This window comes from Oryza glaberrima, chromosome 9 (genome assembly GCF_000147395.1).
Source record: "Oryza glaberrima chromosome 9, OglaRS2, whole genome shotgun sequence".
Classification (NCBI taxonomy): Eukaryota; Viridiplantae; Streptophyta; class Magnoliopsida; order Poales; family Poaceae; genus Oryza; species Oryza glaberrima.
In genome coordinates this window covers 7,953,641-8,097,819 of record NC_068334.1, presented here as the reverse complement: position 1 = coordinate 8,097,819, position 144,179 = coordinate 7,953,641, and the positions used below count along the sequence as shown (strand labels likewise).

Below are 144,179 nucleotides of genomic sequence, written 5' to 3'. Positions count from 1 at the left end.
CTTTCCCCTCAAGAATCGGAGCAAATGGTTGAGTATATTGCCCGAATCGAACTCGTTTTTGAGTTTATCTCCAAAACCGAGTTTCGTTTTTCCCAGATCGATTTCTTGCGGGAGGAGTCCGATCTCTTCAATCCAAGGCTATAAATAGGACCCCCTAGTCCTCCTCTTTCGTTTGCCCCAACTCCCGTCCTCTCCCGTGCCTCCTAGCCGCCGCGCCGCCGCTGCTTAGCCTCGCCGCCGCCGCCGGCCATCTCCGGCGCCGCCGCGCAGCCGTCTCCGCCGTCGCCGCCGCTTGCCGCCACCGCCATTAGGTGCGTGGGAGCGACGAGAAGCCCGGCCGCACCTCCGCCTTCGCCGCCGGCCGTCGGAGCCCCGTCGCCGCCGGTCAACCGAACCACCGCCGCCGCCCGTTCGTCGCCGGCCACCGTCGGTCGTCGTTTGGCACGTTGGTGAGTACCAACGGGTTCGTCTCGTCGTTCTCTATGTATAGATGTCCTCCAAAATCCCGGCCGACCACCCTAGCTCCGGCGAGGTCGCCATCCGAGCCGGCCACCATTGATGACGTCATCATGACATCATCATCTTTTCCTTTTCCTTTTTTCTAATAGATTAAATCTCCGGAAAATCATAACTAAATAACCGTAGCTCCGTTTCAGGTGGTTCAAGTTGCTAAATTTTTCTAAAATTGAGATCTACATGATAAAAATATCCACATGAACTGTTTATGTTTGTTTTTGTACTGTTTTGTTGATTTTTGTATATTTGCTTTAGTTTCCGATGTTCCGGAGGAGAGCGTTTCCGTTGAGGAAGGTTCCGAAGCGTTTGCGGAAGCCCAAGGCAAGTCACACAGATCACAAACAACCCTTTGAGCATGTTGAACCCGTTTAAAGCTAATGTTTTATTTCAACTTATGCATTATTTTCGAATGTCATCGGGTGGTGAACCTTTTCCCAATTAATTAATGGCCGAAGATGATCTTATTTTCCTATGGGTTATAATGTGATTAGCATGAACCTTATATATTGGATTGGTTCAGCTAAATGCCATATGTATGTTTGCTTAGCCATGCTTAGAAACATTAGCTAACTAAAGGGGTTAAATATAAATTATATTATATTATTCTTGTTAATTATGGTTATATTCAATGGTAGCTCACGATGGTTAATTGTGTGATGGTAAATAATTGCTAATTAAAACCTGGTTAAGGTGGGTTGTGAGCATATGGTTTTGATGGTTGTGCTCATGACAATTAAGGACCGGTTCGCGAGCTACTGTTGTGAAACATTTACCGTGCCAACCACAAGCCAGCGTGGGCAACGGCTTTATCTTTTGTATAGCATGATTCATTATAGTGTGCCAGACTGTGAAGCGGCGAGAAGTCCGTGGGGGTCGCTGGGGAGTCCATTGCCTCTGGTTTTGAGGGGGAGATTATGATCCAGGAACGGTGCACTGTGGTGAGTAGTGTTGTGCGAGGGGTATTGTCACAGTTCTTTTCCGAGGTACCGTGGTGGTACTAAGGCGCATGGTAACATGTTGTGGGATTGTGTCTTGTGGGTACAGTGGTACACCTCTGATCAGAGTTTAATCTATTCGAATAGCCGTACCCGCGGTTATGGGTGAGTTGAGCAATGTTTTTCGTGATTAGTCTCATATTACACATTAAATGGTAACGGTGTTAGTTAATGTAACTCCTGGTTTGGGATGGTATATTCCTAGTTTGGAGGTTTAATTTGTTCAACTAGGGTTGGTTGTTCAAATGAGGTTGGGCCTATGCAACACGGGTGTGTTGTATGGTGTTTATTTAATATTGATTAATTATACAACTGTTTTACTATTCTCTTAAATATTTGTTAAATGCTGTTATGCAAATGAGCTATATTATGCCATCCTTTGTTATCCTGTGCACTTGCATATTTGCTGTGTGGCTTGTTGAGTATGTCATATGCTCATTCTTGCAATATTCAATCATCAGAAGAGGAGTATTTCAGCGAAGGTGATGATCTGAAGGATTGAGCTTGTTCTGGTTAAGATGCCTGTGGAGTGGAGTCGCCATAGCTGTTCCGTAGTTTGTTATAGTTTTATTTTTTCCGCTGCGTAGAAGGTTATTCTTTGAGAGGAACTATCTACCTCTGTAATAATTTATTATTTGCGAATATTAAATAGTTATTTATTTGTACTCTATTATCAATTTGTTATTGTGTGCCTCGGTTGATTCCTGGACGAGGGTTTAACACACATGTAAGCGTTTGGAATTTTGGATAGAAATTCCGGGCGTGACAAGATTTTATTTTGCTGTCAAATTTTATTTTGCTCGGATCCAGGCATGTTTTTCTTTTATTTTTTCACCGTTATTTTCTATTTTTGTTAATCTTTCACACACCACTTTACAAATGTAGAGTTGAAAGTTTTTCATTTTGACTTGAAAGTTTTAATATTTTGTGTTGAAAGTTTTAAATTTCGAGTTGAAAGTTTTCAATTTTGGGTTGAAAGTTTTCAAATTTAGGTTAAAAGTTTTCAAATATAGGTTGAAAGTTTTCAGAATTTGACTTCACGTATAAATTTCTTTTCAATCTATTACTTAAAAAAATCTTTAGAAAAAAAAATCTTATCTTAATTATCTTTATTATCTGAAACTAATGGATTTTTTTACAGACTAAAACTAATGGATTAGTTACGCACTGTGGAAAAAAAATCTGAAAAATAATCGCACCGACGCGCTGTACCGTGCGTACGTGTGGGCCGTGGGCTGGAAGTGCGCGCCGGCGACGCGTATGCGCGAATTAGGAATTCTGCTCACTGGAGGCTGATACTAGTCAATGCTGATGAAGGTGCTCCAAGCGTGGTACATAAATAGTAGTGGTGTACGAGGAACGAGGGTACAAAGGAAAACCTTACATTGAGATGGATGACGGAAATGTCAGTTGTAGTTACGGTGACAGGTAATCCATAATTGATCGTCCATTAGTTTTTAAGGCTGGCTTTGCAAGCTTTTAGGTCAGATTTTTGAATGACAAATGAAATTTAAAACTGAAATATATTGTTTATGACAATTTTAGAATTTTTAATGAAAGGATGTATTCAAAATCGTAAAGTTGAACAACAATAAACTGTATGCCAAAGCCCATTTTGTTAAAAGGAGAAAAAAACTCAGCTATGAGTCTCTGCATATTTCAAAAGAGTAAAGTAAAGTCAGTTGAGTCATTAGTACATGATTGATTGAATATTAATTATGCAAAATTTGATAAATGGATTAGTCTAGTTTTCTAAAACAATTTTCTATATAAATTTTTGCAAGACACACCATTTAGAAGTTTAGAAATAGTGCATGTGAAAAACGAGAGAAATATTCTACCAATCGGCCGCAGCCAAACGTGGCCTTACTGTAAAATCAAAGTGTTTTTGATTCTTATTGTGTGATGAACAATCGGCATCGGACATTATTGTTTTCGATATTTGGAGATTATTAGCGAAGTGGTTTTGGAGATGATTGATTTGCAGGTGATGAACAGGGTTGCTGTTTTTGTCAAGACCGGTCAGATCGGGCTGTGCTTGCCGGTCAGACCGGAGTCATGTGCGCGGTCAGACCGGCCAGCCCACGGTCTGACTAGCCGACTCTGTGTCAGTTTCGGTTTCGGGTTATTTGTTTGTATATCCGTGATTGTTTCATATTTATGGCTTCTAGATGGATACTATGCGTATGTAATACTGTTGTTTGCTAACAATAAGTCAAGTTGGAGATAGCTTGGTCTCAGAATATGGTTTCTTTGTTTGACTCATGTGTAGGTGACTTGATGCCTCAGGAAAGTATTGCCGGTGATGGATCGGGAGTCGACCTGGGGATAAGGCGACGTCCGTGACGGTCAGATATCGTGCGGGATACTTAAGATAGAGTTCAATGCACGTGGTTGGTGAAGATTCCATATGGCATATGATGGAGGTATTGTGTACGTATGGGATGTGGAGTCGAATTTGGGAGGAGTTCAAATCTGGTATGATTGGAGTTTGTAAAGTTTGTTTCTTGTATGAGAAGGTTTCCTAGGTGGATTAGGACTTCTAGTATGAGTTTTATTCATGGCTTTAGCCTGCCTACCTACCTCATGTATAAATAGAGAGGGAGCGTGAGGCTTCACAGTATCACTTTTGAGAGCATTGAGTTGTGAATAAGTTAGGGTTTCGAGTGTAGTCGACATTTTCGTGAGGAGTGTTGTTGTTGCACTTTGTAAATATAGAGAGAAGTAATAAAGTTGTGATCTACATTGAGAGTTCTTTGATTTTTTTTCTCGAGTGCGGCGGTCCAACCGGCGAGTTACTAGCGGTCAGACCGACGGCATCTGGACGGTCAGACCAGCGGATCAACGGTGGTCAGACCGGCAGCGGCGATAGGAGGCAGCGACAGGTTTTGGCAGTTAGACCGGGTGATCTATACCGGTCAGACCGACGGCTCCCAGGCGGTCAGACCGGCGCATCTACTTCGGTCAGACCACGATCCATCGAATTTGAGGGTAACTTTTAATTCTGCAAAAAGTTTGGGGTTTTGGGTATACCAACCATTCACCCCCCTCTGGTTGGCTTAGTTCTTGTGTTTTGATCCTACAAGTGGTATCAGAGCCTTGTTTTCTTCTTTACATTTTAACCGATCTAGAGTTGTTGCCATGGCTAATAAGCTTACAACTAAGCCCCATGTTTTCGATGAAACGGATTTTCCTTAATTGTGTAGTAAGATGCAATCTTACATTATGGCTGAGGATCTTGATATTTGGAGAAAAGTTTCTAATCCTTATGTGATTCCTGATCAAACTAATACCGCTGCTTTAAAAACTGAATTTGAAAATAATTGCAAATCTCGCAATATTCTTTTGAGTGAGATTTCTTATTCGGATTTTGATCATGTTTCACATCTCCAAACCGCCAATGAGATTTGGATTACTTTGAGAAATTTTCATCAAGGAACTACCAATATTAAAGAACTTCGTCAGGATCTTTTTAAAAAGGAGTACATAAAATTTGAGATGAAATCTGATGAAGCTTTGGATGACTATCTTTCTAGATTTAACAAAATTTTGAGTGACCTTAGATCTGTTGATTCTTCTTATGACACAAATTACACACAATCTGAAGTTGCTCGTCACTTTTTGAATGGTCTTCACATGTCTATTTGGGAGATGAAAGTTACATCAATTCAGGAGTCTGTTGATATGTGTACTTTGACTTTGGATTCTCTCTTATTCATCTAATTCTACTCTTATTGCTTTAATTAATGCCATCTCCGATGAGCAACTTGAACATTTCGAGGAGGAGGACTTGGCTTTGGTTACTACCAAGTTTGCTTGAGCTATGAACAATGCCAGGTATAGGTGAAGACGTGGTCCAAACCGTTGCTTTTAATGTGATGCTCTTGATCACATTCGATCGCATTGTCCTATGCTTGGGAGAGGCAAAAAGGAAGACAATGGTGGAGAGAAGACCAAGGAGAACAAGCCCAAGAGCACGTTCAAGGGGAAGAAGACTAAGGAGATTCTCAAGAAGTTGTTTGAGAAAGTCTATACCGCTTTTGAGCCATTAAGCAATGTAGATGGAGAAAGTGAATATGAAGATAAGGGAAAGAACATCTCCGGTGTTTGCTTCATGGCACGTGATGAATCGGATTCAGAGTGTGGAGACAATGAGGCTTTGGTGGCGAGGTAGGAGAACATGTGGATTGTGGATTCCGGTTGTCCGCGGCACATGACCGGTGATAAAAATTGGTTCTCCTCCCTCAAACAAGCATCCAAGATGGAATCGATTATCTTTGGTGATGCTTCTACTAGTGCCGTTCTTGCTACAGTTTTGGTCAAGGTAAATGACAAGTTTGAATTGAAAAGCGTAGCTTTGGTTGAGGACTTAAAGTACAATTTGCTTTCAGTTTCACAAATAGTTGATGAAAATTTTGAGGTTCATTTTGAGAAACAGGAAGTAAAGTATTTGATTCTTGTTGTGATTCTGTACTGAATAGTTCTCGCTATGTAGGAGTGTTTAAAACTGATTTTGAAAAATCCTGTTTCACCTGTGATAACATGTTTACTTTCTAAGTTTAATAAAGATGTGATGTTTTGGCATCGTAGACTTGGATATGTTGGTTTTGATCATCTTACGAGGTTAAGTGGTTTGGATCTTGTTCGTGGTTTGCCTAAACTTAAGAAAGATCTTGATTTGGTTTGTACACCGTGTCGTCATGCTAAGATGGTTGCTTCTTCACATGCTCCTATTGTTTCTGTGATGACGGATGCACAAGGACACTTATTACACATGGACACTGTTGGTCTAGAGTGCAATCCGTTGGAGGAAAGTAGTATGTGTTGGTTATTGTTGACGATTTTTCTCGATATTCTTGGGTTTTCTTTATGGCATCTAAGGATGAGGCTTTACAACACTTTCGTGGTTTGTATCTTTGATTGGATCTTGAATTTCCTGGTTCTTCGAAAAGAATCCGAAGTGATAATGGTGGTGAATTTAAAAATGCTTCATTTGAACAATTTTGCAACGAAAAAGGTCTTGAGCACGAATTTCCTTCTCCTCGTGTTCCGCAACAAAACGATGTTGTTGAAAGAAAGAATCGAGTTTTGGTTGAGATGGCTAGAATAGTATTGGATGAGTATCATACTCCTAGAAAATTTTGGGCTGAGGCAGTTAACACTGCATGCTATATTTCAAATTGGGTTTTCTTGAGGTCAAAACTTGGAAAAACTTCCTATGAGGTTCGATTTGGACGTCAACCCAAAGTTTCACATTTGCGTGTTTTTTGTTGCAAATGTTTTGTCTTGAAATCTAGAAATTTGGATAAGTTTGAGGCACGCTCTACCGATGGAATGTTTCTTGGTTACCCCGCACATTCACGTGGCTATTGAGTACTTATTTTGGAGAATAACAAAATCATTGGGACTTGTGAAGTTTCTTTTGATGAGGCTAGTCCAGGTACTAGACCAGAAATTGCATGTACATTGTCACAGGTTCAGGGGGAGGATGGTCGTATTTTTGAAGACGAGAGCGATGACGACGACAACGAGGTCGGCTCGGCCGGTCAGACCGCCGGTACACCTCCGGTCAGACTGGCTCCTGACGAGCGGTCCGACCGGCCAGGTTTGTCGGCTTCCGGTTCTGTTGATGCTAATCGAGATGGTCCTCCAGAGGCTACAACTTCGACCAGTGAGGGTACAGAATGTGAAACAACTTCAGAAGTTGCTGCTACTTTGCATATTCAACGACGACATCCGCGGGAACAAATCATTGGTAATATAGGTGAGCGGGCTACAATGTTTAAGGTAACGACTCATGATGTTTGTGCAAATTCTGCATTTGTTGCTTCTTTTGAACCCAAAGATGTTACTCATGCATTAACTGATGAATCGTGGATTAACGCCATGCATGAAGAACTTGAAAATTTTGAGAGAAACAAAATTTGGTTTTTAGTTGAACCACATTCTGGACATAATATTATTGGAACCAAGTAGGTTTTCAAAAATAAACAAAATTAGGATGGTTTGATTGTCAGAAATAAAGCTAGACTTGTGGCTCAAGGTTTTACTCAGGTGGAGGGTTTGGATTTTGATGAAACTTTTGGTCCTGTTGCTAGGATTGAGGCAATTAGACTTTTGTTGGCTTTTGCTGCTTCGAAAGGTTTTAAATCGTATCAAATGGATGTGAAAAGTGCTTTTCTAAATGGTTTCATACAGAAGGAAGTTTATGTCAAACAACCACCAGGTTTTGAAAATCCTAATTTTCCCTAGCATGTTTTTAAATTGTCTAAAGCTTTGTATGGATTGAAACAAGCACCTAGAGCATGGTATGATAGGCGTAAGAACTTTTTTCTTGCAAAAGGTTTTTCAATGGGAAAGGTTGACAAAACGCTTTTTGTTCATATTTATGTGGATGATATCATGTTTGGCTGTTCAACTCACGCTTTGGTTGTAGAGTTTGCTGAGACTATGCGCAGGGAATTTGAGATGAGCATGATGGGTGAGTTATCGTACTTTTTGGGATTGCAAATTAAGCAAACACCTCAAGGTACATTTGTGCATCAAATAAGTACACGAAAGATCTTTTGAGATGGTTCAAGATGGAGAATTGCAAGCCAATTTCAACACCAATTGGTTCTATAGTTGTGTTGGATCCTGATGAAGATGGTGAAGCTGTTGATCAGAAGGAGTATAGAAGTATGATTGGATCATTGTTGTATCTAACTGCTTCTAGGCCAGCCATACAATTTGCTGTGTGTTTGTGTGCGTGCTTTCAAACTTCTCCTCATGCTTCACATCGTCAAGCGGTCAAGCCAATAATAAGGTATTTGAATCATATACTTGAGTTTGGAATTTGGTATTCTACTTCATCTTCTATATGCTTGACTGGATATTCTGATGTTGATTTTGTTGGTTGTAAAATTGATAGGAAAAGTACTAGTGGAACATGTCATTTTCTTGGTACATCATTGATTGCGTGGTCTTCTACGAAACAATTTAGTGTTGCTCAATCAACTACTGAATCAGAATAAGTTGCTGCTGCTAGTTGTTGTTCTTAGATTCTTTGGCTTATATCAACTTTGAAAGATTATGGTCTTACTTTTGAGAAATTTTCTCTCTTTTGTAATAATACTAGGAAAGAAATTTGAAAATATACTTTATTTTTTCATATTTTGTGTTTATATACCTGACTGTGATTAATTTGCAAAAATATACCCAATCCGCGGAACGGTTGTGCGGGAGCGAGGATAAACCAGCCGGTCCCGCTGGCCGGGGACGCGGTACCGTGCCTGTCCCGCGGGCTGGGTGAGCGCGGCAACGCTCCCGCATGCCGGATGTGCGGGACCGGCGCTCCCACATGCCGCCCCCCATCTCGGTTTCCGAATTGGATCCGATCTCCTATGCACGAAAAACGGAGCAGGCCATTAGCATATAATTAATTAAGTATTAGGTAATTTTTTAAAAAAAATAGATTAATATGATATTTTTAAACAACTTTCGTATAAAACTTTTTACCAAAAAAACACCGTTTAGGAGTTTGAAAAGCGTGCGCGCGGATGAGATGGAAAAATTATGGGAAGAACACATCTCCAACAACACGCGGCCTGCTCGGTTCCGCGCGTTGGAACCTCGGGACAGCCTCGGACCCGCGCCGCTGTTCTGCGGCACCGACTCGCTATCCCGTGGGCTCCATCGTTCCCGCGCAATGGCATCGCCGTACCGACTCGGTCCCGCAGTCCAGTCGTGCGGGACCGGCTCGGTCGCGCATCCCGGTTCCGCGTGACCGGCTCGGGTTTCGCTCCTGCATCCCCAGTCTGCGGTTTGTCCTCGCTCCCGCGCACCCGTTTCGCGGATTGGGTATATTTTTGCAAATTAATCACAGCCAGGTATATAAACGCAAAATATGAAAAAATAAAGTATATTTTCAAATTTCTTCCATAATACTAGTGCTATCAATATTGCTAAGAATCATGTACAACACTCACGCATAAAGCACATTGATATTCACTTTCACTTTTTGAGGGATCATGTTGAGAAAGGATATATTGAATTGACATTTTTGGATACAAGTTGCAACTTGCTGATATTTTCACTAAACCTTTGGATTCTAATCGCTTTGCTTTTCTTTGTGGAGAATTGGGAATAATTCATCCTTTTGGTATGATTTGAGGGGGAGTTTTTGTACCTCATGGTTTTATCAAGCAAAATTTGATAATAAGAAAAATTGAGAAAAGAGTGTTTTGTTTTATACATATAGTATATTTTTGTGCATGCTAGCAATACCATGAAGGTTTATTTGTCTCTAGCATAGCTTATATGTATTCTAGTCTTTTTATGAGGCTTAGATATTGGTTTTAAGGGAGATGATGCATGACACTTAAACTCTATACTTGAATTAAGAAAATATGCAATATTGATGTTAGTGTATGGTTTGATTTATAAATGCTTATATGTATATTCTTTATTGATTTGTTATTCCTCAAATAGCTTCGTAATTTCTCATTGTACAAGAGAATAAAATATCTATGAGAGAAAAAAATGAATACCAAATCCTTGGAAACAGTCTTGATGACAAGGACGTATTCGATGTGAGCAAAAATTATGGCTGCCGTATCCTCGGAAACAGTCTCAACGACAAGGATGTACCCGGAATAATTGAGAGAAAAAAATATGAGCAAAAAGGTTCAAATAAAAGATAAAAATTCTCTTGGTTGTTTTGTGCTAAAGCTAATTTGAGAAAGAATGATAAATGCAATAGGTATATATCTATAGTGTTTATTTTTCAACCTATGTGCTTGTAAAGATGTTGCATTATAAATCATATGAAATCTTAAATTTTGATTGTTGAATTGATCTTATTTGTAATATCTTTGGTTCATGATTGTACTTTAATGCATGCTTGCTATATTATAGATGGGTTCATCTTCTTTTTATTGCAACACATGACTTGATGTGCTATATGTATGCTAAGCTCTTGAATATTAATGAACATAATTTCTATGCTTGATGAAATCATTGTCAAAAGGGGGAGAAGAGAAGTTTTTCAGAAGAGCATGTTTTTCTGTTTTTTGGACAAGGGAGAATTTCTTTCTTTTCAAAAGTGAGAGAAGTTTTCTTTTAGATTTTGAGCACGACGTGTACTTTTGTACGAAGTGTGCTTTTTACTATTTTTGTTTTTATTTTTTCAAACAACAAAACATTTTTGATGAGTTTGCCAATGTGTTCATGAAGGGGGAGATTGTAAAATCAAAGTATTTTTTATTCTTATTTTGTGATGAATAATTGGCATATGAGATTATTGGTTTTGGAGATGATTGATTTTCAGGTGATGAACAGGGTAGCTGTTTTTGTCAGGACCGGTCAGACCGGGCTGTGCTTGCCGGTCAGACCGGATTTATGTGCATGGCACAGTCTGACCGGCCGACTCTGTGTCAGTTTTGGTTTCGGGTTGTTTGTTTGGATATCCGTTATTGTTCCATGTTTATGGCTTCTAGATGGATACTATGCATATGTAATACTGTTCTTTGCTAATAATGAGTCAAGTTAAAGATAGCTTGGTCTCGGAATATGGTTTCTTGGTTTGATTCATGTGTAGGTGACTTGATGCCTCGGGAGAGTATTGCCGGTGATGGATTAGGAGTCGACTTGGAGATAAGGCGACGTCCGTGATGGTCAGATATCATGCGGGATACTTTGGCTAGAGTTCAATGCACGTGGTTGGTGAATATTCCATATGGCATACGATGGAGGTATTGTGTGCGTATGGGATGCGGAGTCGAATTTGGAAGGAGTCCAAATTTGGTATGATTGGAGTCTGTAAAATTTGTTTCTTGTACGAGAAGATTTCCTAGGTGGATTAGGACTTCTAGTATAAGTTTGGTTCGTGACTTTAGGCTGCCTACCTCATGTATAAATAGAGAGGGATTGTGAGGCTTCCCGGTATCGCTTTTGAGAGCATTGAGTTGTGAAGAAGTTAGGATTTCGAGTTTAGTCGAGATTTTTGTGAGGAGTGCTATTGTTGCACTTTATAAACACAGAAAGAAGTAATGAAGTTGTGATCTATTTTGAGAGTTCTTCGATTTGTGTTTTCTTGTGTGCGGCGGTCAGACCAGTGGATCAACGGTGATCAGACCGGCAGCGGGGACAGGAGGCGGCGACAGGTTTTGGTGGTTAGACCGAGTGATCTATACCGGTCAGACCGACGGCTTCCAGGCGGTCAGACCGGCGCATCTACTTCAGTCAGACTGCGATCCGTCGAATTTGAGGGTAACTTTTAATTCCGCAAAAAAATTGGGTTTTTGGGTATAGCAACCATTCACCCCGCCCTCTGGTTGTCTTAGTTCTTGTGTTTCGATTCTACACTTACATGGATTTGTAACTAACCCTGGCAGGGTGCTTTCTTTGGGCTATTAAGTTGCAGGTCTCTCAACCAATTAATACTAGTTAATCAAATTATAACAATACTTTGCTGAAAGTAGTAGTTTAGCCATTCTACGGAGCTGCCTGGTACAAATTGCATGATCTATACATGACCCCAGGAAAACAAACATCCCCACAAACTTGTTAAAGCACCAACTTAAGAAAGTTAGATTGAAAGTCTAGTTATCCTTTATCATCGACATCCTAATGATGTTGATGTAGTGTCGCACAGCCAGAAGTAAGCCAACCAAGGGAGTACCTAAAAACAAAACTTTTAGCGGAATTAAAAGTTACCCATAAATCGATAGGGATCGGTCTGACTGGAGTAGCCGATCTGACCGCTCGAAGAGCTTCGGTCTGTCCTGTGTAGTCGCTCGGGTCTGACCGCACGATGCGCCAATGCAAACATCGTTGCTGCCGGTCTGACCATCGGTGTCCTGCCGGTGGACTGCCGAACCCGAGCAAACACAAATTAAAGTTCTCTCATAGTAGATTGAAAATTTATTATTTTTGTTAATGTTTATAAAGTGCAACAACATCACTCTTCACAAAAATCTCGATTAAACTCAAAACCCTAACTTCACTCTAAACTCAATTATTTCTAAAATCGATATCGGGAGGCTACACCCTCCCTTTATATTTATAACCGAGGTAGGCAGCCAAAAGCCATGAACCAAACTTGCACAAGAAGTCCTAATCCCCTAGGAAACCTTCCCGTACAAGAAGCAATATTTACTAACTCCAATGATACCAAATTCGGACTCCTTCGAAATTCGACTCCGCATCCAATACGCACAAAATATCTCCATCGTATGCCATATGGAATCTTCACGAACCACGTGCATTGATTTTTAGCCTAAGCATCCCGCATGTTATCCTGATCGTCCGGACGTCATCTTCTCCCAAGTTGACTCCCCATCCATCACCGGCAACGCTCTCCCGAAGCATCAAGACTCACCTACATATGAACCAACAAAGAAACCATATCCGAGCACAAGTTATCTCCAACTTGACTCAACATTAATACACAATACTATTACATACGCATAGTATCCATTTGGAAATCATAAACATGATTTAATCACGGATATCCAAAGAAACAATCCAAAATCGAAACCGAGACAAAATCGGATGGTCAGACCGTCAGGCTGGCCAGTCTGACCGCACTACATATGCCGGTCTTACCGGCAACACCTGCCCGTCTGACTAGACTACATTGTCAACAATCTCTTTTTCGTCATCTGAAAGTCACACATCTCTAAAACTGTGAAGTGTTTCACGTTGGTTGTGTAAGGGTAAAGGACCTAATATATAAGTGGGAGAGCCCCTCACCTCATGTGTTAGCTTTTGGGGTGGGAAAAGCCCTTTACGATCCTACAATTGATATCAGAGCCTGGCTTGTTCAACCTTTGACCCGAGGGCAAAGTGTGTGAAGCCCTTATGGACCGACCGTGTGTGCTTGCGGAGCCTGTATGCTTGAGGAACCATGGGGATACGATGAAGGGGCGGGGAATAGCTAAGGGACACCAATGTGAAGGGGGAGATTGTTTAATAGTCCTCGTTGGCTAGGTTTTGGGGTGGGAAATGTCCTTTACTATCCTTAAAAAACCACTTCGTCAATAATTTCTGAATATCGAAACCAATAATTTCATATGCCAATTATTCATCACAAAATAACAATCAAACACACTTTGATGTTACAGCTGACAATGTGGGAAGCTCTTGGCCATGGTTAGAACGCAATGTTGCCTTTCAGCAGCCATCTGACAACCATTCACTAGTTGACATACAGTGTCTTAAGAATTTGCCGTCACTTCTTAACACCAGGGTTACATTTGGTCTTGGCACAGTACTACCTATGCTTTCCTAATGCCTCGTACGCCCAGAGAGAGGATACATTCAGCCTCCTCCCTTCGTCTGTAAAAAAACTGTATTTTCAGCTAGTCAAAGACAGATTAAGGAGGTAAAACACTACTATGCTCTTCATTAATGTCCAAGGAGAGGATGTACTGCCGTTTTGATATACCCCCTCGTCACATTCCCTAGTTTGTTTTCTTGGACGGAGTGGGATGTAGACAGAGGTAATGAACAGTACTGTTGGAGGAGATGAATGATATAAAGACTGAGAGGTGGAAACTCCTAACATTCATGAATGATCAACGATTCGTTATTTAATGTAGCAACAGGTGTGAATGGTAACTCTGATCCTGGGAATGGGGATGATGATGTTGACGACTTGGGTGATGATAAGAAGGATGATAAGCAAAAGGATAAGAAGGGGGATGATAGCGCAGGTGATAAAAAAAAAAACCCAAGAAAATGCCTCCTGGTCAGAGCTATACTGGTAGTGAAAAGATGAAAGGGGCGCAATCTGCACCGCCACCTACCAGACCAGGGAAAGGTGTTGGTAGTAGCACTATCTCTGCTATGGATTGCCAAGGGGTTGCTAGAGTTTGTGTTGAATATGTGTACGTAGTCCGTTACAGTTTAGGACTTAGAGTTGTAATAGGTATTAGGACTAGAGTATGAGTCGGACTCTATCCTAGAATCTCTCATAAATAGAGGGGCATGCCTGTTATAACCGCATTGTGACTTAGCATAGCGTCCGACCATAAGTAGTTGTAACACTGATACGATGTATATGCTAGATCGGAGAGGAGCGCCCATAATCAGTGCTTCGGAGATGTAGGCTACGGCTGAACTCCGTTATCAAATATCGTGCCTCGGTGTCGTCATCGTGTTTGGATCGCCTATGGCATTTCTTTCGCGTTTGGTTTCTGATGTGATTTCGGGGCCGGTTTTGTAACAGGGGTTGTAACCAAAGACCAAGTGACAAAAAAGCTGGGGGAGAGGTGCTAGAGATTGAGGGAGATCTAAATAAAGCTATAGTTGGGTGGAAAGGAGAGAGTGAGTTCTCTCAACCTGAGCTGTTTGAGTCTGAATCTCAGGAGTCTGATTATAAAGAGGGTGAACTGATGACTCTCATGGATCTTGACCTCAAACATGGGGAGATGGAGGTGGGAGCCCAGGCAGGAAAAGAAGAGAAGTGCGGTATTCCCACTGACTCTGACATCGAGAAGATGAGATCAGAGGAAGATCATTAATTTCCATGTCCATTCAACAAAATAAACACAACACGTTAGTGTGCTAGAAAGGACAATCATCTTTTGTGCTAGAAAAGAAACGTTATGAACAACAAACTTGCATATTGATTTGAGAGTAAGGATGTGTCACTAGAACGGATACCCTCATCTCAATCGGGCGGTAAGCCCCATCTCAATCGGGCATGGCGTCCGTCATAGGCTAGAAGTCACTGATGTGAAGAGCTATCTCAATTGGGCAAACGGTCGTCACGAATGATCCTATCTCAATCGGGCCCTAAGTAAAGCCCATCACCGATAGCTTTGACCTAGACGACCAGTCAAACTATAGCCCGTCACAGATGACCTATCTCAATCGGGCCACAACTAGCACCCGTCACAGATGACCCTTATCTGTGACGGGCATTAACTATAGACCGTCACAGTTGAGTCATCTGTGACAGGCATTAATTATAGCCCGTCACAGATGAGTCATCTGTGACGAGTATTAACTTATGCATAAGTTAATGCCCGTCACATATGAGTGTAATCTAAAAATAAATAAATTTTATTTTTTGGCTAGCCCTCACTCGTGTGCACCCACACCCGAAATTGCTCCAGACCAAGCACACTTAACGTCAAAGTTCTTTGGATATTGGCTTCCGGAAAAGTAGTAGTAACATGTTGGTATGAGGATTCTATTAATCCTATTATGCCCTAGGCCAGGATGTTAAATTTGGGTTATTAAATGATTTCAAATGGAGAAGTCACCAAAACCAAAGTTGTAGAACTCATCAAGGTGCAAAATTTTTATTTTGGTCATTTCTCCATCTGACTCTATTTAAACAAAAAGAAATTTGAAATTCAAAGTTTGAAAAGTTCAAATAGAATTTTAGAACAGTGAACGACTTCAACTGAAAAAGTCATCAACAACAAAGTTGTATAACTCATCAAAATCTATAACTTTTATTTTGGTCATTTTTCTATATAACATTTTTTGAACCGTTTGAATTTGAATTTGAAAATATGACAAATTCAAACAATATTTTCAAATACTAAATGATATAAACTGAAAAAGTCATCAACAACAAAGTTGAATAACTCATCGAGATCTAAAACTTTTATTTTGGACATTTCTTCATACGACAAAGTGATAGTAACATTGTTAACAAAATTGACATATCTCTTATCTGGTTTTATAAACTATAACACCTATATGTAAAATTTGTGAATAATATTACTAACATTTCGTCGGATGAAGAAATAACAAAAATAAAAGTTTTAGATCTTGATGAGTTATTCAACTTTGTTGTTGATGACTTTTTAATTGAAATCATTTAGTATTTGAAAATGTTGTTTGAAGTTGTTATATTTTTAAATTCAAATTCAAACTGTTCAAAAAAAATGTTATATTGAAAAATGACCAAACTAAAAGTTGTAAATATTGATAAGTTATACAACTTTTTTGTTGACATTTTTTCTATTTGAAATCATTTACTATCCGTAAAATTATTTTGACTCATAAAATGAATTATTATACTGCACTAAATTATTTTGCTATAGTCAACTTACAAATATAAACATTTCATATGAAAAATGGAAAAATAGTCATCGGTGACGGGCTTTAGTTAATGTCCGATAGAGATTAAGTATATAGCCCGTCACCGATGAGTCATCTATGACGGGCCTCCTCAAGGTGGTGCACGTCACAGATGATGGTCTAAAGTTGAGATATGGAATGTTATCTCAATCGGGCCTAAAGTTGTGGCCCGTCACTGATAGGTGTCATCCGTGACGGGCTTAAGTTTTATGCTCATCTAACATGTCTGTGCGACCATATCTCAATCGGGCACTTTTCGGCCCGATTGAGATGACTTCCTTGTGACGGCCCACTATTTCTAAACATATTAGAGCCCGTCACAGATAGAAGGATCTGTACTAGTGTGTTTAGTTTACGTCAAAATTGGAAGTTTGATAAAAATTGGAATGATGTGACGGAAAAGTTGGAAGTTTGTGTGTAGGAAAGTTTTGATGTGATGGAAAAGTTGAAAGTTTGAAGAAAAAGTTGGAAACTAAAGCAAGCCTAAGTAGTTCAATAGAACATACAAAATATAAGTAAAAGGAATGTTGTGTCTCTGTTATATACCAAGAGTTTTGTCCAAAGCTTTGTCACGATTTCTAGAGCTTTGTGCATCCGGGGGTGAGTAATATGGCCCTGAACCTATCCCTCCAACAAATGATAATCACTAATATTCCATAATAGAATAATTAAAACTTATCACCTAAAGCTACATTTTTCCAAATATATTGTCACCTTATGCTTCACTAGAAGATAAAATCAAAATTTACACCTACTTGCTCACAACTAAATTAACTGTAATTGAAACACACTTCCCTCCCCAAGTTCTCCCTCCAGATTAATTGCCTCATCCATTGAGCACACTTCCCTACCGAAGCACTCCAGATTAATTGCATGTTTGTAATTTGAACTTCATTCCATTAATTTTTTAAACGAAGAAATCTACTTCACAACCCATGCAACCCTTTACGTTTAACCTTGGTTTGTGATCTGTAAAGAAAATATAACATCTAATATCAAATGACAGTGAAGTATCATCTAATATTATTTAACAGTGATGAATTTTTAATCCTAAAGTTAAAGATTATGATTTTTTAATGTTGATGAAATATAATTAATTCATGATTTCTAAATACAAAAGTTTGTAAGTTTGTCTCTTTGGGAATATGTATATGTAAAACATCATGTTCATATGAGTGGTGTAAGCAATCACACTCTTGAAGTCATGTCATACGGTGTATCCCATATAACGAGCTAGTTGCTATATTATTACACCACTCATACTAGTAATATGCCCGTGCTAAACGCTACGATGCAATTATATTTGCTTTTAATAATTTTTAAAATTTCATGTTAGCAAAAAATTATTTTTATATGGTCTGTGCTGTGCATGTGAGCAAAATCAATTAATGCCGAACATCAAATATATTAACATATTTACATCCAACTCACCAGCAGTAATCCAACTCATATTTACAATACTTCCAGATGCACCATTTAGGTACAAATATGGATCAAAATAAAGGAACTATACAGCACACCGGCAACCATGTAACAGATTCTTAATAAAATATGCATAGATAAGCCCACCTCACAATTGCTTATTAACATGTGCTCTATATTAAACACCATCGTAATATCTAACACCATATAGTTTATTTACATATTGGAGTGCAGAAAACACTAAATATGCATCCATGGTGCTGAAAAATATTGATTATACAAACAAATTGGAAATATGAGCTCTGAGTCTTGTATGTTCAGAAGCTAGGAAGGAATCAATTTGGAAGTACTTGAATGTTAAATGACACTGAAAAATGTACCATCAACAGAAGAAATGGCAAGTACATGACATGCTCTTTATAAGTGGTCATGACATCAAAATAGCAAAATTCTTAATGACAGTACCTATCTCACTAATTTATCTCTCGATACAACTGGAGAGAAGGTGACACAGCTTCAGCTCCCCAATCACCCTATCCCTTGTATATGAGAAACAACTAAACGAATCAGTATAGAAAATCACAAGCATCTTTCATAACAGTAAATCCACATGCAGAGATGCGTAAATTACAGTGAAATTCCCAGATTAATTCTCATATCCCGTTAAGCTGCATTGCCAGTGGCAATGTAATATAGGATGTGTGGCAATGTAATACAGCCCACCTCATAGGATCCGTGGCCATGTAATATAGGCCATGACGTGGATTACTAACAGATCAAAGACCTTGACGGCTGGGATATTACTTGTGACACAAAAGAGAGATCATGTTATTTTGTCTAAATAGCAAATATAGGGTAAATAAATGAATAAATTTCAGAAGTGAAATAACCCTACCAAAGGTAGCTAAACAACAGAAGAAATTTCTATTAAACAGAGTCTAGTTAGCAATACCAACAGCAAGTAACATGAACATTGACGGAGGAAAATCATGATGTTTATTGCTCAGAAAGTGATCACCTGTACATAAATAGAATTGAAAACCACCACGAACCTCATGAGATGGTACCTGCCAAGTCATAAAAGGAGTGGAGCAAGCAGTGAAGCATGGGAATAGGACAAAACGTGGGCTGAGAAAATATTATCTAATTGTTTGCTCATGAAATCTCAGCCCCTTCTGATTATGTCAAGACATATCTTCTCATTGATTATGTCAAAAATAATAAAGGTAAAGAGAATGTTAGTAAGGTAATATCTCCACTAATTAATCAATAGGAAAGTTTTTTTTTAAAAAATAATCAATTGGTCAGTTGGCATTTTTAATTACAGAAGCACTACAAAATTTTGCTCAGTTTTCATCTTGGGGAGACACCTATTATAAGTCCCTCATATTGTCGAACTCAGCCATTGCCCATGAATCCTACACTAAGTTTCCCCATCAAACAATATATGATTAATTACATACAGAAAATGTAAATTTAGTTGCTACTGACTATATGCAGATTACATTTCGTTCTTGAGTAAGTTCTTTCATGAAAAGGACCTGCAATTAGCATGAGGAGATGTATTCCGTTTATTAGTTGACTATGAATACTTGTACCTAGCTACAGCCAGCCAAGTCAGGCACTGAACTGCAACTGTCCCCTCCAGTTGCCAATTCTGGTTTAGTCAACATGCCATGCAAGTTAAGCGAACAGTTACCAAAATGACCAAATACATACTCCCTCCGTTTTTTAATAGATGACACCGTTGACTTTTTCTCACATGTTTGACCATTCGTCTTATTCAAAAATTTTATGCAAATGTATAAGATATAAATCACACTTAAAGAACTATGAGTGATAAAACAACTCATAACAAAATAAATTATAATTACGTAATTTTTTTGAATAAGACGAATGGTCAAACATGTGAAAAAAAGTTAACGGCGTCATCTATTAAAAAACGGAGGTAGTATTTAGTTTCTTTCACATAGAAACATAATTGTTATGTAAATCAAAATGTATCTTAAGAGCATATGAGACGGTATACAACAGAAAAATCTCTTTTCATTACCGAAGGGACATAAAAATCATTTAGTTCAGCCAGCCTGATGCAAAAACTCACTGTTTTTCCTTTTTTTCCACTTACTGTCATGTTAAGTCCTAAGGGCTGAGTGCACGCTACCAAACCCTATACAGGTTAAAGAATCAAATATCCCCAACCTAGCTCGACAACTCGAGCATTGAAGTTTCCTGGAATGATGGAGGTATACCAAAATGAACTATCATTTACATAGAGAAACCAACAGGCACATGAATCATGTATGCAGATTACCTCGTAATGTGGAAGCCTGTGTACTCCTCACTCCTACCGGCCATGAGCAACGGATCAGGCCAAGACCCTCCTCGACACTGTCACATTAGCTGGTTTAATAAAAAGCATGAGATATTCTTCTGTAGTTGTTTGTCTACAAGCAGACGAAGACGATATGGAAAATGTAAAGTTTTGATGGTAAAAAAGCCATAATTTAAGAATGTTCAATGAATCCAAATTCCAACCAACCAAATCTAAAACTGCATGGATAAGCCTTCAACTTCTGGAATTTTAGCATCTAAAACTACTAAAATGTATTGAAAGATTTTTCTAACCCTCAAGAATAGTAGAGATACGCGGACGGCGGTGGAGGCAGCGACAGCGGCGCTCGGACGGAGGATCGGCGGCGGCGGAGGATCGGCGGCGGCGGCGGCGGCGCGTGGACGATGGACCGGCAGCGTGGGGTCGGTGCGGACGGAGGTTGTGGCATCGTCACGGATGGAGGTGGTGGTGGTGACGTCTTCCTAGCCGCGGAGGGGGCGGCGTCGAGGATGGAGGGGGCCAAGAGAGGAGAGCGCGAGGAACGGGCCGGTCTGCAGCGGGACGACGGCGCCCCTCCCCTCCCCTCCCATGCTCTGCTTGCGAGTTGCCCGACTCGCAATATGGGGATCGGAGCGGAGGTGGCGATGGGGGCGACGGCGCTGGTCTACAGCGGCCTGGAAGGGGTGGCGGCCTTGTGGGATTTGAGCGGAGATCGCGGGCGCGATGATTAGGGCGGCGACGCGATTAGGGGAGGGAGCGAGGAAGGTGAGAGGGCGCGCGGGTTGCGGGATGAGGGGAGATCGATGTGCGTGGGGCTGGGGGATGCAGAGGTGGGGAGTTGGAGATGATCTGATGCGTTGAATTTTACACGGATGATCTGAACCCTTGAGTGATGAATGAAAGAATGAAAGAATGAGTGAAAGTATTTGTTGAACTATAGGGTAGATTACTCCCCCCTTGTTTCTACATTGCAAAAATTACTAGCACACTGTTTATATGGCTAGTTGCTATCTATTTCGCCATACAGACATTGAAGTCCCTAAGTCGTATGCTCTGTTTTAAAGGAAAAAAAATTCCCTCAGTGCTTTTAGAATTGAGACCCTCGGCCCTATAATGCACACGAGGGCAGCCTAACACCATTCATCCCATGTTCTGAATCCAGAGACTCCTAGATACTCCTTACTCCTCCATGCTGGATGGCACTGGAAACACTATAGAGCAGGTAGCATTTTTATCTATCACAAACCTTTTCCTCGTCTTTTCCAAGACAAAATCATTCCTCATCAACATCACTTGGCGCTCCTCTTTCTCTTTTATTCATGGTTGCAAGAGAGGTGAGTGAATCTCATCTAACTTTATAAGATGGCAGTGGTCTTAAGGTTTGGAGTGGAAAGCATTAGGAAAAGGTAGGAAATAGGGTCTGCAATCCTTCCATATCGAAGTGATGAGCAGGTGGTAATGTAGCCCTAAGTTGCAGTTGCATAGAAGGGCCTTTGCGGCAAGCCTTGTACGGGCCAGTGAGTAGAGATTGTAATCAGCAGCACCACAGAATATGAAGGTTGCATCACATGATGCATCTCCTCCATTAGCTAGCAATAATATTACTTCCAATAATGTTATAAAGTGTGGAATAAAATGGGATATACACTCATGAATTCATGATTATCCGAAGTGTACATCAAACGATGTAGCTGCCGTTGTCTTGGCTTGAACTTAAATGATGAAGAAGGCCGGCCTGAAGCCAATTAGCCAAAGCAGCTGTTATTGAGTGCTCAAATACATCCTCCTATTCAACTACATCAACCGTCGAAAGAAAAGAGACTAACATATGTATTTTTTCTGCCTAGTATTGTTTTAATGACTCTAGTCAAGTACAAACAACATCTCTATTGGCAGTTTACAAATAAGTACATTTTGCATTATCTGTGCAAGTTTATATATTAACTTCATCTTAAGAAATATGAAGTTAACAATGCGCCTCCGTGGCGTTCAGCCCCAGCATGAGAAACGGGCACATTGTATGCCACGTCCACCACAAACGGAGTCCAGTGAGGAACACGTAGCAAATGTTGGTCACTCGTTCTTCCCACTGAAAAGCCTGAAAAAGCTGAGCGCAGCGGCTGGGAATAAGGGAGAGAGAGTGTGAACGCTGTCGATCTGCAGCCACCGTCGTCGAGGCCGCCCACTCCATGGAGGGGGCGCGGGATGGATGTCGTCAAGCTGTTCCTGCAGTCGAGCCGCCGCTGCCGCCTTTGACCTGATGCTCCCGTAGTCGAGCCTCCACCACCGCCACCACCCAAGGCTAGATCTGGCGACCTTAAGGCCGGATTTGGCCAGGAGGGGCACGAAGCAGCCGTCGTCGAGCCGCCGCCGGTGCCGTCGAGCTGTAGATGGGAAGGGAGAGTGGCGGAGTTGGGGAGGGAGATAGCGGTGAAAATGGAGTTTTGGGCGCTGGTAGCCAGCGTGGAGGGGGCGGCACGGAGGAAGGCCCACCCGACGTCGTCATCGCTGTCCTTCGCTCGGGCCTCCCCGTCACCTAGCGCCGTCGCCTCCACTCGACCCACCTCTGGCGCCGTTGCCGGTCGAGCCGGGCGGCTGCCGTCGATCACATCCGACTTTTGGAAAGAAATATGTAATGTGCATAACTATAGATAAAATACCTGTATACCCTTTTAAATCAACGGTTAATCTTATTTATACTGGTAGTAGAATACTACAGCTCTTACAAGAATACTGGCTAGCTAGTGACCAATTAATGAGCAATATAAGTTGTGAAAAACATTATAGGAACTATACTTTTTATCTTATTTGTTTAAGTTCACCCTTCTTGTTATTTAATTAGGTTGTCAAACATGACCATGAAGATATGGCGATCAACTGTCTCTGGTGAGCAATGAGCAATGTAGCAGAAGCTCTTCACGACATCGAGGAATGTTCTATTGGTCAATCTGTCAGCAGCATTATAATTCTGAAGAACAAGCAGGGCTAGTTTTTGCATCTCCATGTCCACTTGTCGGTCTAGCTCCTCAGCTTTCTGCAGATCTGGACCCTCCTATTTTGATCATTAACGAAGAAAAAACTTTTGTTAGACCACCAGTATTAAATAGCACATAGAAATTAATTGAAAACATTGTACACTGGGTAATAAATGTGTGATAACGTGTGATGCTATTTGTTACTCCCTCCATCTATTTTTGATAGTCATATTTTCCTAATTTGAAAATTTTATTTTTGATAGGCATATTTCAATTCAACAACCTATCATCTTAATGACTTTCTCGGATTTAATACATGACTCTCCATTCTTTCACACAAGATTGGCTACATGGGCATCGAGAAATGTAAATATTAATGAATCGCTTGTTTACGAAGAATGACTAGTAGCATGTTTAAATGGATGATAAGTAGAATTACTTATCCTTAGTCTGTGTGCCAAGATAAAATTTGACTATGAAAAGTAGATGGAGGGAGTATTACTTGTGCAATTACTCTGGCCGCGAGTCTGCAGCAGATTGAAGATGTGATCTGCTCAAGCTGAGAATACTCGAGATTCAGCGTATGATCGTCTGGATCATATCTGGTGGAGACAATCTCTACCGTCCGAACTATCAGAAGTGCTGTATTCTCTTCAGGAAGTGCATTATGGCATCTCTCCTTTGAAGTCCATGTTAAGAGCCATTTCTTCCACTGTAAATATAAAAATAAACTCTTAGTTTGTCATGTTTCGGAACATACCAAATGTATTATTTCGGAGATTCAGGATTTCTGCATTCATCTTACTGCCTCACGTAGACTGTCACTGGCCGTACTGTCAGGTGCAAGGCTGCCGATGAGCTGATCAAGTGTGGACAGTAGGCCATCTTCGCTGCACGTATATGGTATACAATCAACACGAACATATCAAAACGAATAAAGCAGTAAAGTAACTAATACAACCAACCATTCTCCCGTGAATTCGAAATTTGCTTAAATATATTTGGCAAAAACATCAAATGAAAGTCAATCCGACATCTATATATCGAGAATTAATGCATCTGGCCTAAACCTTGCATGTTTGTTGTGGCTGCCACCGTCGCTGGCGAGATAACTGATGAACCTTTCCTTCATATTGTCGTCGGTACCAGCATCCAAACTATTCAAGCGTGATGAGATGGCCTCAGCAAGAACCGCTGTTCGTGCCCATCCGAGACGCTCATCTGCTCGGTTTGGTTCGAAGATGTTTGCTGCCGCTAAGAAGAAAGCCGTTAACGCGCTCTTGTGAGTCACACCATATACCTCAAGATCGTTCTCGGCATACCACCTGCATGCACATATATATTGCAATTAATTATTACGCACTCTTAATGTACTCTCTCTATCTACGCGGTCAAATAAAGTTGCAATTGCACAGTCTCCAAAACTAATCTTTAGCTTATAAATAGAAAGGTAGCCCACGCACATGCACGGGCACGTTGCTGACACCTTGTTTAATGTTGCTTGAATTTTTATGAATAATATTAACATGTCGGTGATTTTTTTTGGTAATATTTTTTTATTATATTCTAAATCTGTTTTTGTCCATGATTTGTTTAGGATTGCTTTGAATGTTGGTCATGATTTTCTTCTAACTACCGTATCAACATATAAATTCTACACTAAAATTATTTGAATTCGTAAAATCTTGAGTTTATGAGAAAATATCGTATCGTGGAAATGGAGTTGATTCACATGGACCTATCATTTGTACTATACGTGTTTTTAATATTTAGTATAACTTATTTTTGGAGTTTCTAAACTTTAAGTAATAGCTTTTCTTGTGTACTATAGATATCTTTATTGAATTTAGGATATTTTAATGGAAGAAACGTTCAATTAAGATATATGGTAAGAGGAAAATTGTATCCAATTATGACAAATTTATATTTACTTCTACTACCTCCTTTTTTTCATATGCTTACTATGTTCATGGAAAAATAAATTTAAAATTGAAATAAGAGAGCAATTATATAAATAAAAATTAGTATATGTAGAGTATTTATAAATAAAATTGTTGATGACATTTGTTGAAATTGGGCATTGGTCAATAGCATTTTTGGATTTTGTCATCCTATTTGGTCGTAAATATTTGTCAACTGATAACAGATATATAACGATATACTTTCTACTGTCATTTGTTATATAATTTTCATGTATGTTTGGACTACATGAAAAGAATCAAAATGCGACCTAAAATATAATTTTATTTTATAAGTTGAAATATATTCAAAACAGATAGTAAAATATAATTTAATGGTAAATAATATGATGGTCTAAACTTCATTTTCAATTGTAGAGCGAATTTAGTTATGCATGTTTGTAAAAGTGATATATGATAAAATAATATATGTCGCCATTTGTTTGTCATATATGATGAAAAGGGTCAATATACGACCAAAAAACATTTATTTATTTATTATAATTTAAAATATGTCAGCACCAGTTTAATCCTATCTCAACTATTACATTATACGTATGTAAAAATTGTATGCGTAATTTTGAATTTATAGTTGTTTAGAATTTATTATGATAAATAACAAATATTATCTCAACTACTATAAAAAAGATTAAAAAATATTAAAGGAAAGGGAAGAGAAGGTGAGGAGGGTCGGTTGCGTGCGTGCAGTATGGAGATATTTTATAAGGGTTAATGGGATCCATGCCACTACAAATATGCCATTTTAGAAAAATATCATTACTATTCACGATATTGGCTACGTGCCATTGGAATTTGAGAAAATTAGAACCATGCCACTCCATCACGTTATCCGTCAAAAATCTCCGTTAGCCCCAACTGCACGTGGGACCTAACTGTCTGTTTCATCTTCACCTCCCTCCCATCTTTTCTCTTTCCTCTTCCTCTCTCTCCACCACTATCGTCGACCACCACTGTCGATGCCGCTGTCATCAACCACCTCCGTGAAGGCCTCCGGAGCCACTGCCATCGCCAATATCATCGGCCCTATCCACGGCGGGAGGCTTGGGAGCCGTCGCCGCCGCTACCATCTGTAGCAGGAGGCTCGGGAGCAGCCGTCCTCAACGCCATCCACGCGGGAGGGCTTAGGAGCCCCCACCGTTGCTACTATCCTCGACCCTATCCACGACGGGAGGGCTCGGAACATGCAGCCGCCGCCACTGCCGCTATCCTTGACGCCATCCGCGTGGGAGGGCTCGGGAGCCGCCACCGCCGTCTCCGTCCTCGATCGCATCCGCGATGGGAGGTCTTGGGTGCCATCGCCGCCACCATCCTTGACGCCATCTGCAATATAGTGAATAGTAGTGGCATTTTTCTAAAATGGCATATTTGTAGTGGCACAAAATATAAGTGATTTTGGTTGAATGGGATATCATATTACTATGAATCTAAATCCATGTCCATGCATCCAACAAAAATGTCTTATATTTTGGGACGGGGGAATATGTATTTTCTAATTAAGTTCTTATTATTTTAATCTTATTAATTTGTGTTTTATATTGTCTAGTGTAAACTACGTGTTGTTAAACACATGGTTTAAAAATCTATGTGTTTTTCCATTCAAAATGTGTGTTGAGTGGCCAATAGCTGGTCCAAAGCAATGTATTTCTTTTACTTGTTAAATACAGTTAATTTGGGATTTGAATTATACGTTTTGTTATAAATGATCTAATAGTATACATGGATAAAAAAAATTAGCTATATAGAAAAATTTTATAGTTGTTCAAGAAAAATTTTACAACAAAATATGTTTCAATCTAATAAGGCATGAAAATAGAAAGGAGGAGATGCACCGGCCGGTTATGGGTGTACGTATGTACAGTTTGCAGCACACGTACATGTACAGGCCCCATGGGCCTTTTCTTTTATTATTAAAGTAAATGCAATGAAGGAAAATAGTGGGTCCTTTGTTAAATAAAAAAATTGGTGGGTCCACCTTATTTAAAAGTGCCACGTGTCAAATCAAGAGCGTTTGTAGGAATCAAGAGCGTTTGTAGGAAGACATATGGCGGCTTAGGAGTATTTATAGGAAGTTTAATGCACTTTTAATATATAATAGATAGATAGATTTCTCATGTACACAAAAGTATAACCATATGAAAGTAAATTCAAATCTCAATCTAATAATATAATTTTTAACAAATAAAATTCATTTCATATTATACTAAGTGTCGGTCAAATGTTTTATAGGATAGAGTAGTACATTTGACCCGGTAGTTATTACGCACTTTGGATGTAGTACATATGACCGGATACTTCTTTCGTCCCTAATAGTTGTCCTTTTGTGTAGCATAGATTAATAATTAAGAAGAGAACTCTATATAACACCCATCATTATTGAGTATGGTTTGGGAGTAGAAGGTGGTTTGGGTTAAAAAGAAGAGAAATTTGAATATAATGTAATTAATGAGACAATAGTTTAAAAAATTGCAAAGTAGATTTAAACTATTTTAGGACAATTTTAATCCTATAAACACAACTATTTTATGAGGGGGTAGTACGTAGTAATTCTTTGTTTATTTCCATTCCAAATTAAGTAGATCAGTCGGATGGAGAGGCAGGAGGCAGCTCACTTGTTGATGCCATGCCACTCAAGTTGGCAGCGCCTCTGGAAACACTTGAAATCAGCTTTTGCCATGTTGTGATAGAGATCATTGTTCACGAGTGGCAGCCTGCAGAAAGGTTTAAGACAGTGTACGTCCAGTATACATGTAGATGCTGACATGATAAAGAGAGAAAATATTTCACGATAGTTGATTAATTACCGTGCTTGCAAGTTTACCTGTAAAGCGTCTTGCCAATCCACACATCTCTGCTGGCACCATATTGCTCCAGATACATTCTTGTTTCAACACGTGGCAGACTTGCTTTCCAGGGGAAGTCTAGGGCGTAACCAATCTACGGGTCGACATTGATCAACAAAATCAATCGACAGGCATTAAATTACTAATTTTACACATAGTTTTTGGTCTCTATATATAGGAGATTTATATTGAGAGGTATAAATACGTACGTTGTTGTAGTGTTAATTAGTTGTATATATACACCCTCAATCAAACCTTCACATTATGAGAGAACTTTAGTGGTAAATTAAGAGGAGAAATAATACGATGTTCCTAACAGAAATCTAATCTAGTTTTCATGGATGTATAGATAAAACTTTTCAAATCGTGGACAGAGGATAGGTATTCTAATGAAATGTTAGTTCAAGCTTTTTTAAAAAAAAACTTTTACCGTACTTCCGTGTATAAACTGTCATGGTAGTTTCAGCCTTCATATACCATTTTTCGTACTTTTACTGTATTTGATATATGTGTGGTTATGGGCAATTTTAGATTTCACTGACTCTGCCACTGCAGCAATATATATATAGTATAACTTTTACAATTCAACATTTGGTACCTCAAGATATTTTTAGTGTAAAATTTAGTACCTCGAGGTACTTAATATTTTGAGGTACCAAATTTTTATATGTAAAATGTGATACTCGAGCTATCATATATTGGATGGTAAAATTGCTTCTACTTATATGTATATACGTACCTCGCCTGGTAGGCCGTCGGCAATGACCCACTTGTCGTTGAGCTTGGTGATGGCACGTCTCTCTTGCAGGAACTCGTAGCAGAACCTCTTCGCCCGCTCCATCACGTTGCCATCGCCGGGAAATCTGACCTGGGCCGCACGGTATATATTGTTCGTCACGCTGACGGATTTGTTTGCCTCCCCAGGATAGCACACGAACTCCCCATCCTTCTCGAACTTCTCCAAAAAGCCTGTTTTATGGATGTGCGAAAACTTGAATGTCAGTGTGTTGGACTATTAATTCTACCACTCCAGTCACCATTAACTGACGTTTTGGTTAGCGACACATTCCACCCGCTACTTTGATTAATAATTATTGTACTACTATATATAATACGTGTTTGAGCAGGGGCGAATTGAACATCGGTGCAGGGCGGCTCAAGCCACACCTACCCCATTATATTGGATCCCCATGGAGAGGAGAGAGGGGATGGGTAAGTAAAGTATATGGGCTCGACGAGGAAGCAGATGATGAGCTCTCCTCCTAACTTATTCTAGATCCACCCCTGCACTCGATTATTCGGAAATTCAGTCCCAAAGTGCCAATGACGATCAAAGTCAGATATCAAAAGAATTAAAGAACCAACAGCATCAGTTGAGAAATAACAGAAACATCAGTTGCCTGTTGCTTACTTGGAGAGACACTATAGCCATGCAACCGGAGTAGACGAAAAGCCATTGACCCGGTATCAATATCCTTCACAGAGCTGTGCCAGTTGTATGTCACGCCTTCCTTAGTCCAATGCCTGTTCCATTAGATTTATAACATTAATTTGACAAGTCAAAATACGTATTTTGGTACACAATGTGGTCAAATGATCACCTGAAGGTGTATTCTAAGCAGTACTCATCAATTTCAGTTTTGAAGTAGTAAGATATGCCTAGCCGCTCCAACCGGTCGACTGCCCATACGCGCTCAAATATTTCGATAGGATAGAGAAATGGTACTGAAACATTGAACAGAGAAACAAACAATACTCTATTAACGACTGTTTGGGTGCATCATAATACCATCATTTGGTCGATTCACAGAAAGGTTAATGCTACAATAATTTTTTTCATATCTGGGGCACTATGAATTGAATGCATATCTGGACAAATCCGATTGAATAATGTTACGGCTATCAAAAACGATATCCATTTTTTTCAATTCTGGAACTGTACAGAAACGAACTTTGCATCAAATAGGTTTTATTCAACTAGAAATTAAATGAAGTCTCGAATGAGAATTTATTTATAATTGGAAGATCATTATTTACCTCCCCCATGGAATTTGCTAACAATTCCATCAAGGAACTCGAGACATTTCTTGTCGCCCGTTTGCATCAAAACATAGGCCGTTGCAGCGGGTGAGGATAGGAAGGATCCATCTGAAAGTTGGAGCTTGAGGAGCCTCTTCCAGTCCAAGCCTCGCAGTCCCTCTATGCTAAGAAGCAAACTTGTTGGTACGGAGTGAAGTATTTCTCTTGGGATCCTACGCAAATGTAACAAAATTATTAATGTGTGTGTGTAAATTAAATACATATGAATAAATTGGAGCCTTTCCCTATTAGAAACAGGTATGTAGATTACTTCTTAAGCTTTAGCTCCCTTAGGGAATATATCTTGTGCAAAGCAGGGTCATCATAAGGGATGTCAAGAGCCAAGTCCTTGGCCATCTCTAAAAAGTGAGGGGAAGGTGATCTCAAAACCAACTGGTATCCATGCCTCTTCCTCTTGGGCCAGCCTCCATATATTTTCCCGAATAAACGACAAACCTAAAATCAAATGGAACAGTCTTGATCTGCCAATTAAGATCACAATACAGTTACACCGAAAACCTCAAAAAGCCTCTCATCGTAAACAGATTGATCTGCCAACACTATGGTACCTTTCTCACTCTTGTCACCATGAACCTTCCACTCCATCAGCGCAATCACACAAGCTAGAGTGTTGAGGAGCCTATCATGAACTAGAAAGTACAAGTCATCACCCCATGAACCATCTGGCAGCTGATTGTGAGAGATCCAATCAATGGTCGAGGGGAATTGTGGGCTGTCACTGCCGTTATGATTCTTCACAAGTGCGACCCACGCGGTGTCATAGGCAAAAGCACTTATCTCCCCATCGCCCATTGTCCTTAGCATTACTCTGATGGTATTGACCATTTCTTCCATGTCCCGCGGTTCATCCTGGATAAATATGCAAATCATTTCTTTTTCTTAATTTTCTATATTTTTATGACTATATAATTAGAACAAACAATTAATGATCAAATATATGTATAGGTGACTATGTTAATGTTCTAAACTTCATGAAAAAAATCCAAGGGTCTATATTTATTTTTAATAATAGAAAACAATATAATCCAGCCTACTCCATCCGCCCAAAAAAACTCAACCGACCCCTCCTAGGATAATGAAGCTAGACTAGTTAGCTCTAGGTTGAGTTTTTTTGGGACGGAGGGAGTACATCAACCAACCTTCATTTTTTATAATCAAGAATATTAAGTTGAGAACTGAAAAAAGAATCAAGAAATACCATTAACATTTGTGTACGCCTGCATTAATTCTATTACAAAACAGAAAGGAAGTATAACATAGAGCTGTAAAGGAAAAAAAGATGGGAAAAGTAGTCTGTGCAACATTAATATATTACTTTTCCACCGCTCCTCCTGTCAACTGTTTCTTATGTTTCTTTGGCTTTGCAATATACTATTCCCTTTGATTGTTCTTTATCTACGTATATAGAGACAAAAATGTTAGAATACCAATAGTAGTTTAGAAAATTAAGTAAACGAAACCACTAGCTATATTGATCGGATTCACTATCCCTTGGTATATCTTCTACTGAGACAAAACAAGGGATGAGTATTGTTAAAGACAATGTCGCCCTCGTTAAAACGATTTAGTTAATTAAACTCCATTTATATAGTGGTAGAGCATGTAGTGCGTATTGCATGACTGCATGCACCCTTTATGAACAAAAACAAACATTAAAGAGCCGTCTCATCTAATCAATTTCCCAATGAACTAAATTGACTTCCTACTACACCCAGAATGCCTAGAGCTACCTTGAATGAATCAATAAATGAAAACATCACAAATCACAGAAACCGAATCACAAGTTTTGGCACGATACACAATTGCGTTACTCCTCAAGTTAGAATTAATCTACTACCCAATTACCACTTTTCCATACACACAAATCATTTACAAGCATCAACCACTAGTACAGAAACCTCTATAGTTGTCGATTGGGAACAGGCTATAGGTGCTGGTTTCCCAACCGACACTGATTGATCGGCGCCTATACCTCAATCTTATTAGTGCCGGTTAACAATGGCACCTATGCTTCCGCTGGCTGCCACCTTGCCCATACGCTGCACTGAAGGAGGGGGAGGTCCCCCAGGAGAGGGGGGGCCAGCGAGATCCGGCGACTGCGCCGGCCGCCACCACACGCTATATTAGAGGAGGAGAAGGGAAGGGGGGAGGTCCCCCTGGAGAGAGGAGGCCAGCTTGTCAAAATTACTGATAAAACTAAATATATTCAGTCATCAGCTTCTCGTGTCGCCGTCGGCTGCCGCTACACGCGTCCTACGCGGCGCTCTCCGCCCCACCAGCCCACCTGCCTGCATGGTTTCCCCGCCGGCCACCGCCACAACTCGCGGTCGCAAGCCATGGCCGAGCCAAGTCCTGCCGCCTGGTACCAGCCCTAGCCGAGCGAGCTATTAGGATTGGGCTAAAACAGATGGCCCAACTGCTACTGGAGTGAGCCTGTGTTATGTCCCATGTCGTCCCCATCTCCCCAATCAGCGTCCTTACTGTTCTTCCCCGAGCACTCAACGTTGCCATGACTGATTTTGCTTTGCTATGAGTATGGGATATTCTTTTTTTAAAAAAAAAAATCGGAGGATAGGCTAGAGCCTGACGGAGCCTACCTGCTAGATTCGTCCCTGCTTAGTAGGTTCCATGACGACCCAACATCATCATTTATCCGCTTTGCTACGCGGCATGTCCAAAACGGTTGAGACTTCTGCACTGCCACCATGGATTCAGACTCCATGGATCCATCTGGAGTCAGTAGGACTGCTGATTCGGCAACTTGGAACAGCGTGACTGTTGCACGATCAAGATGAAGTGGTGCCTGTGCCTTATCGTTGGCGAGTGGCCCTTGTGAATCGGCGGGAATCTTACCGGGGAGCGGGAGTGGGGAGTGCGTCAAGGGAGGACGAGTTGGATTCTCATGTTAGAGCATAGCCCCAATCACAATAAGTCCAAAACATAGCAAGCCTCACAAGAAAATACCTAAAAAAGTCCCAAAATCCAGAACACCTAGACGAACCCTAGACCTAAAAAACAGATCAAGAAATCTTTCGCCTTAAATCAAGGGTTAACAGATCAGGCAAGATATATCTATTGCATAAATACAATTGGCAAATATCAAATTATTTAAGTGGGATCTACGGGATGGCACATTAAAACCACCAGATTGCATGAGGAAGGCGGCCTGTGATTTTCCTGTGCGGTTCTTTTATTTGGTTTTCTTTCCGTGCGGCAAAAATTCCGAATTTGCTCGCGTTGACTGGGCTGAAAACCACCCTACGTGGACGGGCATGGATCGCGTCACTACTGGAGAAGTGCTCATCTCTCCCGGTTTGCAACCCCCTTTACTCCTGGGTAGCGAACCGGAAGGGAGAATCCGGGACTAAAGATGGCGGTCCTTAGTCCCGGTTCAAATACCCAGGAATAAATCTCCATCCTTAGTCCCGGTTGGTGTCACCAAACGGGACTAAAGAATTTTCTTTTATTTTTTTTTAATTTGGTTGTGCTGCCTGGTGTACATATATATATATATATGAATATATATCATGTATATATATATATATGTTTAAATACATATATATATATATATGCATAATATAGAAATGTATATATTACACACATGCATATATGTGTGCACTATATGTATAGATATACATATAGTGCACACATATATGCATGTGTGTAATATATATATTTCTATATATATATATATATATATGTATATATGTATGCATGTATGTATATACAAATATGTGTGCACTTAAGTAATTAGAGGCCATATGCATATATATATTAACAAAATATGAGTTTGCAAGTAAGTAAATATACACATATATTACCAAACCAAGTAAACAAAAGTAAATACATATGTGCATATATGAATATATAGATATATATTACAATTTGTTCGGACGTTGTAATGTTTGTTTCTGCTACTATGACTTGATGACATCGGAAGAAGAAGGACCGGCTTTATAAATCGTCGATCCATCGTGCGTGCGCAAGTTAGCAAGTTAACTTGCAAGGACCGGTGACATTGGGCCGGCTGCAAGTTAGCAGAGGACGGACGAAAGTCTGATAGTGCGTGCGCGATCACGATGAGACGGACCAAAAAGATGTGTGACGAACAATTTTGCTATATATATTTATCGATAAATTTTCTCTCAAAAATTTAATAGATATAACCACAGTACAATTATAGTATAATTATACTGTAACTTACATATAATTACACTGTAATTTGCATGTAACTTTCACATAATTTTGAACCGTTTGATTTGTTTTAAGATTTGTGTAAGTGAAGAAGGAAAAAAATCACTGCACGCACATATGTGAGAGGATTTGTTCCCACGACCTCCATTTCACGAAAATAATATGTTATGGAGAGATTTTCGTAAGTTACATGTAAGTTACAATATAATTACATCATGATTATACTATAATTATGTCTGTCAAATTTTTAGGATAAAATTTATCGATAAATGTAAAAGTGATCCCATTTTTTAATTAGTTAAGATTGCGGGGCATCACAACTGATAAGCCTGGTATGTTGTCGGATGCAGAGGGGTTAAATTGGCGACCCATGTATAAACATTTTTGATACAAACTTTGCTATAGATTGAATTTCAGTCGTTCACTTTGCAATCATGATAAATAAGATTGGACAATGGTAGCGGTGAAGAAAATACCTTATACGAATCTCTATCTCTACTATTATAAAAATTAAAAATGTTTCTGCCGGTACTTTAGTATGTCATCCGTGTATGAATCGGTTTTTAAATTCTTTCACTTTTAGAAATACAGAAGGAGTCGTATAAGAAAACTCGCATACTAACCTTAGACGAATGGAATCCTAACTGCAGCTGGTGATTTTTAAAAAATATATGTATCCAAGCGAATTCCCACAGTAAATTTCATCTTAACTAAACCATATAAAAATAATAAGATTAAAATGATTTTCATCCGTTGCAACGGACGAGCTTCTTTTTAGTAATTCTAAAATCGAATTCTTACAAAAAAAACATAAGTAAAAATCCTTTTAGAAAACGTAGTGCCAAGCCTTAAAAGTTTGCAAGGATGTTTTGGTTACCACGTGGACGCCGAGCGTGCAAACGCGTATGATGATCTGGTCGCCGGCGATCCCACGCCGGGGACCACCGCCGGCGGTCGAGCAACGCCAAGTGCGGCGGTGCTTTGCACAAATTAGTATCTGCATGGGCAATATCCGAGAAAGCCCGTATGGTTGTAAGTTTAGTGAGCAGGATCCGTCAACTGGAGGGCCCGTACTTAAAAAGGCAATCGTCCAAGCTACTAGGCAAATTGATCGACCCACTAGTGAACGTAAGAGACTACAAGCCACACGTATGGCCCACTAGTGAACGTACGACACACGTATGTCGGCCCACTGGTGAACGTACGACGCACTTATGGGTCTTTTGATCGCGACGTACATAACTTTGACTGAGGACTAGAGCGTCCAACGGATAAGTTCCAAGAGCTATATATATTGTCGTTTGTTGATTACTTTGATATACTCCCTCCGTTTTAGCTTATAAGACGTTTCGACTTTAGTTAAAATCAAAGTGCTTTAAGTTTAACTAAATTTGTAGAAAAAAATAGTAACATTTTCAACCCAAAGACAAATTTATTATGAAAATATATTCAACTATTGATTCGATGAAACTAATTTAGTATTATAAATATTAACTATATTTGTCTATAAACTTAGTCAAACTTAGAAACAATTTGTCTATAACCTGAAACACAGAAGGAGTTGATTTTTTAGATAATGGAATAGAACATCCCCACATTTGCTCAACAGAGCTACAATCACAACCTAACACATGTAGTTCAAATAAATATAAAAAGACACCAAACATAAATAAGAAACAAACCAAAACAACCAATCAAGATAAGGAGTGCACATTTATTGAATTCTATTTGTGACACTCCATTTGAAAATGGCAAACAGTTATATAACTGTTATCTCAAGGTTACGACAGTCAACTTTTAGAAACCTCCACATTCATCACACTATGATATAGATATGCTACCTCCGTCCGCCGTGGGTATCCATGTCCAACGTTTGACCATCCGTCGATGGCGATGATGTCAGCGACGATGGCAGCAGGCGAGGTCCGGCGGCGACAGAAGGGCTAGTGCAGCGAGGGCAAGTGTGGAGCGGTCGTGGCAACGCGCGGGCAAGGGCGAGGTCCGGGAGCACCGGCGGCAGGTGGGCGAGGGCGGAGGTCCACGGCGCCCGACTAGCGGCGCCGGCCGGACAGTAGGCGAGGTCCAGCGTGGCAGCTACGTGTGGAGGAGCGGCGGCGTGGCCAGACGACGACGACTGTGGTGTGTGGAGTGAGGAGGCCTCCCGGCGCCGGAGCGCGGAGTGTGGAGGAGCGCCGGCGCGCAGAGTGAGGAGACCTCTGGCGCCGCGGCCGCTCCGCCCTTACCCTCCCACCGTCGCCGGACCTCACCTGCCGCCATCGTTGCTGACATGTTGGGTAGAGAGAGAAGAGATGAGAGAGAGAAGAGGAGGGGATAGAGAGAGAAGAGAGATAGGAAAGCTAACATGTGGGCCCAAGGCTATTTTTGACATTTCACACGATTTCTCTCTCCAATTCAACCGTAAATTATTATATTAATGTTGCGATGTCCCCCAGCAAATATCAAACTTTTGGGAGTGTTTTCCCCCAAAAGTCACTTCATGCCATATCCTGTAGCAAATTTGTCAAATATTTAACGGAGTCACTAACAGGGCTGATTTAGAGATCACACCAGTGTCAAATTTGACTTAGATTGATTTGGAGATAACATCCATCTTGTGGGAGAATCACAAGGTTTACATAACAAACTTACAAATGATTTACAGCTCAAAGCGACAAAATTGGGAGAGCTAAGGTAAAGTAGAAAACATGGCTAAAAAGTAAAAAGTAAAGGTAAAAGAACTTGATTGGAGTGCAAACTATTCAATTGGGTATCAAGAACAAAATCGACCAGTTGACCAAGGAAGTAAACACGCAAACTGGCTGATTTGGACTCGGTCCAATGGTCGGACCGGCCCCATATGGAAGGCTCAAATTCTTTCCAAATATGACCAAACTTTGCCATATTTTGTTCTTGATACCCAATTTTATTGTTAACACTAACTTTAGTGCACTAATCTGAATAATTTTATTTAAAATATAGATGGGGGCAGAGAACAAAGATGTTCACTCAATAAGAACAATCAAACACAACACATATTGCATTTATAGTTCAATCACATAACTGCGATTGTCATTGTTTACAGTATGCGTGTGTTGTAAAGAGACGGTCTAATCTGTTAGACGTTCACACCTTGTTATTACTAATTTTAATGGTCCATGACTACTTTAAGGGTGTAATGGGGTCTTGGAGGTATGGTGTTGGAACAAATTCCAATAGCCGCAATGAGCGTAGCAGGGGCTCCCCCATCTATCAGAGAGAGCCCTAGCTTTGTCTCCCTGAGGAGAAGATCCGAGAAGGAGAGTCCTTGTATAATGGATGGAATGGGCGAGATCCTCCTCTCCCTTGCGAGATGGCAATGAGGACCCACGACCCGATACCCGATGGGTTTTTACCCTATTAAGAGCTAGTCATGTCCTAACTCTTATACCCATGGGTCTACTAACGGGTAAAAACTCTTACCTATTGGGTACGTGGGTATGGATCCGTTCTTTACCCACCCGTACCCACTGTTGGTAATTCTTACGATCACAGGAAAAATCCGCAAGCGCACGGATATACCGATGTAGCACTTCCCCCACGGAGTATTCCAAGGGTATCGAATCCAAGGGAACGTGTGTGGTCAGATCTTCTCCTCCGGTTCTTCCAAGGACACCAAGCAAAGGATATGACAGGATGGAGAGGATTTACTGGTGAGAAACAGTGTCTAGGAAAAGCTTAAGTTTAATCCTAATGCAATACTCTGGCAACCCGCTGTTCCCAGATGTCGCTCTACTACGTACCCGGACAACGAGGGCTTAAGTGATCCCGATGGCTGTCACCATCTCTACACATATCTCAAACGTACTGTGGAATACACAGCAATTATTGGATAACAATTACCTAAACACCACGTCTAAGCAATTAATATCTACTTTAGTTTTTATAATTCACCAAAGCAATCACTATATTTTAGTTGATTATAGTGAACAATAATCCTGTATGCTATTTAGGAACTAAACAAGAGATAATTCTCACAAGATAAATCTAAATTACTCACGAAGAATATTATATTGAAATTAGAGTAATAAACAGAATAAAAGAAATGAGAGAAGATTAACGACAACTCCGGAATTCTTCCGACTTCTTCTACTCTACTCTCGTCCTATTATAGTATATAATATAATACAGTAGAACCTCTTATAATTCAGCTCAAGTTTGGAAATGTGTGTGAGAGTGAAGGAGTGAAGCTCCTTATATAGAGGTAGGTGTGACGGTTATCCCTATGCGAATTGTCTGAATTGCCCCGCAACCGCCATCAGGAGTGCATCTGGACCATCCCTGCCAAACCCCAGGATCAACGGCGATCAAAGGGGTTCGGCCGAACCTGGGCTGGGCCCCTCTGGCCTGGCTTTTGGCCCATCTCCTCCCCTGGTCTTTTTCTATCCATTTCTCAGAGTTTTGGGCTGATTCTCTGGTATTTTGATGAAGTCCACAACCCGTCCCTGTATGGATACATATTTTCTCTCACTTTAGTCTGATTTTCCTCCCAACTTCGGGGTTCAACACCTGCATACAAATATACACCAACATTTGTGGAATATGTGAGATTAAACTCCTATCACTGTGTTGGATATTTTATTATCTGAACTTTATGCAGATGTTGGCGGTATAGAATCGGCATTTAATAGCCGCTAACACCCACCGACTCGTGGGTGAAAAAAACCCATAGGTTGAGCCTAAAACTATGAGTAACACAAGTCTCAACGACTATTAAATCATAGCATAAAACTCTTTTCACATCTTAAGCATTGTTCTAGTCTAGTTATATGAAATTATTATTTGATTTATTGATTATGTAGCGTGGTTCTAGAAATTTTTTTACTCGCCTTTGAATGCTAATGTTAACAGCATTGTTGCTAGAGAAAATATTGATGGTTTACAGTTCTAATATGGCTAATTAAATTACAAAATTATAAATTCTATAAGTCAATTATATGGGTATGAGTACTCGTTGGATACCCATTATCCGCACAGGTGTGGGTACATGGATGATTTTGCACCCGCGATGGATGTGGGTATTTAAATGGGAATATTTAGCCATCGCGGGTGTGGGTATGGTGTAAGGGAACCCGATAGGTATGCACCCATTGCCATCTTGCCTTTGGAGGGATCCTTTTATTCATATGTAGTGGGAAATTATAGTATTACCCTTAATCGGTTACATTGAAAGGGTATTGCCTTAGGGTCTTTTCATACTAGTTTATACAACATCCTAGCTATGAGGGTCTTTTCCAACGATGCACCCTAGGCATGGGGTTATTCCCCAACATGTGGGGTGACACGGGTCGTAGCAGGGTCGGTCAACCCATCCTGTCAAATGGGTAGGTCCACCCCTGCTCGAGGAAACATAATTAGAGACCACTCAAAAGGATTTTCCGTTAGGCTCTTCATCTTATACTGTCGTCATATACTGTAATGGTTCTGAACTAGCTAGCAATGCACGATATATTCCAACAATTTTTAGCATGCAACTTTCCAAGTCTTCCGCTTTCAGACTCTCAAACTTTAGCAATACACTAACAGATTTATCAAATACTGAAAGCTTTAGAAACAGGTTTTTTTCTTTTACTGTGATGATTGTTCATTCTACATTGAATTAAGCATCCGAGGAAAATAAACTTATGAAGATAAATAGAGCAATGCGTAAATAGACTTGCGACTAGTCTTTGATATCAGTCATCGCTGCTCACCCCAAGCTATTCAACTTGGACTTTCAGTTAGATTGAGTAGTTGGTCTCATCAACTTCCACATCAAAGCTTTGTTCATGATGAACATCGAGATTATCGATCGTCAACGTGCACATTGGTCCTGAGTAGTTCAAGATTGAGTTGGATTGAACCGGTTCAAAGATCTCTAGTCCCTTCTTGAGATCCTTCGATGGTTTAGAGGTCATGTCTCTTTGTACCCGATAGCCACTTCTCTCCTAATGCCTCCCATGCCAACATTGCAGATATGTATGTATTATGTAAACAAACTAAGTTCATGTTTGGGTTACCATTTTGTATGTAAGAGATATTAATAGATGTGTGGTTCTTCAGATCAACATACTAAAAAGATGACTGATATGCAACTAGCTAGAAATAGGTATATGGCTATATGCCTTGACAGTAATAAATGTGGGATTTCAATATTTGTCTAGCATGTTTATGTTACAGAGATTCTAGATGTTTAAGAATGAGAGGAAAAAATAAAAAAAAAGGAAGAGAAGGATGGAGGAGAAAAGAGATAGGAGACTAGGAAGAAAAATTGTTGGGGGAGCTAGGAAGATATAGTTTCAGCATTTTCTTCCAGAACAAAGAATACTTGGGTTGTATTCTGTAGCTTGATAGTTAATTACATCTAGTTGGGTTGGAAGGAAGGACCATGTCTACTGTGTAGGTAACTACACAAGTGAACAGGAAAAATGATATATACGAGTATAGGCTGATATGGATTAAGTGTATTCGTGAAAAGGCATGTAGCCTAGTGGTTGCAGTGACCTTTAAGTAGCACACAAGGTTCTGAGTCCAAATGTTGCAGTATAGTAATTGTAGTGCAGTCAAATTTTTTGTTTAAAAAGGCTGCAGTCAAAATTTTTGTTTAAAAACCTGCATATATCCAGTTGGATATAGAGGCTAATTATAGTGCAGCCAAAATTTTCGAGCAGGGCACTTTCTGTTCCACCCTAAGGCTGTGTTCGGGAGTGAGGGTTGGGCTCCCTGGCACGCAAAAGAGAGCAGCATTTAACGCGTGACTAATTAAGTATTAGTTTTTTTTACAAAAATAGATCAATATGATTTTTTAAACAACTTTCGTATAGAAACTTTTTTTAAAAAAACACACCGTTTAGTAGTTTGAAAAGCGTGCATGCGGAAAACGAGAGAGAGGGGTTGGAAACTTCCTATACCGAACGCAGCCTTTCGTTACCTCCTGTTCCCAACTTCCCTCCCTCGTTTTCCACGTGCACACTTTTCAAACGGCTAAACAGTGTGTTTTTTGTAAAAAATAATCTATACGAAAGTTGCTTAAAAAATTTGATTAATCCGTTTTAAAAAAAAATTTAGCAAATACTTAATTAATCACCCGCTATAAAAAAATTCTATACGAAAGTTGCTTAAAATATCATATTAATCCATTTTTGAAAAATTTTTAGCAAATACTTAATTAATCACCCGCTAATCGCTGCTCCTTTTTCCGTGCTAGTTAGTGAGGGTTCCCACCCCTCACTCCCAAACGCAGCCTAATTGTGTAAAGTAATCGTTCTTAACAAACTAGAACTGTGCAACACACTGCAACATTTTTATCTGATTTATCGAAGTATCTTCCACTTAATTTGCAGACTAAAAAAATAATGCAATAAAAATTATATTATCTGATTTATCATTATTGGAAACTTTTACAAATAGTTGATGTGTTTATCTGGTACTTGTGAAGTGCATGAGACAATGAGTTATAGTATCTTCAAAGGACCGTAAAAATGTGGCACAATCACTGCCAAGTGCCAACAATCTTTCTAGATGCCGGACAAGTGCAGAATATATGCAGCGTCATTCCAACCCTCAAATTTTGATACTGTTATACTACTCCCACTACTGGAAAAAGAATTTTTCCCGATGTGCGGTCTTTTTTTCGCAGGCAGACATAACCCTTGGGGTCAAATGACCGCCTACAAAAATATAAATCGGGGTGAAGTTCGCTGACCACTTAAGCGGCGCTTGCGAAAATAATTTTCGCAGGCAGACAATATATTTTCATAGGCGCACCTTATGTGATCCGCCTGCAAAAATCGTACCTACCCAAAAAAATAAAAAAACTTTAATACTTATCTACTCCTCCAACCCCTCCCCACCACTCATTTCCCCACACTTATCTTCTCAACTCTCTCTCTCCCTCCCTCCACTGGATTCTCAGCTCCCCCTCCCCTCCCCTCCCCTCCCCTCCCTCCCTCCACCGGCGGCGGCGGCGGTGGCGGCGCGTGCGGACGCGGTGGCGGCGACGGCGGAGCGCGCGGACGCGGTGGCGGCAGAGCGCGCGGACGCGGCGGCGACCCGGTGCGGCGGCGGCGGCTCCCTGGCCTCCCCTCCCAAATCCGGCCGGAGGGTGACCGGGGGAGGGCGGCGGCGACGTGGGCGGCTCCTCTTCCCTCCCAGATCCGGCTGGAGGGAGGCCGGGGGAGGGCGGTGGCGGCTCCCGGAGCATCGGCGGCGATGTGGGCGGCTCCCCTCCCCTTCCCTCCGAGATCCGACCGGAGGCCGGAGGAGGGCGGTGGCGGCGGCTCCCGGTGCGGCGGCGAGGCAATTTTTTTTGTTTTTTTATTGGATTTTCTTAGGCGGGCCATTGCCCTGCCTGCGAAAATGAATGATTTTCACCGTCGTTGGTCTGCAGGCGGTTCTCCCCTCTGCTTGCAAAAATTGCTTTTGGCCACCCGCGAAAATGCTTTTTCAGTAGTGTCCTTCAACAGACGTGATGCGATCTTCTATACAATGATTCTACAGCGCTTCAGTACATATCTTCAGCAAATGTACGCAACACTTGCTTCGCACTTGGGCCGATGCATTATATATACTAGTTTCATGCCCGCGCGTTGCTGCAGGATTTTGTGGTAATGATAAACAACTTTATAAATATGTGCTTATAAACATAATTGAAGAATTGAACATTCTAAAATTATAAAGCGTAAAGTTGGCATTTGAGTAGTAGATGGACAAGGGACACAGCTGTGGCTTAATATGGGGGATGCATGCATGACCTGGAGCACTTAAGTGGGTCATCCATTGATGTGTTTAATTACCCATGACAGTTTGCTTACTTAAAGCCTGTATGGCTGTTCACTATGCTAGATCCTCACACCTTTGATGGCATACCTAGGACGGGCATATATAAGTGCTGGTCAGTGATGAGGGTCACTTTTAACGAGTTCTACGGGATGCCGTCATCGGTGAGCCATCCGGCTACGGCCCGTCACAGGTATCTAGTCACCAGTGACGGGCCATATAGATCTAGCCCATCAAAGATGTTATGAAACCATCTCTAACGGGTCCGAGACCACCCAACCCAATCCTTATCTATCACCCACCGACAGTCCGAGACCACTCATCTCTCGTTTTTTCTTTCTTCCTTATCCATCCCTCTCTCTCTCTTTTTTCTTTCTTTCTTCCTCCTCTGCACGCACCGAGCTTGCACACTCCAAGCACCGGGTCCGGCAGCGGCCTCCGACTCCATGTGCTAATAGCGGCCATGGCCGGCCGCTTCCTCCTCCGCCTCCCGACCGCCGGCCGGCACTGCCTACCCCGACCGTCTCCCAACCACCGGCCGGCACTGCCTACCTCGGCTGCCTTCCGACCGCCGGCCACCGGATCTGGCTTACGGGGCGTGGATCCGGCCACCGCGGGCTCTCCCCCAACCGCTGACCACTTCCTCCTCCGTCTCCCGACTGCTGGCCGGCGCTGCCTCCCCCGCCTTCCGACCGCCAGCCGCCGGATCTGGCCTATAGGGCGCAGATCTGGCCACTGCGGCTTCTCCCTCCACCGCCAGCCGCTTCCTCCTCCGCCTCCCGACCGCAGGCCGGCGCCGCCTCCCCCGCCTTGCGGCCGCCGCCCGCCGGATCTGGCCTAGCGCGAATTCGGCCACCGCGGCCTCTCCCCCAACCGCCGGCCACTTCCTCCTCCGTGTCCCGACCGCCGGCCGCCGCCACCTCCCCCGCCTAATGACCGCTGGCCTCGACACGTTTGAGGGACGCAGATCCGGCGCCTCTCCCCCGACCGCCAGTCGCCTCCTCCTCCGCCACCCCACCGCCGCCTGCCAGATCCGACGGCAGCCTCCTCCACCGCACCACCAACCTTTGGATCCGGTGGCCTCTACCACCGACCGCCGATGTCGTCCACCGTCTCCTTCACCCGCTAGCTCCGCCACCATTTCCAACTCTTGTAGGTTGAGCAAATTTTCGTTTCCAAATTTCAGATTGGGTTATACTCATGGTTGCTTGTGTGGATTTGTAGTTTATTACTAAATGTTGTGTGGATTTGTGATATATATTACTTGTGTGGATGTGCTTTATGTGTCAACATATTTGTCAATAAAATGCAAAGTTATTGTGTCATGAGATCTTGAGATGTTCTTCATGTCATGAGATATGGCCTGAGGGCTGAGAGCTGAGAGCTAGAGGCTGAGGGCTTTTGAATTTTTTTTTGGTTGATTTTCCACACCTGTGATGGCTGGTGAGTTGAACCTTTCAGAGGTGTTTGTCACCTTTGATGGGCTGAAAAGATCCACTCATCACAGGTGAGACAGTCTCACCTGTGATGGGTTATTTTATTCGGTACGTCAGAGGTTCCAATCATCATTAACGGGCTTTCACCCGTTTGAAATGAGGTGTACTCATCAGTGACCACTAATCTGTGACCAAAACCAAATCCGTCAAAGGTGAGGGTTTGAGCCTGTCACAGATGACGGGATCTGGCCTAGTGGTTGAACGAACAAATGCATGCCAGTTAAACAAAGAAAGATGCACTTGATCTGACGGCTATTGGTTATTGATGACATGGCTTAACCTAGAGGCTTCTTTATAGTGTTAATGCTTGTAGTGGGTACCAACTATATAGGAAGAATGGATACACGAGCGCGAGAAGTTGTCATTTGGTTTGTGCTTCTATTTTCCTTGTTCTTACCCATACCCGTTATGGCTTGGTCAAACATCTCCGATGACAGGGCATTATGGATCCCTGGTTCACTGTGCCTCCCCTTCCTAGCTAGCTGATGTTCTGATATGTACCCTTGTTGTATGACGCGTGCGTATTGGGACACGGTCTACACCAAAGTGAAGTTGTATGCATCTGCCATGTAAGTTGTGAGCTGTCGGTGCATGGACCACTAGGAGAGATATGATTTTTAATACCGGTTCTCAACCCCTATTAATTCTGGTTGTAGCAATTGAGAGAAGAAAACCGAGACAAACAAGAAAATGGAGACTAAAGTTGTTGATTTTTAGTACCGGTTGAAAGAACCAATACTAAGATATATACTAAGTCAAAAAAATATGTAGAATGTGGGATTCCTACTCACGATCTCTTATCATTGCCCTTAAGAGCATTACCATCGCACATACTATACACATCTGAGTTCTCTAGTAGTGGACCCTTAAGGAAGGGGTCATTGTAACAGCCCTAATTCATTTAACGCCCCTGCAGTAGTGGTGTGGTTTTGGCCCAAGTGACCGAGGAGTAGATCGATTAGTCACATACTTTTGCTAGTTTCATGAGTCGTGTGGGCATGAATTCTAGCAAACATTATCATCCTGATCTTTTGGCTTATGCTTATACTTATAAGCCAAAATTTTAATTTTTAACCTTAAATTTAGAGATGATTTTAGGGTTTTTTTATCGTAGTTTATTTATTAGCCTTTGCTTTTAATAACTAATAACATGTACATAAAAGTTTCTTTTATAAATCATTTTCCGTTGCAAATTTGCTGTTTTGCTTATTCTGTCGATAAGCAAAACGATGGAGTCCTACCAATATGTATATGGTAACACACATTCCAAACAAATTTCTATGCATATTGAGGTTTCCGAGGAAATGTTTCTTATTTATCAAATGCTACCAGCCTGCGAGCTTTAGATATCAGACTACGAAAATACGATGTTTTCTATGGTTCTTTGGGTGTGAAAGTGATATTACGTTTGATGAAATATAGAAATGATGTAATTAATGGCATTGCTAATAATCATGCTAACTAAAATAATCGATATGTATAGTTCTTGCACAACACAATATCATCAACACAAGTACACTGTACGACCCTGTGCCACAGTATTCTCAAAGCCTTCTCTATCCGTCGGTGCCGATGCATGACCATTTTGGCCCCATCGCCTTGTATTTCCTAGGTCCGCCCAGTCCTAGATCCTAATTTTTGTGGCATGCATCTAGAGCACATGTTTATTGATCTTAGTTTTGAAAACCGTAGTACTCATTCTTCATCATTGTACCATTCTTGCTCGACTCTTGGGACAATGATTTATATAGCTGAAAAGTTTAGTCCGGCTTTATTTTTTGTGCAAAGGAAAATCGATATCAATGTCATCACATGTTACCTTTTGAAGTGCTCAATTTTGTATATTACTTGTAGAGTTACTTATATGGACCTTTCATTCAACAGTGTTTTCGATTAATATAAAGCATGACTTATTGGTGGCTGACTGTTACTTAGTTATCTCTATAAATTACAAGTGCTTTGAGATTTGTAAAACTATACTTGGAGAATATGAGAGCATCATTAAAGTCAATAAAGGGCCAGCCAAGATATGTGTAAACATCGGGTGAGGATTCTCTAACATAATATCATTATCATTATAGTCACTAGTATATATGTGAATCTCACCCTTTGTGGTGTGTGTAGTTTTTACCTTTCCTACACTTTTCGTATCAATTCCTCCCTCTTTCCACTTTCAACACTTTGGGAGTTTTATCATATAATTGAATTGAATTGTCTTAGCATTTTGCATTTGCTCTCTTTTGGGACCTAAAATCCCCGGGCTATCCTACTAAACATATATTCCCACCATACGGAAAACCAACTCAATCTTCTATCAAAATGACCCATCAGATTTGTTAAGGTGGTCAAGTTAGAACTCACTTTTTAGTTTCAGTATTTTCTTCAGAATAACATCCTTTATTAATCTTGGTTTAGGAAACCGCACTACTGCTTTGGCATTCTTCACCAGTGAAAAAACTATTGCTCAATTATTGGGAGTTGGGACAATGCTTTATATAGCTGAAAAGTTTAGTTTTGTGCCATTTTTCTCCAAACAAAAATTAATATTAATATCATCACCTTTCTATGCTTTAAAGAGCTCAATTTTGTATATTGTTTAAAAACTTGCTTTATGGTCCTTGAATTTAACCATGCTTTGGATTAAATTAAAACATGCTTTAGGAGTGACTGACTGCTACCCTTTTTTTAGATAATGGAAATGGGTTACATCTCTGGCCTCTGCCCGTAGGCACACAACAAAAAAGTCTAGAAGTGAACAGAAAAAAGCTCAAAAAAGGCGAGATGGGACAAACCCCTAATTTCAGCCGATTATATGATCTACAAAAATAATGTTTTTTAAAATCACGTAGATTCAATCACGAAATTCTGTAGGTACTACACCATCTAAACTGGAATAAAAGTTCCTTGGCTACCAATTCTAAGCGTGTAGCACCATTGCGCATAGTATCCTGTTGTTCCTGTGAAAGCATCATACGCCAAGATGTGGAGCCAATTGGAATACATGAAGATAACCTGCATGATGTTAGGCTTTTTTTATGGTTAAAAATATATCATTACGGCAACACCAAATTGATCAACATAGAGTACTAGCTCCAAATAAAATCATTTTTTTTGTGGGTCTAGGCACTCACTCCCCTTAGCCAGTTGCCAAAAATATCTTTTGCATTGTGGGGAGGGGGGGTATTGAAGGCAAAGAAGACACATCGCCAAGCAAAACATGCAACATGACAGTCAAAGAAAATATGTTGGATGGTCTCTTGTGTATTACAAAAACAACATTGCTTGTTTCCCCTCCATTTTCTCTTTATGAGGTTATCTTTCGTTAAGATTACTTTTTTGTGAAGAAACCACATAAAAACATTGATTTTTAGTGGTACCTTTACCTCCCATAAGATCATCTTGCGGATCCTTACATTAAAATTGATGATCGCATTAAACATGGATTTGACCGAAAAATTGCCATTTTTATGTAGCGACCAAATAAAGCAATCCTTTTCATTTGACAGGGTTATGTTAGCTAGTGGAGAAATCAAATCATTCCACTCAACTAACTTTGGTCCTACAATTGATCGTCAGAATGAAACATTCAACGATGTTGTGCTCGTAACCTCTGCCAAAGTAGAATGTCTCTTTCGAACCATATTGTACAGAGAAGGATATTAATATTTGTGAGATTGCAAGCCCAACCATGTGTCTTCCCAAAATCTTATCTCCATCCCATTACCAGGTTTAAAAGATCCATTTTGAAAAAAATGATCTTTTACTTTCATTAGGCCATCCCAAAATTGAGATGTTCCTAGTTTGTGTGACATGTGGGAGAGGGGTTTACCCTTTAAGTACTTGTTGCATAAAAGATTTTGCCATAGGCCATCACCCATTAACAAGCTTGAATAGCCATTTGCTCAACAAATATCTATTCATGATATCAAGATTTAGGACACCCAGTCCACCTTGATCTTTTGGTCGGCATATATAATCCCATTTTGTTAACCTATATTTCTTTTCTTGTCTATCACTGCTCCAGAAAAAGCTCGATTGGTAGTAATCCAGTCTTTGAAGTACACCTCAAGGTATTTCAAAAAAGGATAACATAAACATGGGAAGGCTTAAAAGAACCGAGTTAAGAAGAACCAATCTCCCACCATAGGAGTTATTTTTGCCTTTCCATGTGCTAAGTTTTCTTTGAAACCTATCCTCCACACATTTCCTATTAGAATTTCTGAGTTTTCGATAGTGTATGGGGATTCCTAAGTATCTGAATGGAAAGGAACCAGAATTACAACCAAACAGTTGTCTATATTGGTCCTCCATTTCCTTAGCTCCCTCAAAGCAGAAAATTTCACTTTTATGAAAGTTGATTTTCAGCCCCGAGAGATGTTCAAACACACAAAGAATGGCCTTCATGTTTTTTGCTTGTTAAAAATCATGTTCAAGAAATATTATTTTATCGTCGGCATATTGAAGAATGGACAAACCATCATCCACTAAGTGTGGAATTACCCCTCTAATTTAGCCATCGGCTTTGGCTCTTTCAATAAGAATGGCTAACATATCAGCCACTATGTTAAAAAGAATTGGAGACATTGGATCCCCTTGTCTCAAGCCTTTGCATGTCTGGAAATTTTTTCCTACATTATCATTCACTTTGACACTTACAGTTCCTCCTTCAACCCAGTTGGAAATCCAATTGCATCACGACTGTGAGCACCCTTTCATTCGTAATGTCTGCTGAAGGAGATAATATTTGTGTATAGCTGATATTTCCGTATATGATAAGAAAATCTACAAGAGATTATAAAAATAATCCTCGCGGGCAAGTGAATAACAGAGTCCCACTCGGTGAGGATTGGGATTGTACTATATCGTGTTGGGTTCGGTATCTACGAGTTCTACTTGGAGATAAAGGTAATTCACGGTATAAATAGCATGAACATCACCACCATAGCCTACAATCCGGAGGACGTGAAGCCTACTCACTAGGAGATCTCGTCAAAACCATCTCGACAAGGATCTCGCTGGTAATCACGGGATCGCCGGTCTTCTATTGTAATATGTGGTTTTTCTGTATCAATCTCATATAAACTGGATTAGGGCTATTACCTTATGTGGGGCCTAAATCAATATAATCCTTGCCTTCCTATTTGCATGATATTCTATCGTGTAGATCATCGTACCAATGTACCCCAATACCCTATTCATCCGGTCTACGGGTACTCCCCGTCGACAATATGGTTGATGGAGATTCCATGCATCATACGATGGGAGATTGTGTGCATATGAGATGAGTCATGAAGGAGTCCAAATTTTGGAATACTGAATTTTGAATTGGGAAGAGATAAGATAGTTTCTTGTACGGGAAGGCTTCCTAGTGGACTAGAACTTCTTCAACATGTTAGATACATAGTTCTAGACTGCTGACTTATCTCGGTTACAAATTGAGGGGGTTGGGGTTGCACTTTCTAAACACAGATAGAAACAATAAACTTAAATCTACTTTTACAAAATTATTTTACTTTTATTTCTATTTTTTACCTTATTTTATCCTATTTCTGTTTGGTCCTATGTACACAATTAACCTGAGAAGACAACAATGCAAATGTTGCAGAAACGGCTCCGGACGACCAGGCCTAGAGCTGACTCGACTATACAGGCCAGCATGCATGGTGTCACCGGTGCACATGCCAATGGGGGTTGCTAGCGCGCGCGCGCGCCAGGAAAGGAGCTGGCGCAGCGTCCCTACGTATTTCTTTTGTTACCTTTTTTTTTCAATCTCCTATTTTGGCGCATTTCCTTTTTTTCTCTTTTTTTTCTCAATCTCCTATTTTGACGCCACCGTTTCCTTTTTTTTTTGTTTTCTTTTCAGATTTTTTTAATTGTTAGCATGCGTATTTTTGAATGTTTTGAATTTTGTTATGAAAGTTTTCAAATTTAAGTAAAAAAATTTGAAATTTAGGGTGAAATTTTATAAATTTGAGTTAAAAGTTTTCGAACCTGAGTTAAGTTTTCAAATCTTGACTTGAATTTTTTAAAATTTAAGTTGAAAGTTTCGAATCTTCAGTTGAAAGTTTTCAAATCCGAGTTGTAATTTTTTAAATCCAAGTTAAAAGTTTTCAAATTCGAGTTGAATGTTTTTAAATCCGTCCTGAAAATTTTCAAATCCGAGTTGAAAGTTTCTAAATCTTGAATTGAAAGCTTTTAAATCCGAGTTGAAAGTTTTCAAAACCGAGTTAAAAGTTTTTAAATCCGACTTGAACTTTTTAAATCCGAGTTAAAAGTTTTTAAATATGAGTTTAAAATTTCAAAAAATCTTGAGTTGAAAGTTTTAAATCTTGACTTCTATACGCGTCCAGTAGTCAACAGAAAAAAAAAGAAACGCGACCCTTGCGAGAAAAAGAAAAAAAAGAACACACGTGAGAGCGCGTGCGCTCGGAAGATGGGCCGTGTGTGCCGGTGCGTGCGCGCCAATTAGCTTTTCCGCATGCCAATAGCCTTTTCTTTCTTTTGTTTTTCTTTCACGGTGAAACATCTAGACTAATCCAGAGAGCAAAGCCATAGCACATTCCCTAAATCGTTAACAAACTAATCCAGAGTTGCCATGTGGACCAATGAAACGCTGGCAGAACAGCCGGTTTTGGATTGATACATAGATTAATACATGAACCAATGAATTATACACATCTGCACCAAATATTTGTGTATAGCTGATATCCAAGGTTTTGGATGATACTAGATAATATTGATGATCAAGGAGTAAACATTATTATGATCTCAGATTGTACAAGACACTTCATCCCTCTCTATAGAACATCGCCCACACTTTCCTCATGCTTCCCAAATCCCAAGCCAAAATTATTTGTCTCTTCGACTAAGAAACAGTGAGAGGTGGGTGGGTGGGGGGTGGGGGGGGGTTCTGATTGAGCTGTTTTTAGTATGTAGCCGCATCAGAGATGACCTAAGCGAGAATTAAGACAGAGCAAGAATGCAAACTAAAGTTGTAATTGGTGATACTATGTTTGTTTTATTAGTGTGTTATTACTGTCTTTTTCTTACTGATAGTTAGGATTGGGTTCGAAGATAGACAGTCCTAGAAGCTAGCAGATGGAAGGGCAAAGAGGAAAGGGCGAGGCTGGAGAGAATTGAAGACCATAAGAGACGCGGTACACGTGAGTGAAAGGGATCGGTTGTTTTGGCCATGGATTGTTTACATCTTATAGCTAGCTACACCATCTATTTATGCATGGCCTTAAGATGTATCCATAAGAGATAGATACTCCTCCTAACCATGGTTAATCATGGTCTTTTCTTGTAAAAATAAAATCATTGTGTCTACCGATATGGTGTTACCATGCATTCTTAGTTTGTGTAGAGGATGGAAGTTAAATATACTTTTATTTTTAAAAGGAAAAGATAACATCTAACAATTAAGATCGATAACTAAACCAATCGTTCATGATATTAACATCAGTCAAAAGTATACCAATTTCAGCATACTTATTTTCCTGACACAAAAACAGAGTTAATTTTCAGTGGTGCATGTGTAATTTAAACTCAGTATGTGACTGTACAGTGTATGTCGGTCAATTATCCATTACGTTCCTCATGGCTAAAGTGCAACCGATGCTGTGAACATGAAGAGAACAATATTACAGTTAATACGAGAGCTGTGCTCCAATATTCATAAGCTGATAACAGTGAATTTTCTGGAAACCCAAGTGTTTCAAGTGGAGCAGAATGACCTGATATCCTTTGTGTTTTTGTTCGATGATCACGACTGCCCAGCATCTAGCTATCTCCCAATGTCACCCAATCCAAAATTTTCATGGTACCATAGTGCGCAGCAACGGGGAATTCAGAGGTAGTGCACATAAACTGCAAAACTCAGATGAATTTTACCTTTCGATAATTGGATGCATGGCAGTCAGGAACAAACATATATGAAACATTTTGATCTCACTGGAGGCTGACACTAGTTATTGCTGATGAAGGTGCTCCAAGCGTGGTACATAAATAGTAGTGGTGTAGGAGGATACAAAACGAAAACCTTACATCGAGATGGATGGAAATGTCAGCCACTACGCCGGACCAGGTCATCTCTGACGGGCCCAAACCCTCACCTTTGACGGGTTTGGTCTTGGTCAGTGATTAGTGGTCACTGATGACAAAATCACATGTGACCTATCTATGACCGGTATATAAGTCATCTCTGACGAGTTAAAACTTGTCACCCGTCACAGATGAGTTATCAGTGACGTGTCGTAACTACCTGGCCGTCACTGATGACTCATCTCTGACAGTTTGTAACTTACGACCCGTCACTGATGACAAAGTAAGAAATACAATTTTTGAATTTTAAACGCAACAAAAAAAACCTCAAAAAAATATTTTGAATTTTACTAGCTATCCTATAGCTCGTTACACATCACTACCTACAAATTCACAATCTTTCACGCAATATAGCTTGCATGCTATATATGAGATTTGAACTCAAGACCTCAACCTCCATATAGAGCTCCGTTACCACTCAGCACATATTGACTACTCACCCAATGTTATTATTTTGTTATGCTTGTCTGAATCATTTAACATATATTTAACACCCTAAATGACTTCAAATGAAAATATTATCAACTAAATAGTTATAGATCTCATCGTGTTTTATAACTTTTACATAGAAAATATCTTCATCCGATGTGTTTGAAGAATTCAAAATTTCATTTTTCAAAATATATCTCACTTTATAACATGTATTTTGAACATGTAAACTTTGTGAAATGAAAATATTTTCAATTATAATGTTGTAAATCTGGTTGAGTTCTATGACTTTGATACCGGGCATGTATCCATCCATGTCCATTTGAAAAAAACTCAAAATTTTGTTTCTAAAAGTAGATCTGATCACTTGTAATGCATGTTCGGGGATGTAAACAATCTCTAATAGAAATGTTGTTAGTTATAAAGTTGTGGATATCATCGAGAGCTACAACTTTTATATAGGACATGTCTCAATCCGAGGTTTTTTGCAAAATTTTAAATTTTAAATTTTCACTCATCACTGACGGGTCATAACTACAACCCGTCAGAGATAGCGTTATCTGTGACATGTGTTAGTTAAAGACCCATCAGAGATGAGTGGTCTCTTTTGTGATGGTTCATAATACTACACCCGTCACAGATAACATGTCATCTGTGATGAGCCATGGTTGTGACCCGTCGCAGACGATCTGTGACGGGTTACAAGTGCAAGCCGTCACAGATGACCTCACATCTATGACGGGTCCTCCCTGGTAGCCATATATTGAAGAGGATATTTTTTCGGTCCGTCGGAGATGACTCATCTTTGACGAGTTGCGTTGGCCCGTCACAGATGACCTGTCACTGAAGCCCGGATCTGTAGTAGTGAGTTGTGGTCACGGTGACAGGTAATCCATAATTGATTGTCCATTAATTAGCTTATCAGGCTGGGTTGCAAGCTTTTCAGTCAGATTTTGAAGACAAATTAAATTTAAAACTGAAATATACAGTTTATGACAATTTTAGAAGTTTTGATGAAAGGATGTAATGAAAATCGTAAAGTTCAACAATACAATGTCTGCCAAAGCCCATTTTGTTAAGAGGAGAAAAACCTCCGAAGCCATCGTTCCACTTATTCGCGGCATATTTGCAAACGAAAAGTAATTTGTGAAAAAAATATTTATATATGTGTTCTTAGCGATCTAAAAGTAAAGGCTGAAAAATAAATTTCGATGTAAAAACCTCAAAATCGAGAGGAGGGGAAAACTAAGAGAAGATTGAGAGGGACGTAAAACAAGTTGAGTCATTAGTACATGATCAATTGAGTATTAATTATGTTAAATTTGATAAATAGATTAATATGTTTTTTAAAACAATTATCCTTTAGAATTTTTTGTTGCAAAAACACACCATCTAAAAGTTCAGAAAGCATGCGCATAAAAACAAGAGAAACTTTTTACGTGGGTTTGTAACTATTAAGTTACAGGACTCTCAACCAATTAATACTAGTTAATCAAAGAGCAATTCTACTGTCCTTGATGAGGTGCCAAAAATTTAGTGTAAAATTTGGTACCATATAGGACCTATATAACACGAGGTATCAAATTTACAGTAAAAAAGTTGTACCTCATGTTACCTACTTAAGGACCGTAAAATTGCTATTAATCAAATTATAACAATACTTTGTTGAAAGTAGTAGGTTAGCCATTCTACAGAGCTGCTTGGTACAAATCACATGATCTATACATGACCCAGGAAAAAACAACTCCACAAACTTGTTAAAGCACCAACTGAAGAAAGTTAGATTTTTTTTAAGCATCTGTAGAAAGTTAGATTCAAAGTCCACTACTCCACTCATCCTTTATCATCGATATCCTAATGATATGCTGACAATGTAGGAAGCTCTTGGCCATGGTTAGAACTTAGTGTTGCCTTTCAGCCGTCTTCTCACCAGCATTCACTAGTTTCCATACAGCGTCTTAAGGGTTTGCCGTAACTTCTTAACACCAGGGTTAGATTTGATCTTGGCACAGGACCACCTATGCTTTCCTAATGCCTCATATGCCCAGAGAGAGGACACATTCAGCCTCCTCCCATCGTCTCTAATAAAAAACTGCATTTTTAGCTAGTCAAAGACAGATATTAAGGATGCTAAAACACTACTATGCTCTTCATTATTGTTCAAGGAATCAAGGAGAGGATACATTTTCAGGCTCCTGCCGTTGTGATATACTTCCTCCGTTTCACAATGTAAGTCATTCTAGCATTTCCCACATTCATAATGTTGACAGAGCTAAGGAGCAGTACTGCTGCCGGAGATGAATGATATAAAGACTGAGAGGTGGAAACTCCAAACATTCATGAATGATATGCGATACATTAATCAATGCAGCAATAGGTCACCTCGTCATCTTTTAATTTGCTGCTCCACTTCTTGTTATTGAAAACTCTGAGCTGGTGATTCTGCTTTGAGACTGCTTTTGGCTCAACAGTTAACAGTATTAGCTCGAATAAAAAGATCTGCAACTTTTAACAGTAGGAGTCAACCTAATACTACAAAGTGAACAGTGAAGTAGGGATGATGGTATGTGATCACTATATTTTGTACCTTTGGACAATTGAACCTGGGTTTTAACTGTAAGTTCAAGAAAAATTCTTGTGGTAATTAAACTACAGCTCGAGAGTGAAAACAACACCGGTATATCTAGCAGTAGAGATATCCCTGAATCCATATGGAACTTGGCTATAGCTAATAACCTTAATTATCAGGCTCTAATGAAACAAGGTACAACTCACTGGATTGGTACCGATCCTCTGCCACCGGCAAGGAAACAGCAAGGTCGCCATTGTGCCTATCCACCGTCCAAATAGATTGGATGGCTAGAAAATAACGCCGAATTCTTTTCAGCAACTTGAAACGGTAACATTCTTATTTTCCATTAGCACACTTCTCGAATGGATAATCGGTGTGTTTTGTAAAAAAAAGATATTTTTAAAATTTATGTTAGTTAATAGGTAAATAATCATGCGGTGATGATCTACCCCGTTTTCTATTTTACGGGTCTATATCTTGTTTCTTTTAGAGCCCATCCATTCTTCTTCATCGCTAGCAAAAGAAAACAAGTACTCCCTCCATTCTAAAATATAAGGCACAAAAGATCAAAAAATAATTATTATCATCTTTAAGTTTGAATCATCCTAATAAATATAATGCATGTATCCAATAGGATTAGATAGCATGCGAGTAGAGGATTTAAAAAGGTAATAATTTAATGGAGAAGATGTCATAGTTAATTGCATGCTTGCATGCATGCCTTATATTATGGAACATCTAAAAAAATAGTTGTCTTATATTATAGAATGGAGGGAGTATACTACTACCATATCCTTTTCATTTCTTCAAGCTCGCCAATACAATATAATAAATCTCTTTATTCTACAGTTGACTCCAACGCAGCAAGCTTTCATACAGCTAATTGCGGAATTGAATAGGAGGTATTTTCTGGCTTCCTGCTATTTTCTTTATTAAGTATTTTTTACTCCAGCCATCATAGCGGACGAATGACTTCTTGCCAGCATGTTTATATATCTTTAATATGCATGATGTGATCTGCCTTTTCCTGAGGCCTTCCAAACCAACATAATAAAATATTTGTTTTCTTTCGCAAGTGAGTTGAGTACCAAAATCTTCATTGCACGAAAGAACAGAGAGATAGAAAAGAGCTAGGAGTGTCGCTAAATTATATAAGGAATGGAAAGTAGACTGTAACTCTTCAAGAGTAACTGCATGACCTAGGAATCTCTAGCTTCATTCTAACTTCAGTAATACTACTGTACTCTTTTAACAGTAACTCCATAGCTACAGTTTCGAGTCCAATGTGTGTGCAGCAAGTGCTTTTCTTTTTTGCGACTTCTATCTATGATGGGAACAGATTGCGCAAATTAGTAGGTTTGCATGACTATGGCCTTGTTTAGATAAAAAAAATTTAGCTAAAAACATCACATCAAATACTTGGACACATGCATGGGACATTACATGTGGGAAAAAAAGCCAATTGCACAGTTTGCATATAAATTGCGAGATGAATGCTTTCAGCCTAATTATGCCATGATTTGACAATGTGATAATACAGTAAACATTTGCTAATGACGGATTAATTAGGCTTAATAAATTGGTCTCGCAGTTTACAGGCGGAATCTGTAATTTGTTTTATTATTAGTCTATATTTAATACTTTAAATGTGCGTATGTATACTTCAAAAACTTCACACCCAAAGAACTGAACACACCTTATAGATTTTTTTTCTCGAAAAACGTAAAAGTTATGCATTTCATTTTATTAAAGAGAAGAAAAAATATGTATAGCAGAGCGAAAAACACACAAAAATAAAAGGGTTGCAAAACTAATGCGCAACAACTCCTATAGGAGCCAATCTCCCGAGTGGGTATCGACTGGCCCAAGAATTCGTAAAGAGCTCTTCCTTCGGCAGTACACCATAATACAGAGTAGTACTAGGTGTGGCATTGTTGAAGACGCAGTCATTCCGGTGCTTCAAAATTTCCCAAGCCACTAAGATAATCAAAGAGTACAGCACTTGCTTAGCATCCTTAGAGACACCTCTGCATGACCAGTGATGAGAGGTGGATCGATCACCGCGAGATTTCAGTTTCTTTATATCTTTCAAAGTAGGACTTGCTTCAGATAAATTAAATAGAGCAGTGCACAATAGTTTAGCAGTGCAAGTGGATGCATTCCACTGACATTTTCAGAGATTTGTTGCAAACTTAGCCAGACTACCTGTATCATCTTCTTGATTTCCGGGGTGACATGCTCCAGTTAGGGATTTATGTTTCCTTTAGCTTGGTGCTCGTCTAGGTGAACAACTCATATCGTGTCCCATGATCTAGAGAGCAAAACCCCTCAATCCCCAGGTTGAATCGAGCAAATATACATATGTGGGTGATGTTGTTTCTTCTTAAGAAGCTACCTGCTATGGCTGGCCGCCATGGCCATGGGTTGATGCAGCTGTCGTTTCACAATGCACAACATCATACATCTCAAAGTTTCTAGCAATGAATGTTGTAAAAGCCAACGAGGTCGGGTTGCGTGGTAGCTGCGAGGAAGCAGGAAGGATGATGGCACTCCTGGCGAGGGCGAGCGTTCCGCCTAACGTCACGGGGCGGGTGATAGCACCGCTGGGCAAAGTGGGTCACCCGCATCAACCCACCTCTTTGAAAGCGGCTGTTAGCATATGTGGCTTAGTGGGCTAGTGGGGCGGGCGAACCCAGCGGGTTAGCGGCACAGCCTGCCCCACTTGCCCGGCGACCTCCTCCCTACCGCCGGCCGGCCTGCCCAAGGAGATGAGTGAGAGAGAGAGGAGGAGGAGGAAGGGAGAGGAGGGGAAAGAGAGAGCCTGATGACGTGGCGTCCTAACATGTAGGGCCCACGTGGGTCCCACGCTGACTCACTTGCCACGTCAGACACAACCGGGGTCAAAACCACCAAAGGATATAAGGCGAACGGTTTTATAAGTTAAGGGATGTCATATATATCTGATTTTCTAGTTAGATGATGATTTTGTAATTTAATGACAAGTTGAGGAACCTTCGGTTTACTTTTTCCAAAACGAGGGGGGAGATGAAGTGGGACTTCTGCCAGATTGGGTTAGGGCTTGGATGTGCTGGGCTGGCCCAAAGAATAGGGAAAATAAGAGGGAAAGCTAAGGGGGCGCAAAGTAGAGTTTTCCTAGAAATGTTTTTCTAGAAAGATTCTTAGGAATTTATTTCACAACTGGGATTTTTGGTAAACACTTTATTAACATTTGTTTTATATATTCTCTTAAGAAATTATTCGTTAGAAAGGATTTTTGGAAAGTAATTATTATTTGATTTATTTGGGAAAATAAATCGTTGGGGTGGATATTAATTCATAAAATAATAGATTTGCTTTTATTTGAAAATTTTTCCTTTATTAATACTATTTCATAACCATGGATTTTCAATAAAGAGAATTATAAATTCATAGATGAATTTAGAACTCCAAGCTAATATTATTTTGGCACTCGCACAACAATAAAAATGAAAATAAAATCCAATATATTCCAGCATGATAGAATATTGAAAAAGATTTTCAATTATTCCAATTTTTTTTCCGTATTTTAAATTCAAAATTTTCAGGGTGCTATAGTTAGCCTAACTCATTGGCACCGAAACAGAGGACATTCAGAGGTCCATACTCAAATTCCCATATGTCATCGATGGCATCGTAATATATGCTAGTTATTCCATCGTATCTCATGGCATCGATACGAACAACATTGTTTGTTTTCTTCATCAACTCTATCCGCCTCGTCTGTTGTATTTTCTGCAAATCCATCGTATTGAGCCTAGTCCGGAATGTTGTCGTCTTCTTCTTCATCTTTTTCCATTGCAACCACTAACTCTCCATACGAGGTCCAATAATTATAGCTAGGAATGAATCCCGACAGCAACAAGTGGTCATGAAGAGTGACAGTACACATTTTAGTGTATTCTTCTTATTTCTAACAATTTTAACGAGTTTTAAATAGACTTAATTGGAGTCATGGTTAATTATATATAAATTCTATCAGTCTCAGAAAATTATAAATATATTTTTCCCTGTATTAGGGCATTCACAATGTAGTATAAAACCAGTCCATAAGCAATAAAATATTCTATTCAGCCACCTAACAACATTGTGGAACTAGTCCATAGCAAGAAAATAGCAAAAGCCACCCATAAGCATATGGGCTGTCCATAGAGGATAAAATATGTTATTTGTCTCTATTTCCTCTCTCCTCCTAATACTAGTTGTTATCCATATACGTTGTGAAGATAACAATAGTTATAGTCCATATGCGTGGGTCCCATCTATATGGACTACTTTTGTTATATACATTGTTATTGCACTTATCCTTGTATTAATTATTTTTTAAAAGTTCTAAACATATTTTTAATGCATTCTACTTATTTCTAACTATTTTAATAATTTTTAAATGGACTTAGTTTTCTATTCTTATGTCTTCATTTTCTATATTTTTCCTTTGTTGTCTTTTTCTATAACTATTTTATCCAAATGTTTCTAATTTTATGAAGTACCGTAATTTTCCCAAAACAATTTTTTCGATCTCATCTTTTTCCATATACCTTTTTGAGAGAGAATAATGTATAGAAACATAGCTAGAAATGTAAAATGTTAACAATACATCAATAGGGAATGAAGTTGCTAACCTTTTAGGTTACTTCGATTTGTATAATATCACCAAAATATTTTCACAAGAAATTTTGGCAGCACCTCACTTCCTCCTCCTTTCACTTGCAGCAATGGCTCGGACTAGAGAAGGAAATAGACCTATAAAAAGAAAATGATATTTAGTACCACTTGGTAACACAAACCAGTATTTAAGATCAATGTTATCTTTAGTACCGGTTTATTTCACCAACTAGTACTAAAGTTTCGATCTACATCAACCGATACTAAAGATCCCGAGGGGTCTAACACTGTCTGACAATATTTGAACCGGTGCTAAAAATGATGTTTAGTACCGGTGTTTTCATCCGTTACTAAAGATTTCAATGTACCGTTGGGTATTTTAGCCGGTACTAAAGATCATTTTTAGCACCGGTTCATTTTACATCCGAGATATTTATAAATTTTGTCGATCCAGCAAAGATTGGTTCTTCAGTAGTGATAATGATCAGCAAAAAAGCAACAACCAGCCAGAGCAAGGTAATACATTTATTGCATATAAATGATGTTTATCTCAAAATCACATACAGTATATACCACACGTGCACGCACGGAGCAAGCTGGATGCATGCATGCAAGCACACACAACAACCAGCCAGCTGCTCCTCGGTTCAGAATTCAGTTACACACAAGCAAGCACTCTGACACTGAGAGTCTGATACACTATCGCAGCCACATAAGCTCGCAGGCACAAATGGCTGCTGCATATTATTGTTTCAAAAGCAAATAAATCATCATCAAGCCACACGCGCACAAGCGCGCTCATCTGAGTGTCCACGCCCAGAACCCAGAATGCCCAATTCAAGTACTGATCAATCACCGGCCATCAGCTAACTGTTTGTGCATCCGTGCACCAACAAGGCCGTCCATTATTTCAAAGCCATCGCAATCAAGCTCTCTGGCCAACTCGACCATATACGAGGACAAGACGCGTGGCCATATACCAGAAGCTTTGCTGCAACATGACTGGGGACAAACTAAAGCACCGACAGAATCAAGAAGCATATCACAAATTCACCATCATTCATCGCCAATTAATTCACAAAGCAGCCTCCAAAGCAAGCGATTCACCTAGGCAGCAACACAGTAAATAGGTGAAAAAATCAATCTCTCGGTCCAGCAAGGTTAATTTAGAGGATGCCGTAGGCATTATGCAAAAAAAAAAAAAAAGAGAAAGTAAAAGAAGTATGGAAACTATTCTAACCTCTCTCGAGGTGATAATGTCACCTCGTTATTTACATGCCACTTCTACATATGTGATATATTTACTCGATAAACATACTAGAGTTCTAATTCAACTTCTACATATCACAATTAAAAAACAAATTAAACTATAGCTTATTAATGTATACTCATAGCTAAATTTGTTTTTTTTTCATTGTGGTATGTACAAATTAAACTATAGCTTATTAATTTGTATGTTTGTGGAGTGATATATCACATGTTAATACATTTCTTAGATTTTTCATAACTATTTGAGTGACATGCAAACAACGAGAGGGCATCTCCTCAATAGTATTCACAACTATTTGAGTGACATAAATATGTAGCTAAGTTGATATGCGGGCACATACCAGAGGACGGAGCCCTTGAGCAACTTCTTCTTGTAGTAGCGCGAGTGCACCGGCGCTTGGAAGAGGGAAGGGTGGTGGCTGGCTTCCAACCCGTCCCACTTCAGCGCGTCCCACACATCTTTCTCGAGCTTGATGGTTGGCTTGGGTCCATCTACAGAGATGGTTGGCAAGCGGCATAGGCCCCAACATCCATTGATCTTGATGGTCTCCAGTGCGGATCGAGATCACCTGCAGTTGTAACGTGGACTGCAACTTTAGTAGTCCTTGTTTGACCATTAGATCAAAGAAAAACAGCTCAGATTCGGCCAGAACACTGTAGCACGCGTATATAGTCCAGTAACGCACTGTAGCATGTACTGTAGCGTTGGCAGATTGGTTATGATGTGGCACAGCTATCTGTAGTTCATCAGCTTGATCCGATGTTTGTGAAGGGATGTGACTGCCTAACTTGCAGGCACTATAATAACTGCACCGGATCTTGATTCCTCCAGTGCAGGTGCCACCATCTTGAACTCGACATCGCAAATCTGTTGTAGCATTCACTACACCATGACACTAGATTACCAACAGACATCTGTCGGTAAAGATAAACAATTATTGATAGACTATTTGTTGGCAAAGGCTTTTGGCAAATTATATGTTGGGAATACTATGTAATAAGACATATTATATGTCAGCAATTCTAAATTTTTTTGGGTCAAAATAACTGTCAGCAATTTTAAGACTAGAAACCAATTATATGTCAGGAAAACTTAATGATAATCCATCTGTCAGCAATACTTCGTCCGTCAGAATTCAACGGCTAGGATAGAGCGCGGTGAAAGCTCAGGCAGGAAATAAAAAAAACCGCCGATATTCTGTGCGCCAAAAAAAAACACACCAAAAAAAACCCTAGCTAGGTCGCCGCCTCCTCTCCCCGCTTCCACTGCGCGCCGCCACCTCTCCCCCTTCCACGCTCCTCCCCATCCACCGGGCGCCGCCACCTCCTCCTTCGCCAAATCCGCCGCGCGCCGCCACCTCGCTCCCCATCCACCGCGCCCCGCTTCCCCCTCCGCCTCGGCAAAATCCTCCCACCTCCACCACACCTTCCTCCAAGTCGGCGACGGCGGCGAGTTCAAAGTTCGAAGCTGCAAGGTACGTGGTAGAAACGAAATCATATTTTCCCGCAAGATCATCATGATGATTTTCTATGTGTGCCATGCAGCGCGGTGGTTCCCTGAGCCAGAGAAGGTGTGTTTCGATTTGGGAAGAAGAAGGCCTTGCTGTCCAGTGAGCAGGTACCTCAATTAACTCTCGATCTGATTAGCTGTGTTTCTGAATTCGATGTGATTGCAACATGTACAGCATTTCCTCCCTCTCCTATTAGCTGCGATGGCAATAAGTTAATCCCATGCATTTTTTCCCCTTGGATTGATGTGGTGTAGCTAGCTAGATGTTTTTTTTTTTTGGATATTAGCTTCTTTGGCTAATCTACTCAGTGTACTGGAAAACATCTCCGCAGACATAGCCTGGAAATATGACAAACTAAGTTACATAATAAAATTAAAATAATGCAACATACCAAGTTGTTTCACACTTCAGAGTTATGCACTTTGTTTTTTTCACTGCCACACTGTGAGTATTCTGAAATAAATCCAAAATTAGCATGTTTAACCTTTAAAAAATTTAGATCAACAAGATTTTTATCAGATTAGTACCTATATATTCTCCCATTATTCTATAATCTGAGTACATAAAAATCATACTATTTATACTTGGTAAGCTGCAATGTAGTGTATATTGTCTCTAGCTCAGTTGCTTCAGGAAAAAATACACTGCAAGATTACTCAAGAGAAAGGGACCAATATCATGTCTTAATTTGTGTATTTAGAAACTGGACTTGTACATAGGCTGGAAAAAAAATCACAGTTGCTCAACTATGTTTATGCTACTGTTTGCTGATTCTGTCAACTAATATATCAACTAATATATCAAAAGATTACTGTGGACTCAAGTTAGACGTTAGCTAATCATCATGGATAAGGCGTGGATGGATGAGCCTAGGCACACACAAATCTATATACAAGGAGTGGACAATTTCCTTGATTTTGCATTTAGCAAGTCTGCAATAGGAGATAAAATATTATGCCCATGTAGAAAATGTGTGAACTCATCATGGAAAAATCGAAGTGACATACGTGAGGACTTGATATGCGATGGATTTGTAAAGGGTTATAGAACATGGATGTTTCATGGAGAAACAAGTTCCTCTTTTGTTGATAATCATGACAGTGATGAGGTTGACAGTGAGCACTCTAGAGAAGATGATGACATTTCTGATTTGGTTCGAGACTTAGTATTTGGACTAGATGATTGAGGGGAATTCGAAGATGCTAGTAGTGAGCCCATCAATGATGATGATTTAGAGGCTCTACAGAAGTTAGTAGAGGGTGCTAGTCAAGAATTGTACCTAGGGAGCAAGAACTTTTCAAAGCTACGCTTTGTAGTACGGCTGCTGCATACTAAATTACTTGGGGGCTGGACAGATAGAAGTTTTGACATGCTGTTAGATCTACTGAATGATGCCTTCCCGGAGGGGTCAGCACTACCTAAAAATTACAATGAAGCTAAGAAGTTGATAAAATCTGTAGGGCTTGGCTATGTTAACATTCATGCATGTAAAAATGATTGCATTCTCTTCCACAAGGACCATGCTAATGAAGACGCATGTCCAAAATGCAAAACTTCAAGATGGAAATCAGAAACCAAGAGTCTTGATGGGAAACGTGTACACAAGGTTCCTGTCAAGGTTCTACGCTATTTTCCGATAAAGAGAAGGCTGCAGAGATTGTTTGTGAACCAGAAAATAGCAACTCTCACAAGGTGGCATGATGAAGGACGTATACGAGATGGTTTGCTTAGGCATCCGGCAGATTCACTTGCATGGGAGGACTTTGATCAGAAGCATCCTGAGTTTGCTTCTGATAGCCGCAATATTAGATGTGCATTAGCTACAGACGGTTTTAACCCATTCAGGTCCATGAACATTAACTACAGTATTTGGCCTGTTATTTTGATTCCTTACAACTTCCCACCTTGGATGTGCATGAAGCAACCAAATTTCATCCTCTCATTGTTAATACCTGGGCGTGAAGCTCCTGGTAGTGATATGGATGTCTATTTTGAGCCACTAGTTGATGACATGAAAGATATGTTTGTTGAAGGCATTAGAACATATGACTCTTCTAGGTCTAAGTACTTCCAATTGTGTGCTGCCATATTGTGGACCATTACTGATTATCCGGGGCTAGGATATGTGGCAGGATGCAGTACCTCTGGTGAAGGAGCATGCCTTGATTGCCACTCTTATACTTGTTCGCTGTTTTTAAAGAACAGGAGCAAGACATGCTACATGGGTCATCGTAGGTTCTTAGATGCAAACCATGAATTTAGGTTTGATGCCCATTCATTTGATGGTCTTACTGAGCTGCGGCCAGCACCTAAACCACTTACTGGAGATGAAATTCTAAGGCAAACAGAAAACCTTCAAACAAATTTTGGGAAGGATCCTTCAGGGAAAAAAACCAAAAAGCAGAAGCGCAAGGAAGGGGAGCCGCTGATTGTTTGGAAAAGGCGGTCTATTTGGTTCAGGCTACCATACTGGAAGGACTTGATGCTTAGGCACAACTATGATATCATGCATATTGAAAAGAATGTATGTGATAACATAATTAATACACTTTTGGGAATTGATGGGAAATCAAAGGATAATCTGAATTCACGTTTAGACCTTCAAGCTCTTGATATTAGGAGGGATCTTCATCCTGTGGAAGTTGAAGACAAGTTCTTTTTACCTCCTGCACCTTATTCCATGAGTCCTGCTGAGAAGAAGTTATTTTGTGAGGTATTAAAAAGTGTCAAGTTTCCTGATGGCTATGCATCTGATATACGCCACAATGTACATGTTAAAGAGAAAAGGATAATTGGTTTGAAGAGCCATGACAATCATATACTTCTTCAGCAGTTGCTTCCACTTGCTGTGAGAAAGATATTACCTGAAAATGTTAGTGCTGCCCTGATTCGTGTAAGCAACTTCTTCAAGCAGATGTACTCACCTGTCATTCGCATAAGTGAAATGCGGAAGCTACAAAATGAAATAGCTGAAACCTTGAGCCTTCTAGAGACAATATTTCTTCCGTCATTCTTTGATATTATGGTACACTTGATGGTACACCTTCCTGCCCATGCTATAATTGCTGGTCCAGTACATTTTCGGAACATGTATGCTGTAGAAAGGTAATTTTCTAAAAATATAGTTAGCAACAATATTACTTGCTGGTACAAACAAAATGAAAAGTATCATATTTTCTTGTCACTATAGGTATCAAATGAGGTGCAAGGGCTATGTTCGTACTAAAAGTCATCCCGAAGGATCAATTGCGGAGGGCTATTTATTTGATGAGAGTCTTACATTTTGCTCTCGCTATTTACATGGTGAAACTAGATTTAATCGTCCAGTTAGAAATGATGATGGCCAAAGCAGGGAAATCTATAGTTCAACTCCTTATTTCTGTATTGGGCGAGGATTGGTTGGCAAGTGCTCCATGAATTTAGACTACAAAACCTGGCTTCAAGCACACAGATATGTCCTGTTCAACTATGATAATATACAACCTTTCTTGGAGTAAGTTGCCCAAACAGATTTAGTATATTATAGTTTTATTCTTTGTTGCTATACTGATCAAGTTCACCTTTGCAGCAAAACAGATTTAGTATATTATAGTTTTATTCTTTGTTGCTATACTGATCAAGTTCACCTTTGCAGCAAACATGCAACATATCTTTCCTCTATTGGTCATCGTAACAAACTAGAGATCAATCGTGTACAACATGAAAGATTTCATGAATGGTTTAAATTGCATGTAAGTGAGCAAATGAACAAAAAAAACAAGATATTTTAGATTTTTTTTTCATTTCACATTAACAATATCAATACATCACAGGTGGCTGAGTTAGTTGAGGGTGGTGAGACAGTTCCAGAGGAGATTAAAATTTTAGCCAAGGAGCCAATTTTGGTTGCACAAAAATATAGTAGCTATACTATAAATGGGTACAACTTTCATACAAACTCCTATGATGAGGGTAGACCAGTTCAATGCAGTGGTGTAGCGCTGGTTGCACAGACCTCAAGTTTTGAGAGAGGAAATGATGATGCTGTCACAATAGGAAACATTTCATACTATGGTGTTATAAAGGAAATAATTGAGTTGGATTATCACCGTAGAGGAAAGATTGCTCTCTTCAAATGTGATTGGGTGGACAGCAAATGGGTTAAGACTGATCAATTTGGTATAACTACAGTAAATTTCAAGCACTTATTCAATACAGGGGAGAAGATAACAGATGAGCCTTTCATTTTAGCATCACAGGCAACTCAAGTTTACTATGTTCAAGATCCCATTGAAACAGATTGGTTTGCAGTTCGGTCCAAACCATGGCACTCTTATGATATGCAAGATCCTGAAATTGAAAACTTAGAGAATGATGAGATAGCTGTACCACTGCCTGAGCTACACCCCAATATTAATGTTGATCTTGGTGCTGGAGGTATTGGGTGTGTTAGGAAAGACATTGATGGAATTTTTGTTGGTGCAACTAAACCCAAAAAGTAAGATTTGTTTGGAATATTAGTGCAGCTTGAATTTATTGTCACTTTCTTGCAAAATTGTAAATTCATTGTCATTATTTCTTGCAAGAGTTGTAAAGTAATTCTAATGCAAATATCTTTTTTTCCTTATTTCAGGACCAGAGATGGCAAGCATGCAAAAAAAAAAGTCAATATGAAATTGACAGAGATGCAAATGTTGCTAAAAACAAGGCATTCCTTAAATCATTAAACATATGTCATACAAATGGCCAACAGGGCACTTCCAAACCACCAAGGAAAAAAGCTAAGGTGAAGTATCATGATGCAGTTTTCCCCTTTTCCCTTTGATTTCTTCAGCCCTTTTCTTTCGAATTTTGATACTAAGTATCACCTGAATTAACATTCCATCCTCTGTTTAGTCCTGTATCTTGGAACTCATACTTTATGATCAAAGAATTCAGAAATGACTCATGTAACTATCTAGCCTAGTATGGTCTGTAGTTGTCTCTAGTTGCTTTCCATAGAAACTTTTGCACCCCTTGTAGTGTAAAGAATTAGAACAAATCACAATGTGTTCTCCACTTGTTTTTGTTCAGAGGTTAGTCATTCTTGCATTCAGAGAATGGATGAGTAGAAGCTGTTCATCATATAATCAGGGATGTAGTGTTCATTGTCATGGCTCCTGCCTCTAACTGTATGTATATACATACATATAGGGATGTAGTGTTTTTAATGAGGCATGATCTGATTGTTTTTCATGTAATGCATACAAAATGTTTGACTTAGAATTTTTCTTGTAGACAACTCAGGGGACAGATGGAGTAGTAGTTGGAGGTCCAATATTATGGCTTAGGACACAAACAAATGCAGAAAATGGAGGTGTTGATGCTAATGACCCTCGAAATATGCCCTTAGCTGGTGAAGGTATTTCATTCAACATTTGCATGTATCGTTAATAAGTTGAGGTATATGAATATATAAAGTTCTTAACATCTCTTTTCATATGCAAGCAGAAAATATTCCAAGTGTTAATAATATACAGCTACAAAAGAAGGGGGGAAGAGGTATCACTAGAATGAATAGCATATATTCAAGGCAGAATAATCAACCTAAACTCAAGGTTCTCTTCAATGCTTATGGTCAACCGGTCGGTAGAAATGCTGCACCTTTTAAAAGCTTCATTGGTACATTGGTAAAAAGTAAGGAGTTCTCACTTGGGCACGATGATTGGAGACTTGTTGATATCAACCAAAAGTTCAAGTTATGGGATGATTTGAAGGTATTTTTTGCAATACAAATTTAATTACCTATAGTGCAGTAGTACATTACTTAAATTAAATTGCCTATACTTGTATCTATGCAATTATCTGTTTGCTGAATGCTAAATTTGCATGTTAAATTAGGAATACTATGATCTAGATGATGGTGCTATTGGCTTTGTCATGGCAACGGCTGCAAAGAAATGGAAGGATTTTAAGTCAGATTTGAAAAAGAAGTTCTTTCAAGTGTATGATGAGACCATGACTAGAGAGGACATCATGAATTTATGCGATGAAAGAGTTAGTGACCCTGATTGGAAGTGGCTTATTAATCACTGGAATTCTTCAAAGGCTGAAGTAAGATACTTTCAATTTAAAATTTAATGGTTGAATTACTACAATTTTACATAGTAGCACTCCACGTGTTGCTTTGATTGAGTAGTACACAAATGATTATGTATTTGTACTACAGTATCGCTCAATAGTAGGACAACAAAACCGTGCCAAGTCATTGGTGCCTCATACCTCTGGAAGCAAGAGCCATGCTTGTGTTGGATATGACTTGGTATGACAATGATTCTTTAATAAGAATTCAGTACACTATTATGGGTTATGTCCATAGCTAAAGTAACTAATTGTTGTAGTCTCAAGATATTGGTCGTGATGCTCGTAGAGATGAAATCTTTATTGCAACACACACCCACAAAGATGGAACTTCTTGTCAAGAAGCTGCTTCAACCATTGTAAGTATGTGTACATTGTTGTTGCCTACTAGCAAATACTATGTAATACTTACTGATGTCTATATGCAATATATTTATTGATTTACAGAATCAGCTAAAGGAAGTGGCAACAAACAACCCAGAACTGAAACATAAATCTATCCAAGAAGGTGACTTGTATTCACACGTTTGTGGAGAAAAGGAGCCCAGAGGGCGTGTTCGTGTTGTGGGACTAGGACCAACTCCTCAGGATATTGGCACACCTGGAGCTAAGAATTACATATCAACTAGGATGCAGATTGCAATGAAGGTCGTTGACAAGCAACCAAGCAAGTTGAAGTCCTAACAGATCGTGTAGACCAACTGCAGCAAGAACTAAATGAGATGAAGCAATTGATGCTTGTAGTACAGGGATCTAACTCGCATCATGGATCATATTCTCAAAATCCCACTGTGAGTACTTGCTAACCTCTTTCATCAACTTTTTTGTTGACAATTCCATCACAATGAATTATTTCAATTTGGTTTGTGACAGAATTTAAGGCGTGAACAAGAATTTGGTGGCAATGAAGAACAAGATCATCATAACTCTGAGGGTGACTTTGCCTCGGCAGAGAATCATGATTCAAATGATGATGGAACCATTGGTGCTCGTAGGCAAGTTCCAGCCCCAAGAATAAGTGCACAAAGTAATTACTCTACTGCATTGGGTGGAAAACCATCTCATCATGATCCTGAGTTTAAGGTATTTTGCGTCATGCTCTTTACTTATATAATAATACTAGCAGTGCTGACTTTATTTCTTAACTTTGTGTATCCATGGTGTTCAGGCTGGAGTAGATGTAATACTGTATGATATTCTTACATCTAGTCCTGTTGCTAAGGCAACAATTGTGTCAACGCACCCGTACTCGATGGTGGGACAAGCCCCTCTTGGTAAGAATTATTGTGAGGTTCTCATTGATATTGTGCTCAAAAGGAATGCTGTGCTACCACGTCCATATGATGATATTGGGACTATGGCTGAAGCTCACATGACGTGCATTGCATGGCCATATGTAAAGGTAATATCCTAAGCTAAATCCTATTTGAATTTTTTCCACTATTCATGAAATATTGACTGGTTGTTTCTCTTAGATGAAGGTACACAAGAAGACATCAAAGACTAACCAGCAAGCAGGTACACAATAGAGTCCCTTTTCTTTTTGCTGTATTTCCCATAGAACCACTGAACCAGCGGCATGATCATGTATTTATATTAGGGCAAATAACCTCACTTGAAACAACTAGTGATCACTCAACAGTTTACCTTGTGAGTGATAGGAACAATATACAAAATGCTGAATCAGTACTACAAACTTTTTTTTCATGAGTGTTTTATAAATTGCATGGCAATTTGAGTGTGGAACCATGAAAACATTCATAGACATGATCACTTAACTGAACACTTCTTGGTGACAAGTGAAATGCCATTGTATCTGCAATGATTAGTTCATTTGAGTCCTCTCCATGAGGGTAATACTTAACATTGTATCTGCAAGGTATTGTGGTCTATTGGACCTTGGTACTCCCATCACTGACTGTCCTGTTTGTAGGTGTGTCTACATTTTTGCATAGCATGTAATGTTTTGTCATTATTGGGGCATCTGAATCTGTACAGTTCATTGATTATAGCATTGGATGTTAGCTTACATATATTGATGATAGTAGTTCTGAAGTCTATCAATATAGTATTCCCTTATTTTGAAGTCGACCACCTGTTTTTTTTTCCAATTCACCTTTCCCCATTTCAGCTGCAAACATATATATGTTGTTTCGTTGTGGTTACCACAAGTGAGGCAGACACTGAATCTTGGCTATCATGTTTCACATGGTGTTTTGTTGGGCTATCATGTGCTGCTTCTATGAAAAAAATAGTCCATGGAACTGTTAGATGAAAAAAATTGGGCTTTCACATATGGTGGCAGTATCTTCTATACTGTTTACATTTTTTATTTCAGCAAAGGGAATGTGATATTGTGGACTGAAGCATAGCTTTCCTTATTGTCGCGTCCCAAATTGACCCTAAAATACATCCTCTAAATTATGCCTAGAATAATTAAAATGCATGTGAAAGCCCTCAAAAATTAAAATGTGCAAAGTTAAAAAGTCAAATAGGGCTTGGAGGATTTTTGTATATTTCCTAAAAGCCTAAAATGTGTAAATAAATTTTAGTAGAATTTTCAGAGCACAAATAATAATTATTAAGAAATAAACAAAGTTAAAAAGGTTTTATAAAAAGAAAAACCCTAAAAATCACCCCTCCCCTCTAATGGGCCGAATTCGGCCCATCTCCCTCCCCCTCTCTCCTCCTCCCCGCGGCCCACTCGGCCTCCTCCCCGCGCGCGTGTAGCTGACGGGCGGGCCCGCCCGCCACCCTCGCTGACGGGTGGGGCCCACCCGTCATCCCCTTCCTCCCGCCGCTCCCGCCGCCCCGCCCGCGCCAAGCGCCGCCGCCGCCGCCGATTCCGCCGCATCCCGCCGTCCCCGCGCGCAATAAAGAGGGGGGAATTATTCCCCGGGATCCCCTCCCTCTTTCCCCCCATTTTTCCCTCCCTCTCTCCCTCGGATTCGTTTGGAAATTCCTCCCCTAACCTCGCCGGCGCCATTAATGGCGGCCGGGTCTTCCGCGCCCATTTCCCCCTCCTCCGGCCGCCCTCTCTCACTCCCAACCCTATATAAACCCTCCCCGAGCTCCCCACCTCCGTTTCCGCCACTCACCGCCCTCTCTCTCCACCGGAATCGAGCTCGCACCGTCGCTCTCTCTCTCCGCCGTCGCCGCCGAGCTCCGGTCCGCCGCCGTCGTCGCCCCGGACCACCTCCCACCTCGGCGCCGCCTCCTTCGGCTTCGCCGCAACCTCGCCGACCTCGTCCACCTCTCCGTTTCGGTCGCCGACCGCCGGAGCGCCGCTGACCCCGTCGACCCGAGCCGCGCCACCGCCTTCCTCCGCTCCGGTCGCCGTTTCCGTCGTCGCCGTCGCCCTCGGGGTGAGCCGTGGACTGCCGCCTCCTTTCCCCCTTCCCTCCCCTCTCTCGGCCGCTGCTCCGCCGTGCCGGTGGTCGCCGGCGGCGACCATCGGGGCGCGGGCGCTGCCTCCCGCCGGCCGCGCCGACGTGGCCGCCTCCGGGCGCGCCTAGCGGCTGCCGCGTGGGGCTCGGCCGTCAGCCGCCCGCGCCCTCGGGTGCGGCTGACGCGTGGGGCCCACGGCGCCGGCCGGTGTAAGCCGGGTGCACCCGGTCCACCGTGGACCGTGAGGCTGCCGCGTGGGGCCCACTCCCGTGGACCCGGTCCGCGCGCCCTCTCCCCCGGCTGACGCAATAAATATATTTTTAAATTAAAATTTAAACGAAGAAATTCGTAAATATTCATTTAAAGAGCATATAAACTTCAAATGGCCATAACTTGGCCATTTGAACTCGGAATTGGACCGTTCAAGTCTCTAATTTTTCCTTAAGAAGTCAAGAACCCATTTTTGTGCTTTGTTCCTGCTTGTTATATGGAGTTTATTAGAGTAAAAGCCCTTTTATTTTCCGTTGGTCGTGTAGACGCTGCAGCTTCGGAAGATCCGCTCTTCGTGGAGGTTGAAGCCGACGTTTGGGAAAGCGAGCAAGGCAAGTCACATCATTCTTTGAACATATTGGATCCTAGTTTATAAAATTATTTTGATTTAAATTATTGCATTATCGCTTTATTTAAATTCCCGCGTTATCACTGTTTTATTTAGCCATGCCTATTTACCTTTGTTATGACCTTATTATTGTGGTTATTGTTATTATTACCTTGTTCACCCTAGAATAAACAAAACCCCAGCTAGTGGGCACTCTATTCATGGCTCCACTAGTATGAATTTAGGTAGATGCTTCGCTGATTAATTAGGCAACATTAGGTGGTTTTATAACTCTAGACTTTGGGAATATTCATATCACTTGGACACCATGGAATGGTTGGATTATTGTGGAATTGGATTCACACCTCTCCCTCTATTCAAAACCCTCAAAATGGTTTTAGGCTGGGCTCGGGGTGCATGGTTTTGATGGTAGCACCTCGGCCATACAAGGACCGGTCTTCGGGCCTCTGTTGCAAAGCACTACCGTACTTCCACATGTCTAATGGGTAAGGCTTAGTTTGTGGCTCAGTCTGGCTATAAACAAAAGTACACGGATGGAGATGGACGAAGTCGGGGGTCGATGGACATCTCTAGGACAAATGAAGGCTACACGAGCTGCGGCCCGGTAGTCGAGATGTCATGGCATAGGGCTGGTGTCCTGCTGCTAGGGGCTCAATTCTGCCTGCCGGTCCGGGGGTTCCGGCCATAGGTGGGTTGGGTCGGTACTCTTGTCTATGGCTAGGATGGGTTGGAAACTATGTCATGTCTTCCGTCCATATGCCGTGGTGGTATGTGGCACGTGGTTGCACGTGAGAAAGACGTGTCTTGTGGGTAAAGATGTACACCTCTGATCAGAGTATAATCTATTCGAATAGCCGCGCCCTCGGTTATGGGCAAGCCTAGCAATGTACCCAAGTTAGTGTTTTAATTCTTAAAACCTGCTTAACAACTAAAATGTGGAATGGTTGGCCTGGGTTGGCTTGGGACGAGCTGGGACCCAGGGTTGGGTTGCCAGTTCGGTCTGAATCATCGTAGGCCTTGGGTTAAGGCAGGTTCGTGTGGGTTCACGGCCTTGGTTAATAATATTGTACAGCTCTAGAATCGTGTTTACAAAATAGCTTTGAGCAACTAAGGGTCTTTTAAATGCTGTTTATTGCAAAACCTAACCCCTATATTATAACTCTATTGTACTCCTTTGCATTTATGCTGCACTTGTGGGTGTGTCTTGTTGAGTACGGTGGTTGTACTCAGTCTTGCTCAATTTTTCCCAAACCCAGAAGAGGAGCCCCTGGATGATGAAGGCTTTGGTGTCTAGCTCGTGCCTGCCGTCAAGCGCCTGTGGTCGTCGCCTTAGTCTTCCGCTGTTTTTTCGTTGTCTTTGAGTGTGCTGGGCCGTCGCTGCCCATGTAACAATTAACTATTTACGCTTCCGCTTGTTAAACTCTGAATTGTATCAACTTTTGGTGTACCTTGCCTCCTGGGACAAGGAATAACACACGCACGTAAGGAACGCCCGTTGGGTTATTTCCGGTCGTGACACTTATTTTGCAGGCAACCATAAAAAGGGCTAGCAGAGGTGCTGTAAAAAAAACCAAGAACCTACAAGAACCATAAAAGAGATGATTTGTATTGTTTTTGGGACCTCGATACACCTACAAGAACCTTAGTTGCATCTAAGTTATGTAATTATTGCTATGTACTTGAAGAACTCCATTATATCTAAGTTGGACATTTATGTAATAGCTATTTGAGCTGATGGACAACTGCTATTTGTATCAGAATACTGCTATTGTGATACTGGTACTTGAAGGCTACTTGATGGATGAATAATAGTTATGAATAGTTTAATATTGTGTTATGCATGTGTGTAACTTACTAAAAGTGATAATCTGTGTTGCAAAATTTGGAGTGGTATTCATCCATGTATGTTGCAAATTTAATTTGAGGTATGGTTCATAAAATGGATGCTAATAGGTAATTAGTATATTTTTTTGTGTGGATTACCGACTGATTGCTTGTAAGTTATTGTGCTAGCCATCTATACATTAATTGTCGGCAAATCTATAACACAATGATATGCTATCTGTTGGGAATCTTCTTAAGTGTCGGTAAATGCCCATCTGTTGGTAAAACTATATGTCGGTAAATATGTAGCAACACTATCAGTCTATCTGTCAGCACATATTTATCTGTCGGGAAAGACCTTTGCCGGCAGCACTTGGCCTGACAGACCCTATCTGTCGGGAAAAGTTTTGCTGACAAATAATTTGACAGCATATAGGTCCTTTCCTGACAGATATGTAGTAAGCAAACTAGGGGCATGGTGTAGTGATTGGGAGGTCGTGCAGGTGGATGGTGGCTAGCTTTGGAAATGCTACACCGTCAACGGAGACGCGACCCACACCGGATTTTTCTGGGTATATCCTGTCCAGCACGAAGATGCTCGCGGATGTTGCTACAGTGGATCTCCAGGTTAGGGAAAGAGGCGACCCACACCGGGAGTATGAACTGGAGCCGAGGACAACAGCCAAGGTGCAGGTGCCGCAATTGCTGGAAGGATTCTGTTGGAGTGTATAAAGTGAATTGCCCGCCTTTCTCTATCAGCTTAGGCTTTTAGGTGTAACTGGCTGGTGCATGCAACTTAATATGGTATCAGAGGTCTCGAGTTCGAATCCTGGCTGGCGCGCAATTAAATAAAATAATTGCAGCCCACTCTAATATTCCACGCTTGAGACTTGAGGGGGTCTCACGTGAGGGGGAGTGTTGAAGTGTATAAAGTGAATTGCCCGCCTTTTCCTATCAGCTTAGGTTTTTAGGTGCAACTGAGAGGTCTCGAGTTCGAATCCTGGCTGACGCGCAATTAAGGGTCTCGCGTGAGGGGGAGTGTTGGAGTATATAAAGTGAATTGTCCGTCTTTCCCTATCAGCTTAGTCTTTTAAGTGCAACTGGCTGGTGCATGCAACTTAATAGATTCATCGTAGTACCCTCGAGAACCTTTACTCCAAAGCCACCGAGCCATCAGGAGATCCGACACCCAAATGGTTTCTATTTGCTTGAAACCATTCATGTCTGCAGGGAAGACAATTTCCATCCTATGGCACCTCTCTACGTGGCACCACCTTAGTGTCCTCCAGTAATAACCTCCTCCAGGCATACTAGCCCTAGTTGAGACGTCGTGAACATGTAGTGACTGAGCCATAAATATTGCTAGTCGAGCTAAACTATAAGTCTGCGACTTTCCGTCCAGTTCGTTCTCCAGGTTGTAGCACCCTTCAGAGATCTCGATATGACGGCTCAACTTTTCAGTCGGAGGCTGTGGAAAGGATTGCATGGGGGGATCACAAACCTTGCTAAGGACATCATCGTACTGTTCTACCCAAACAAGCAGTTGTTGGTGCAGGTTCACTTGATCATTTAGTTGGCCAATGTTATCCTTGCATCCTTCAGATTGAACAGCTCGACTATCTATCATTGAAGAGGTGCAATTGATACTGAAAGAAACAATATTATATGGCTTTTTATTACTTATTAAACTGAACTAGGAAGGTAGCCCGCGCATATGCGCGGGCATGTGCGTAAAATTTTATTACGAATGTCTATGTGAGGATGGTTTCCTATCAAAAATATTCTTTCACTTTATCATAAACTAAAAATGCACTTTATCATAAACTAAAAATGAACCTATTTAACGTGCTTTGAGCGCTGGTTACTTACAACATATAAATTAAAAATTGTGAACTAAAATTACTTTAAACCGTGTTGTTTCTATTTCATGAGAAAATTTTGTGTTGAAACAATAGATGTGTTTCCTATAAATGTCCAATTTTTTTTGTTAGATTCTGTTTGAAATTTTAAATATATTCCTTTTATTAGTCCTACTAAAATGTTTGAATATTTCTACTTAGAATGGGTTATAAACCCAATAAATAAAATTTAAATTAGATAAATTTTGTTCAATTTTCATTCCTTTTATCTTCATTTTTTTGGATAAGTCCACTTTATGAAGCATGTTTGAAATGCTTTGATTCTGTAATTCGGGTTGAAAATATAAGTGGGTTGGTCCTAGAAGCTGGCATGTGGTAAAGGCATTAATTCTAAATTATCTCGCTCCAATTATGTAAGAAAAATTAAAATAGATGTCGTAGTATTTTCTTAGCAAATTACCACTAAACTGGAGCGTCATGTTTCTAGATTGTTCTATGTTATATGTCACAAATTCACGATGTACTGTAGCAAGTTTTACCAAAAGAAATGGATATGGTCTTTTAATTCCTATCTGTAATTGGCTTATATATTGCTGAGGCCACATCATGGTTGTCTTGGTGCAACCAACATGCTCAGTACAATCAGTATGTTCTTCAACTGGCCACATGACTTCATAGATCATATATATAATTTAGATGCTATGATCATCTCAAGATTACTTATTTATCTCTTAAAAAGATCATTTAATGATTAAAGCATCAACATCAAAATGTATGGGTAAATAACTCCTATGTACAAGCTGAGAAAAAGTGGATGGAAAGTCGTTAGATGTCTAACGGGATATAAGTAATGGGTCTACCAGTTTTTTTAAAAAATAAGCTGGGATATTTTGATTTGTAGAGTGAGCAATTTTAGTATTTCCTTTTATTAGGGTAAAATTTGCAACAGGACATTAAAAAACGTGTAATTAGCTGGGGGACACTGCAAGAACGCGTATCTGTCATGGGACACCGAAAAAACTGGTAATTAGCTACCGGAGGTCCATGACATTATTTTATCATATCCAAAAGAAATGGAGAAAGAAAAAAAACAAAAGCATGACTTTTCCCCTACCTACCAATTCCGGCTCGCATACACCTTCGATGTTGCAACCGCACCTGCCGTCGGTGAGGTAGCTCTCTAGAGGAGGGGAGGTGGGTTCAAGGAGGGCCTGTGCAGCTGGGCCTATGGCTCCATGTCGTTCCCGCACTCGTTGCCGCTGCAGCACGAGGGCCATGCCGGCGCGGATGCTCCGCCACACACTGCGCTTGGGGTAAGCACAATGTGGACCACCTCCAGATTCATGTCAAGCAGGGCACCGCAGAGCGTAGGCAATTGCTGTCGGTCTCGTAGCTATGCCATGCCACGCTGCCATACCCTTCACCGCCCATGTCGTGACTACCTCGACATCATAGCTATATGCGAGTTACACATGGCAGGAAGGGGCAAAAATCATACTTGCGCGATTGTTTATATCCCCTTTTCCTTTGGACATAACAGAATAATGCCACGGGTATCCAGCAGCTAATTACTAGTTTTTTGCGGTGTCCCATAGTAGATATACGTTTTTGCAATGTCTCTTAGCTAATCATACTTTTTTTTGGATGTCCGGTAACAAATTTTAACTTTATTGAGTAGAGGCTTCAATATGGATGTGAGTCCATAATGTAATTTTTTGTTAGCACTTAAAATATAGTCAATATGGACATAAAGCTATCGTTTTCACTTAAAAAAATATTAACTGGCTAGACCTAATAGGTGGAGATTCCTTTGTGATCATTTCTTTGCCCATAAAAATAATTTTAATTTTAATTATCATAGAGATATTAAAAACAGAGAAAAGTAACACCGCACACCGCATGAGAACGGGGATGGAGGAAAGGTTGGGATGTTTATTTTTTTTAGAAAAAAATTGATTGATCTGATGACCTAAATAATGTGTTGATGGTTGGATGCTATTTTTTTCGTCAGGTTTATTAGGATTTATTCTAATTTAAGTGAGACAAGTAGCAGCTTAGCAAAACACCTATAGGGATGGAGAGGAAGGGAAGATGGTTTGGGATGTTGTTCTATTGAAAAAAATAGATACAATAACAATGCAAAATAATGTGCGAATCGATTTAAGAGGAAACCAATGGATGGGTTTTCTCTAATTTAAGAATGTCATACAAAGATTTAGAAATATTTATAAAATATTTAATGGACTTTAACACCTACTTTTGAGATTATTTTCCATAAATATAATTTTAATTTTAATTGTGATAGGGATGAAAAAACAAAAGGAACAGAGAGCCTACAAATTGATCACTTTGTGCACGGTACATGGTACGGGGACGTGGGAGGTTTTGGTTCTCTAAGATAGATCTAACAATCTAGAATATTGATTCCACCGATTTAAATGAAAATCGACTATTAGATTTCTCTATTTCATTAAGGTACCACTTGACGACTGGAGAATAATTATAAGGTGCCATGTGATGGTTTGTAAGTGTTTGTAGGATATTTAATAGACTTTTAATATATAATAGATAGATAGATAGACCTTGTTTAAATCCTAAAAAGTTTTGGCCAAAACGTCACATCAAATATTTGCACACATGCATGGGACATTAAATGGGAAAAAAAATCAATTGCACAGTTTTTACGCCATGATTTGACTATCTAATGCTACCGTAAACGTTTGCTAATGACAGATTAATTATGCTTAATAAATTAATCACGTAGTTTACAGGCGGAATATGTAATTTGTTATTTATCTATGTTTAATACATGTGTGTCCGTATACTTCAAAGAAATTTACACCTAAAGAACTAAACACACCCATACACACCCATAGATAGATAGTACTACATACATATGGTTTTTCGCTTTATCTTATATGGTAGAAAATTATATTTATATTTTTCCCCGATTATACTATGTACGTTTTTTTGTACTTTGTCACACAGGCATTTTCTTTCTTCCGGCCAACGGAACATAAGCTTTATTGTTTTTTTTCCCGGATCATACGTACTGTACTTATGAATTTTTGTTTTGCTGACTGTACTTTTTTTTTTCAAATTACACACCTTTTATACAGGGAAGTAATTATATATATACCTAAAGTAATGGATCCACTAATTTAAATGAAAATCAGCTATAGATATAAATCTAATCTAATGGTATAAAATAACGGGTCCACCAATTAAATGAAGAACGACGGTAAGATTAGATAGTGCCACGTGACGGTATAGGAGTGTTTATAGAGTGCCACGTGGCAGCTTGAGATTATATGTCAGCTCCATGTGTTGTAATGTATTTAGCATTATAATATAACTATGATAAGTCATCAACATTTGAATAGACCTGATTATAAGTTGACTGTATAATTTAAAATAAATTTAAAAATGGGCATTTAAACACATTTAATTTGGTTTTATATTAATGTAGTTTATTTTGCATATTTATCTCTGGAGTAATAAATTTTATTTAATAGTGTAGAAAATCCTATTATGAAGAACGTCTATATGTTTTCGAAGGTTCTACCAACTTATTTATGTATTTTTTGGGGGCTTTATAGCTTTATTGTTTTATGTATGTATGTATGTTTATTTTTTTTTTCAATCAAATATTCGGTAAATAGTTTCTCTAATATACACAGGAGATTAAGAAACAGGCTAATCTAATCATCTAAAATAATAGGTCCATTATTTTAAATAAAAATTGACAGCAAAATTATAGAGTGCCAAGTGGCGATCTAAGAGTGCTTGTTGAAACACCGTATGATCATATTTGTTGAGTAATAAATTTTGTTTTTATAGTATAGAAATTCCTATTTTGAAAGGACCGTATATTATATTTTTCTTTCTATCGACGTACATATTTTTTTTTCAAGTGAACAATATCTAATTTTTTTGTTTGATGGTTTTATCGTACTTATGTACTCTTATATATATTTTTTTGGCTTTATAGCTTTATTATCGTACGCATATTTCTTTCATTGTTTTGTTTCAATCAGACATCTGGTAAACAATTTATCTCTTATACATAGGAAATTAACAGTAAGCGGACTAATCTATTGATCTAAAAATGGGTCCATTATTTTAAATAAAAATTGGCAACGAAATTATAAAGTGACATATGGCGGTAAGAGTGCTTGTAGGAACGCCACATGACCATATTTGTGGAATAAATTATATTATTATAGTACAGAAAATCATATTTTAAAAAGACTCTATTGTTTTCTACCTATGTACATATATTTTTTAGGTCTTGTAGCTTTTCTTATTTTTTAGGTCATATATTTACAATTTTATTATTATTATGATATATATTTTTATATTTTTTGTTATTTTTTTCAAGTGAACAGTTTCTTTTTTCTGTTTTATAGTTTTTCTATTGTACGCAAGTACGTTCTGTTTCTTTTTTTTCTTTTTTCCATTTTTTCCTTTTTTTTTTTCCTTTTTTAGTGTTGTCCAAGTACGTACCGAAGGTTTGTTTTTTCCGGTATAAACAGCATCCATGCACAGGACATGTTATATGAAGAGGAAGCAAATGATCTAATCTGATAGTATAAAATAATGGGCCTACCAATTAAATGAAAATCGACGGTGAGATTATAAAATGCCACGTGGCGGCATAAGAGTATTTATAGGGTGCCACGTGGTGGCTTGAGAGCGTTTTTAGGAAGTTTAATGGACTTTTAGTATATAATAATAGATAGAAGATAGGGACCGACCAAGCCTCACATCCACAATAATAGCATGGACCTGTAATCGAAACGATTTATTCTTGTCATCAAAACATGGCCGAGGATGTCCAATTCCAGGTCTTGTGTCAATGCAAAAGAACTCTAGGTCTGGCATTATTTTCGAACCACTTTTGCCCCATTTTATTAGATGGAGTTGCGCACAGCCTAGCAGAAGTAGTCGCTTGAGACATGAGACTTTCACTACTATAGTTGTAAAATCAAGTATCTTGATTGTAGTTCCAGAGAGGTTTAGCTCCACAAGGTTGGGTAGTCCACACAAGAATAAATTTTCCAATCTCCGGCAGCCCTCTAGCGATAATATTTCAATAGCTGGTGTGGATTTTGGTGTAGATTCACTATTATCAAACTTGAAGAACCTTAGAGTGGAAGGAAGTTTTGTACTCTTATTTCCAAACAAATGAACATTTCCCATCTTTGTGTTGTCTATAATTGAATCGTTGATTTTCTTTGATATCTCTGGTTGGTACATTGGTCTGATTATTTCGAGCTTGTACAAATTACGTATATGGCCCCATAAAAGATTTATGTGTGAGCACTTGATCCCCACTATATTTAGCTCCCTAAGGCTAACAAAATGATCAGCAATCTCTTTCGAAAATACCTGGTACCAATCTGTGTAAACGAGATCCAAAACCAATAAGCTCTGGAGAAACTGCCACTTCCTTGGGTCATTTTGTTCAGTTGTTTTATTATCTTTACAGTGGTACAGTCCAAGAAATTTGTGACATATAGTATAGAACAATCTAGAAACATGTGACATATAGCATAGAACCATATCCATTTTTCTTACTTGATTGGAGCAAGATAATTTAGAATTGATGCCTTTACCCCATGCCAGGTTGTAGAATCAACCCACTTATATTTTCATCCCAACTTACAAAGATCAAAGCATTTCAAAGATGCTTCATAAAGTGGATTTATCCAAAAAAAATGAAGACAAAAACAAATGAAAAATGAACAAAATTTATCTAATTTAAAATTTGTTTTTGTTGGGTTTATAACCCTAAATAGAAATATTCAAACATTTTAGCAGGACTAATAAAATGAATATATTTTAAATTTCAAACAAAATCTAACAAAAAAAATCGAACATGCATAGGAAACACATTCTATTGTTTCGACACAAAATTTTCCCATGAATTAGAAACAAAATGGTTTAAATTAATTTTAGTTCACAATTTATATGTTGCTAGTAACCAGCGTTCAAAGCACGTTAAATAAGTTCAATGTTAGTTTATGATAAAGTGAAAGAATAATTTTGATAGAAAACCATCCACATATGGACATTCGTAATAAAATTTTACGCCCATGCCCACACATATGCGCGGGCTACCTTCCTAGTTTTACCAAAAAAAATAGATATGGTCTTTTAATTCCTATTTGTAATTGGCTTATATATTGTTGATGACATATCATGGTTGTTTCACTCTTAAGATTCTTTGGTGAACCAACGTTATCCGTACAATCAGTATGTTGTTCAACTGGCCACGCGACTTCATAGATCATATATATAATTTTGATGCTATGATTATCTTAAGATTATTTATTTATCTCCTAAAATGATCATTTATTAATAAAAGCATCAATATCAAAATGTATGGGTAGATGTCTAACGGGATATAAGTAATGGGTCTACCAATTTTATAAAAAATTAAGTTGGGATATTTCTATTTTTAGTGAGCAATTTTAGTATTTTCTTTTATTTAGGGTAAAATTTTCTATGGGACATTAAAAAACATGTAATTAGCTGGGGGATACCGCAAGAATGCGTATCTGTTGTGGGACACCGAAAAAACTGGTAATTAGCAACTAGAGGCCCACGACATTGTGTTATAATATCCAAAGGAAATGCAGAGAGTTACAATAACAAAAGTATAACTTTCCCCTACCTACCTAGTCCGGCTCGCATACACCTTCGACGTTGCATCCACACCCGCTGCCGGTGAGGTGGTTCTCTAGATGTGTGTGTTGGGGGGGGGGGGGTGTGGCGGGCCCATGCCCTTCGGACGTACGCGGGAGTGCCACAGACGTGGGTTTTAGAGATAGATTTAATTGATAATTTTTAAAATAGATATAATGGTGAGAATGATGGGTCCATTAGATTAAATGAAAACTGACGGCTAGATGTTTTATTTTTTTTATAATTTGTAGGATTTATTAGAGTACTATGTGATGTTTTAGAAGCATTTGTAGGGGTGTCATGTGACGGCTTTGGAGTGTTTGTTGGAAGTTTAATAGATAATTACTATATATAATGTTTTCTAAGGTTTTCCACTGAAAATAGGTATATATCCAAGTGATGTATTATAGTTTTTATATAGAAAAATATTGCAACACAGTTTTTAATTGCGTATTTAAAAATTGGATATGTACTTAGAATTAATTATTATATAGCTATCTAATTAATTGTTTCTATATATTTGGTTGTTAGCTTGGAAATAGTTGAGATAGAAGGGAGAGTTGGATGGAGAGGGAGTGTGTACATAGGTGCGTATGTAATTTTTTAGTAGTAAATATGTCAGAATGAGAGGAACGTATAAAATCGTGTTATGCAAGCCTTTAAATCTTACTCCCTCCATTCCAAAATATAAGGCATAACCACCTCTAACCTAAAGACTAAGAAATAATTATTATCATCTTATAGTTTAAATCAATCTAATAAATATAATGTATGCATCCAATAAAATTAGAGAGCATGAGAGTGTAGAATTTTAAAAAGTAATAATTTATTGTAGAAGTGATTGTAGTTAATTGCCTACGTACATGCATGCCTTATATTATAAAAAAGTGGTCGTGCCTTATATTATGGAATTGAGGGAGTAACTACCATGTATAGGCGTCGGTTCAGTCTCCTGTACATGAGAATAGAGAGATGCATGTGCTAAGAAGCAGTAGATTTATCTCATATTATAACAAATTATGGGTGATTATATCTTAAGTATCATAGATTTAAAAAAAAGGAAGGGGATAGGAGGAGCCGCATCATACGTGTACCTCGGATGGCCAGGGTAGAGCCCGTGCGGGGGCTTAGCCTTTCTTTCTTTTTTTGTTTTTTTTGTTAAATCCGATCTAACTGTCTTAAATAAAGAGTCCACGTCCATCAATGTTTAAGGGAAATATTTATTTTCCTCATAATGGTTAAAATAATTGGGTCCACAGGTTTAAATGAAAGAGCCATGTGGAGACTTGAGAGCGTTTGTAGGGTGCCACATGACGATTTAGGAGCGTTTCTAGCAAGTTTAATGGATTTTTAGTATATAATAATAGATAGATAGATAGATAATAGATATCTCTCTCAATTTTGTTGCTACAAGTTGGTTGAGGAGATATGGGGAGAGTCCGGTTATATGTACTCCGCTTTGGTAATCAATCAATCCATCGTGTATTGAGTTAATCTATTCTACGTGGTATCAGATTCCTTCCGCTTCCGCCACCGCTAAACCCTAAACCATCGGCGCCACCAACTCTCTGTCACACGCGCCTTGGCAGCTCCTCCTCCTCCTCCTCCTCCTCCTTCTCCCGATGAAGTGTTCGAGCAAGCTATCACTGCCATCTCCGATGCTGTCCGGGATTCCTTCATGCCCTCTCCTGGCCTTAACATCGATCCCACCACCGCCCAACGCGTCACTGATGGGGCTGCGTCGCGCGCCTCCAAAGCAGCGCGAGCGGCGCTCTCGCCGCACCTGCCGACGCTCACGGCGTCATCTCCAGACGCCGAGTCCTACGCGCCCATGGTGACCACTTCGGCTCGTGCTGCCACGGTTGCACCTCCGCCGCCTGTGATCACCCTCACCCCCGAGCTGGCAACCCTCCTCGCGCGTCTCGCCGTCGCGCCCATCTCGTCACCAGCGCCGCCAACGACTGGGTTCGTCCACTCGGCACTCCCCGGCTTCGACGACACCAACGGCCAGTCATCTGCGGCCGCCGCGTCCGTCGTGCCCGACACATCTGCCACACTGGACGTGACCACCCTCGATGCCGAGGCTGTCGCAGCTCTCCATGCCCAGGCAGTCTCCGTCCTCAACGTCAAGGCTCTCATCCCAGTCACCCTCGATCTCGCCGCTTCCAACAACAAGTGGCGGGGTCTGTTCCTCGTCGTCCTCGGCAAGTACGACCTCACCGACCACATCCTCTCCGATATTCCATGACTTGATCAAGTGGATTGGCATCAAATGGATTGTGTCATACTCACTTGGCTCTACGGCACCATCTCCGGCGATCTTTTTCAGGAAGACATGATGGCCGATGCGACCGCCAGGCTTATCTGGCGCAGCCTGGAACATCAGTTCCTAGCAATCGGGAGCGACGCGCCATCAACCTCTCCGCCGAGTTCCGTGGCTTCGTTTAAGGGGACCTCTCCATCACCGACTATTGTTGTCGTCTCAAGAGCATGGCCAACACGCTCAACAACCTCGGCGACCCCGTCACCGACCGCTCCCTCGTCCTGAACATGATCAAAGGTTTGAATGACAAATATGGAAATTTGCAAACCATTATTCGATTGCAGCGCCCCTTTCCATCATTCACTAATGCACGGTCTCAATTGCTGCTCGAGGAGATCACGAAGGGCTATCGTCCTTTCGGCGCCGCCACCGCCTTCGTTGCATCCGCCGGCAACACTACCGGCGCCGGTGCACAAAGCACCAACCAGGGCAGCATCTCCTCCGGCAACAATCGCAATCGTCGTTGCCGTGGCAACAACTCCGGCAACACCGCGACGAGCAGCAACTCCGGCAACACCATCGGCAACGGCGGCAATGGCGGCCGCGCTCCTCCTCAGGCTCTTCAAGCACCACGCCCTCCTCAAGCGTGACCCACGCCATTCAACCCATGGGCTAGGACCATCCAAATGTGCCCTGGCTCGGCGCCTGGCATTCTGGGGCATACGCCATCTGCTCCATTCGCCGGTGCGGCCCAGACCACCTTGTCAACCGTTGAGCCGGCCTACCTGGTGCACCAGGCCACATATGCCCCTTCGGCTGCCTTTGCTGCACCGACTGGGCCGCCACAACAGGCCGGCTACCTCCTCCAGCCCTCCACGCTGGCGTCGCCCATGCAAGCTGCACCAAGTCCAGTGAACATCCCTTCACACCAGTGTGCCGGTCCATTCCAATGGGACCCGCAAGCCTTGGCTAGCACCTTCTCCATCACCACCGTGCAATAATCGACCTCCAGCGACTGGTGTACGGATTCAGGTGCATCATCCCACATGGCTTCTGACATCGGTATTCTTTCCTTCTCCTACAAACCTTACCCCTCCACACCAACTCACATTATTGTCGGTAACGGTTCCACTCTTCCTATCACCTCCACTGGTTGTGCCTACATACACTTCCCTAACCATTCGTTTGTTCTTAAAAATGTTCTCGTTTCTCCTGACATAATTAAGAACCTTATTTTTGCTCGCCGTTTTGCTTATGGCAATCAGGTTTCTATTTCCCTTGAGTCCTTTTGCCTTTCCGTGAAGGATTACAACACCAAGATCAAGATCACCAGGTGCAATAGCTCTGGAGACCTCTACCCCTTCCCCACCGATGCCCTCGCCTCGGGTGCCTCTCCTCGGGCCTACTTCACTACGGAGTCCACCCCCGATATTTGGCATCGTCGCCTTGGTCACCTCGGTCAGTAAGCCCTCACCCGCTTGGCTCAGTCATCCGTCATCCCACCGCCCAAAGGAGTCTCCACCATATGTCATGCATGTCAACTCGGCCGCCACACTCGCCTTCCCTTTACCACTTCTTTTACTAGGGTAAGGCCAATTTTGATTTAATTCATTGTGATTTGTGGACCTCTCATATCCCTAGTGTTTCGGGTTTTAAATACTATCTTGTTCTACTAGATGATTGCTCTCTTTATGTAAGGACCTTTCCTCTTCATTTTAAATCCGACAATTTCTCCACGTTATCACATTTTTTTGCTTTCGTCAAAACCCAATTCTCTCAAATTATTAGGAGCGTCCAGTGCGACAATGGTCGTGAGTTTGATAACTCTAGCACCCGCTCTTTCTTCCTCACCAACGGTGTCAACCTACAGATTTCATGCCCCCTACACCTCCCGTCAAAACGGAAAGGCCGAGCGCATGTTACGTGTTTAGGATTTGTCTCGTGTGTGTTTTGAGATTGGATTTGGGGGGATTTTACGATTTTTCCGTGTGTTTCGGGAATAGACTCGGATTGAATGCAACACAGCGATCTGGGAGGGGTTTTTTTCCCGCGTCATTGAATCAGACTATCCCTTTTTTTCTTTTTATATGTTTTTTCGCCCTTTTTTTTATAAAATTGGAATCAGTTTGGGCTTGTGTTTGGATTGAAAACGCATGACCAGACGAAAACGCGTGATAATTGAGATGTGACGACCGGAAAAATCTAAATATTTATAATATTTATATTAGTTATAGATTTAATGCGGTGCCAGAGAAAAAAAGAAACATGTGGAGGAGGGGGTGATCGCGCCTCACGAGCGATAGCGCATTAGGAATTTCGACCACCTCCACCAAATCCGGCCGCGCCGTTGCTCACCATCAAATTGATCCCAGAAACGGAATCAACTCGATCTCATCTTTTCACCGAAAAAACCCCATCAATTTCATGCTAAATCCGTTAAATCCAATTAATTTTGGCCCCGTTCTTATCCCTACGAACTCATGATAAACCCGAATTTTCCTTCACTAAATCCCCTCAAATCCGATCCGATCTCTTCCTCTCGGGAGGATTCCTGGGTCTCCTCTTCGGTTTCCAGCCCTAGGCTGAGCTCCCCATGATGTGAGATAAATGGGCCCAGGGGTATGCGAAGTAAAGGGAAGTCATCTTCCCCTCCAGCCACGTGGCTCTGCAAGCTGGCCCCACTCTCATGCCACGCGAGTCACAAAAGCGGAGGGGGGGGGGGCCTCGGGGCATGGCATCACCCCCTCGGGCTCTCCCGCTGCTTCACCCCGAGGCCCTCGCCCAACTGCCATGTGGCGGGGAGAGAGAGAGAGCCAAAAGGGGACCCAGGCGGCACAGCCATAAAAACGCGGTGCCTCAACCGTCCTTCACCGCCTTTAATACGGCAAGGGAAGACGTGCGGTGTCATCTAACTGACCCCCGTCAATCGGATATGACCAGTCTGCGACCGGCCTGTTGCCGGTCGCGTCCGATTGAACGGGCGGCCGTGCCCCCATGTCGCCTCTGTATCCGTCGGAGTGGGAGTAGGTATGACCCGTCCCATCGGAGTGTCACTCGAAGGAGGGCTACCGCAAGTCTTCACCAATTTATGAGGGAATGACAGGGCTGTCCCCCGTGTCAGGCGGGGGGCGGCGCTGGGTCCCACTCAAGGACCGGTTGCTGCTTAGCTTCCGAGTGAAGGCACGGATCGTGGCCCGGTCAAAGTAAAGTGGGGTCCCTCTCCCATGGAGGGGTAGGTAGAGGCGGCGAATGTGGTATCCCCTTGAGCTATAAAAGGAAGATCTTGCGCACCGAGACAAGGGGACGACTCTCAGAAAACCTGAACTCTAGGAGAAGAAAGGCGATAGCGCTCTCCGGAGTAAAGGAACCCTTGTAATACTCATCCATAATCCCAAACACAGGATTAGGGTGTTACGCTCCTTAGCGGCCCGAACCTGTATAACTCGATTGTGTACAAGCTAGCCAGCAATCTTAGGGACGGATACGTGATTTCTAAGAGGCGAGCCTCTGCTCCCGGCCGAACTCACGAAAGGGGGGTCTCACGACTCCCCGCTATCGAGGGCCTTCCCTCGACACATGACCTAGCCGCCTCTCCCCGCGCCTCGCCTTCCCTCTCTGTCGCCTGCCTCAACTCCGGCCGCCTTTTCCCGTCGCCTCGGCCGTCCGAGTTCAGCGCCAATTCTACCCTCAGCACCGCTGCGACAAGGGCAAGACAGGCTGCCGGTTCCCTTTGGCCAAATTCTACCGGAAAGCCTTTGCCGCCAACAACCCGAGCTCGGCGCCAGCCACCTCCTTCGTCGCCCGTCGTCATCGTCGTGTTGGTAAGGTTCCGCTTTCTCTCATGTTCCTTTTCATGTCCTCGGTGTTCGCCCAAGTGCCGTCATTCGCCATCACCGTCCAGTGCCGTCTACCGGTGATCTCGCGTGGCCGCCACGCCAGCGTCCACGCCGGCTGCCTCGTCATCGCCACCTCGTCTTCTCTATCCATGTGGCGACCATTCTAAACCAACCCTAAATCAGATCCAATCTTAGCCGTCCGATCTTGGTCAGAAAGTCAAACCATCAATCCTGGCCATCCAATCGGGTGGACCTCCTCTGTAAAATAGTCCATGGTAGACCCGGTCCATAACTCCTATTTATTGGTGGCATCAGTACTCTCTCCTGTTTAATGTCATAATTGCGCTCCATAAATCCTCTCTCCTAGTCATAATTGCGGTCATAACTCCTCTATTGACATCAATTCTTTCTCTCATGGCTGATGTTATAATTTCGTTTTCAGTTTTAAATAAGTAAATATGATGTCATAAATCATTTAAGTTGTTTACTTTATACTAGGTTTTAATTTATTAAACTTTATTAATTCATGACTAAATCATACGAACTCGAAATGAGGTCGTTCAAGTCTCATAATTCATCTAAAATCATGATCTACATGTTTGTTTACTTTTTATGTATTGTTTATATGGAGTTGCTTTGTTTTTTCTTGTTTTGCGTTGGTAGCATATATTTTCTGTTATTTTGAAGGGTCATGAGTGCGTCGGAAGCGTTTCAGAAGTCGAATTAAAGACCAATTATTGTAAGGCAAGTCACAGATTCTAAACACAATCCCTTTGAGCATCTTGATCCTATATTAATTTATCGCTTTATTTCAAATATGCATTTATTTTCAAATATTATTGAGTTGTATGAGTTCGCTATTTTATGGCTAAAATGACTTGATTGGACGAATAATCAAACATTACAAATAAAAACTTAAAACGACAAATATTTTGGGATGGGGGAGTATATATCTATCAAGTAATCAACAAACTACAATATGGCTGTGTTCGCTAGAGCCTATTCATTAACACGTGATTAATTAAGTATTAGCTATTTTTTCAAAAATGGATCAATTTGATTTTTTAAGCAACTTTCGTATCTAAGCTTTTTTAAAAAAAACGCACCATTTAGTAGTTTGAAAAACATACACGTGGAAAACGAGGGAAATCGGTTGGGAAACAGAGATAAGAACACAACATATATATATATATATATATATATATATATATATATATATATATATATATATATATAGCTCTAGAACTTATCAGTTGGACGCTTAGGCTCTCTTGCAAGAGGTGGTTCCCTACTCTGTACTCTCGTTCTCCGCGCGTATATTATTTAAACTGTTAAACGATGTGTTTTTTTTTAAAAAGTTTAACTACGAAAGTTGCTTAAAAAATTATATTGATCTAGTTTTTTTAAAAAGCTTAGTAAATATTTAATTAATGACGTGCTAATTAACCGCTCGGTTTCTTACCAATATAGCCTTAGTGCCCAGTCAAAGTTATGTACATCGCGATCGAGACCCATACATGTGTCGTACGTTCACCAGTGCCAGTGGGCCGACGTACATGCGTGTCGTACGTTCACTAGTGGGTTGATGAATTTGCCTAGTAGTAGCTTGGATGATTGACTTTTTAAGTGCGGACCCTCCAGTTGACGGATCATGCTCACTAATTTAGAGCTGCAAACTCCATCTTCTAACTCTAAACTCAAATCCTAATGGGAGCTCGAGGTAGGTGTGAAAGCGTTTGGCTAGATTAGTCAGCTACATGCCACCACAGTCCTGTGTCACCATTTCATCCAACACCTAGGGTGCGTCCCGTGGTCCTGCCGCCACTGCCATCCTGCGCCGCCGCCTGGCCAGCATGCAACCTTCTTCCGTCGACGCTGCCACCTGCATGCTGCCCTGTCTCCGGCGTCGCTCATCCCGTGCCCCATCGCCGCACCGCGCCGTGCAACAGTCGCGCATCAGCCAGCCCGTGCGCCCTGCCATCTTTGTCGCTCATCCCGCACCCTGCTACCGCGTGCTGCTCTACCACCGCCGATGCCGTCGTCGGTCATCCCACGCTCCGTCCTGCCACTATCGACACCGCCGCTGCTGGCCGCACGCGCCGCCCCCAGCCGGCCGCGCGTCATCGCGTTGCGTGGCGCCCGCCGCCCACTATGCGCCTCCTGTCGCCACCCACGCCCACCGACGCTACCGCCGCAGCCGCAACTAGGACTCAGGAGGAAGATGGTGGAGGAGTGAGAACAGGAGGAGAGGAGGTGGGTAGGGTATCATTTTTACGTAAATACACTAAAAAATTAAAGGGTACTGGGTCTTTTGGGGAGGAGTGGAGCTGTGGAGCAGCAAAAACCCAGCTCCACCCCTGTAGTAAAATTATGTAGAGTAACTCTGCCAACTCCGTACAAAAAGATATAGAATCTGTATTGTTTGGCACAACTATCTATAGGTAAGTTAGAGTTGGGAGCTAGAGCTATCCCAAACGGGGCCTAAGGCCTTATTTAGTTCCCCAAACTTTTTTCCCAAAAACGTCACATTAAATCTTTGGACACATACATGGAGCATCAAATATAGATAAAATAAAAATTAATTGCGCAGTTTTTATCGAAATCGCAAGAATATTTTGAGCCTAATTAGTCCATAATTAGTAATAAGTGCTACAGTAACCCCACATGTGCTAATGACGTATTAATTAGGCTTAATAAATTCATCTCACGGTTTCCAGGTGAGTTATGAAATTACTTTTTTCATTCATATCCGAAAACCCCTTCCGACATCCGGTCAAATGTTCGATGTGACACCCAAAAATTTTCTTTTCGCGAAGTGAAGGCCTAACTTACGACTATACGGACTTTCATCGGATATTGTCCATGCAGGTATACTAATTTGTGCAAATGCACCGCCTTGGCGTTGCTCGACCGCCGGCGGTGGTCGCCGGTGTCGGATCGCCGGCGACCAGATCATCATACGCGTATGCACGCTCGGAGTCCACGTGGTAACCAAAACATCCTTGCAAACTTTTCCAACTTGGCACTATATTTTCTAAAAGGATTTTTACTTAGTGTTTTTTTTCAGAATTCGATTTTAGAATTATTCGTATAATTTTGAGGAAAATCATTTGATAGCTCGATGATCACCCGGAATTCTAAACTGCATGTAAAAGCATGACAAGATTGGATCTTTGTGATTGGTTTTAGAGAAAATTTAACAAAGCTACGTATTGTCCGATAAAATTATAATTGTTTTGCATATTTGAACCATTGCATCACAAAACAGCACATTTATGTTCCAATTCATTAGGAAACTACGTATTTAGAGTACAAATGTACCGTTCTTATCTCCATCCACGTGGTTGCCTCACTCAACAGTTTGTTGACCACTCTTTACCTCGTTGTATCTACTTTGTCAGTCTCATTTGATGTGGTGACTGGTGAACTCACCTCTCTACCTCGTTATATCATCTTACGTTGTTAAATCTCATTTGACGTGGCGAACTCATGGTGAACGAACCTAAAGCGTTGAAGCAAAGAGCCAAAGAGTGAGCGAAATTATTTTCTGTACAAAATAGTAGTTGATGGTACAATTGGTGGATAAATTGGGTATACTATTTTGAGCACTTGCTACCTGAAGAATATGGTTTCTCGCGAAAATCAAACCCTAATAATATAATGGTTATCTTAATTTTAATTTTTCATTGCAACCCATGGGCACTTTGCAAATAATTAGAAAAAAAAAGAGAAAAAGAAAAAGAGCAAAGCTAGCAGGCAGAGCAGGAGCAAGCGTCAGTGCTATAGCGCCTCGAGGTGTGGTAGCATCGTGAGTATTGTAGCAATTTAGTATTCCATTCTTCCAAGATTGATCATCATATAATAAAATTTAAAATTTCTCAAATTGCTCATCATATAACCGTATGGACACGGATTTTATCATAATATAATTAATGTAACGTAGGAGAATGTGTGCATGCTAAGGCATAATTGGCATAGTGTTTTAATCGATGCATGCATTGTGGGAGAATGTGTGCATAGTATCTTGATTGATGTGATTTAAATTATCCTTGGTCTATTCTAAAAAAAATTATCCTCGATTTTGGTGCATAAACATATATGATGATTATTTTAGAAAGAAGGGAGTAGTATCACATCGTTTGCCAGCAAAGAAGTTCACCAGCTTAAATAGGAAGGCTGTGCGGCCACTGTAACATTGAATTCGGAATTTTTGCATGAAGTGAGGACGAAAGCACAGTCTGTTATAGTGTAGGTGTGGTTCAACTAGATGACATGGATCCAATATAGTTTTTAGGCTCTGGGCTTCATAAATAGTATCAAAGCTGACCCTTGCAGCTATATATATGTATATATATATATATATATATATGAACACGTACGTGGGTATACGGTGCATATATGGGATGATCTCAAAGTAGCCGTATGGCATGATGTATGTGCACCAAAAATGCTTACAGGATGATCCTGAAGTGATCGTATGGCATGATACATGTGTGTCGAAAATTGTATGTATATATGGTGCTAATAGGGAAAGTTTCTGGTCAATTGGACGAGAAGGTATCCCAGGATTAAGGAAATATGACAGATAAGGAAATACATTATTTTTTCGGAATAGAAGATGTCAGAAGCCTGCTCGGGTTCCTAATCAGTTGGACGAGAAGGTATTCTATGATTAAGAAAATACGATAGATAAGGAAGGATATTATTTTCATGGAATAGAAGGTGTCAGAGCCCTATTCAGGGAAGATAAAGTATTCTCAAGCCCGTATCCTGTTTTATCTCTTCGAGATCTATATAAAAGGGCCCTGTGTTTAGGGAGGTGCATCGAGTTACAAGTGGTAACCATCGTCACAAGGATTAGGGAGGGGCATCGAGTTACAAGTGGTAACCATCGTCGCAAGGAGAAGCAATTAGGAGAGAGCCAGCGCGGTACTCGCAGAATAGATCCCGTCGGGTTGTTCTCGACATTGTCTAGTCGGCGGCCGGGTTAGTCCGATCTTCTTATTTCTCATTATACTCTTTATGCTATTTCCATCCATAATTCATATAAACTGGACTAGGGTTATTACTCATCTTGAGGTCCTGAACCAATATTAATCTTTGCTTCTTGTCTGGTTGATGCAATCTTGCGTAGACCTTGGTTCCGACGTTTCCCATACTAAACCTTGGTTCCAACGTTCCCCATACTATCCGAATACCATAGTTGGGGTATGCAACCTCGACAGTGGCGCGTCAAGTAGGGATCTTGGTGCTAAAGAGTTTTGACGAGATGAACTCAAGAGCCGAATTCTTCAACGAGGGCTTCTACGACAAACCTGGCTTGGGAGATTCAACTCAACCAACCTCTACACATTGGTCCAACTCAGATCCATCATCTTCCTAGTCTTCGCTCTCGTTCTGGTCAACCCCTCTTTGGTAATCGTCGAAGACATGTCTATGAAAATGGTGCGCCGAAGACATGTCTATGATGATCGACGTACGTACCAAGTAGATACAATAACGATGGCACCTTCTTCGGTTCATATTGAAAATGGTTCACCCAGCCACCCACTTCATCACCCATTGGCAAGTCTCCTAATCTGGCTCGTTTCTCGGTTCCCGCTAGCTAGGAAATGTGCGTCGATTAGTACGTCATCCGTTGATCGGGTGCCGGGTGATCATTCAAGTCAAAGCTGAACGACAATATGGCTGTGTTTAGTTCCTTCCAAAGTTGGAAGTTTGGGTTGAATTTGGTACGATGTGACTGAAAAGTTGTGTGTATGACATGTTGATGTGATGAAAAAAGTTGGATGTTTGGATCCAAAGTTTAGATCTAAACACAGCCTATATATAGCTCTAGAACTTATCAGTTGGACGCTCTAGTGCGCAGTTAAAGTTATGTACGTCGCGATCAAGACCCATTCATGTGTCGTACGTTCAGCAGTGCCAGTGGGCCGACCTACATGTGTATCGTACGTTCACTAGTGGGTTGATCAATTTGCCTAGTACTCCGTAGTAGCTTGTTGGACGATTGTCTTTTTAAGTGCGGACCCTCCGGCCAGTTGACGATCGTGCTCACTAAACTTACAATTCAGCTCCTCCGCATTAGCAGAGAGGACCCTCACCCCTAAACTTACGATATTGTCCATGCAGATACTAATTTGTGCAAATGCACCGCCGCGCTTGGCGTTGCTCGACCGCCGGCGGTGGTCCCCGGCGTGGGATCGCCGGCGACCAGATCATCATACGGGAATGCACGCTCGGCGTCCACGTGGTAACCAAAACATCCTTGCAAACTTTTCCGGCTTTGTTCACCGGCCGCTTTCATCGTCCAATCTTATTTTTCTTGATTGCTAAGTGAACGACCGAAAAATCTACCTAAAGCAAAGTTTGTATCAAAAAAGCTTATGCATGGGTCGCCAATCCCTCTGCATCCGACAACATACCATGCTTATCAGTTGATGCCCCGCAATCTTAATAACTAATTAAAAACTTATAATTTTCCGTTCGTCACAAATCTTTTTCATCCGTCTCCTCATGACCGCGCACGCATTATGAGTCTTTCATCCATCTCTGCTAAGTTGCAGCTGGTCCAATCCTCGCGATCCATCCCCGTCCAAGGTATGGTGGTTTTCAGCCCAGTCAACACGAGCAAATATGGAATATTTACCGCACAGAAAGAAAACAAAATAAAGAACCATAGGAAAATCGCAGGCGCCTTTGAATGTGCCATCCCGTAGATCCTGTTAGAATAATTGGGCTAGACCCGATTTATCCTATTAAAATCTCAAAGGCCTATAATAAATGTTAAGGATAATAATACCACCTCAGGATTTAAGCGAGGAGTATCTCAACCTAAATAGGAAGTTATTGGAGGCTCCCTGTTGACCGGTTGAGGTGGGAGTCGGAAAGCCACATGCGCGCGCGAGGCCGAGGCCGAGGCGTGGCTGGCATACGTCACGTCGCTATTCTTTTGGGGAGTACTTCCCGCACGACTGCTCGTCCACCATAATTATTGTCTTAACATTTTGGATTAAAATATGCCGATATATGACCATATTTCCCACAGATCCCACTTAAGATCCCACTTAAATGATTTGATATTTAGCAATCGTATTTGTGCAATGGATATATCTTGCCTGATCTATTGACCCTTGATTCATGGCGAAAGATTTCTTGATATGTTTCTTGAGACCTAGGGTTCGTTGAGGTGTTTGTATGTTTCTTGGTATTTTCTTACGGTGTTTGTATGTTTTGGACTGATTGCGATTGGGGCTATGCTCTAATATTAGAACCTTAATCATCCTCTCTTGATGCACTTCCCTGCAGTGGCGGAGCCAGAAAATTTCCACGCCTAGGGCTGAGCAGGATCTTAAATATTTTCATAAATTACATAGTATTTTTTAAGATTATAATAGGGATTATGGAGCTAGGCATGGGGCCCAAGCCCTAGCTGCCCCATGCCTGATTCCGCCCATGGCTCCCCGTAAGATTCCTGCCGATTCGCAAGAGCCGCTCGCCAGCGAGGCGGCACAGGGGCCACTGCAGCTCGATCGTGCAGCAGTCATGCTGCTCCAAGTCACCAAGTCAATGCGTCAGCAGTCCTACCGATTCCAGGTGGACGTCATCGTGTCATGGATTCGTGGAGTCGGAATCCATGGCGACAGTGCCAAAGTCTAAACCATTCTTGACATGTCGCGCAGCAAAGCGGATAATGATGACGTTGGGATTGTCTAGTTTGATCGTCATGGAAACAGGGGTGAATCCAGCAGGTAGGCTCTACCTATCGTCCGATTTTTGCAAAAGAAAAAAGAAAAGGTATATCTCATACTCATAGCAAAGCAAAATCAGTGATGGCAGCGTTGGCTGCTCGGGGAAGAAGAATGTACAGTAACGACGCTGATTGGGGGAGATGGGACATAACATCACTCCAGCAGCAGTTGGGCCATCTGTTTTTGCCCAATCCTAATAGCTCATTCGCTGGTACCAGGCAGCAGACTCGGCTCGGCCATCGCTTGCGACCGCGACCGTGAGTTGTGTCGGCGGCCGGCGGGGAAAACAGGCAGGCACTGGGGCCGGAGCGCGCCGCGTAGGGTGTGTGCAGCGGCAGCCGAAGGCGAAACATGGGCAGCAGATGACTGAATATATTTAGTTTTATCCGTAATTTTGACAGTTTGGCTCCTTCAAAAAACTTATCTCAATTTAATCGTGTCAAAAACTAATTTTAAAAATAGACCGTCTACTCAACACCATTGATATTAACGCTGAGGTATAACACCTCTGCGCCACCATCATTGATGCTGAGATAATATCCGAGGTAGGATTTCAAACGTCAGGATGAGGTCAACGCCAAAACTTTAGCGACCTCGGCTGCTGTGTCAAAGCCGTGACACCTCGGATGGCATCTCAGCGCCAATGAGAGCGTGGCGCTAAGATGTTATAGCTTAGCGTTAACCTTGATGGTGCTGAGAAAATGGTTTATTTTTAAATTAGTTTTTGGCACGGTTCAATCTCGAAATAAGTTTTTTAAAAAGATCAAATTGTTAAAATTACGGTAGTTTAATTAGCTTCGTACTTTAAGCCCATCCTCTATATAGGGGGCAATTCTTCGGGATAGCGCTGGGAAAACCATCTTTGTTTCCTGTAAGCCAATCGAGAGATGCAGTGAGGCACTGAAATCTGAACTCCGGGAGTTCGTGGATGGTCTGTCAAAGGCAATTCAGTGTACTTTACTCCCAATAGTGGTTGAGACAGATTGTCTCACAATTCTTCATCTTCTTGATAGCAAGGAGAAGGATCGTTTGATGTTTGCTAGCATCATTCAGGAAGCGAAGGTGCTTGTCGCTGGTGGTGACAGAGAGATTGTCATCAGGAAAGTGAGCCGAAGTCAAAATTCAGTTAGCCACCTCCTCGCAAACAAAGCTAGGGTGGAGTCTTGCTCGATTTTTTTGGTCGGAAGGAAATTGTAATCCTCTTCGACAGGTAGTCTGTGGATTCATTGATCCTGAGTAATATATGTTTTCTTCCCCGAAAAAAAAAAAGCCCATCCTCTATATATATATTTTTTGCTGGATTCGCAACTGCATGGAAGAGAAGGTGGAGTCTGCTTGGCGAGCGTTCGCATGTCACGAAAGACCTCCGACAATTGTCGTTTCTCGACTGCACATGCATGTGCATGTAATTAGCATGTAGCAGTAATTAGCTCCTGCATGCATGCGGATTACAGTTTGGGACGTTAGGCGTGATTAGTTTGTCGGTGTAAAATTGATTATTCGGCATGATTCCGCACGTACTAGTATTAGCTTGCCTTCATTATATTACAAAATATATCACTACTAAATATTAGAAAAAATCATTATATTGAAAAAAAATATATAGAAAAATCTAATTTTTTATACTCAATCATTCCCAAAATATAAGCATTTGTGGACTTCGACATAATCCACTTTGAGTTGCTACTTTGACCAACACTATCTATAAAAATAAGATGTTTTAAACCAAAAGAGTTGCATATTATGAGTTTATTTAATGATAAATCTAGTAACATAAATTTCACATGATTGATATTTTTTATTTTTTTTATTAATAGTCGAAGTTAAAATGTTTGACTTGACACTCTGCTAAAAGTACTTATATTTTAGATCGGAGGGAGTTTATTTTATATCAAAACTTTAACTATGCTCAGAAAAAATTCTTACATTGTTAGACACTTCTATTTTTCAAATAAGAGTCTGCTAAAAGTCTAAAGCTTGTAATTTGGATTATGTATGAATAAAAATTTAAAAACATTTTACATAAATAAAAATTTTCATTAAGAAAATGTATACATAAAATATTTCCATCCATAAAGTTTATGGATAAAAAAAATAAAATCCATTCATAAACGTTATACATAAAATATTTCCATCCATAAAGTTTATGTCTAAATAAAAAAATCCATTCATAGACTTTATACATAAAATATTTCCATCCATAATGTTTCTGTATAAATAAAAAAAATTACATATATAAAATATTTCTATTCATAAACTTTATGCATATAATTAAAAAAATTCCATTCATAAACTTGGTAAAAATAATAAAAAACTTTCGTAATTGTAGTAAAAATATTTGCTCGCCAACTTTGTACATCAATAAAAAATTTAAACCCTAAAGTCGTAAATGGTTATCTTGAGAATTTATTTAGATGATAAAATTTTAGGGTTAAAATTTGCAATCTACTGTGTGTTGTAATCTACTATAAAAAAAATTATAACAAACCACCCTTTCACTTTGGGATTAAAAATTAAAGTTTAATTAATTAGGTAGTTGTAAAAGCGAGCCATTTCTGGATCGAGTTGTCCTTGCTGCTGTCTTCTTTCATCATAGCCGGTCAGCTGCTAACTGAAGAAACACAGGCATCTGAACAAGCTTCTCTTTCTTTCCGTTTTTCTTACGTTAAACCGCTAAAAAATATTACATATATACAAAGCTCACAACGGAGCTCTTGCATTATAACAAAAGAATTGCTGAAAAAAGATGATGCACTTATACATGTATGTGATAATAATTTTGAGGAAAATCATTTTATAGCTAGATGATCACCTGGAATTCTAAACTGCATGTAAAAGCATGACAGAAAGATTGGATCTTTTATGATTGGTTTTAGAGAAAATTTAGGGAACTTTTTACGGTGCATTTTACTACAAGTGCCACATCTAATTCACGTCTGGATAAGCCTTTCCTCTAGCCGGCAACTACAACACTCTGATTTGTTCGTCGAGATAAGTTCGGCATGCTAGATCAGCTAAGCTTGCTCCCCTAGATTTGTACTCGGTGTGATATACCCTAGATTAATAAATATAAACTGCAGAAGGCTATTACCTATCTCGGGGTGTTAAACCAGGATGAATCCCTTCTCATCTGCTTTCTTATTCCATAATCGTGTATACCATGGTGTCGATCATACCCTATGTCCTTCAAATACCGTAGTCAGGTCTAATCTGTCGACCCATACTCTTTCCCTTGTTAATGTTCTTTTTCCAGTTCACTACTATAAAAACCCTCAAAAGGATCGGCCTTATACGTAACCGGCATCTATATACCTTTTCCCACCTCCGCACGATTAAAAATATAGAATCGGCACTTTTAAGCACTATAGGTGTTAGTTCTATAGAAAAATAGGTGCCGATATTATAGGTGCCGGTTTTTAATAGAACCTGTTCTAGAGAAAAAACCGATAGGTGTCGGTTTTCTAACAGAACTGACACCCATAGTTGAAAAGACCAGACCGGTGAGTGACCTGATGGTTCACCGGTTCGACGGTCTGAACGGTGAACCGGCCGATCGAACCGCGGTTCGCTGCTTGATAAAAATTCTTTATATTCCCATATTAGCACTAATAACCCAATTCCTGGATGGCTACCAGAGTCAACTTCCAACCCATTCGATTCCCCACCATTTCCTTTTTCGGTGATATTTGCCTAAATATCTAGTTATTTCGGGCCTGCGAGTTAAACGGGCCTTCTTCCGGCCCATTTATGCAATTAAGATGTTCCGGCCCATTTAAGCAATTAAGATGTTTCGGCCCATTTAAGCAATTAAGATGTTAAGGCCTTCTCCGGCCCATTTAAGCAATTAAGATGTTCCGGCCCATTTAAGCAATTAAGATGTTTAGGCCGGTCCAACTGAGGCCGGTTTATCGCTGGTTCACTTAAAAATGGTTCAAGCGGTCTAAAGTGGGTCAATTACATGTCCGGTCTTTCTATCCAATCAAACTGCACTGACCTCTGGTTTCCGTTTTTTCCGGTCCAACCGCCTAGCCGATCCGGTTTTTTCCACTATGCCGGCACCTATAAAAAACCAACACCTATTTAAAAAACTGGGCACAGCACCATCGATCTTTTTGACGAGAAAATTGACATTTTACTATCGTCAAAAAGGAGTTTCGCCCAAATACCACTATGTATTTGGGATTCACCGAAATACCATTCTCAATTGAGGGGCTTCGCCCATATGCCATTTTCTTCTAATTCTCTCTTTCCTCTCATCATTATTGACCAAAATGCCCCTAGTTGAATCAATTTAAGTATGTGAAAAATATGTAGATTATAAAGTAAATACGCCAAAATATTTTTACATGTTTTTTTTATCTACACCAGATTAGATAGTATGCAGCGTACTATCTCCACAACATAAAAAAGACACTCAACTGAAACTCTCAGTTCTCAGTGATATAGTTTTTTTTATTTATGCTGTGGAGATAGTGTCTTATACTCTATAATTTGGTGTAAAGAAAATAAACTTACATATTGCATGTCAAGATATCTGGGAGATATATACTCTGTAATCTACATATTTGTTTTACTTGAATTAATTCAACTAGGGGCATTTTGGTCATCAAAGAGAGAATTGGAAGAAAATGGTGTTTCGGCGAAGCCCCTCAATTGGGAATGGTATTTCGGCAAATCCCAACTGCAGAGTGGTATTGGGCGAAACCTTGTTTTGACGATGGTATTATGCCAATTTTCTCCTTTTTGACTGAGCATCGCTCGCCACATCGGTCCTTATCCACATCTCGCCATATCTCTCTCTCGCCACATCTCTCTCTCTCTCTGTGTGTGTGTCTCCCCTCCTCTCTCTTTGCCTTTTGACGACTGGAGCGGCGGCGGCCGACAGAGGACGGGCCGTGGCTCTCGACCTGGGAGCCTTCCCCCTTCTTTCCTCCTCCAGGACAGCGTGGCGGTAGAGAAGGTCGGCCGGCGCGGGCGAGCTAGCGGCCGGCCTGGTGAGGTGGCGGTCAGCGCGACGAGGTTGCAGCGATGGCGGTGGTGGTCAAGGAGGCCTGGATCTCGCTGTCCTTCTCTCTCCCGGGGGACCTCCCCCCTTCTCTTCTCCTCCTCTAGCACAGCGTGTGGTGGTGGCCGGCGCGGTCGCTGGATCTTGCCGACCCCCTCTCTCCCAGGGGACCTCCCCCTCCTCTAGCGCGGTGTTGGGTGGCGACGACCGGTGCGGAGGCTGGCATGGCGAGGTGGCGCAAGGTGGTGGTGGCGGCGGTGGAGAAGGTCGGCATGGGCAAGGTGGCGGCCGGCGGCAGTGTAGGTGCCATCGTTATTTCTTAGTTTTTCAATATTATAGGTTCTAGACCAATAAGTGTCGGCTGGGAAACCGACATCTATAGCCAGTTCCCAACTGCCAACTGGCCCCTATAGGGGTTTCTGTACTAGTGGTTCATGCTTGTAAATGATTTGTGTATGGGAAACTGGGTAATTGGGTAGTAAATGAATTCTAACTTGAGGAGTGACGCAATCGTGCATCGTGCCAAAATTTGTGATTCGGTTTCTGTGATTAATTTGTGATGTTTTCATTCATTGATTCAAGGTAGCTCTTGGCATGGTGGGTGTAGAAGAAAGTCAACTTAGTTCATTGGAAAATTGATTAGATGATACGGCTCATTAAAGTTTGTTTGTTCATATAGGGTGCATGCAGTCATGCAATTCGTACTACATGGCGATATTACTCTACCACTATATAAATGGAGGCTAACTAATTTGTTCTAAAGCCCTTGGGAGCATCTGCTAGAGTATACGGTAGTTAGAGTCATATTAGGATAGGATTGATTTGTGTGGACTCCTTCCATATCTGTAATCCTTCCTTATCTCCTCCCCATGTACTCCTATATATATCGGCCCCCAGAGGCTCAATACAATCGATTCATGTTACGCAGTATACCTCTCCTGTACTACCCAACAGCATCGTCTTTAACAACATATTGTCTCAGTAGAAGATATACCTAGGGACAGTGAATCCGATCAATAGCTAGTGGTTTCGTTTACTTAATTCTATAAACTACTATTGGTATTGTAACATTTTTCTCTCTATCTACGTAGGTAAAGAGCAATCAAAGGGAATAGTATATTGCAAAGCCAAAGAAACACAAGAAACAGTTGACAGGAGGAGCGGTGAAAAAGTAATATATTAATGTTGCACAGACTTCTTTTCCCATTTTTTTTCCTTTACAGCTCTATGTTATACTTACTTTCTGTTTTGTAATAGGATTAGTGCAGGCGTACACAAATGTTAATGGTATTTCTTGATTCTTGTTTCAGTTCTCAACTTAATATTCTTGATTATAATAAATGAAGGTTGGTTGACGGAGGCTGGATTATATTGTTTTCTATTATTAAAAATAAATATAGACCCTTCGATTTTATTCATCATGAAGTTTAGAACCTATACATATATTTGACCATTAATTGCTTGTTCTAATTATATAGTCATAAAAATATAGAAAATTAAGAAAAAGAAATGATTTACATATTTATCCAGGACGAACCACGGGACATGGAAGAAATGGTCAATACCATCAGAGTAATGCTAAGGTCAATGGGCGATGGGGAGATAAGTGCTTCTGCCTATGACACCGCGTGGGTCGCACTTGTGAAGAATCATAACGGCAGCGACAGCCCACAATTCCCCTCGACCATTGATTGGATCTCTCACAATCAGCTGCTAGATGGTTCATGGGGTGATGACTTGTACTTTCTAATTCATGACAGGCTCCTCAACACCCTAGCTTGTGTGATTGCGCTCATGGAGTGGAAGGTTCATGGTGACAAGTGTGAGAAAGGTACCATGATGAGAGGCTTTTTGAGGTTTTCGGTGTAACTGTATTGTGATCTGAAGTTTCAGAGAGTTTAAGACTGTTCCTTTTGATTTTAGGTTTGTCGTTTATTCGGGAAAATATATATAGGCTGGCCCAAGAGGAAGAGGCATGGATGCCAGTTGGTTTTGAGATCACCTTCCCCTCACTTCTAGAGATGGCCAAGGACTTGGCTCTTGACATCCCTTATGATGACCCTGCTTTGCAGAAGATATATGCCCAAAGGGAGCTAAAGCTTAAGAAGTAATCTACATACATGTTTCTAATAGGGAAAGGTGCCAATTTATTCATATGTATTTAATTTACACACACACATTAATAATTTTGTTACATTTGCGTAGGATCCCAAGAGAAATACTTCACTCCGTACCAACAAGTTTGCTTCATAGCATAGAGGGACTGCGAGGCTTGGACTGGAAGAGGCTCCTCAAGCTCCAACTTTCAGATGGATCCTTCCTAAACTCACCCGCTGCAACGACCTATGCTTTGATGCAAACGGGTGACAAGAAATGTCTCGAGTTCCTTGATGGAATTGTTAGCAAATTCCATGGGGGAGGTAAATAATGATCTTTCAATTTTAAATTCTCATTTGAGGACTTGGCCCCCGCGTCGCTCCTAGGGCAGGGGCGACATGGGTGGCGATCGCTGCCACCACACCACCACCCCCGCCTCCTTCCCTTCTTCGCCTCGCCGCCGCCCAAGTGGGCCGATGGAAACTGCGTTGCCACAAGGACGGTGGTGGCGGGGCCTCCTTTCTTTCTCCCCGAGGGCGTGGGGTCGTCGGAGCCTATGACCCCGCTTGGATCTGGGGCTGCGACGCTGGGCTGAGGGCTTGTTGCTGGTGGAGTTGACGGCGGGGAGAGCAGCAACATCGACGGCAAGGCGGAGCCGATCAGGATGACAGGGTTGAGGCGGTGTCGACCAGCGCGACGACGGCGAGGTGGTGCCACTGGATCTAGCGTCCTTGGCTAGATCCGACCACCTCTCGTAGGTTGGCTCTCGAGCTGGCAGCGGTAATGAGGTAGCGGGGCGAGGAAGGAAGGGCGTAGTAGTTGACAAAAGGTGGAGGCGGCGACGGGGATGGGAGGAACTGGGAGCAGAGCGGCACCGGCTGGGAGCAGAGCAGTGACTGGGCTGCTTGCTGAGGGCGTGGTACGGAGGCGAGCCTGATGGCAGCGGGGCTGTGGGAGGCCAGTGCGACGAGCAAATGGCGATGCGAGAGGTTGGTGAGGGTAACAGCTGGGAGATCGGCTCGGCTGACGACAAGTGTGCCATGGCATGGCGTGTGGTAGGAGTTTTGGTGGTGGCAAGACGGATGAGGCGGCGGTAATGCGGACGGTTGGCATATGACGACATGGGAAGCCCGGCCGTGGAGGAGACAAAGATGGAGCCATGAGGTGGGCGTTGCAGGTTTACAACGGGTCCTGATCCAGATGCTAGTCCTATTATGGTGACACCTTTGCCGCCACAAGATGGCCACGTTGGCAGGCTAGTGCGGGGAGAGGGGATCCATTCTTCTCTCTCACCCTCTCCCCCTCCAACCTAACTGTGTGGATGGTTTGGAGCGCGTCGGTTGTCGAGCATCTACTTGATGGCCGGCCGGAGAGACGTGGCGCTGGCGTGGTGGTTGCACGTTCAAGGAGTGCGGTTGGTGGTGGCTTCTATGTCCAGCAGGAGACTCGACACGGGGATGTAGGAAGATTACATGGCTTCTATGCACTATTTTCCCCCTGGAGCGTTGCTAAGTGATCTCTCTTGTCCTCTGATGGATTCCTCTAGGTGAAAACCATATCCTAAACCCTAGGACGAGCGGCGGCGGCACTCCCAGCGTCGTACCCATCTTGAAGGCGTCGTTTAGAAGATCCTTTCTTTTTGGGTGTCGTTTCCCTACCTTTTAGTAGCGGGTTCTGGTTGTAGACGCGTGGTGTGGTTATATTTTTTTTCTTTTCCTAGCTATAATCTTCCAGGGCTATAGACTTGTAAATTTTTTCCTGCTCAATCAATACGAAACTTCATTTAATTTTTTTCCGACCTTTTAGTAGCGGGTTCTAGTGCGTGTTGTTTAAAAAAAATCATTTGAGACTTCATTTAATTTCGAGAGAATCTATTCTATAGCACTGCGTTTATTTGAGTTCAAGGATTTACCATCGGCATTGGCCTTTTCTATAATATACCCGTGAGTCTATAATTTGTTCTACGATACGCCATTGGGCTAGGCCTTCTTTTTAAAAATACCCAAAATACCCTTAAATACATACAAGATTATCAATTGATTTATCTCATTATATGTTTTAAAAAAATATGAAAATTTTTATGTTGCCTCTTTATGCAACATGGAAGTTTGTATACAAGTTTCAATTTTTCTGGTATATTTAATTTTTAGAAAAAAAATAGTTTTAAGTCGTCTATGAGAGAGAATTTGCTTATACAATAGATAATAGCACAAAAATATCTTATGTAGTGTACGAAAGATGATTTAGATTAAAACAACAATAAAAATATAATTTATATAGCATATAATGGATAAGTTATATTTTTTTAAAAAATAAATGTAAAAAATTTGAAACTTCTGTACAAATTTTCATGTTGTTTAAGGAGGCCACATAAAAGTTTTTATAATTTTTTTGAAACTTCTAATGAGATAAATCAATTGTTAACCTTGCATGCCTACAAGAGTATTTTGGGTATTTTTGAAAAGAAGGCACAACACAATGGCATGATGTAGAACACTTGATTAAGTCGTTGGTATATTATAGAAAGAGACAATATCAATGGCAAATTGTTGAACTCGAACAAACTCAATGGTATAAAATATATTCTCTCTTTAATTTCTAGTTGAATAATGCATATGTGATGCAATGTTCGTTTCTGTATAGTTCCAGAATTGAAAAAAAATTGATATCATTTTGATAGCCGTAACATTATTCATTCAGATTTGTCCAGATCTGCATTCAATTAATATTGCCCTAGATTTATAAAAAAGAAATTGTAGTATTAATCTTTCTGTGAATCGACCAAATGACGGCATTATATATGGTCCATCCAAATAGTCATTATTTGAGTATTGTTTGTTTTTCTGTTCAATGTTTCAGTGCCATTTGTCTATCCTATCGAAATATTTGAGCGGCTATGGGCAGTCGACCGGTTGGAGCGGCTAGGCATATCTTACTACTTCAAAACTGAAATTGATGAGTGCTTAGAATACACCTTCAGGTGATCATTTGACAACACTGTGTACCAAAATACGTATTTCCAACTGTTAAATTAATGTTATAAATCTAATGGAACAGGCATTGGACCGAGGAAGGCGTGACTCACAACGGGCACTGCTCTGTGAAGGATATTGATACCGGATCAATGGCTTTCCGTCTACTCCGGTTGCATGGCTATAGTGTCTCTCCTAGTAAGCAACAGGCAACTGATGTTTCTGTTATTTCTCAACTGATGCTGTTGGTTTTTTAATTCTTTTGAGATCTCTGATCGTCATTAGCAGTTTGGGACTGAATTCCCGAATAATCACGTGCAGGGGTGGATATAGAATAACACTATTGGGAAAATCATCTTTAGTCCCGATTCACAACTATTTTAGTCCCGGTTGTGCAACCGGGAGACACAATCCGGAACTACAATAGGTATTTTTAGTCCCGGTTGAAATAAGTGGAACTAAAAATTGATTTTTAGTACTGGTTGAAATAAGTGGGACTAAAGATGGTAGTGTCAGGTGGCTGGTGCTACCATCTTTAGTACATGTCCTTTTGCTTTATTTTTGAATTTTTTTTTGTTGCTTGCTTTTTTTATACATATGCATATATATTTATAAATACATACATATTATAAGTACATAGATATATTCATGATAATATATACTTAATAATAAATATATATGTCTTCATATATAAAGACGTATATATTTATAATTAAGAACATGTATACATGCATATATTTACGTAAGACATATAAATAGAACTAAAGACATATAAGTTATTGCATACACATATGATTAATATAAATAGACATATAAGAAAATATATACAAATATGTATATATATAGTCCAATCGTTGTTAATTTCTAATGTTTGAACGTATATTACAAAAATGCTTAGAGGAAAGGCGAGGGTGAGGTGGAATAAAAGGGCTTCCATCGTCATAGAATTCTCCCGTGGGATTAATAATCTCATCTATGATCAATCCCATTAGTTGTTCTTAAACAACCTTTATGAATTCCTCGTGGGAGAGTTCCTGCCTCATCCAAATAATCTATTATTCGAAAAAGTGAGATATAAATATATCAAACCAATAAGAAATTGAGACATAATGTATGAATGATGTTTATGTACTTTCATATCCTTGTCACTGTTGATTTTGCATGTGTTATGGTGTGAATATAGTTACAGACGTAGTAGCCGCACAAGTTGGTCCTCTACTCTTGTTTTGCATACTAAAGGAGAAACGAGAGATTTAATATATATTTCTATTTTAGAAGAAATGATTCAATATAATTGTGGAGCATGTACTAACCGGAAATTTCATCCTCACATCCAGTTTTTCTTTCCAAACCCTGCAAACAGTTCGGTAACATCCAGTTTTTCTTTCCAAACCCCACGGACGGTTGTACTAAACCGTGCCCATGCCCTATGTAGAGTTGCAAGCTATGATTAATTGTCCGAGATCCACATAGGAGCAATAGAAACAGTCATAATGATAGTGGAATGGATGGCATTACCAGCTTAGAACTTCAAAAATCTTGGTGAAAGTTCAGTAAAAAAAAAAAATCTTGGTGAAAGTTTCCTCCGGTTTATACATTGAATCACGCACATGTAGTTTGCATGCATAATGATATATATCAAAAAGGACCTAGTGGAATCTGCAAATTGCATGAGATGATATATCTGCCACGGCATAAATACGAGAAGGAAATTGGTACAAAAGGCGGTAAAATCTCACGCTGTGTTGTAATGCAATAGTATAAAGGTCTTGAAATGTTGCTACACCAGGAAATGGAGAATGTTATCCTTTGTTTCTTTCTCATTCGTACCGTCGTTATCTTCAACAGCCCCATCCGCCTCGCACCGTGTATTTTCTTCAAATCCACCGTATCGTGTCATTGCCGATTCATCTACATGAAATAAACAAATATAAAGAAGTACACAAAAGTGAAACTAATTAAATAACACATAATAATTAAAAACATCATAATTAAACTAACTCATTTTTAATCATTCTTTCTTATTTCTAACGATTTAGACGAATTTTAAATGGTCTTAACCTGAGTCATGGTTAATTATATATAAATCCTATCAATTTTAAAAAAACTATGAATATATTTCTCCATGTATTATCCTTATTTTAATTATATTCAAAAGTTATTTAAGTTTCTAAACTTATTTTTAATGCATTTTACCTATTGCTAACTATTTTAATAATTTTTTAAATGGACTTAGTTTTCTATTCTTTTGACCTCATTTTCTATATTTCTACTTTCTCTTCGTTTTTTCAAAAAAATTTTATCCAAATGTTTCTAATATTACAAAGTACCATTATTTTAATTCTCTACATATTTTTTCTCTCTCATCTTTTCCATTTGACGTATAGAAATATAGCTAGAAATGTAGTATACTCCCTCGATCTACTTTTGATTGTCATATTTCATCTTGGCACAATGACCAAGGATAAGTAATTCTACTTACCATCTATTTAAACATGCTACTAGTTATTCCTCGTAAATAAATGATTCGTTAATATTTATATTTCTCGATGCACATATAGCCAATCTTGTTTGGAAGAATGGACAATCACGCATTAAATCCAAGAAAATCATTAAGAGGATAGGACGTTGAATTACAATTTGCCTATCAAAAAGTAAATTTTTCAGATTTGGAAATTTGTCTATCAAAAGTAGATGAAGAGAGTATTAACCATACATGAATAGAGCATGGAATTTCTAATCTTTTTCGGTTTGTATAATATCACCAAATATTTTCACAAAAAATTTTGCCAGCACCTCCCCTCCTCCTCCCTAAAAATTTTTACTAAAATGGCTCGGGCAAGAGGAGGAAGAAAACTATATAAAGGCTGGCTACCTTTAGTACCGATTGGTGCTAACGATTGGTTCTAAAGATGAAAATAATCTTTAGCACCGGCTGGTGGCACCACCTGGTAGTAAAGTGTTGATCTTTAGTACCGGTTGGAGCCACCAACCGGTACTAAAGATCACCGGTGGCTTGACAAAAAGTGAACCGGGACTTAAAAATAATCTTTAGTACCGGTTGGTGTCCTAATGAGCCATTGGTTTTACGAACCAGTACTAAACAACATCTTTAGTACCGGATCGTAAAAGAACCGAGAGATATGGATTTTTGGCCGACCAAGCAAACATCGGCCCTCCAGTGGTGTAAGTTAGGAGAGGAGCTCATCTTCTACCTCCTCGTCCAGCCCATCTACTTTCCTTGCCCATCCCTTCTCTCCTCTCCTTGGGGATCCAATGGGGTAGGGGGTTCGAGCTACCATGGGGAACCAGCACAAGGTAATGCACTGTAGAGCTCAGCTCATTGAGATCTACAACTTTCATGTAAAGTATGTATTTATCTGAGGTTGATTGAAAAATTCAAAAATTTGAATTTTCGCTCATCCACGACGGTTTGTAACTACCATGCTTCACGGATAATGTTCTCCGTGAATGCTAATAATTATGACCCAGTCACGGATGAGTGCTCTCATCTTTGAGGATCATCTCATTATATCCATCATTAGTGAGGTCTCATAGTCATGGACGACACACTCAATGGCGATGATGGTGGCGACGTACACCCACGGTTCATGCGTTCAAGTGATCATGTCGTCGCGCACCTTTGAGGTTCCACGAATAAAAAAAAAGCAGATGAGGTGATGCATCGAGTAGCTCCCCTTCGCACCTTCACCCCCGACCAATCCTACAAAATCCAAGAACACAAGAACATTAAAAACAATAAGAATGGGTCGACCGACATCGCGGAGGGCGCCGCTGCCTCCTTTATCGGCGGATTTTGCGGAGGGGATGGTGCCGCCCACCGTAGAAAGTCGCTGCCGCAGCCTCCCCAGTCCCCTCCCACCGGATCTAGCGGAGGGCAGGGCGCCGCCCTCCGTTGGTACCATCTCCCTCCCGCTGCTGCACGTTGCCGCCGCCGCCGCCTCCCCTCCTGCTGGATCTGGCGGAGGGCAGGGCGAAGTTGCCCACTGCCGTCTCCCCTCCTACCGCTGTCTACCTCTGCCGCCACCTCCCCTCCTGTGGTCTGGCGGAGGGGAGGGCGTCACCGGCTGCTGCTGCCTCCATTCCCGCCGCTGCCTCCTCCGTTCCCACCGCTGCCGCCTCCTCCCTCCCGCAGCTGCACGATGCTGCCTCCTCCTCCCATCCTGCCGGCACCAAGAGAGAGAGGGGGCGCCGATACCAAGAGAGAGCTGAGAGAGAGGAGAGAGGATGCGGTGGAGGAGATGTAATAAGAGAGATTAGGAGGAGGAGAAGCTAAGGACAGGAGGCTACTGGTTCGGCTTGGCTTGATTTCAAGGGTGCCATTTTTTAAAAAACTAAAACCCATAATATACTGAACGAAGGTTCCCTTTTTTTAGAAAATGGGCATATATAGGTGCTGCTTTTTATTTAGAACCAACACCTGTGATTGCTTAAAGGTGTCGTTTTTTTCAGCTCGCGGAGGTGGGAACACTACTGGGGAAGTGCTCATCTCTCCCGGTTCGCAAGCCCCTTTACTCCCGGGTAGCGAACCAGGAGGGAGAATCCGGAACTAAAGATGGCGGTCGTTAGTCCCGGTTTAAATACCCGGGAGTAAAGCTCCATCTCTATTCCCGGTTGGTAACACCAACCGGGACTAAAGATGGCTCAACCATGTGGCCGGCAGAGTCATCTTTAGTCCTAGTTGGTGTTATCAACCGGGAGTAAAATTTTTTTTTATTTTTTTTAATTTGGTTGTGTTGTGTGCTACCTGTACATATATATGCATAATATAGAAATGTATATATTACACATATATGTATATGGGTACACTATATGTATCTATACATATATATATATAAATAAATATGGCCTATATTTACACATATATATAGTGTGCGCATATATGTATATGCACTTAAATAAATATGGCCTATATTTACTTAAGTGCATATATTTGTGTACTATATGTTTTTACACATATACATGCAATGTCAATACATATGTAGAAATACATATAATATACAAATATATGCAGTTAAGTAATTAGAGGCCGTATGCATATATTAACTAAAGAGATGATCCCAACCGGGACTAAAGATCCCCTGCCCTCGATAGGGGTCTGACATGCCTGTTAGGGGACGAACCGGGACTAAAGATCCTTTAGTCCTGTTGAAGTAATAAATCGGGACTAATAAACCACTTTAGTCCTGGTTCTTTTTGGAACCGAGACTATTGTGGAAATCGCTCGACCCTATAAAGATCACATCTTCAGTAGTGGAAAAGCACTATAGGTGCTGGTAATACTATTTCTAGCACTGGCACCTATAGTGATGACATGTATAACCATTTCTGTATAGTAGTGTATGCATGGATAGATTTGCCTTAAAAAAGTTTTATAGTTTTCCTCAAACACGTATTATATATAGTAGTATAATAATTATTAATCAAAGTAGCGGGTGGAATGTGTCGCTAACCAAAACGTCAGTTAATGGTGACTGGAGTCTGGAGGTAGAATTAATAGTCCAACACACTGACATTCAAGTTTTCGCACATCCATAAAACAGGCTTTTTGGAGAAGTTCGAGAAGGATGGGGAGTTCGTGTGCTATCCTGGGGAGGCAAACAAATCCGTCAGCGTGACGAACAATATATACCGTGCGGCCCAGGTCAGATTTCCCGGCGATGGCAACGTGATGGAGCGGGCGAAGAGGTTCTGCTACGAGTTCCTGCAAGAGAGACGTGCCATCACCAAGCTCAACGACAAGTGGGTCATTGCCGACGGCCTACCAGGCGAGGTACGTATATACATATAAGTAGAAGCAATTTTACCATCCAATATATGATAGCTCGAGTATCACATTTTACATATAAAAATTTGGTACCTCAAAATATTAAGTACCTCGAGGTACTAAATTTTACACTAAAAATATCTTGAGGTACCAAATGTTGAATTGTAAAAGTTATACTATATATATATTGCTGCAGTGGCAGAGTCAGTGAAATCTAAAATTGCCCATAACCACACATATATCAAATACAGTAAAAGTACGAAAAATGGTATATGAAGGCTGAAACTACCATGACAGTTTATACACGGAAGTACGGTAAAAGTTTTTTTTTAAAAAAGCTTGAACTAACATTTCATTAGAATACCTATCCTCTGTCCACGATTTGAAAAGTTTTATCTATACATCCATGAAAACTAGATTAGATTTCTGTTAGGAACATCGTATTATTTCTCCTCTTAATTTACCACTAAAGTTCTCTCATAATGTGAAGGTTTGATTGAGGGTGTATATATACAACTAATTAACACTACAACAACGTACGTATTTATACCTCTCAATATAAATCTCCTATATATAGAGACCAAAAACTATGTGTAAAATTAGTAATTTAATGCCTGTCGATTGATTTTGTTGATCAATGTCGACCCGTAGATTGGTTACGCCCTAGACTTCCCCTGGAAAGCAAGTCTGCCACGTGTTGAAACAAGAATGTATCTGGAGCAATATGGTGCCAGCAGAGATGTGTGGATTGGCAAGACGCTTTACAGGTAAACTTGCAAGCACGGTAATTAATCAACTATCGTGAAATATTTTCTCTCTTTATCATGTCAGCATCTACATGTATACTGGACGTACACTGTCTTAAACCTTTCTGCAGGCTGCCACTCGTGAACAATGATCTCTATCACAACATGGCAAAAGCTGATTTCAAGTGTTTCCAGAGGCGCTGCCAACTTGAGTGGCATGGCATCAACAAGTGAGCTGCCTCTCCATCCGACTGATCTACTTAATTTGGAATGGAAAACAAAGGGCCTGCTTTTCCCACTCCAAAATTTTAGACCCTATCACATCGAACATTTGAACACGTGCATAAAGTATTAAATATAGGCTAACAAAACTAATTGCACAGATTACGACTAATCTGCGAGACTAATCTTTTAAGCCTAATTGCTCTATAATTTGACAATGTAGTGCTACAGTAAACATGTGCTAATGATGGATTAATTAGGCTTAATAAATTTGTCTCGCGGTTTACTGACGGATTTTATAATTAGTTTTTATATTAGTGCCCGAATACCCCATGTGACACCCTATATAATACCCGATGTGACATGACACAACTTTACACCTCTAGATCTAAACACCCCAAAGAATTACTACGTATATAGTCTTATAGGATACAAATTTTGTCTCAAAATAGCTCAAATATACTTTTGCAATTTATAAAACTATTTGTCTCACTAATTACATTATATTCAAATTTCTCTTGTTTTTAACCCAAATCACCTTCTACTCCCAAACCATACTCAATATATAATAAAGGGCGTTATAGAGTTTTCTTCTAAAATATCAATATATCTATGCTAAACGATATACTACATCCAAAGCGCGTAATAATTAATTGCAATATATTATCTGCATGATGCAGGTGGTATGCCAAGAACGATCTTGAGGCATATGGCGTGACTCACAAGAGCGCGTTAACGGCTTTCTTCTTAGCGGCAGCAAATATTTTCCAGCCAAACCGAGCAGATGAGCGTCTCGGATGGGCACGAACAGCGGTTCTCGCTGAGGCCATCTCATCACTCTTGAATAGTTTGGATGCTGGTAGCGTTGACAATACGAAGGAAAGGTTCATCAGTTATCTCGCCAGCGACGACGGTGGCAGCCACAACAAACATGCAAGGTGGTTTAGGCCAGATGCATTAATTAATTCTCGATATATAGATGTCGGATTGACTTTCATTGGATGTTTTTGCAAAATATATTTAAGAAAATTTGAAAAATTTTAACTGGACCAAAAATTTCAACAATTTCGAATTCACGGGAGAATGATTTGGTTGTATTAGTTAGCTTATTGCTTTATTCGTTTTGATATGTTAGTGTTGATTGTATACCATATACGTGCAGAGAAGTTGGCCTGCTGTACACACTTGATCAGCTCATCGACAGCCTTGCACCTGACAGTGACAGTACGGCCAGTGACAGTCTACGTGAGGCAGTAAGATGAATGCAGAAATCCTGAATCTCCGAAATAATACATTTGGTATGTTCCGAAACATGACAAACTAAAAGTTTGTTTTTGTATTTACAGTGGAAGAAATGGCTCTTGACATGGACTTCAAAGGAGAGATGCCATAATGCACTTCCTGAAGAGAATACAGCACTTCTGATAGTTCGGACGGTGGAGATTGTCTCCACCAGATATGATCCAGACGATCATACGCTGAATCTCGAGTATTCTCAGCTTGAGCAGATCACATCTTCAATCTGCTGCAGACTCGCGGCCAGAGTAATTGCACAATGTTTTCAATTCTATATGCTATTTAATACTGGTGGTCTGAAAAAAGTTTTTTCTTGGTTAATGATCAAAATAGGAGGGTGCAAATCTGCAGAAAGCTGAGGAGCTAGACCGACAAGTGGACATGGAGATGCAAAAACTAGCCCAGCTTGTTCTTCAGAACCATAATGCTGCTGACAGATTGGCCAATAGAACATTCCTCGATGTCGTGAAGAGCTGCTGCTACATTGCTCATTGCTCACCAGAGACAGTTGATCGCCATATCTTCATGGTCATGTTTGACAACCAAATTAAATAACAAGAAGGGGTGAACTTAAATAAATAAGATAAAAAATATTTCCTATATATTCTTGTAACTATAATGGATTTTAATTTGGAATAAGATGAAAACTATAGTTCCTATAATGTTTTTCACAACTTATATTGCTCATTATTTGGTCACTAGCCAGTATATATTCTTGTAAGAGCTCAGTATTCTACTACCACCATAAATAAGATGAACCGTTGATTTAAAAGGGTACAAAGGTATATTTTATCTAGCTCTATGCACATTTACGTATTTCTTTCCAAAATCGGATGTGATCGACGGCGCCTCCTTCACGCCGACGTCGTCTCTGAACCTCCGCCGGCGTGCTCCCTTTTTCTTGTGCTGGTGCCATCTCGTCCGCTCTCCCGTTGCTGCCGTCCGCCCATCTGTATATATAGTCCTTGTCCAATGTCTGGCCGTGCATGTGTCCCTGCCACCTCCTTGCATATACTCTCTTCATCCCTAAGTATAGCGAGTATAAAGCAAATGGATTCAGAAAAGAAACCATCCTCTGCTTCTGCTCTGCTGATGACCCAATCAATTTGCTCGTCATGTCTGTATCTGAATCTGAATCTGAGGGAATTAATTAATGAAGGAGAGCATTTGCCTCTGAATGTTGTGTTCTTTGTTTGAAGGATTCGGAACGCACTAGTATGATCCTTTTAAATTGGTACTGTAGAATAGATGCGTATGTCGTTTTTTTTAGATAATGGATTTGAAAGAAAACCGACCTCTGCATCCCACAGGATATACACAGCCATAAAGTTACATAGTCTGAGCATTTAAGCTCGCAATACAGATTCCAAACAACAAAACATAAAAGCTAGGCACTAGGCCTCCGAACAATATCTAGCAGCAACGAAAGAGAGAGAACAAAGTCCTAAACTTCCAATCTTCCTCTACAATCCACCCTGCCTTAGTAAAGAACTCCATCATTTTGACTTCCAATTGTTTGCACCCGCTTCTCACATCCTCTCCATCCTCCTTCTCAAGTAGCAAGGACCACTGACCACTGGCGAGCCCAATGCCTCCCCTGAAAATAACCTGCACCACAGAGTTAGTTTTTAAGCCATTAAAGACGACATGATTCCTAGATAACCAAAGTGCTTAACACATTGTCAATATCCCCACAAAAAGCCGGTCTCCCAACCTAGATACTAAGTCACTCGCCCAACCACCCAAGAGATTAGCGACAGACGATGGCACTCCTAGACAAGGCATTCCACATCAAGTGAGCAATTTGGCAGTCAAAGAAGACATGTTGGATTGTTTCTTCGCCACAGCAGAAGTATCCATTCCATCTTATTTTGACCAAATTGTCCTTTGTTAGAATCACTTCATTCTTAAAATACAAGACAAAAGTCTTAATCTTAGTCGGAATACTTAGCTTCCAGATTATCAACTTTCTTGGCACAACATTCCTTACATTAAAGGTTTGTACATCGAATTTACTGAAAAAACTCTATTTCCACATGCTTTCCAACTGAATTGATCTAGGCCGTTCGAGAGCTTTACCAAGGCCGCTTTAGCCACTAGTTTATACCACTCCCGAAGGTTTTCCCCCACCAAAGCCGTTCTAAAGGACACGTTTAGAGGGATGCTACCCAACACTTCACTCAGTCAAGCATTCTTACTCGTTTCTTTTGCGGGGGAAATGGGTAAATATATTACTCAGCCAGCGACATCACTGACGAGCTGTAAAATGTGATTACAATCGTTCTTAGCCAGACCTCTGTTACATACTCGCATCGAGCTTTATTAGCTAGAATATGACTAACTTGATGCTGAGAGCGTTGGGCCTTGCTAAACTTGATCTCCCTACTCTCTTGTGCCGGAGTTTTCACCTCTCTGATAAGGAACGCATCCAGTGACATCACCTTCTCTTTGCTCTGCAGCAAATGCATCGCCTCCAGGCAGTCGGTTTCTAAGACTAAAAGCATTCTTACTCCTTGTTAACGAATACAAAGAAGGGAACAACTTATCAAAAGAGAGACGGTTGGATTTCTTTCTGTAAAATCTCTGGATCTGTTTGGTTCACAATGGCGAGAGGAGCTCGAGCTATGGAAGAGCGTGCCGAGGAAGAACCACCAGCATGGGACGCCACGGTGGAAGAGTTGAGGCTTAGTATGGAGGATTTCCAGAGAAGGGTGGAGGAGGAGAACAAGTTGGTTTAGGAGCAGATTCAGAATCAAGCTATTCAGGCCCAAGTGCATAAAGATGAAGTGATGCAGAACCTCAAGATGATTCAGGAGATGTTAGGTGCCTCATCGAGCTGCCAAGGCCAAGAGGTAAAAGGAACTCCCAAAACTCCTGGTATGGCTCAATCTATTACTGAAGTTAGGAAGAAACCGGATATGTTTGCTGCTGGTCCTAGTAAGAGTCTTCCTTTCGAAGTGAGGAATATTTTTGGGCTCATGTCACCACTTGAGAACATAGAGCCTACACTGTCACAAAACCTTCCACCCACTGTAACCACCCAAATTCCCCCTCTTACCACACCTTTATCATCAACGATTCTAGAGTGGAACACCTCAGTTTTTTTAATACCCTTACCATACCACCACCACCACCACCACCACCTCCACATAACCTCAATTCTCCTCACCAATACAATCCTTATACCCCACCACCGTAATACTCACCCTACCCACACTATCACACTACATGGAATTATTACCCTTACCATCCCAACCCACCTCATGTTCCTCCCAATGAACCACACCATGTTCCACATTGGGACAGAGGACCGGCCTTCCAACCTCCACCACATCCCTTTGTGCAGGTTGATCATTTTCCCCGTGACAGAAACCAACTAATGGATGATGCTCAAAGAAGGTCTAAGTTTGTGGACTTCCTTGTATTCGATGGTGAATACCCTGAATCTTGGATCAGGAAAGCTGAAGAGGAAAAAATTCGTTTAGTACAAGTTCACATTAATGGGCGAGCTGATCAGTGGATTGCTAGTTATGATATTCCAACTGAGCTCTGTCTTGGCCTGAGTTTAAGACTATGATCTGTCAGCGTTTTGCAGCCAAATCTAAGACTGATATTACTGACAATTTTTGTAGTCCTGAAACAATACAGTTCCGTGGGCTCCTATAATGACAAATTAGAACAGACAATGGCTCTAGTGAAACGACATTGCCCTACTCTTATCGAGAACTACTTTCTGGATTACTTCATCTCTGGCTTAAAGGATCATATTAATATACCATTGAAGTCCTTGGACATACATACATTAGTTGATGCTTATGAACATGCTCACAATTATGATATTCCTCCTGGCACTGTCACTCATTCATCTGTCATAGCCACAAAAGAGATTCCTAAAGCTGTGGTTAAACCATAGGCTGTCGATGACAAAACAGCAACTACTCTTGCAACTAAGTGGACTGTAAAAAAATGTTTCAAGTGCCAAGAGCCCTAGGTACCTGGACATGGTTGGGTTTGCAAAGCCAACAAGCGATTGTATCTTACTACAGTCGAAGATGACTCTGATGTTCTAGACGATTCACCTGATACCACATTCACTACACCACCTGATAGCCCAAGTGAACAGCAGACAGATTCTACTAATCATCAGTTAACTTTACATGCCTTACAAGCTTGCCGCTCGGCTGCTACTACTTTCACTCTTCAGTTGCTGTTTGGGAAAATCAGTGCCACTGCTTTGGTTAACAGTGGTAGTACCACCACATTTATTTCACTTAAATTGGTTACAAGAGTTGGCTTGCCCATTAGCAATCATCACCCAATTCATGTTCAAGTGGCTAATGGTAACTCTATTCCTACTGGTGCCTTATATTCTCAGGTATCTTATTCTATCATCAATATTTCCTTTCAGTATGATTTTTGGCTACTGGAACTGAAAGGATATGATGTCATATTGGGGTGTGATTGGATTTTACAACATAGTCCTCTCTCTCTTAATCTGAAGACTGGTGAAATGACTATTTGCAAAGATGGGGGCCCTACTACTACCATCTTCAAACCTTTTGATTAATGCCCATCAATTGCATAAGTTGCTCCAGACAGCACCTCTGGGAGCCCTCATCTACTCTTCGCTTCCTCAATGTGTAGCAATTACAATGACAGATCCACCTCCTGTTATTTCTGAACTATTATAGTCACATGCTGATGTCTTTGTTGAACCAATTACTTTGCCTCCCTCGCGAGATTGTGATCACACAGTACCATTACTACCTAGGGCAAAACCAATTTTAGTAAGACCATATCGACTGCCTCATCAGAAAAACAATGCAGTAGAGGAATTAGTGCAACAGATGCTTCAGTCTCAGATCACCAGACCAAGCATGAGTCCTTACTCATCCCTTGCAATTTTAGTGAAGAAAAAGGATGGTACTTGGCGATTGTGCGTGGACTGTCGACAATTGAATGCAACCACTATGAAGAATAAGTACCCAATTCCTGTTATTGAGGACTTGTTGGATGAATTACATGGTGTTCAATGCTTTTCTAAACTCAATCTGAGATCGGGCTATCACCAAATAAGAATGCATGAGGCTGATATTCACAAAACAATATTTAGCACACATTTGGGTCATTTTGAATATTTGGTGATGCCTTTTGGGCTTACTAATGCTCCAACCACATTTCAAGCACTCATGGACACACTACTTGCCCCCTTCTTGCGCAAATTTGTACTAGTCTTCTTTGATGACATTTTAATCTACAGCAAAAATCTTGTTGATCATGTGCATCATGTGCAGTTGGTTCTACAATTGTTAAGGTAGCACAATCTTTCAGCCAAACCGAGTAAGTGTACTTTTGGCCAACAACAAGTTGAGTACTTGGGCTACATCATTAGTAATTTGGGGGTGGCTACTGACCCTAATAAGGTGAAAGCAATTGTGGAATGGCCAATTCCTGCTACTATTACTGAACTCAGAGGATTCCTAGGCTTGGTTGGGTACTATCGCAAGTTTATCCAGAACTTTGGCATTATATGCAAACCTTTATTTACTGCTCTTAAGAAAAACAATTTTATTTGGCAAACTGACCAGCACCAAGCATTTGAAACAATCTAGAGCAAGTTGGCTCAGGCTCCTGTCCTTGCCATGCCCAATATCTTTCAACCATTCAAATTGGAAACTGATGCCAGCGGCAGTTGTATTGGGGCTGTTCTCATGCAGGAGGGTAGACCATTGGCCTATCCGAGCAGGGCTATTGGGCCTAAAGCATCAGTATTGTCCACCTATGACAAAGAAACATTGGCTATTTTGGAGGTTCTCAAAAATTGGAAACACTATTTCTTGGGCACATCTCTGATTATTCGAACAGATCAAGCGAGTTTGAAATATATCAATGAGCAGCGCATCACAGAGGGAGTTCAGCATAAGTTACTCATCGAGTTACTCAGTTATGATTATAAAATTGAGTATAGGAAGGGCAAGGAAAACAAGGCTGCAGATGTTGTTTCTCGCATTCCACACACAGAAACACTTTTCGCCACAACTCTTATTATTCCACAATGGATTTCTGAAGTGCTTACTAGTTATACAAATGACTCCTTCTGCAAAGACATGGAGTCCAAACTCAGACTTGATCCTCAAGGCCAACCTCTCTATTCCCTCATGAGTGGCATTATAAGATACAAAGATCAGTTGTATGTGGGCTCAGGTAATACCCTCAGAACACGGTTGCAAATTTCTTTACATGATTCTGCACTCGGTGGCCATTCTGAAGAACGAGCTACATATCAAAGAGCAAAGCAATTGTTTTACTGGCCAGGAATGAAAAGAGACATTACTACATTTGTTAAGAATTGTCCAGTTTGCCAAAAAACAAGAGTGAACATACTATGCCACTAGGTCTCTTGCAGCCACTGCCTATTCCTGATATGGCTTGGTCTCACATTACTATGAATTTTATCGAGGGATAACCTAAATCTGAAGGAAAACATGTGATTCGGGTCATTGTGGACAGATTTTCATCAAATATGCCCACTTCATTGCTCTCAGCCATCCCTTCACTGCTGAGCAAGTTCTCAACCAATTATTGGACAATTATTATAAGCACCATGGGATGCCCTCTGCCATTGTTAGTGACAGAGATCGTATCTTCACTAGTAGCACCTGGAAAGAAGTCTTTGAGAAAGCTGGGGTCAAGCTTCATTTTAGTAGTGCTTATCACCCCCAAACCGTTGGCCAAACGAAGAGGGTAAATCAATGCTTGGAGGGTTACCTAAGATGTATGACATCAATGAAACCTAAGAAATAGAGATCATTGTTGCCTCACGCTGAATGGTGGTACAATACTAATTTTCACACTTCGCTGGGGATGTCATCATATGAAGCATTACATGGTCAGAAACCTCCCTTACTTGGTGAATCCTTGTTACCTGCCAATGTGGTCGAGGGTGAACGGAACAAGAATGAAGCCAATGCAGCTATCACGGCAACAATTAAACATATCTTAATCAAAGCTCGAGCAAGGATGAAATACTTTGCTGATATTAAAAGAAGTGAACGTACATTGGATGAGGGTGATATGGTCTATCTCAAAATGCAACCTTACAGGCACAATTCTCTTGGTCTCCATTCCTCTCTTAAGCTGCATTCTAATTATTATGGACCATTCAGAGTTCTACAGAAAGTTGGCCAGGTGGCTTACTAGCTCTTACTTCTCGAGAATTGCTCAATTCACCCAGTGTTTCATGTCAGTCAGCTAAAGAAACACCTGGGCCCCAAGGTTGTTCTTGAAAAAGGGCTCCCTCTGACTGACCCTAAAGGTAACGTTTTATCCTTCCCTACTGCTGTGCTGGAACGATGTCTCATACCTCACAACACTGAACCTGTTGTGCAATGGAAAATTCAATGGACCAACCTACCGGCCTCAGCTGCCACGTGGGAGGATGCTGCCTTCATGTCTAAGGTTTTTCCTTCCTTTACCCCATGAGGACATGGAACTTCAAGCGGAGGGCATTGTCAGATGCTGAAGTGAATGTCATTCTGAAATTCTGAAGAAGAATGTGATTGAAGGAATGGTGGGGATCTAAAGATAATGGTTCGCTGATGCATTCATGAAGATTGGACGGACCAGATTGTGTGGCGCGTCGCTGTAGGGATTCAGTTGCCGTACTGCTGATGTCATCACTTGTCTTTTAAGCCAGCGTGCTCACTGAGAATTGTATCAAACATTTCAACCCTAATTTACTTTCCCCTTGTCTTGCGGCACCCAGAAACTCTCTTTTGTACTGTTATATCTTCAATTCCAGTGCAAATCCCCAATTTTCTCTCCCAATTAGGTAGCTAATTTGCCCAATCTTTTGAAATTACTCTGTTTTGGTCTGAAATCTGGTTCTGACCTAACAGAGAGCCAAGCCGTCGAGGCGTGGGTCGCTGGCGCCTGCAATGAAGATCCAAGCGAGGCCACAAGGGCTAGGGTTGGGCTCAGGCACAGAGCCGCAAAGCAAGGTTGTGTGTTGACCCCCGATTTTTGGAAATCGGAAATCTTCTGTGTTTATCCGTACCAATCCCTGGATCAGTAGTTGGTACACACATACATAGTTGGATCACAACATATCACGAATGAATTCAGGCTAAAAGAGTTAAATACTTACATTAGGGCCAGGTAGGCCAACAACTATCAGAGAACAACAGCGGAAGACAAAATAATATAAGGGCCCGGTTAACATGCCACAGGCAGTCGACTGGGGAGCGAGACCTAGAACAAGACCGCACTCCGATCATCTTGTTGGATACGCAAGCGTACCGACAAGGGCTTCTTTTCAACACTCCCCTAAAAGATATATAAATAGCAAGGGTGAGTACCAACCGTACTCAGCAAGCCACCACAACAACAATGCATATGATAGAGAGTATTCAAGGAATGGCTTCAGGTTCTTTTGCATAAAGCTGCGTTTTGCAAATATTTTCACAAGCCTAAGACCTATCATAGACTGATCAAATTTTAGTTCCAGTGTTCACATTAAACAACGACGGTTCTGTCCACCATCCATTGTGATCCCAAGGATAGCTTCCCGCCATTGAGTCGTCATGGTTTTCTGAGAACGTCCACCTTCCCTCCTCTCAGGAAGTGGCCCCATCAGCATAAAAATCATCATGCAATATCCCATCCCACACAAGTTAAGAATTTAGAGTCTAGCCAAGTGTAATACATGTCCCGGTGCTCATTAACCGCGAGCACGGCTATTCGAATAGATTTGGTTTACTCACACTGCAGTGGATGTACACTTTACCCGCACTCCGCAACTGCCCAACACATGAGCCTCGTCCCAACACATGAGACGCGTCACGGCAAAGCTTTTCGATAACCTCGCATTGGCAGTACCCGCTCCATGAACTTAAATCCTCATGCACTCTAGGCGTCCATGTTTCTAGTAGTGAGAGGAGTTCTGGCGCTCCCGGGAAAGAGAAGTCTCACACACATATTAAGTTATAGTTCAAGTTAAGTTCTCTCTCTCACACACTCATGGCAGTCCTACCAATGGCGACACCGATGTAGGGCACGCTTCTCGGCCCTACCTCAACGGCTGTCCCATCGTAGCGCACCTGCCTCACTCAGGGGTGAACCATCTATGCAGGGATACTGCCTCCGCTCGGCTATCTAATCCGCTAGGTCTATACCCATTCGAGAAGTACGGGTGTACGGGGGTCGTTTCATGCTTAACTTCATGGCTCGGTCCTTAATTGACCGGGGACGGTACTAGCCTTTTCCAGATACCACCCAAATCCTCCGTCCGCCCCAGTCGAAAATAGTTGTTTAGTTTTATTTTTTTTCCTTTCACAAATCATGTCATCAATATCATGGCAATGTGGCGCTCATGTCTCCACATGCCGCATCTCAATTACCTTCCCAAAGGTAATTGCCCAAGCATATAGCATTTGATAAATATGAGTATGCATAATTCTAGAATAGCATTTCTAAGCAATTGTCATAATTGACTAGGGACTCATACGTAAACATGGTTACGAAGGAATAAGGGCAAACAATAATCAAGGCATGGCATAATCACAAGTAGGATGTTCATCATTGCATGCAATTTTATTTGTAAACAAAATAATTTCGCAATTGGGATCAACATGTTCAAGGAATAGTGATGACTTGCCTTGCTCAGAGTAGTCCTTATTCTTAATATAATCTTGATCAACCTTCACCTCCTGGAAGCTGCATACGTTGCCTCACGACTAATCGATACATAGTCTAGAATACGCGAGAAAAACCAATATTCAAGCAACAGTCAAATATGCACAAACAAAATATATTTGTTGAGGTCGAACCTAAGGTTGCTCATATTATTCGCGCTTGCTAATGGACTCTAATCAAGCTAAGAGCTAAGGTTTCTTAGTCTTTCTGTTGTCATGGTGGTTCAGTCTAGCTAATGGCTAAGGAAGGATTATGGTTACACATGCATCTATCCAAATAGAACGGTTATACACTAGAGGTTCTATTGCCGGATGGATTTTGGATCGGTCAAATAATTACTGTGAATCATTTGTATTATTATTTTATTAATGGAGGCTTTATTTTAATTATGTACATATTTTACTTGTCAAAATAAATTATAAAAGGTTAACAATTACTCATGCGTGTATGTTAGAATTGTTTAGGTTAATCATATTATGGTTACGGATTATCCCATCACATAATTTTACAATGACTATTCCAAATTTACACTTGATCTGTAATTATACGAGGACAAGATGTATAACTAGTATTTATCTAATATTCATGTTTGTCATATACTCCCTCTAAATTAATATATGCAACAAGTAAATTAATACGATACCATATATCTATAATGGGATGTACAATATATGTGTGTGCACAATATCTTAATATATATTGAATCATTTATTTGAATAGTTGCTATGTACTGCTTGGTTAACTAAGGGTAGCTCACCTCTCCTACTATATGCTATTATATGGGATATGTCGTTGATTAATTTCATATAGGTGATTTAATCACACTAGCTCTGTTATTATTTGCCATAAACAAGCTTAGGACCGATCTATGTGTATCCATATTTTACTTACCTAATAATTATAAGGCTAACTTTATTTAAATAACTAATAAGTCATGGGTTTTAATTATATTTGGACATAGTTTAATAAATGGCGCTAATATTTTCCTATATATCCATTAATTTCAAACAGTGATTATAATTAATTTATGTGGTTGCTACACTGACAAAACATATTAAGGGTAATTATTCTACTGTACAATATCCATTTTTATTTATTGGCACATTTTTAAGTTAACTATTATGCATCCTCTTGATATTAATTATTTAATATTTATAAATATATTTTATTATCATAAGTTTTTAATTTAATCTACCCGAGCATTATATCCATATAATAGGTTAGAAATTTCTATTGCGAACTAAATATTGGACGGAATCTTAAAATTATCTTATAATATTATACGATTTAATTTATTCTATGACTAAATGATTAAATATAATATACGTCTAAAATTCCTAGTGATTAAATCCGAATTTCTATCGTGAATCGATTTCTTATAGAGATTACCCAAATATAATTTATAACAGCCTATAAGAATTCATCTAATTAATTATATCTAAATTACTACCGCGAATTGATCATTTGTAGAGATCATTAAAAACAATCTACAATAATCTATATAATTCACCTAATTGTTTAGCTTTTAAATACATCTATGATTATAGCATTATTTTGCAAATACTATATTTTCGTTAATCCTATACTTAAATTCTAATATTTTTAAGTGTCCTAAATTTCTCCTAATTTTTCCTACTTATTTCCTTCTCTTTTCCCCCTTTTTCTTTTCCTTTTCTTTTCTTTTCTTTTTCTCTTCTCTCTTTTCTTTTCTTCTTCCTCCTCCCGGCTCCTTTCTTTCTTTTCCTTCTCTTCCTCTCTTCGGCTTCGTCTCCCTCTCTCTCTCGTCCTGCCTACCGAGACCGGCTGAGGAAAAAGGAAAGAGGCGGCGGCGGCACGGCTTACCGGCGGCAACGGCAACGGCGGCGGCGCACGGCGGCTGCGACGGCGGCGGCGCACGGCGGCTGCGACGGCGGCGGGGAACGCGGCACGGCCAAGGCGCGGCGCGGCGCGGCGGCTTCGTGGCGGCGGTGTGGCGACTCTATGCGACGGCGTGGCGGCGTGGAGACGGCGGCGCGGCGGCGTGGAGGCGACGGCGTGGTGGAGTGGGTAGAGGAGAGGAGGTGAGGATGGAGGGAAAGAGGGGAAATAGTGGGGTTTATATAGGAGAGGGGAAGAGATAAGGGGGAGAGAGGGGAGACGCGACGGCGGCGTGGGGCGCGAGGTGGGGGCGCGCGGCGCGAGGCGACGCGACGGCTGCGGCGACGCGCGATGTGACAGCGGTGGCGGCGGCGTGCGGCGACGGGACGGCGCGCGGCGCGGCGCGGGGCGCGGAGCAGCGACGGCGACGGCTCGGCAGCGACGACGCGACGGCGGGCGGCAGCAGCGGCGATGGGACGGCGCGACGGGATGGCGGCGAGCGACGCGTGACGGCACGGGCGCGGGGCGCGAGGCGGCGGCACGGTTCTCGGGATGACGCGACGGGCGGCAGCGGCGACGCGACGGCGGCGGCACGAGGCGGGGATGCGACGCGCGATGGCGACGGCGCGGCAGCGGCGACGCGACGGCCGAGCGGCGACGAGACGGGCGCGTGGCGCGGCGACGCGACGAGCGACGGCGATGGCGATGGCGCGGCGACATTGGCGCGGCGTGGCAGGGGCGGCACGGGGCTCGGGGGCGCGGCGCGGCAGGGGCGGCACGGGGCGCGAGGCGGCGTGACGGCGCGCGGCGGCAGCGGCGGAGCGGGGCGATGGCGACAGGCGAGCGGCGACGGGACGGCAGACGGCGATGGCGCGACAGCGGCGACGCGACAGACGGGCGTCTAGTGCTAGGGGGACGTGATCGAACACCTAGGAGGCAATGAACAGTGACTTTTCCTATTTATCCCGATTTTAGTGTATTTCCCATATAAATTTGATTCCATAATTCCTAATTTTTGCATAAATGAAGTTTACCCAATATTTGTGTTATTCCAACCAATGGATTTATTCTAGATTAATATTACTCATATTTTATTTATATAATTTATTTGAATTTTTAATTAGGGTTAATTCTTATTATTATTATATATATTTCAAAGTTTTCCTATTTTTCTTCTTTTAGGGTTTTTGTTGATTTATAAATTGAGAAAAGTTGCAAATTAAATTTGTATTTACTCCTAAGCATTTGGGTGACCGTATTAAGTGTTCAAATGTGAATTTGCCCAAAATTTAATATTGTCCAATATTTAAGGTTCATTAAAGATTCTATAATTTTCTAATGAGACCGTTATTAACACAATAGCACATTAGCTCAATTTATTTATATGTTAGTTTATTTTATATGGAGGGGTTTAATATATCAAATTTCAATCCCTAAATGCAATTAGGAACTTGGTGCAATATCGATCTACATATCGAATTAAATACTCCCGTAATTCTATTATATATAATATATACAGAGAGCTCAGTTTATTTGAATGATCATCATTTCATGTGTACTCATATTATGGCACCCACCTACATTATTCAAATATTTTAATATTTGATAAAATAGGTTAATAATAACTTTTCTTTTATTTGATTTTAATATCTTGTGCATAATTATTTGTAGGATTAAATATATTCCCGTAAATCATATCTATTGCTTAAATGTAGTTCTTTTCTTTACTTTCTTGGTGATCATTTACGGTTTGGCAAGCAATAGCAATCATAACAACCAGCATGATGCAGAAGTTTTAAAAAGTTCGAAATTTTCGTGATTTTCATTGTCTTGAATTTTCAGGATGTTACATTGTGCCTGCGAATCGACGCTTTGGTGGTGGGCGACGTGGCTGGGGGTGGCATCTGGGCTTCGGCGTTCGCCCGTCGTCTACCTCCGGTGCGACAGTATCACTTGTCTCCCTGGGACCCTGGCTGGCTTGATGGGTAATAGCACAAGACGAACAGGGAAGAAGATGAAGAAATGTATATAATGGGGAACTAGTTGTCTCGTATATTCGTTTTTTCTCTACGATGCCCATAAAGAAAATGAAAAGCTTCCGTGCCAAAATTTCGCACATTGCCAAAACTAATTGGGAGATCTGGAGGGAATAGTTGCAGGAAGCGGGAACTGCTTTGCTGATATGGCGGGTGAAAAATTGGGTCAAACTAACAAAACGTTTCGACAAATAATTAGTTGAAATCCTGATTTATATTTCCTAAACCATATTGTTTCTTCAAATTGATAGTGTAGGATACTATAATTATTTTTTTTAAACGACACGCATAAAACAGTGCGAAGTTTCATATTGATATAGTAGGAAAAATTTACAAAATTGCCACCCTGGAAGGCTATAATCAGGAAAAAACACACCATCACATGCTATGTGAGACCAAACGCCACTAATCCCACACAAGGTTGCGAACACCCCTCCTAGCATGGCACCAACCAAGAGGTCGTCGCCGGGCTCCCGATCATCATCACGTAGAAGGGTTGAGAAGGGAGAGGGCGAGAGAGAAGATCCACTCCTCCCTCACACCAATCTGAGACAATGACTGAGAGAACGCTGATGACCAAAAGGATCGGAGCTCTTTAGGCGATGAAACAATGTGCAACAAACAAGAACTCCTAAACGATGCCTCCAAGGATGCCAAGGAAGCCATCATCGCCCGTCCAAACATGGACTAGGTTTTCATCTAGATAGTCTCGTTAGGGAGGGGAGGGTGATAGCTCGACAATGCCCGAAAGGGGGAAAACGACGCTTGAAGGCGTCGTCGTTGCCGGCCCGGGAAAACACCATGCTAAGCTTTCGTCTGCAGCACCCTCACCCCCGCCGTCATTACCCCACACTCCGCCACCCAAACGGCCTTCACCAGCACGTGGCCTCGCCACCGCCAACTCCATGCGGATGTAGCCACAGACCCGCTGTTGCGCTAGATCCAGGTCGCCGCATCATCCCCGCTCCCCCCTGGTGAGCTACCGTGCTTCCTTTTTGTGCCTTCAGCTTCCTTCTTCATCCTCATATCAGTCAATCAGTGGGCTTCCGCAACTAGCGAGAGGTGGCTTAAGGTGACGGACGGCACGGCAGAGGGCATTATGGCCTCCACAACTCGCGGCGGCGGGCTGCTTGTTCGGAGGGTGGCTTCCGCTGCGCTGGTGGCTGGCCAGCATCGTGAGGAAGGCGCACGGTGGTGCGTCATGGACAAGGTACCTTAACCCTCGCTGTCCTAGCACAAACAGGCCCTGCTAGCGCCGGCATGGCCTATCACCACTCCTCTTCCGAGTTGATCTCCACAAATTTTGGCGTGTGGTTGACATGCAGCACAAGTGGCCATCCTCCGAGATTTATAGATCCACCATCTTAGCCATCAACTCCAGTGTGGTGTCTAGGTACATCTATGCCATATCTTTCTTCTTGAAAAAATGTTGAGTACAATTGTGCGTAGTGAAATTTATGAGAGGATATTATTATATTAACTCTGTTATGGTTTATGCTAAAATCATTTGTACATTTCTGAGGGTACCCCCTTAGTTCCCCAGCTCCTAGTTTGTTCCCTGTGGAGTGTGGACCTGCGAGCATTTTTGTTTTCTATATCTGTAAAACTTTGGGCTATGTCTGAAAGCAGAGGGGGAACACAAGAGATCGATCTAGCTTTTTGAGGGGGTGTTGTTTGTTCTTTAATTATTCAATTTTGCTGAACCATGATGATATTCCCTTGATTTTCTTTTTGTTTATCCCTTTTCTAGACCATAAGCTACTTGGTTTATTTGCTGGATTTTTTGCAAGATCAATTTATGGTACATGCAAGTTTTTTTCCTTCTATTGCTGGGTGAATGGAGGCAGAACCAGCTCTGATTTGTAGTCATTGCCTAATTAAGCTGCTAGTGCAAACTTTCATTGTAGACCAGATCTCTTAAGTGCCAACTCAAAGTTAGATATACAAAATTCGTCATGTATTTTATATTTAGTCACATGTTATGTTAAACTAGGAAGGTAGCCCGCGCATTCGCGCGGGCATGTATCGTGCGCTGCATTTGAAAATGGATCATATTTATCAGATAGCCTCCGCCATGTTTTGGAAGTGCATTTCCTCAGCAAATATTCTTCGTTGCATCAGATTGATAATTTCTCTATGCTATATACTATATAGTATTTAATTAATATGTATAAACAATATTATATAATCTTCATCATCATCTAAAAAGGAGTTAGACCTAGTTTGTTTAGAAAACATGTTTACTAAATTAAAAGCAAGGTGTTTTTTTTCTTTTTTTGTTGAATGCTTTGGGCCCTGTTGATGAAAATGTAAGACCTAGCTAAATTCATTGTTCCTTTTCCCCCGCCATATGGTTTTATGCAGCTCCTAGTCACCGTGTTGAGATGTGGTCATTGCACCTACGAAGGTTGCCTTGTGATTCATCGCAGTTGTGATCACATTTTTGGTCAAGCTTAGTTACTCCAATTTCCATGTCTTGTTATATCGTAAAATCTAAATGAACTCCAAAGTTAATCATTTAAGTATATATATACAACAAAAATATATTTTTGCAGACGATTAATGTTCATATATAGGGATGATTCACCTTTTGAATGGTCTATGCACAAAAAAAATAAATGGAGTTACCCGGAATGCTTAGAAGGCCAAAACAACACGCTTGAACATATATCAATGATATACTAAAAGTGCATTAAGCACCACCTAAAGACAATTAGATGGTAACATAGTTTAAAGCAAATATACGGAAGATCATTTAGCTTGCTTGGATTATTTTAGCACAAATTTAAAAAAAATCATGAAGTAATCGGATTTTGTCTAACTAAAGCCATTGGATTTTCTATGCATTGGTGGTTTGGACTTCATATTTTAGTTAGTTGTATTTGCTTAGATAGTGTATATCTAATTTAGCTATGCATGTTTGACAAACAACACATATGATGATGTAACCTGTATTGGATTATTTCGTAATTCTTTTACAGCAATTCAAATGACACGTAAAAGGGCAGGGTGTTCTTCCTTGATAAAAAAATGTTTCATAGTTCACTTTGTAATTTTTGTTTGGATAACTATTGATTTAATTTAGCTATACATGTTTGCAGAATGATGTATAGTGATGTAATATGTGCATCCAATTTAAGGTATTTGAATCATATTTGGATGGTATGCAAAGCACGCGGGCTGAATTGTGTTGATGTGAAAAACACACACTGGCCTGGGAGATCTGCTTAACTCTAGTGCAGGTCCTAAATCTTACTTTTGGGTTCGTCGTCAACAATGTGGTCGAATGACATATTTTGTATATAGGAAAATATAAGGATATGGATCTTAAATTCCTAGTTTAATTATAAATAGAGCAACAATTATATTAGAAATCAGACATGTAGCTTTTAAAAATTATGGTTGTTTTAGCATATTGATTATTTCTCTTTTAGTTTACTCCTACCCAAAAATAGGGATGATATTGGCAGTGGTCTGTGTGCATGTGAAGGGGGCGAGGAGGTAGATGCGATTTGTTTTTATAACTTCTCCAAATAATGTAATTTAAAACCAATGATGATAGGTTTAATTTTTTCTCAAAATTTCTAAGATTATTTATGATTTTCGGGACATGACACTTGGCGGCGTAAGATTTTTCGTAAACTAAATCTAATGGTTGAAAATAATGGGTCCATCGATTTAATTGAAATATTTTATAATTTTAAAATGTGACATATGGTGACTTAAGTGTGCTCTAAAGGTGTTTAATTGGTTTTTATTGCGTAGATTGTTTAATATGAGATAATACATGTTTTTATTCTGTTATATTTTTTCATTTTCATTCCGTTGCCCTGCATAGGAGTATTTTAATTTCTATATAGTAAAATACAACTATAATGGATATTGAATTATTTAATTAACTGTAAATAAAACAATAGTTAAAACAAATTAAAAATCAAATATAATTTTATAAATTATAAGCCATTTAGCTATGTTTTTTTAATATTAGGTTGTTAGTTAAAAAATATAAGGCGAGAAGATCAAAGGAGGTATATGTACAGCAGGACAAGGGACGGAGATTTTTTTTCTAAGACATATTCCAACGGGTCGTAGTCTTTAGTTATCTATTTTTAAAATATAGATATAATTTTAGACCTATTAGAAAATGTGTCGGGTGTTGTATTTACTAATATAAGCTAAATGTTGACATTCATATGGTTTAAAAATCTATGTGATTTTCTTAATATGTATCGAGTGACCAATATGCAGTCTCTAGCATTATATGACCCAAAGAAATACATTTATTTTACTTTTAAAATGTAGCTAATGTTGGTATTGAATTCTAAATTTTATTGTAAATAATCTCATCCCGTGCACGGATAAAAAAATAGCTATTTAGATGATATAGTTGTTTAAAATAATTTATTACAAAGTATGTTTTCCAATATTAATTAAGAAAATGCTTAAAAATAGGAGGGCATGTTGCCCTTATTTATTACGGTGAGGGCAGGGATATATGATACGTAACTACGTACATATACCTAACGTAACATAATGGATGGCAATGGATGGCAACGGTGGGATGTGGGTCTTTTTTTTTTTCTTTAAGTAAATCCGAGGGTAGAAAATATGGGTGCACCGTATATTAGTGAAAATCGATGGCTAGATGTTTTGTTTTTTTCTATAATTTGCTAGAGTGACATATAGTGAGATGAGACTGTTTGTAGAATACCATATAACGGTTTGAGAACGTTTTAAGGATGTTTAATAGCCTTTTAGTATATAATAGATTATCAAAAACTAACTATTATATATCAGCCTCATGTGTTGTGATATATTTAAGACCACAATATAACTTATAATTAAATTAAAGGAAAACAACGGAATCAAAAATTAGATATATAATTTAAAAATAATTTAGAAGATGGTTAAAGGAACATTGATTGGATATTTTATATTATTATTATTATAGATCTTAGTTTAACTATATATATTTATATTTGTGATGTAATATATTTTAGAAAACCATATTTTATTTAAAGATCATCGATTTTTATGATTTATTTTTTTGTCGTCTTTTTTATGTATATGCGCATGGTTTTTTCTTTTCTTTCCAGCGAATAGTACGTAAACTATTGTGTTGTTTTTGTGTACGTAAGTACGTACGGGAGAAGACATCGTATAAACCTGTACGTACATGACAACAGTAGTAGCGCTTAAATCATATAAAGAGACAGTTAAAAATTTTTAATAATAGATCCAATCTAATGGTATAAAATGATGGGTCCACCAATTTAAGTGAAAATCGACGGTGAGATTTGATAATGCCAAGTGGTAGCCTAGGAGCGTTTGTAGGATGCCACGTGACGGTTTAGGAGCGTTTGTTGGAGGTTTAATGGACTTTTAATATATAATAGATAACAGATAGATTGTATTTACCAAATAGTCACCTTTCTCCTCTTATTGTCCTGGAGGTGGCCTTTTTAGAGCAATCAAAGCATTGGTTACTCAATTAGAAATGAATAAATTACACTAGCGGTTCTTAAACTTGTAACGAGGTTTCATTTACGTCCATAAACTTGTAAAACGCGCATCAAGATACTTAAACTTGGTTTAATGTATCATCCCGATCCAAAGTCTCGTTTTACCGTGGTCTTACTTACGTGACATGCCACGTGGACGATAATATAGCTAAATTTTCTTTTTCTCTTTTTTTTTTCTCCCCATCTTTTCTCTCCTTCCTCACCTGGCGTGGCGTCGCTCACCTCGTTCTCGCCGTTGCTCTCCCACCACTCCGCGCTGCTCCTCCTCCGCCCCCTCGCCTCCGCGCTCGTGTCCGTCGATCGCCGGGAATCTCCACACCGTGTCGCCATTGTCGTCCTCGGCTGCCGAGCTGTCCTAGCTCGCCGCCGACGCGCGGCTGCTCGTATCGCCCCGGAACGGTGGAGGTGAAGGGGTGGTGGCGGGGGCGGATGGGCTGATCCCGCGACTCCGCCTTGGTCGGCGGATTCCCGCGCCACGGCGCTGGACGCGCTCGTTGACTCCGTCGGGTCGCCGCCGTCGGCGGCGGCGGTGTCTTCCGTGGCCGCGATGCTCGACTCAGGCGAGATCCTACCGGCGTTTTTAATCTCTCTCTCTCTCTCATGCGCGGGGGGGGGGGGGGGGTGCGAGCTCGGATTTTGGGCATGTCATCTGCCGGAGCAGAGATGGATGCGTGCAGCTGTGGATTTGGGATGATATCGATTTCAGATTTTTTTTTTTTTTTTTTTTTTTTGCTGTGCGTCGTGATTTGTGAGTGAATTCGTAGTTTCTCGTGATGCAGATTACCTCGGAGGAGGAGGAGGCCCGTCGGCAGCGATGCAGTGGCAGTTTCCGGCGTCCAAGGTAAGTGTTCATGTCCTTCAGGTCGTCGTCGTCGTTGGCGGCGGCGAGGGAGGAGGACTCCAAGGAGGCGGCGGTGTTCGACCGCTTCTCCCTCTTCGGGTTCCGCCCGCCGCCGCGCCCGTCGCCCGGTGATGCCTTCGACGGCGCCGCCGCCGCCGACACCATGAAGCAGGTTCGCCTCGCTTCCGACCTCCCCGTCCCTGCCATCGTGTTCTTCCCGTCGAGATGCTAGATGCTAATGGTCTGAGATGTCTGCAGCGGCAGTTTGGATTCGACGGCCGGCAGCAGTACGCAGCCGCGGAGCAGCACGGCCACCGTGAGCAGGGCGTGGACTCCTACGGCGTCGCGGCGCCGCACCACGCCGTGCAGTTCAGCCAGGCGAACCCGACCACCCTCCGCGGCGGCGTCGACGAGCGGTTCCCAGTGTTCGTGCTGCTCGCCGTCTCACCGTCCCGGCCGTGCCGGAAGCAGATGGTGGCCGTCGGCGCGTGCGGCTTCCTGCAGGTTCTCCTCGCCGTGGAGGTCGACGGCGCCAAGAAGCTCACCGATTGCCTCGTCAGACCGGGATGATACGTGTCATCATCCACGTGCATGCCACGTAAGCAAAACCACAGCAAAACGAGACTTTAGACCGGGATGATGCATTAAACCAAGTTTAAGAATTTCGGTGTGCGTTTTGCAAGTTTATGGACCTAAGTGAAACCTCGTTACAAGTCTAAGTACCGCTAGTGTAATTTACTCATTAAAAATTTACAGTGACGTATTTGAGCAACTTAGTGATTGAACTCCCATTCTGTCCTTGATTGTATAGGAGATTTCACATAACACACTTCCTTGCAGTAGGTTTTTTTTTAAAGAAACACAGCAGGGGAGACCCCCGCTGTTAAAAGAGCTTTATTAATAAAAAACAAAAAGGATTACAAGACTCTAATCCAATTAATAATTACATCTTTATCACAATCCTTTAATCTAAACAGCAAAAGGATCAGATCACTCTTAAGACAGATCCTCCAGGAAGCAACAGAGGGAAGATTATTCACAAAAATATAACCATTTCTTTGCTTCCAGATATTCCAAGCATCTAACAGAAAAATTTTCATGAAGCAACAGTTATGTAAAGTGCACTTAGCCCGCAAAATCATCTGATCAAAGGACAATGAACTGTCCCACACTATGCCCATGGAATTCCAACAAGTGACCGAAAAGGGACAAAGGAAGAAAAGATGCTGTAAATCCTCCACCAACTGAGAAGAACAAAGAACACACAGCAGATCACAATTTGGAGGCCACCAACTGAGAAGAACAAAGAACACTAGCGGATCACAATTTGGAGGCACACAATGTTTATGATGAAGCTTCTTGGTGTCAAATTAAATTTATCAATTGCATGACCAAATAAAATTTTGTTGATTTCTTATATCCATTCAAGGTTCTATAGGAAAATGTAATGACCTGAATTTTTAAATATGTAACCTATTTATGAATTCTGATAGATGATATTAGCATGTCATTTATTTAGTGCTTACATATCACATTTACAGGAGGGTAACTTTTATTGCTGTTTAATGATTAGCTCAATTAGCAATGTTACTGCTGATCTTCATTGACCACATGAGGAAGCCACTCTAATCAATATAAAGTGTTCACCATGCTGGGTTGAATGTTGCCTGGCAGTCTACTGATGGAGAAATTGCAAATACGTAGTATTAATTAGTACATGTTTCAGTTCCAATTATTTCCATAGTTCTTGATTGTATTTTGTTTCTAATGACAGGGCAGGAAATGGAAGTAGTCAAAATGCAGTGGTCTTTACTCTTTAGGGAAGTTCTCTTCAAGATTGAACAATTCAGTTGTTCAGGTAAATAAAGAATAATGCAATCTAAGATTTGACATGTACAGAAAGTAGATGCCAAAGGATACTGCTGCATCAAACATTGACCGGTAATTTTATTAAATTTTGTTCATCCACCCGGTAATCAGCTTGGTGCACTATGGTAAAATTATCCCCTGTTTAAGAACAGTCTTCTATGTTAATTCTTAACTGTAAGCAACTATATATGGATAGGCTGCTATTTCTTACTCTTAGGGAAAAAAGCTTTAATTGTTGCTCAAATTGCTAGATTATTTTAGCCTTATTATCCTGAGCCCAATCATACTACGGGCCTCATCATTTGGCATATTCATATGCTTATCAGCCAAAATTTGAATTTTCAACATTAAATTTGGAGCTGATTTTGGGGTTTTTTCATCGAAGTTTATTTTTCAACCTTTGCTTTTAGATCACTAAGAACACATATATAAAAGTTTTATTCACAAATTGATTTTCGTTTGCAAATATGCCATTTGGCATATTCAAAAAATATGCCAAACGATGAGGCTGTACCAAATTATTTTCTTTACTATACCCAAAATAATAAAAAAGAGACTGGAGTGTATTTGAGATTTAGTTTTTGTGGTTACAAGGCTATTCCAAAACTATAATTATGTATGTCTTAGATGCTTCATTTTGGTCTATAATTCAATGCATTGTGAGGCCTTTTTGATGGTTTGTATATACAATTCAATGTTTTGTGTCAATTTCTATGAGCTAATAATGGCATGTCTTCACCTTGATCTCCTGCAGATACTTGTATATTGTACACATCGAAGGCACTTAGACCATACACCATGAAAGGGTACACAATTGCTAGTACATGATCAGTTCAACTCAAGGTAGAAAAATGGTTGTTTAGGTGTTTTTCTTATGAATGGACCAAGCAATAGTTTCATGAGGAAATATATGTAGAAATATGTGTACTTTTTAATCACGCTATAAAAAAAGTGTAGTTTGGAGAGTTGTTTTATGGATTAATGTAAATAACATTGTACTTGTTCCTTTTGTAATACATGGAATGTGTTATGTTAAAGTGCTATTTGAGGCATTTGATGGTTATAAAATATTGACAAAAAATATTTTTTACATTTGTGAAAGCAAGCAATAAAAAAGGTTACTACTTACCATGTATATTATTATTTGTGTTACTAGTGTTAAAATTAGGGTTACTGGGAGCATGCCAAGCAGCATCACTATGATGTTGTAGGCTGAAATAGGTGTTACTAGTCCCACCATCGTAACACCCTGTATGTGCTACTATACAAAACCTATATGTGTTACTACAAGATTACTGTAACACATTTTTCACGATGTAGGAACGCTAGTTATGTGCTACTAGAGTCTGCTGCAGTAATATGGCCAACAAGAACACTTATATGTTGTGTTACTGCAAATCACAGTAACACGTTTTAAGGCATGTAATAGCACATAGCTGTGTTACAAGAACCCAGTTCTGCTGTGCAGGCTTGTGCAACTTGCTCCCTGCAACAGATCCACCGGCGCTGAACACCACAGGCCTAAGCCTCCGCCACCGTAGCCGAGCAGCATCTACTCGTTGCCTCCACCTCCTCCTGCATCACAATCACATGCATGCCCCTGCCTCTGCCGCTGTGCTGCTAGTGCCGCATCCGAGCCATCTCAATCCGTCGGCGTCACTGCCCGCATCAGATCTGCCACCGCCGCCCTATCGCATTCGACCTGCCGCATCCACAACACCACAGGAGGTCGCATGGAAGGAGAGAAGGGTGGAGGGCGGAGGGAGGGGGAGCGACGCATCGCTGATGAAGGATGGGTGGAGGTTGTGAGAGAGGGGATGAGACCGGCGGTGGTGGTTGTTTTTTTTCAACAGTTGTGTGGTGAGTGAGAGGAGAGAGATAAGAAGGGATAAGGTGCATTCAATATTTCTCGAGTCTTCTGTAGAAGTAGGTTTTTTTTGGGACAAACGCTCTGCTCCAGAAATCGGTTTTTTGTGGGACAGAGGGAGTATCTCCTATCTGGTGTTTTAGTGTTGTGGGCATGTTGCAGATTTGCCAAAAGTTGATATATATCGTCTCATATGCCACATTGCCACATCAAATGACATATTTGCGCATGCATTCTTCTTCTACCTCGATACCAAGTATGCACAAAGATCAAAGTCGGTTGTAGTCCAAACTGCACTTCTTTTATCGTCCCAATCTTCCTAACGACTCCCAAGCTAAATAAGCTGTTGTTGTAGGAAAAACGTGTGGACTCAAGACTCAACAAGATTTGGTTAATAAGGGTTTATGTCTATATAGAATGACATGATGAATGCAAAAACAATAAGCATAATTGTACTTTACCTTTCTCAAACAGAAGAGCAGATAGGATGAATGGACATGTACAGCCATTGTGTTGGGTCAGGTAAAATCTGCTGCCTCTTGGCAAGGAAGAAATTAAAAGAGAGTTTCAGTGTTCCAACAATGTAAATATATAGCTAGCAAAGGCTGGCCGATATATATGCACCAGACGCCAGTATAAAGAATAGAATTGACCAATGTAAACAAAAGCTTGAATGACAAGCTACATATTTTTTCAAAGAATGTTTTCAATATATACCTAGCATCAGAAATCCATGCATTACAATGGATACCAACTGAACATATTACAAGTCTAAAGACAATTAAAATTGAATATACAACTAATTCTCCTCAAATCTAAATATTTTGACACCAACCTGTGCATACTAAAATATATACAACGTACAATTTTTTTTTCAAAACTATTACAAATAATAGTGCTTGCACATCTGTAACCACTAAATATTAACTATGTTTTGAGCCCGGTCAAACAAATATTAGGTTTTTGAGTTTGGCCCTTGTTTACTCACTACAAGCTGGTAACAGATCCTATGGAATGATAGTGTTGTTGTTACGATCCAGTCGGTGGAACCGTAGAACATTATATGGCCTTCTATTTTCAATGTAGACTACCATCTCCCACAGCCTTCCCATAGGGGATGCTGATAGGCATGCAGTGAGGATGTTCATCCTTACTATGACCTGCCCTTTCCTGACGCCTTCCAAGCCAAAAACCGGAGCTCCGAAAGCTCATTGGACTTAACAGCATGTAGGTTGGATCATATCGAATTGCATGCATAGGTGTTGGATTTCACGAAGCTGTGTACATGTAGGCATCTGCACTCTTTACACCCTTCTGTGGTAAAAATAGTGTTTTGCTTTGTAAACTTCGAAAGGTTATGGCTTTACAAATACTTGCAGCAGGGAGTAGCTGTTATATTGATTAGAGACAGATGTACAGATCTTCATATTTTACACCAGAACTACTTTAAATAGATATAAGTTTTTTTTAGATAATGGAATAAAACATTCCGGCCTTTACTCAAAAGCTACAGCCAATTATTACAAAGTTCACACAAAAATAAACTCACACAAGCAAACTAATAAAAACCAAGCAAGGTAAAGACCCCACAACTACTGAATTCTATTGGAGAATCTCCATCCGAAGTTGGCAAAGAGCAGCATGATTGTGGACTCAAGTTTACAACACGTATCTTTTATTAGCTTGATATGATTATCATACCTTTGTAGTTGAGCCCAATAGATATAAATTACAGGCTACACTTCTAAGATGCAATCTTAGCATTTCCTCGACATATTTTCAGATGGCCATGTTAAGTGGGTAGTTTAATTCCCAGACAAAAAAATAAATAAATTAAACTGCTTTGATGTCACCATCCATGACATGCCTGACACGTGGATATTCGTTAAAAAAAACATTGCCTATCGGAATTGAAGCCTCGCAGACTAACAGCCTCATCGTTCGGCTTATTCGATGAAAAAGCCAAACGATATATTTGTAAAAAAAATAATTTGTAAATAAAATTTTTATATATACTTGGTGATTTAAAAGCAAAGGCTCTACGATGAAAAAACCTCAAAATCAACTCTTGACTGTTAAGAATAAGCATGAGGCCGTATAGTTTCAACGCGTCGTGCATACCACATAGGTCTCGGAAGCTACAACAATGCTGTTCATGCTGGGGCTCTTCCCATAGCTAGTCACCTGCATAGGAGTTCAAGTTCTCTGTGACAAACATACTAGAGTTTGTACTGCATTAGACCAGAGCACCATTAAGTTCTCCAAGCATATGATCACAGCAGTATCAGTGCCAAAATTTTGCAGCGCATTGCTCCTCTGCTCTACTGAAAACTAACAACGAACACCAAATTAAGGCCACGTACTGGTGATGGTCATGAAGGACTTTGTGGAAAAATATCATGATCACCATTCCCCAGATATTGCAAGAGGAAGTTCTACAGAGATTTCCTAGAACTCTATGGCGCAACCTGATACCTCCCTGTCCAAAAAGACTCCTTTCGAAATCTCTCAATATAAAGATGAACATCTTCCATTAGATAAAACATTAGTCTGCCATTACAGATGTCTTTTGTTCTAAGCTAAACTAGATGGATCAAAGCAATAATAGATTGGGAACGATAGAAAACACATTTAAGTCCCTCTTTACTTTTAGCGCCATTCGGTAGTTATATACAGTAGCGGATCTAGAAATTTTTCTAGCCTAGGCAAACCTAACGATAGATAACAAATTAATAAGTAGACACAAATACATATAGCATTTTATCATGGACAAAAGCAAACTTGGGCTGTTGGCTAATGGCTAACACTACGCCAGAACCCTACATCTGTGACGGCATACCAGTGACGGACCTATGAATTGGTCACAGATGATCGTTACCTTTGACGGGTCGCTAGGTTTGCCGTCATCGGCGGGGCATCCGGCCGTGGCCCGTCACTGGTATCCCCTCACCTGTGACGGGCCGTGGCACTATGAGCCGTCACAGGTGGTGGTCCGCCACCTGTGACGGATTTTTTTTACGGCCCGTCACAGGTAGGTCAATACCTTTGACGGGCAACTCAATTGAAGCCCGTCAAAGGTATGACCAACACCTTTGACCAACACCTTTGACGGGTTTTTTTAATCTAACCCGTTTGAGGTGTGTTGGGTCTAAAAATAGCCCCCCCCAAACCGCCAACTGCTTTCCATCCCGACCAGTTCACTGTTCACAAATCGGTTGGGAGGGCAAGGGGGCGATTTTTTGCTAAAATTCAAGGTAAAAAACACATTATTCTCCATTCCTTCTCAATATACCGATCATCATATATTTTTCTTCGTATGTTGTTGATTTCAGATGAATCGTAGATGGATGTACTATGCGCATCGTTCGTCTACCGAGTATAGAGAGGGGGTCACTGAATTTGTCACATTAGCAGATAATGACAGAAAAAGTAGGATGAGCATGCACATGTTGTGTCCATGTAGGGACTGTAAGAATGAACAGATGATCGAAGATAGCGATGAAGTGCATGCTCATTTGATAATGAAAGGATTCATGAAGAAATACACCTGTTGGACCAAGCATGGAGAGCAAGAGGCGCCTGATGTCGCAGCGGAAGAAGTGTTGGATCAGGATGTAGAGAACACCGCCAGCGCCGCAGCTCGAGAAGGCTTGTTCGTACCTTCTCCTTTAGGTGGAGAGACCATAGATTTGGACACTCAATGTCTATATACAATGTTGCATGACATTGAAGATGCAGAGGACAACGACAGAGATTTTGAGAAGTTTAGTAAGTTGGTGGAAGATTGTCAGATGCCCTTGTATGATGGATGCAAGTCGAAGCACAACAAGTTATCATGCGTGTTGGAACTCATGAAGCTTAAGGCTAGTAATGGCTGGTCGGACAAGAGTTTTTGTCACGCCCGGAATTTCTATCCAAAATTCCAAACGCTTACATGTGTGTTAAATCCTCGTCCAGGAATCAGCCGAGGCACACAATAACAAATTGATAATAGAGTACTCTTAAACAACTAATTAATATTCGCAAAATAGCAAATTATTACAGAGGTGGATAGTTCCTCTCAAAAAAAAAATTCTACGCAGCGCAAAATAAAACAAACTACGGAACAGCTATGGCGACTCCACTCGACAGGCAACTTAACCCGGACCAAGCCTAGTCCTCCAGATCATCACCTTCACTGAAGTACTCCTCCTCTGATGAATGAATATTGCAAGAATGAGCATATGACATACTCAACAAGCCACACAGCAAATATGCAAGTGCACAGGACAACAAAGGATGGCATAATATAGCTCATTTGCATAAATAGCATTTAATAAATATTTAAGAGAGTAGTAAAACAGTTGAATAATTAATCAGTATTAAGTAAACACTATACAACACACCCGTGTTGCATAGGCCCAACCCCATCTGAACAACCAACCCCGGTTGTACAAATCAAACCTCCATACCAGGAATATACCATTCCAAACCAAGAGTCAAATTAATTATCACAATTACCATCAATGAATAATGTGAGACTAATCACGAAAAACATTGTTAGACCCGCCCATAACCGCGGGCACGGCTATTCGAATAGTTTTACTCTGGACAGAGATGTACCACTGTACCCACAAGACACAGTTCCACAATATGTTGCCATGCGCCTCAATACCACCACGGTACCTCGGAAAGGAACTGTGACAATACCCCTCGCACAACACAACTCACCACAGTGCACCATATCTGGATCATAATCACCCCCTCTACAACCAGAGGCATGGACTCCCCAGCGACCCCCACGGACTTC

At 40.8% G+C, this 144,179-nt stretch overlaps 2 protein-coding genes and 2 pseudogenes across 2 annotated transcripts; 2 read left to right on the top strand and 2 right to left on the bottom strand.

The window, feature by feature from the left end:
• Positions 1–22,617: 22,617 nt before the first annotated feature.
• On the bottom strand, positions 22,618–35,457 carry LOC127784167 (syn-copalyl diphosphate synthase, chloroplastic-like; annotated as a pseudogene).
• Positions 35,458–61,396: 25,939 nt separating this feature from the next.
• Positions 61,397–82,662, bottom strand: LOC127783681 (uncharacterized; annotated as a pseudogene).
• Positions 82,663–95,892: 13,230 nt separating this feature from the next.
• Positions 95,893–116,554, top strand: LOC127784160 (syn-copalyl diphosphate synthase, chloroplastic-like). Its single transcript, XM_052311354.1, has 14 exons — positions 95,893–96,081; positions 103,676–103,755; positions 104,115–104,415; positions 104,508–104,691; positions 104,790–105,004; positions 107,541–107,661; positions 107,739–107,851; positions 113,218–113,447; positions 114,093–114,208; positions 114,319–114,417; positions 115,090–115,347; positions 115,572–115,662; positions 115,756–115,953; positions 116,039–116,554. The coding sequence occupies exons 1-14, from the start codon at positions 95,955–95,957 to the stop codon at positions 116,258–116,260; spliced, it is 2,355 nt and encodes a 784-aa protein (XP_052167314.1). The 5' UTR covers positions 95,893–95,954; the 3' UTR covers positions 116,261–116,554.
• A 19,085-nt stretch (positions 116,555–135,639) lies between these two features.
• Positions 135,640–136,435, top strand: LOC127785452 (protein TIFY 6a-like). The gene is made up of 2 exons (XM_052312903.1): positions 135,640–135,826; positions 135,913–136,435. Exons 1-2 carry the CDS (start codon positions 135,665–135,667, stop codon positions 136,222–136,224), a joined length of 474 nt encoding a protein of 157 aa, XP_052168863.1. The 5' UTR covers positions 135,640–135,664; the 3' UTR covers positions 136,225–136,435.
• Positions 136,436–144,179: the final 7,744 nt, after the last annotated feature.

Coding starts and splice junctions, on each gene's coding strand:
- LOC127784160 (XM_052311354.1), top strand. CDS start 95,955: ATGCAGATACTAATTTGTGCAAATGCACCGCCGCGCTTGGCGTTGCTC. Junction 96,082..103,675: donor GCACGCTCGGCGTCCACGTG/GTAACCAAAACA, acceptor CTATCTACGTAG/GTAAAGAGCAATCAAAGGGA. Junction 104,692..104,789: donor AGGGAGCTAAAGCTTAAGAA/GTAATCTACATA, acceptor ACATTTGCGTAG/GATCCCAAGAGAAATACTTC.
- LOC127785452 (XM_052312903.1), top strand. CDS start 135,665: ATGTCCTTCAGGTCGTCGTCGTCGTTGGCGGCGGCGAGGGAGGAGGAC. Junction 135,827..135,912: donor CCGCCGACACCATGAAGCAG/GTTCGCCTCGCT, acceptor AGATGTCTGCAG/CGGCAGTTTGGATTCGACGG.